The sequence below is a fragment of the Siphateles boraxobius genome, unplaced genomic scaffold, assembly GCF_051911475.1.
Source record: "Siphateles boraxobius isolate OS27281-9 unplaced genomic scaffold, OSU_SipBor_1 12, whole genome shotgun sequence".
NCBI classification, from domain to species: domain Eukaryota; kingdom Metazoa; phylum Chordata; class Actinopteri; order Cypriniformes; family Leuciscidae; genus Siphateles; species Siphateles boraxobius.
Window position 1 is genome coordinate 25,555,030 of NW_027508722.1, and position 134,782 is coordinate 25,689,811.

The following is a 134,782-nucleotide window of genomic DNA, read 5'->3' on the forward strand; positions in this document are numbered from 1 at the left end:
GCAAGGTTACTTGCTCAAATTCGTTCGCAGACCCCCAAAGTTTCAGGCGGTTGTCAAGACTTCGGTTAGAAGCAACATGGGTCATGTGCTTCGCTCCGAAATTCAGAATTTCTTAGCAAAAGGGGCGATAGAGGCGGTCTCAGACCAATACTAGATTTGAGACATTTGAACAAGGCTCTCATGAGACGGCCTTTCAAAATGTTAACTACCAAACACATCCTCACGCAAGTTCGCGCGGGGGATTGTTTTTTATGGTGGATCTGAAAGATGCATATTTTCACATTCAGATACACCCTCGTCACAGGCCAATCTTGAGATTCGCCTTCCAGGGGCCGGCTTATCAATACACCGTTCTGCCGTTCGGTCTATCCCGGGCACCCCGTACATTCACGAAGTGCATGGATGCAGCGCTCTCCCCCCTGAGACATCAGGGAGTGCGGGTGCTAAATTATCTCGACGACTGGCTGGTGCTGGCACAGTTGAGAACCGAACTACTGTCACACAGGGATTTGATTCTCGTCCATTTGGAATGTCTGGGTCTCAAAATCAATGTCACCAAGAGCAAACTGATCCCCATCCAGAGTGGTGTCTTTCTGGGCACAGTTATCGACTCTATAAAGATGCCAGCGCGCGCTCTCGTGTGAGTCTCTGTGCGGACGCTAGCAGCCTCATTCAAGGCGGGAAGAGCACACACCTCAAAATAAATGTCCCAAACTTCTCGGTCTCATGGCGGCAGCATCACCAGTACTCCGTATGGGATTACTGCTCATGCGCCCGCTGCAGCACTGGCTCAAACTCCGCATGCCAACCCATACTTGGCAGTCAGGTAGCCTGCGCATCATGGTGAATCACGGTTGTTTATGGACCCTGATTCCCTGGCGGGCTCAGGGCTGGTAGCACGAGGGTGTGACCATGGGAGTAGTTTCCAGGAGGAAAGTGGTTTTTACAGATGCATCCAACCTAGGTTGGGGAGCGTTGCACGAGGGTAAGCCTGCCTCCGGCCTCTTTTCGAGCACGGAGCAGAGCTTACACATCAACTGTCTAGAAATGAAAGCAGTTTGTTTGGCCCTCAAAGCATTTTTGTCAAACCTCAAAGGTCACCACGTTTTAGTCTGCAAGGACAACACATCAGTGGTAGCCTACATAAATCGCCAGGGCGGCATCAGGTCGGGCAACCTGTACTTTATAGCGAGAGACCTCCTTTGAACTCACAGATGGTCAGTCTGATATGGGGTGTGTTCGGCGAGGCCGAAGTCGACCTTTTTGCCTCGAGAACCAACACTCACTGCGCGGTCTTCTTCTCGAAGAACAGGGACGCGCTGGCCCATCCCTGGCCCAGCCGCCTCCTTTAATGCGTTTCCCCCCCGTTTCAATGATTCCCCAGGTCATCAAACGGGTCAGGGAGAGCGGCTGCCCAGTCCTCCTAGTGGCCCCCCTCTGGGAATCCAGACCGTGGTTTCCAGCGCTAGTCCAGCCATCGGACAGAGTCCCCTGGCCTGTTCCGCTGAGCAAAGACCTCCTCACACAAGCCAACGGGACGATATGGCATCCGCGACCCGATTTATGGGCACTCCATGTCTGGCCCCTAAACGGGTACCCAGGGACCTTCCTGAGAAGGTCTTAAACACTATCGCTGAGGCTAGGGCCCCGTCTACCAGGCGCCTTTATGCTCTGAAGTGGTCAGGGTTTTCCAGCTGGTGCTCAAAAAAAACTCGTTGATCTAGGGCCATGTGTGGTATCTGTGAAACTCTCCTTCCTACAGGAGTTGTTGGACATGGGCCGTTCCCCGTCCACGCTCAAAGTGTATGTGGCAGCCATTGCAGCTCATCATGCTCTGATGGCTGGCCAACCACTGGGAAGAAACAAGCAGGTGGTACGGTTTCTGAAAGGAGCCAGGAGGATGAACCCCTCCAGACCTCCTTGTGAGCCGTCCTGGGACCTTTCTACGGTTCTTGGGGCTCTGAAAGGTCCACCCTTTGAACTGCTCCAGTCGGTTGATCTTAAACCTCTCTCGCTAAAGACTGCTTTCCTGCTGGCACTGGCATCTATCAAGCGAGTGGGTGATCTTCAGGCTCTTTCCGTGGGCCCTTCATGTTTGGAGTTTGGATTGGATGACTCCAGGGTCATCCTCAAACCCAGACATGGCTATGTACCCAAAGTGCTCTCAACACCTTTTAGAGCACAGGTTATCACATTATTAGCCCTTCCCCCTTCTGCTGAGGATGGTGAGGCTAATCTACTTTGCTTTGTCAGAGCTCTGAGAATCTATCTGGAGCGTTCTGCGTCTTTTAGACAATCAGAACAGCTCTTTGTCTGCTTTGGTGGCCGATCTAAGGGTGATCAAGTCACTAAGCAAAGACTGTCTAGATAGATATTGGATGCCATATCCATGGCATATACCTCAGTGGGTCAGGTTTGCCCTATAGGTATCAAGGCTCATTCGACTAGAGGCATGGCCTCGTTTTGGGCTTGGTCCTCTGGTTTTCCCATTCAGGATATTTGTGATGCAGCAGGCTTGTCCTCGCCTTACACATTTAAGAAGTTTTATAATTTGGAGGTATCTTCCCTGCAGGTGAAGGTATTTTCGGTATGATTGAGGCCCGACGGTGTCTGGCCTTGTCTACGAATTATGTCACTGTGCACAATCACATATACATTATTATAAAACCTGCCTTTGGCCAGTTATATTTTCCCTATACTGATAGACCAGACAGTGTCCGGTCCTATTAGTACATTGTGGCGAAGGACGGCCGAGGGACGTGAGAGAACGTCGCGAGGCCGGTGGTGCGATTGCTAATGAGCAACACCTGTGTAGCACACCGGTCTCGCATCTCTCACGGAGGAGCGGAAGCATAAAGGAGGAGCGACGACGTTGATGATCGAGAGAGGAACAGGCCTGTATTTTAGTTGTGTTTTGTTTTTGTATTTGTATTTTACTTTAGCCAGCAGTCGTCCGCGAGGGGCTGCTGGCAGTTATATTTATTTTCTGTAGCAAGCAGTCGTCCGCGAGGGGCTGCTGGCTTCTGATCCCCAACAGAACCGGAAGTCAATACAATGCTGAATAAAGTCATAGTTTTTGTTGTTTTTGGACCAAAATGTATTTCCAATGCTTCAAAACATTCTAACTAACCCACTGATGTCACATGGACTACTTTGATGATGTCTTTATTTCCTTTCTGGACAAGGACAGTATACCGTCCATACATTTTCAATGGAGGGACAGAAAGCTCTCGGACTAAATCTAAAATATCTTAAACTGTGTTCTGAAGATGAACGGAGGTCTTACGGGCTTGGAGCGACATGAGGGTGAGTCATTAATGACATAATTTTCATTTTTGGGTGAACTAACCCTTTAAGTAAAAGTAAAATTACAGATTTTAAAAACTACTTAAAAAAGTAGAAGTAGGCTACACAAAAAAACTACTCAATTACATAACGCGAGTAAATGTAATTTGTTACTTTCCACCTCTGGCAGTGGGAATGTTCATTTGTAAGGCTGATCTTCAGGAAAGAGTTTCAGTGATTCAAGGGCTTTGAGGGATTTAAAAGGGGTGGGAGAAATGAAAGGACCCTCAAAATACCATAGGCAATATTTCTGAAGGGGGCAGGCTCATCATCATAGAGACTTCAGCATAGAGATCAACAGAAGATCACCGTGCCCTTGTGGCACACGGAATACAGATGGGAACACGCATACAAATACAAACACATATGCTCCTACAGTAAACCATTGAAATGTTACAGGTCTGTCTGTATCGCCACAATTAAATTACGCCTTGAACGGTTTCCCATGCTGTGTCCCTTAGGCACAAATACATAACCGCACATAAACAGTCTGGAAAACCTCCTAACGAGAGCCCCTAGAGATGTCAGAGGCGCTAAGACACAGACGCATACATATAAATATGAATGTACCCAAAAACGCCCTGGTAGACACACATGCTGTTGTACTGATGCAGTGTGCTCACTGTCCCTCATTTGCTTTATTCTGTCTCTAGGACTGACACACAGGCCAGTCACACTTCAGCTGGCCTTTAAACAAGCGTGTGTGTGTGTGTGTGTGTGTGTGTGTGTGTGTGTGTGTGTGTGTGTGTGTGTGTGTGTGTGTGTGTGTGTGTGTGTGTGTGTGTGTGTGTGTGTGTGTGTGTGTGTGTGTGTGTGTGTGTGTGTGTGTGTGTGTGTGTGTGTGTGTGTGTGTGTTGAGGTGACAGGTTAGGTGGTTTTTTACATTTTCAGAGGTTCCCCACCCTTGGAAATTTAAGAGATTCTGTCACATATCATCCACCCATATATTGTATATATATATACAGGTATACAATTTAAAATTATTATATATGTGATAATATGAATTGAATTTGCACTTTATACTTCTTCTGACTGTCACAAGCCCATGCAGTTCTGGTGGAAAGAGGGTGAGGGTCTCATCTGAGGGTGGATGTATATATATACACACACGCACACACACACCAATAAATACATAAATAAATAAATAAAATAATATATATATATATATATATATATATATATATATATATATATATATATATATAAATAAAATGATAAAGTATAATATAAATTCAAACATAATAATTTTAAAGTGATAGTTCATTCCAAAATAAAAATCATTTACTCACCATTAAGTTTTTCCAAACCTGTATTAATTACTTTGTTCTGCTTAACGCAAAAGAAGATATTTTGAAGAAATTTTTGTCAATTGTGGGGCACAATTGACTTCCATAGTATTTTTTTCCTTCATACTATGGAAGTCAATGGTGCCCCACAGCTTTTTAGTTACAATTTTTTTTCAAAATATCTTATTTTGTGTCCTTTCAGAATAATAATAATAATTATAAATATAATAATAACAAATATAGAAATATTTAAAAATATAATATTTAAATAAGTATATATATATATATATATATATATATATATATATATATATATATATATATACTTATTTAAATATTATATTTTTAAATATTTCTATATTTGTTATTATTATATTTATAATTATATATAATAACTTTAAATAAAATACATAATAATAATACTACATAATAAATAATAACAAATTATAAAAAAAAACAATAATAACTTTAAATAAAATAATTTAAATATTGACTCCCCCTTTTCCATGCACCCCCGTCTCTTTCTCCAGTATACTTTCCCGTTTCTCTCCCAATTTATGGGGTTTGATGTCTTCAAATAAGGCTTGATAAAAAGGTCTGAGCAAAGCAAAGGGAGCAGCCTGTAGCTATTACCTTTGTCTGGTTCTCTTTACAGATTCACTCAGTGCCTCGGGAAGGACCTCTGTGCTTTAATGAGGATCATGGGCTACAAAGTAGTGCATGCAGAACAGTCCTGCCCCCTTCCAATACAGCAGAACAAGAGACCAGGTCCAAATCTACACGTCTGAGGGCTCACATGTGATCTTGTTTTTTTTTTTTTTGTAATTTAAGATTAATCATTGAGGCACAAAGAAGAGATTAAATAGATAATTTGTAACATAATCAACATTTCATGTAAACTAGCAAAACTATGCCATATAGGCTACTAAATACAGAAATTAAAGAAAATAGTATCACATTACTGCTACTGGCTGGCTCCAGATGGGCTTTGTAGATTAACCAGGGCTCCTGACTGTGACTAAATGGATCAAAATAATAATTGTGCGACAATAATTAAACATTTTATCACATTTAGGAAAACTTTTTCTGCATCTAGGCCTATGCAGTTCATAGAGATGAGCTCTATACAGTATGTTAGAGTTTGAGCTAGTGTGTCACGTCCACATTTTCAAACAAAACACAATGTGATGTTTAATTTGTGGTTCTTTGAAAAAGATTCAAACAGCCTCATTAGTTAGTGGCGTGGCTTGCATCAGACTCTCTCTACCAGTGAAACATCAGCGCTGTTAATGAGTTCACTACTGAGTTGACTCCCGGAACTGTGAGTCATTTTTAAACAATACTGCAATTAGTTTTGAGAGATTTAAACAAGTTCCTATACTGAATGTGTATTATGATAATGAGCAATTAAAGATAAATATTTAGAGTCTTGTTATAGAAAATAATAATAATAATTTTTACAAAAATCCTTATGTAACTTTGCATTTGTAAATTTCAGTGGAATGTGTCTAAAGTATCTTAATTAAATACTTTAACCAATGGAATGAATTTTTGCCTACAATGCAGGAAAGGCTGATAAAACCCCAGCTTCTGTGTAATATTCTATTCTGCCTAGAAAGACCCCCCCACCAAAAAAAAAAAAAAAAAAAGCTGCAATTCTCAGTGTTTGTCCTGTCTTTTTTGTTGATGTGTGAGATAAAGATATGCTATTGACGTGCCTGTAGTTATGTGTGACAGACTGAGGGTCTGTGTGAAGGGTACAGCAGTGTCATGATAGGACAGGCACAGCCACTGGAGCGACCTGTTTGTTTCTCTGTGAAGTACGCATTCTGCTTATTGTTTATAGTCATTAATCAAATTAGTGCACAGCTGATACCAGAGGGAAGAGGAGGATGTGCGTGTTATAATCAGGAAAGATTACTCTCACTCATTCACGGTTTTACAAAAAAAGAGTCAATGAGCAAACATGATTCAGGCAGGGAAAAACAAACTGTGGTAATACTAATTGTGAAAAGTTTAATAATTATCTTTCACTGTAAATTTGAAAGTATCATATTCTTACCTTTGATTGTGTGATGATGCTGAAGGTATTATTGAATTATGATGGTCAGCATGATATCAGTCTCAACCTTGAAGAAAATCACCATTAAGTCACATTAAACTAATTATTTAGTTCAGTCATGGAACTCTCTAGGGGGCTCATAGTGATAGGTCCTTTACATGCAATTTGCAAGCACTCACATCATTACTGCGTAGCACAAGCTAATTGGCTTCTGCTGATGCTGTAGCCAATAAGATTGCTTGTTCAGCGTTTAAATAGTCTGGTCCAGTGTTTGCTGTAAGCTAGTTCTGAAGCCTGCTATCAGTTCCTCTGAAATCCTCCACCTCCCCAGCTCCACCTGCCTAGATCTTCTAAGGGGATTTATGTCTGCTATTTATGCAGCAGCAGCATAGCTTACAAGCTAACAGCAACGTGTCTGTGTATGTATTAGCATTAGCAAGTCCATACTTGCTCTCCAGCAGCAGCGTAGCAGATCTAGTCCGCAAAGACCAAATACGTTAACAATGTTGTATTCAATAACATGCCAAAACTATTCAGAGAGTTGTTATCATTGAGAACTGACAATTACAAACATGGCAAAGTTCTATACCTCAAGTTTGCATTTTGAGTGTGCTAAGTAATCCAAAAAATAACCATGTTGTTTATATATATAAATAATAAATCCTCAAATATACCCACCCTTTTTTGCATTTTCCTTCTCATTATTATTATTTGATCAAACTTTTTTTCATTGTGTTTAAATCTGTTATTTAATGTTACCAATGCTTTGGCAATATAATGCCTTTTTTACCATACCAATAAAGCCACTTGAATCTCTAGCACACAGGAGCTTGCTGCACGCCCTCATCACATGAACCGAATGTTCTCAGTTGACGATGGTCCTGGTTCTAAGAGTAAATGTACCTTAAAAATGTGTACCTTATTCTTGTCTGGGACTGGATCTTTCTCTGACTTAGTCGCGTAAGGCGGGCTCATGTTTGAAGTGAGTATATTTTGAGCTTTGAGTGGTTCTCTGTTTCAAACCAGACATCACACAGTCCTGCCCTGAGGAAAACTAACAAAGCAACTGCCAAGACAACAGACTTTACAGATACACACGCAAACATGCACATACATAAAAACAAACAATACAAAACATTACACACATATACCTTTGCACTCAAAAAGAGGTCAAGAAAAAGGAGAAACAGATACTAATAGTGGTTTCCTTTGAGCACTGAGGGGAACATGTCTCATCTTGGGTTTCATACATACATTTTTTAACGCAAGTTGCTTTTTATATATATGCCAACAAAGTGTTAACATTTATTCTGATGTATATTTATGTGGTGTGATCCAATGCAGATATTTGAGTGTCTCCGTTATTGATTTCACATTGCAAAAAAATTCCAGAATAAATATCTAGTATCTACCATTAAACAAAGTCAGAAAAAATATAATAAAATATAATTCAGAATATATACAAATACTTGTAAACATAGAAACATACTTACGTAAAAATAAATGTACTTTGACTTGGCCTTAGAGTAATTTGAAATGGCCTTCAAGTAGAATGTCTCAACAAATAAGCAGCCTTTTTATATAATGGACAGGTATATATAAAGTTTAGAGTTTAGGTATCAGTATCTTCTTAATCGGCCTCTGATACACCAGCCTACAGTGTTATTTTCCATTTACTGATGGTTTGATATGTGTGGCATTATCTTCCATAAGACCTTGAGCGGAAACTATAAATATCCCTAACTGAACTCTTGTGCATTTGGCTGTGCTCTTTTGTTTTTATTTGTGTGTGAATTCCATAGAGTCCAAAAGAAGCAGCGCTCATGCTAAAAGCCACTTGATTAATCTGAACCTCGATTGCCCCCCGGGGTGCAGTATGACCAGAAGCATCTGTCCCGTGTTCGACATGGCATATTATTCCAAATGCAGATCCCTGTTTATCTTTCAACAAACCCTATAATGATTTCTTAAGTCCCGTACAAGAGAATGAGGTGCATTCAACTAAAACCTGAGTCATCTGGCTCGTGTCTCATCTCTGTTTCAGTCCCGCTGTGTTCATGTTATGATGGAAGGGCAAGGTCACATAGAACTGCCTATTCAGATAGCGGGTCACAACTACTCTATTTACACAGCAGTCACAACACTCTAATGCTTGTGTGTGTGTGTGTGTGTGTGTGTGTGTGTGTGTGTGTGTGTGTGTGTGTGTGTGTGTGTGTGTGTGTGTGTGTGTGTGTGTGTGTGTGTGTGTGTGTGTGTGTGTGTGTGTGTGTGTGTGTGTGTGTGTGTGTGTGTGTGTGTGTGTGTGTGTGTGTGTGTGTGTGTGTGTGTGTGTGTGTGTGTGTGTGTGCGTGCGCGCATGTATGTTCAGATTGTCCTTATTTGTCTGTTGTTGTGTCGGTGCATTTTTATGTATGCACAGCTGTGAATTTGTTTACCTTGATATACTTCATGGACAAATGTGTCCCCAGAAGTTAGGTCAATATGACAAAAACTCGCTTTGGGGATGTCCTCATTTGTAAAAATTAATAAATAAATAAATACATTTATTTTTTCCTACTAAAAATGCAGTTTTTGCAGGAGTTTATGGTTAGTCTGTAGTAATTAGATTTAGCTATATTAAGTCTATGGTGAATCCAAATTTAGATAGCAAGTAGATATGTGTGTAAAGTAGGTCTGTATATGCTACTGCATGAATCTCACAGGATTTTAGCTGGTGTGATTATGTTTCTAATCGTACATCATGCCTGCAGGCACTTGTATGCTTCACAGATACTTGTTTATGAACATTCCCCAGATGTGTTTGTTTGTGTGTGTGTGTGTGTGTGTGTGTGTGTGTGTCTATGTATGTGTATATGTATATGTATATGTATATGTATATGTATATGTATATGTATATGTATATACTCTGTGTGTGTATCCCGGTGAGGAACATGCCTGTCCTGGTTTCCTGCTGCAGGCCTGGCTGCATTGATTGGAGCAGAATGTGCTGATCCAGCAGAGCAGCTCGAGGTACAACTCTCCCTGACCTACTGATGCTGAAAACATGCACAGAAGACAGACCAACATCTACAACACTTTACTTACTCCAGCATCCTTCTCTCTCTCTTGCTGTACTGCATTGCACTGCAATGCACATTTGAGCAGTGTTGCTTTAACCTCATCAGCAAACTCCTCTACACGACACTAAACTGAATTGAACTGATATCGAACAGAACTGAATTAATTTTTGAACAAAACTTAACTGTATCAAGCTGATTTGAAGACACTGAATGCAACTATACCAAAGCAGAGCTGAATTCACCCAAACCTTAATGGACTGAATTTGATTATCTGAATAAAATAGAACAAAACATTCAGTGCTGGTCAGAATTATTTGCCCCCTTGGTAAATATGATCAAAGATGGCTGTAAAAAATAAATCTGCATTGTTTATCCTTTTGAAATATATATATTTTTTTTAATCTTACCTTTTATTGAAGTAAAATAATTGAAAGTGGGGGGAAAATAACATTATGAAACAGATGGGGTACTTTTTAATCCCTGTATGAACCAAACCCTTATTAAGTGTTTCCTGGCAAAAAGCTGTCCATAGAACGTTTGAAAAATAACTGACACTACTGGAACTTCAAACGGGACGGTTCTATGGTCAGATGAAACAAAACAATTTGATGGGTTTGGTGCACACGGGGATAAAAAAAGTACCCCATGTGTAAAATGAAATACTCTGCTGTATCTTTAATGCTGTGGGCCTAATTTTCTGCCAGAGGTCCTGGACATAGATACATCAGATACATGGCATCATGAATTCCATCAAATACCAACAGATAAAAAATCAAAACATGGCAACCTCTGCTAGAAATCTTATAATGGGCCATGTTTGGATCTTCCAACAGGACAGTGATCCAAAAACAAACGTCAAAAACAAACAAAAATGGTTCACTAAGCACAAAACCAAGCAACTGGAATGGCCATCCCAGTCCCCAGACCTGAACCCTATAGAAAATGAGTGGGCTGAACTGAAGAGAAGAAGCGCCAACATGGATCTGGAGAGATTCTGCATGGAGGAATGCTCTCTGATCTCTTGTCAGGTGTTCACCAAACTCATCAGGCATTATAGGAGAAGACTCAGAGCTGTTGTCTTGGAAAAAAGGAGGTTGCAAAAAGTATTTAATAAAAGCGGGCAAATAATTGTTCCCAACGTGTGAAACGTTTATTTCATAATGGGATTTTCCCCCCACTTTAAATTATTTGACCGCAATGAAAGGTTAGATTTTTGCAAAAAATTTTTTTTATAAAATATCAAATATATTAACGATGCAGATTTATTTTTTACAGCCATCATTGATCATATTTACCAAGGGGGCAAATAATTCTGACCAACACTGTACTTATTTAAGAACTTAAACATGCCAAATGACTGAAAACAGGTCCCTGAACTAAACTGAAGTGAACTATATGAAAGTCTAGAACAGTATGCCTACTGAAGTTTATCTGAACAGAACTGACAGCACAGAATTTATGTCATAACAACTCTCAGACTGTTTGGCATGGTAATGGATATGACAATTTTGATATGTTTGGTCTTGGCAGAATAGATCTGCTACACTGCTGTTGCTGTTGATTATTGTTGCTGCTGGTGCAGAGCAAGTACAGGACTTGCTTCTGCCAATACATGCACGACACGCTGCGGTGAGCAAGTAAGACATGCTGCTGCTGTACAATAAAGCTACATGAATTATTCTGAAGGCGTGCTGCAATGCAAAGGAAAATGCTAACCAAGTATTTGAAGGTTTAGCAGCGAGATGATAGGAACTGATGGCTGTGTCCAATAGATAACGATGCGATTGCAAGCAGGTTGAGTTAAGGACCTCTTAACCTGCACCATCTAGAGTTTTATGCCAGAACTTGGATTTATTTGAACAGAACAAAATTAATTTAACTAATTTTAATAAAATAAGAACAAATTTTGAGCTAATCTGATTTTAAAAGTGCAGAACTAAAAAAAAAAAAAGATATGAATAGAACAGAATAACTGAACTGGGCTGTGTTTCCCAAAAGCATTGTAAGTAGTTCGTAGAAACCATTAGCACCAATGGTCTCTATACGATCTACTTATTTATTTATCTTTTATTTAACCAGGAAGATCCCATTGAGATATCACAGTGTCTTCCTCCGGGGAGACCTGGCCAAGACGGTAAGCAAATAGAGTTTCACACAAAAAACAATGACAAAATACAAAAAACACAGCTTTTGTGAGACGCAGCCCTGAACAAGTCAGCCTTAACTTAACAATATGAAAATACAGAACAATTTAACTAAACTGAATTGATTTGATAAACCAAACAAAACGCTGCATTTCTCAAAAGCATCATACACTAGGTAAACCGTGGAAACCATGGTACCAATGCAAATAGAACTGCTATCGGAAGGCCACCATACAGTAAGTGATGAGAGCCAGGAGAGAGAGGCAAATGCTAAATTTTCAAATAAGATGTAGAGAATTGAGCAGCAGTGAACAAGAGTTTAGGTCCTAGTTCAGGTCTTCACAGTCTCCGTTACTGACTAACTCAAAAAGAAAAACAGAATAGCTTCAAATAATTTCAGCAGTCTCTCTCTCTCTCTCTCTCTCTCTCTCTCTCTCTCTCTCTCACACACACACACACACACACACTGCATGTCTGTAAAGAAGGGTGTAATTTATAACCTCTCTCTCGGCTCTTCGTCTTGAGGTTATTGTGCTATATTTAATGCCTGTGTAATGATGAAGGCAGGTAGTCTAATCTTGGGTGAGAAAATGCCCTGGAGAGAGAGAAGAACAGAAAGAGAGAATGAGATGGAGAGACAAAAAGGCTAAGATAGAGGAGGAAGAGAGGGTCTGTAAAGAAGATAGATTGTAGAGTTAAGGATGAAGTTCATGTCTGCCTAATACAAAGTGTGAAATATATGTTAAAGAATATAATCACATTAATATATGGTGTGTCACTACAAAACATTTCCAATAGACCCAGTGTGGAGGAACCTACTTTAAAACTGCATGGCTTGAAAAGTAATTGACGACACTATTTAATTTCGCAATTATAGTATTTATCTGGCCTTAAATTTAATTTAATTTTACAATAAATTATATATATATATATATATATATATATATATATATATATATATATATATATATATATTATACAGTATATTGAAGTTATTACATTTTATAAAATTTTTATAATATTTTAAAGCTGATAACAACTGATAAATATTAAATACACCAATTTGTGATATGTTAAAATACGCAGTTTTCAACAATTAAAAAAGCTGTTGGAACAATGTAGAAGACTGCAGTACCCATAATACAATGTGGCGCAGTGGATTCAGTGGCTTTATTATTCTCAGAGGGAGATACAAGCAGCAAATCAACACTGACTGATCTTCAGATTCAGGTCAGCTACATTGCTTGGTGTTCCCACAAGCCTTTACCTCCAGTATTGTATTGTCACTGTTGAAAAACTGTTATACTCTGTTCCTGGAACAGTTCGGATGCTCTGCTTAATCTACAGTCTAAATCTCAGCTTAGTCTAATGCTTAGTCCGTTGCTGGGTAGGCTGATCCTACATCAGTGATGAAAAAGTATCATGTAACAAGAGCTGAGCTCTCCTTGAGGACATCAGTCAGTGTTCAGGCTAGGATGGGTCCAAATCCCATATCTGAGGGAGAGAGTGGGGAAAAGATGTGCATGCAAAAAGAACAATACAACCAAACAGGAAAATTCTGTCTTTATTTACTCACCCTCATGACGTTCCTGACTAAACTGTGTGCTATTTATATTCCATTGAAAAATATGAGAAAAGAAGACACTGAGAGCAAGAATAAGAGAGAGAAGCAAGAAAGAAAAGAGTTAAAGATGTGAGATTGAAAAGCCAAACAATAGAGCCACAGGCGTGGAGACACCCGAGCGTCCAAATCCCATTGACTGTTCAGATGCCCTGTGCTCATTCTCTCTCTCCCTCACACACACACACACACACACACACACACACACACACACACACACACACACACACACACACACACACACACACACACACACACACACACACACACAAAGACACAAGCGTTATCTCTTAGAGGACACACGTTGTAAGTTTATACTCACACACTAAGAGTCTCAAAACAGCCTCTAGCTACCACTCACATGTGGATTTAGTTAAATTTCTGTCAACAGCCAAATCTTGATCCTTTTTCACTCACAGGCAGTTAGTGAGATAGCCTGCGTTTCATAATGGGAATGATAAAGGAAAGCCATGGAGAAGTGCTCAAATTGAGTTTAAACACCTGGGGATGTTTATAGGAAGGTTTAGCTGGTGTATCCAGAAAAACTTACCTGATGAAGCTGACTGTATAACTGGCTGGTTAAATAAGTGAAAGGGGACCTATTATGCTTTTTTATAAATTTCAACTTTAGTGTGTAATGTTGCTGTTTGCACATGAAAAAGGTCTGCAAAGTTACAAAGCACAAAGTCCACTCCAAAGGGAGGTATTCACTATATTAGTAAGCACTGTTTCTAAACCGTATGAAATGCCTTGATTGTAGTCTTGAGTTTTCTTCCGGGTAAGTACACGTCACAATATTCCTCATTTCAGTTCAGTACCTTGATCATATAATCATACGGCATAATATAGGTAAACAGATTTGGCTTGCTGTCCATGGTTAAAAGTTTATTCTTATTCTTAATTTCTTTTTTATTCGAGCTTTTAGATTCCCTACCTCAGAGAAATGCATAAAGATGAATGTAGGCTTAAGGTGGAGAAGGTTCAGTGATGCTTGAGCGACATCATCGGAAGATAGTAAGCAAGGCGCTGTTCAAATACAATAGATGAATAAGCTCCTCCTTAGATCATGACCATCATTTGAATAATTAATTCCTGTCAAAGGCATACACAAAAAAAGGGGGGCAAGGCCTGGTTGAGTTGCGCTAATAGTGTGTTGAAACTCGCGTAATGGGCAAAATATTTCTGAAACACGCTCAAAGCTGTTGACTAATCAAAGCATAATGGTCCAGCCGACCAATCAGTGCACATTGCGCTTTTTGGAAGAAGGGGCTTCATAGAGACAGGAACTAAACAGAGTCCGTCTGAATGTCTGGCAAGAGAGGTGCTGTAAAATATGTGAAAAATAATGTGGTTTTGAACACTCAAGCACGAAAACATCTAGTAGACCCCCAAAACAAAATCGAGATATTGTCAAATAATGTGGCCTCTTTATGAAATTCTGGGAGCTACCCTGCTAGATAATCCAATTTAAGCTGGTTTCTAGTTCATCCAAGCAGACATTAGCTGGTGGAAAAACGACTGCTACCAGCTTGTCCTATAGTATCACCTTAATGTGGTCAAGCTGTTTTAGAATATGTTCAACCATCTAATGAGGAGCTTGGACCAGCTAATGACCAGTTTAGAGGACCTAGAAAGCTGCCATGTTTCATAACATTGCTACCAGTTTAAGCTGGACTTTCTCAGTCAATCTCAGGTTACAAAATTTGTTGATTGAAATTAACAAGTGTTGGGTAATTTTTTTTAATTTACTTTAATTAGAATTTTTAATTACTTAAATTTGTTCAAAGAGTGCCTGAACATGTAATTTCAAACTAAATCTTAAGTTTCAAACTAAATCATGGCTTCACCATGACAAAACTGAAAGGTTAAACATTTAACCTCATGCTAATGTGAATTTCAGCTGTTCGAGTCTAAGGTATACTACTTTTTTTTGTCCAATGGAAAAAGTAAATTGAAGTAATTGGAAGTAATTGAAGCTAATTACCAGTTTAGACCAGCTAGAATTCAGCTCCCATATTCCAAAACACAGTCACCAGTTTAAGTTAGACATTCTCAGTTGGTTTACCTCAGCATACATTCATCTGTTTATTGAATACAACTATTGGTTAGATCCTTTTATTTTAATTATACAAATACATTTTTTTAAAATCAATAGAATTCTGGTCAAGCTGTGTCTAATTATGTATTTTCAAGTTGAATCTCAGCCCTCAAACCTGCATGAACAATCAGAGTGGACACACGGCAGACACAGTCACAGCACTTCACAATGCTCTCAGTCCCATACGCTGAAATGTGCTCTATTTAAAACGGCGAGAGTCAGTGTAAAAATGGACCTGCAGTGAGAGGAGATGCACGTTCCTGTAGCGGAGGAGAATAAATAGGTCTTAGTCATTCTAAAGCCTTGCTAATGCAGCATCTCTGCCTCTTGCAACCACTGACTCACGCACATCAAAGGGTGTTGTGGGGCATTGCTCCGCCTTCTCGCCTGCTGAATATGCATGATGTGTTAATTCCTCAGCCACGTTAAATGAAAGGTCGAAACAAAAGCATACGCCCGGCCTGTTTGCGCACAAGTTCATTGCAGAAAGGCTGCAGTACACTAGGAAACACTAAATTACACTAAGGTACTTAGGCATGAGTTCAAATGACTTACAACTTCACTTTGAAGTGCTTATGTTACCAGCTTACATTACTGCAACAGGCACAGAGGACAAGGACAGACCACAAAGCTGCAATAATCAGAACATTATGGCTCTTCAGAAACGCTCCTTCAAGCCTAACATTAGACAACGATTGCACACAAGCACTTGGCCTATACACACTAATGGGCAGAAGCATCGTTCGGGCACAATTAAGGAACTGAACCGTCCCTCTCATACAGATATTCAAAAGGAGCCATTAAAAATGTACTGACTGTTCAGGCTAGAACACGCTTTCTCAGCTGCATGTCATCCAAACTGGGTCAACTTCCCTCCCTCCTCCCTCATTTTCTTTCTCTCTTTCTCTCTCCCTCTCTTTCTTTCTCCATCCCTCCCACCATTTCTCTCTCCATCTCACCCTTCCTCCTCCTAGAGACCTGAAAGCGCTATTCTTTGCCTGGGAATATTTGCCGTGCAACAGAGCAAGAGCATGCAACAAGAACTCTTACCACTCTCAAAATAGACACCTCGTAGATACACAGACCTCATTATGAATGACTGAAAGTCCTCATGAATTATTTGAATCTTCCACTGTCTGCCAGATAAAACGCATACTCGAATTCTAAGGATGATTATATATATTTTTTTATATGGAAACTTTTAACTTCTACAGCATCTAATGACCTCATCAGAGAGGAATTAACTATGACAAAACCCAAAGGTTAAATGTGTGACCTCATGCTAAAGTGCTATTTTTACAACATTTTTGTGCACTGGAAAAATTAAACAGGAAGCACTTTAATTTAAAGTCGTGTTCCCCATGTATACTTTGTATTTATTATAGTAATTGCAATAACTGGGTAATAACTAGGTACTAACCCCGAATCTAGCCCTAAACCTAACCGTAACCGATGTAGTTACCTTATATTACCCAGTACTTTCTTAGGTAAGTACACTGTAAGTAAATGTAAACACGTTAATGTTTACCATTTTAAAATATTATTTTTAAAGTACTACATGCAAACACAGAACGCATAAAGATGCCTTATGCACTGTCTATTCTCATCTGAGGTAACACTCTCTCAAGGGGCTGCGCAACAGCTATAAAAATCCTCTCTCTCTGAGCAACCGGCTGCTACTTGTAGCTACCGAAGTGTGTCTGAGAAAAGTTAGCCTGCAGACATTGCTTTTCAAGACCTCCACCTACACCAGTATGGACAACTACACAAAGTAAACCCTGATGAGAGCATCAGAAGGAACAGCATGCTTTATGTTACAGGTGTCATGGTTGAGCTGTTCGAAAAGAATGCACACATATGTATTAGAATGCTATTAAAAAGACTAAAAAGAAACAAGCTGCTTGGTTATAAACAGAACTCTAGAGAAAGGAGATCGCTGGACTCTGAAAGATATCTGAATAAAAGAGGATGTGACAGACAGCTGAGGTACTGAGAATCTATATACTGTGGCGGATACATATGTCATCTATATAGTACCTTGCTTTAAAGGAACTGGCATATCTGCAGGACTGGGTTTCAGAAGGGAAGCATCATTGTAGGGACTTTCATTCCGCACCACTGAATTCTCAACTCAAAAAACATCATAACCACCGCAAATTTGTTGTGTTGTTGCCCCTAACACAAACCACTGAAGAGTTTAAATGATCTTAAATTACTTTATAATCTAAGCAGTATCTTAAAGCTTCCACTAAGATGAAACAGTCAACTACAGCACACAAAACAACAAGATTAACACTGCAAAATTATTACAGTATCCTAATATTGATACTGTAGTCCTTTGAGGTAATTTTCACTATAATCGATAACTAAGGGGACATTTACACGACAATAATGTACAAATAACGGAAAAAGATGTATCTTTGTGTTTTTTGCGTACAGACAACAACGTTGTCAAAATGATCTCTGTTCACACGGATCCGAGAAGATGACTAAAAAGCTGTATTATTCATGCCAGACCAGTAGTTGGCAATGTCACTTTGTAAAGAAACACTACGCGACTGAACACATATTACGTCACCGTTTTCACAAATTCACTTTTTGTAGTTTACACAGAGATGATGATAACAGTATCGGTTTCAGGCCCCCAAAACACAGTTGTTGGATAAATAAATGGCCAAAAGGCATACAAAGTTTTCTGTGTGAAACGAGTAGAAGGGGTCACTTTAGTGAAATTTCTCAGGTCATATAAAAGTGTAAAATATGAAGCACAGCTAACACTAATCACTTTCAAACAAAGCAGCTTTCTTTTGACCAATGCAGCGAATCTGCAAGACCAATTTGATCCCACAGCAAAAATTTGTGTGGAGAAATCCTTCGCCGAAATTCCAACATGGATTCCTATTTAAATGACTGAATTTCCAACACAATCTCACAGCAATTCTTAAATATTTTATGTTTTAGCGAATTGATGGCTAATGCATATTAATTTGTATGATCTCATCTGTACGTTTTCGTTCGATCTGCTTATGCTCCAGTGATGGGTATGTTTAGAGGGTGAGGTTAGGGGTGGTCCTTCATGCTTTTTTTTTTTTTAATAATCATACAAATTAATCTGAAATTGCCACCTCATAACATAGTTACATTTTCTAGTGACATCAGGTTGAAATTTCGCCGAACAACGGTGTGGTGATACGAGACACTTAAAAGAAGCGCCGTTTCAATTGACAATGGATAATATTAGAAAATATTAGACCACAATCATAATAATTTAATCCAAAAATGTAATACAATGTTTTCCAAGTGCTGTAAACCTTTAATAACTCTGAAGAACAGACTGTATTTTTTGTTATTTGTGCGAACAAATTCACAGCTCTAAAATCTCATTCAAAGAGATATCTTTAAATTTGGGTATGACAGTCTCTCACAAGACACACAAGAGCCAGCAGTAATTTATATTGTTAAATATTTCGAGGTTTATCAGGGAATAAATCTCAAGAAAAAGTTGTATGGGAATAAGAAAACTTGGACTCTTCGTCACTCAAAGCTTATGGCTTCAGGAGGTCAGTACTCTACATCAGAAGAATATAGAGAACAAAGACCACTATGAGGATTTTTAAGGATTGAACATTCAGCAAAAAATAAATAAAAATAATGTACAAGTGGCATTTTGCTGGGTAACGTTTTCTTATGAGCATGTTGGCACGTACAGAAACTGGCCCGCTATTAGTTGTAGTACATCAACAAACTCTTTAAATGAATACCACTCTCTGACCCGTCTGTGTTTTCAAATACAAGGCTTGCTTTAATAGCCTCTGATCTAATCCATCAGTTGACACCGGCACAATTTCAGCCATTGCTGATTGTAACCTCATGGATATTGATTCTGGCTTTCCAGAATGAAAACAGTGATGTCACTAATAAGCAGTTTCTTTGACTAAACCCAATCCAATCACTTCTGAAAATGTTTATTCTGAGATCAAGCTGGGTCTCAGTTGTAAAAGTAAACCTGCTTGACTTGAGAGAGAGTTATGGGGTTTGTCAGAGAGCCGAGGACCTCAGAGTGCACACGGAGAGTACAGCAGACGCAGGAATCACTCAAGGGATGCTGTGATCCTAAAGCAGAGAGACAGGGACGAAACAGCAAACAGATCAACGTGTGCGGCCCCTCGCACAGCTGTCTCCGGTTAAATAATGGCTCCTGCTGATCCCATCCTGCTAGCACAATTACCCAGAGCTCCGGAGACCAGAGCACAGACGCTCAGAATGCTTGGATAATGATTCCCAGCAAATTGATGACACTGGTGGCCTCGTTTGCACAAGCTAGATTAACCTGAGCGGGAGAGTTTGGTGCTCCTCGCTGAACGAGAGCTGAGCAGATACAGAGGAAACTGCAGTAAAAGCAGCACTTCATAGTGCGTGTTTGTGAAGCGGATTGCATCCTAACACAGGCAGTTTATCACCAAAAGCACAACTCAAGTGTAATGCATCCCTCACTTGAAGCGGTAAAACAAACACTTATTTATGTGGATTGCTAACATTAATGTGCTTTACCATGAAACCTGTTGATTTGGGTTAACAAAAGCACACGTTTTTCTCATACAGCAAAGTTTTTGTGGCGAGTATGTCACCTTAAATGAAACTCAGCACCTGTGGAAATGGTTCTCCCTGGACATCCATTATTGCCAATCCATTGTTTCTAGTCTATCAGCTTTTGGTGCTACATTAAAAACAACCAATTTCTACTGCCGGAGTGGATATACTGAACCGTAAATAATCATAGCAGGTTTTCACCCATCCCATCTATTGGCCTGCGTTGCTTTGTCAGTGCGTGTGCATTGATTTTCATTCACCAAGATTAATTGGCCTCTTTAATAGACTAATTTCACAGAGGAACGGCAATAATCAGGGACAAATGAGCAACAGACTGTGTTTGTTTACTTTGCCTTTATTATGAAGTGCTTAAAATGCCTTGTGTCTTGTGCTTACATCATTTGAACATTGGCTCAAAAAGTCGCAGGACATTTTTTGTTTGTTTCTTGAACAGGTTTAGTGGATTCATCTACAGTAAAAAGTTTTTTTCTCTTCAAATGAGTATCTACATGAAGATCATTTCACAAACTGAGCTGTTGTTCCTCTTTCAAGATATAAAAAAGGAAGATTGAGCTAGGTAATATCTACCTGAATCTAGGGTTTTTGTGCTACTTTTTAAGGATTTCTACAATGAAGTGCTTTTAAACTCAGGGACAACCAAACAGGAGGAAACAAAGTGTCAGATCTGAGCTGAGCTGGGAATGCAGTGTGAGTGCATTACAGAACGGCTATGCAGATGGCACACCTTCCTATCACTCCAGTCCTTTCTTGTCCCTTTAAGATAACCTCAGAAAAAAACATTACATGTTCCACACTTCTGGAGAATGGTTCTGAATTGCTTAGAGTGGAGTTACAGCACTTTGGGCCTACATCCTAAATCTATGTGAAATTCGAGGCAGGCAGTGCATAAGCAGAGAGCAAAGAAAGGTGGTTTAGACTTATGGATTTAGTCTCACTAAACTCTACATTGGCATTTTCCCTGATGTGGTATTTTTAAATGTTTATTAAGAGTATTGGATCAAAACGTACCTGATTTAGAAAAAACTGCTATAGGTAATACTTTATTACTTTCAAAAATACCATGCATTATGATTATTGCTTTTTATATTCTTAAGAGAACCCCTAGAAATATTGCCCCCTGATACTATCTCTACATTTTGGCAAAATTATAAGCTTTGTGGTATTGGCATAGATTTCTTTTCTTTTCTTTTTGCATGCAGTATGTAGGTATACAAAAAAAGAATCAAACAAACAAAATACATTTTTTCAATTATTACCATGGATCTAAATGCTTTGGCGTGTTAATAAGACTGGTGTAAACCAAAAGGCAACATTATTCAGAAAGAAAAATGCAAATTGAATCATTAAAAAAAATCACATTTTCAGTGCATCATAGAGAATCATACATCCTAGATGAAGTAATTAAAACAAACAAATAATAAATATTTAAAAAAATTAAATAAATAAATACCGGTTTACCTCGATTGTGAATACGTTTGGGCCACTTGCAGCAGTGTGATAATATCCACTGACAATACAAAAGAGTTTTATTTTAATGAGGAACATGGTGTCAATCAAACCTTCATTTGACGCCAGTCATAGTCAAGTGTTGCGCAGCGTCGAGGTGAACTGTCTGAATGTCATTTAAGGACATGGTTGCTGAAGTGCATGCGAAGGTTCCATATTCCTTTAAGGTCAACTTTGCAAAAGAAAAAAAAATAGATAAAATTGTGCTATTATTCGGTTTCATTTTGATTGTGAGACATAAATGGATAAGATAGCTTAATCATCCTAACACGTGATGGGACGGGGGGAGTGAGCGTTTACAGACCGGAAGTCACGCCTCGACGGATCCGAGCGGCGAGAACGCGCCTTTAAAGCATGCCGACTCGTAGTGCTTGTTCAGATAGGACTTGAGTGCGAAAGTTTTGTTGCACCGTTTGCATTTGTAATGCTTAAACGCGGAGTGGGTCTGCATGTGCGCCCGCAGGTTGGAGCGGTCGGCGAACGCTTTTCCACAGTGTGCACATCCAAAGGGCTTCTCGCCCGTGTGAGAGCGCATGTGGCCCTGCAGTAGCCAAGGTCTGCTGAATGCTTTCCCACATATGTCACACTTGTGCTTGAGGTCATGGGTAAGCAGGTGCATGGCCATGGCTGGCATGGACACGTACACTTTCCCACATGTCGGGCACTTTTTGGCCATCTTGCTGTCCAGGCTCCGGTGCGTCTGTTTGTGCCTGCTCAGGTTGGAAGATGTTGCGTAGGTTTTGCCACATTCGTTGCACGTGTGCCTCTGGAGGGTCCGTGAGCTGCTGATCACTTTCCGACGGGACCTGCCGTCCGTGATGAAGAACGCATCCACGGCGTAACCTTCGCTCACCGCATTGTCGCCGTTGATGTACCCGGACGTGATCTCTGACTGCGGGCTGTCCGGCTGGTCCGAGTCAGGTGCTCCGTAGTCACTGTGGTTGCTGTCATAAATCGGTCCTGGAGAAGGTACTTTAGTGCCACCATCACTTTCTCCATCATAAACGGCCGGGGTGATGTAGTCACTGATGTAGCCTAGCGTGGAGAGAACAAGATCTTTTATTTAATTATTCATATTCACAAGGGAATCGAGTGAGGACAATGGGGTTCGGCGGTACAATGGCCACTTTTCCGCTCAATTTATCTCCACCTTGGCAAAGGCGACGGGCAACCAGATTGTGCCAGTGCTCTTTGAGATTCCTTAAATGTTCACAAATTCAGGATTTCTCTTTGAATAGAATTAGACTTAATGACCATTCACTACAGGAAATTTCAAATAGAATACATGTCAGTTTGACTTCCCATTATTCCAGAGTTATTTCAGGACAAAGCCGTGGAGCTGTGAATGATACCGTGTTACCGTAGGAAAAAGTGCTATCTGTGCTCATACTGTAAGTCCACAGTAAACGTACTGTGGACTTACAGTATGAGCACAGATAGCACTTTTTTTTTACAGTGGGAGATTAATTACCCCTTTCTAAAGGCACCACCATTAGCACAGTGTGCAGTGTGCAGCTGCACTAAGCGTTTCTTTGATTTGCAGAATAAACAAAACACCTCAGCTCATCTGGAAGTGACTGGGCTCCAAGTTGTTGAGAAGTTATGGTTGTTACCAGCAGCAGATTTTCATAAGGCATGCGTCATGCATGTGAATTTTACCAGGCATTTTCAGTGCTGGAATCCCACTTATTATGTTTGCATTCCCATTACGGTTTCACATAAATCCCAAGCAACAACAGAGGTGCTCAATCCTGTAACTGGATATCTACTTTCCTTCCTGCAGAGTTTAATTTATACAGTAAATGAACCCCAATACCTTGCTTAGCACCACACAACCTTGGTCGCTTTTAAAACTATGCTTGGATTTGGCTAAAGTGTGCAAAATAAACAAAAAAAGAACATTTGCATTCCTTTGCAATTACCTTTGTCGTGTATCCGAAAGCTAAGATCGGTCCTGGACCTGCCGTACACGTTCTCAAGTTCCGTGGATGAGAAATCATCTAGCTTCACCTTTTTCACCAAAAAAGACCTTGGCATGTTTAGAGCGCAGAGCTGAAATCCTCTTCCAGCACGTTATCCTCTCTTTATCCACCGCACAATCGAAGAGTTGGTCCTGCAGGGCTGAAAGTCAAACACCTGAGCGGGAGGAAAGACGAGGAAGCTCCGTTGCTTCAGCTGTGCACGATCCGTTTTGCACAGGCGAAATGCAACTTCAGCACTGGACAGCAGCAGATCCGCCTCCCCGAGCCCGAGTGTCAGAGTGCGCTTAGACCCAAATGGAAGCGCTCCAAAAATGGGCAGCTTTAAATGCGAGCAGGTTTCCGGAGAAGCTGTTGTTGTTATTGCTGTGAAAGCGGGGGGTGGGGGGAGAGAGAGGTGTCCGCTGCTGTCTCTGCTCGCGCGGTGTCGGTTTGATGTTTGAGCTCTGCTGATCAGCTGCTGGGATTTATACGCGCGCGATCAGGTGGGAGATGGAGATGGAAGTGCTTAATTTCATCCATCAGAAATCTCCCGGGAACAACATTGGACGAGAATGATTTATTGATGCTGTAACTCGTCTCTCAGTCATTTTTTTCACCACATTCACGGCGCCCGCCATGTTCCTGAGGAATAAACATAAAATGCATTGTTTGGAAAAGTCGAGTTACGACAATCTATTGAACGTCATCCAGGCTTGGAAACATAAATTAAAGTGAATCACACACACACACACACACACACACACACACACACACACACACACACATATATATATATGTTTTGTTTATTTGAAAGAATGAAAACATTTTAGTTTTTCATTCCTTCTTTCAGAATAAGTCAATACGAAATAACAGTTACACCTCAAACTTGGTCTGTTCCTCGTTCTCTTTGGTCGTATTCAGCACCTTTTCTCTGAAAGCTTGCATAAAATAGCCTACATGGGACATCAACGGAAATATTATACTCAGCAATATCTAGCAATTTGTATTATTTAAATAATATAGGCAGTTATATTTGTTCTTGTGTCATATATGTCCAAAATAGAAAACATATCCTTGCTGTTTTTCAAAACAAATAAATAAGTTTAAAAAACTGCTCTTAAACATGCACTCATTTATTTTGTTTAGTCAGAATTACATAAAATCCCATCTACTCCTTCCTATCAGTAACTAATAAACTGCCTATCTCTCTGGTTTGTATCGCTGGGGTTAGGTTTATGAAAAAGGTACATTTTATGCTCAAAAGTGAAGCAAAGATAATAGCTGGGTCTTATTTCAAAAGTTATTTAAAAGGATGAAAACATTTCAAAGCAATTTTTTTATTAATATGACAATAACAATATGACAATAGCATTTAACTTTACTTTTTAACTTTACTTTACCCATCTGCTCTGAAGATTTCACAAAATGCATCCACAAACTTCACAAAACCCTTTGCCACCGATTTACAAATATTAGATATGTCCCGCTCAATATATTCCTTCCAGTTAGCAATATTAGTAGTTATTTATTTGATTCAAAAGGGCAAAAAGTGTTGCCGAAGTTCATTACACTTGAAAACTTGTGAAAACTCTGTAAATTGCATTGTGTATGCTTAAATTAATGAAAAAAAGATGCTGTTATTTTTTACAGTATCTTGTTCTTTTGCCAGTGCAACAGAAAAGATAAAGTCGTCAATGATTTCTAAAAAAATAAAACTAAAATATAGAGGCCATATGACGATATTATTGAACCATAACCTTATGAGTTGGTATCAATTATTAGAGAATATAAAGTAAGCTTTTCAGACATAAAGTACTCTCAAAAATCCCTATTTTCTATGTTTAACCAGTATTACCTAAAATCCCATCCACTCCGTGCCATCACTAACTAATCACCTGCCTGTGATTTTCTGTGATTTTTAGCAGCAGTGTTATAGGTTGCGTAGGCTAGTTTACAGCTGGTGCTCGTGTGCAGTGGCAGGCAGGCAAGCACAGAGGAGTGTAAGATTCAGGCTTTGCAGCTGCTGTGGCCCCCTCCACGAGCAGATGGAGCCTAGTGGGAACAAGCCGGGATTTGGGGGGGAAGGAGCAGCATAGGGGAACTCAAAATCACTAGAAGAGAGAAATAGAGGGAAGGAGTTTGAGAGAAGTGTTTGGTTGTAGTGTTGATGGGATCAACACAAATTCAGTGGTTTGGTCTTCAAGCAGTTTGTTCACCCCTAAAATCAGAGGATCAGAGCTTACATATCACCTGTTTTGTCAGTTCAGCACTAAACTGGATCAGTTTAATCTACCTAGAGTTTCTCCTGGGTTTTCAGGTCAAATCATACCAAATATCCTGATTCTAGCTGGTTAGGTCATCTTAAGTACATTCAATTTAATTAACAAAGTGCACACACACTATAGAAACCAATCAATATAGATAGCCGCAAGCAGCAATCATTGGGGTCCAAGCACCAATGGCCCATGTGAATGATTATGAAGTGATTTTTAGCTATATCTTTACTGAAAGTTAGAGCTTGATCATAATATGTGTAGTTTACTGTATGAGTGGAGGACTCATATTCAACATTTAAATGTAGATTAAACGCATGGATAGGACCATTTCGAATTAATGTAAAGATTTGCAGCTCAAAACTTTAACTGTTGCAAAGTTATTAGCTTGTGGCTGATTTTCACAAAAATCAGTACACATATTCATTTTCACAAGATGCACATTTTTGTAATGGTAGGCCATTCAGATTTGATTTTGTTAAATTTGATTGGCTGCTCGTGGCCATGTTTTTTTTTAAAGTATCCAAGTCATTTTAGAGGAAATGTTATAGGGTGTCCACCAAAGAAGATGTTTACCTTTTATCAACTTCATGGATCATTGGTGGAATTTTACAAAACGTGGTGTGTATCCTCAGAATGCCCTTTTGTCTTTGCGTGTAAAGTTTTGTTAAGCTTTGAAATTGCGTTCAGCAGCTATAGATCAATGCATAAAAATTGCTGCTGCCTGACAAATTAATTAACTTATAGGCCTAACTTTGCCAATTCTTTTGATAGCTTTTTGCCCACAAAAGCAGTGTGGGCCTATTTTGGCAAAGATCGGACCAACGGCCTAGGAGTTCGAAATAGTATTTTTTTAGGTATATTCTAAATGGCGAAAAAAAAATGTATAGGAGACATTTTGTAGGGCTTGTAGGGATTCTGATGGAAAATATTTTTTTTTCTAGAATTTTGTTTAGGGTTCCAAAGTTTTGATTCAAAATGCAAATCGCCGTAGCACCACCTAGTGTCAGACGGTTGTGTGTCTGTGCACATGAGTAGCATTGCACGATCAGGACAATCCTGCCAACTATGTGGTCTCTATGATTTATGGCCCATACACTCTTATGGTAGAAAAATAAAGAGGAAGAAGAAGAAGATGATGATGATCAGTACAAAAACAATAGGGTTTCGGCACCTTCTTTGCTTGGACCCCTCATAAGTAGGTATGTTTGATAAAAAAGCTTTATATAACCATCTGTTTCATGACAAACAGCTACTATGTATAAAGCATCAGATCTAAAATGAGAATAAAATCAGAAAATGAGATTTACAGATGCACCAATATTGAAATTCTGGCAGACACGGATAATTACTACTAAAGAAGCATAAAATATTACTTATTTTTTACAATTTAAAAGATTTAAATTAATTTAAGAAATAAATATTTACATTTTATTTTTATTATATATTTTAAATATTTATAAAAATAAAAATTTATACAAATATTTAGAAAATTATATTCCATTTTGTCTAATTCAATTTAAAGTAAAATATTTTTTTGAGGCATCATTACAGAATAATGCAAAGGACGTGAAATGTTAATAGTTAAATATAAAACATATTTAAAATAAATATTTATTAAACATTTATTATTTTATTATATATTTTAAATATTTATTAAAATTACATATTTAGTTGAAATAAAGTAAACATTTTTTTTAAATGTGCTAAAGATTACATTTAACAGTACTAAAATTATTAGTGTCTTTAAAGATCAATCTTAAGTGAGCGTTAGATGGTGACAAAGGTAATCTAAATGTAATAAATAAAGGGTAATGAGCATGCATTTAATATACTGTATAATATCTAACGATATGATAACTAAAAAATAAATCCAATAATGGTTATTGTACAGATATATCATGCATTTCTTTTGTAAGACAATGGTTCACTTAAGCTATAACAACAGAGGTTTCAGAGCACAAATAAAGGGGACCGCTGAATATTATCCTTCAACTTGCTGTCGCAGTAATAACACTAAATATTGCTGAGTACAGTCCTCAACAGGCCAGAAATGCTGGTCTAGGAGTAAAACATACCTTGCCCTCTCTTTGAGTAAAACATACTTCATTGGCAAACCAGGGAAACAAATACCAAAGATTCCACTAAAGTTAGTGGGTGGCACTACAATTCACACACTATGTAATATGTACTACAAACTCTCTCTCTTCCCTCTCTCTCCCCTTACATTCACAGCAAATTGAGGATGATGCAAGTGATGGTGGGTAATTAGGATTCTCTCCTCCTCTTTGTCTCGAGCGCTTGAGCGATTTAAGTCATCACCACGCAAGTGTCAGTGGGGCTGCTGCAGATCTTTGCCTCGAGCTCTTTCCTTTACAAGAGTCAGCCTCCATCTGTGCCTTTGTAGTTTCTTCATCCTGATGAGGAAAGAGGCTCCAAGGTAATTGCCTTGAATCAGTGAAATTGCATTTCTATACTTGACAAGCCTTTCTGTGAAAGAGTAACATACCAGAGACTGGGAATTCTGTTTTGGAGAGAGGAAGAAAAGAAAGAAGAGAGAGATATCATTTAATTCTGCCGACAGTCAAACAATGGTATGTCAGAAGTGATCAGAGGTTACATCCTTCTGAACCACAAGACACAGAGCCAAGGTAGAGAGAGATATTAACACCAGCTCAGAGATTATATTATAGCCAACTCTGACACGTAAACAGACACGCACATACAAATGCACACGCAATCTAGCTCTGCATTCATCTCCCTGCAGATCACTGAAAGGCTCTCGGATGTTTTCCCTGGTCACTGTGAGGAGCCAAATCACTCAGAGTGGACTCACTGCCAAAAGAAACTCACATGGAATCAACTTGCTATTGAATTCTGCATACTAATGGTTGCGACAAGGGGTGAGTTTAACACTATCAGTTTAACCACTTAGAAATAGGTATCATACATGACCACCAACCACATAAGGTAAAGAATTTGTAAGTCTCTGCATAAAAAAATAAAAAAAAAGATTCACATAGCAAAAACAGAAATTTCAACAATTCACTTCTGGGTTATAATTCTACTTGCAATTATGGACTACTGTATGTTAAATTACATTATCATTATCATAATTATCATTCTTGTCCGAAAATGTAATAATAACCACATAAATTATATGTGATTTTAGGGATAACTTATGGGTAGGGTTTAAGTTATCCCCATAAAATCAAAGGGAAATGATAGGTGAATAACACTCATAGAAGCACCTAAACCTGGTTGTAAGCCTAAACTGATCAAACTGTAAACTGTAAACCTTCAAATCTGATTGGTTGATTGGAATATTGCTCCAGGTTCAACAAAGCTGTTGATCCAGGAACATGTTTTACTTGGTGAAATCAGGTTCTCAGGTTCTGAACTCCAGGCTGTTCCAGCGGTACAGCGGTTGTGGCAAGGGGACGTAACGTCTCCGTTCCCTCCTCAGGGAACGAGGGTTACATACGTAACCGAGACTTACGGTGGAAATACACACGTAGGGGTTACCCAACGGGGGAACCATGCACATGGAGGCACCTAGCAATCACGAGGGCTGACCGACCGGGCATGCACTCTGGTGATGGCAAGAGGAACTCAGGGTCTAAGAAGATCTCATCTGAGTGAATGAGCTCTGCAGATGTCTGTTAGCGAGGCACCATGCGCTAAAGCCATGGAGGAAGCCACACTCCAGTTGGAGTGTGCCTTCACACCTAGGGGGCATGGTCAACCCTGCGTCTGGAAAGCCAAGACAATGTCGTCCACTATCCAGTGAGACAACCTTTGCTTGGAGAGAGCCCTCCCTTCAGCTTCCCACCAAAACAGACAAAGAGCTGGTCTGAGGTCCTGAAAAACTACGTTCTGTCTACGTAAGCACGGAGGGAGCATACTGGACAGAGCAGTGCCAAGGCTGGATCTGCCTCCTCCAAGGGCAGTGCTTGCAGGTTCACCACCTGATCCCTGAAAGGAGTGGTGGGAACCTTGGGCACGTATCCAGGCCGGAGTCATAGGATAACATGAGAGTTAGCCGGCCGAATTCTAGCCACGCTTCGTCAACCGAAAATGCCTGCAGGTTTCCTACCCTCTTGATGGAGGCCAAAGCGACCAGGAGCGCTGTATTCATAGACAGGAATTTAAGCTCCACTGATCGCAAGGGCTCAAAGGTTGCTCTCTGCAGGGCAGATAAGACCACTGCGAGGTTCCAAGAGGGTATAAGAGGAGAGCGAGGAGGATTTAGTCTCCTCACCCCCCTAAGGAACCTGGCGACCAGGTCATGCTGCCCCACCGTTTTTGACTCCACAAGGTAGTGATGCACAGAGATCGCAGCCACGTAAACCTTCAGGGTGGAAGGAGACAGCCTTCTTTCCAACCCCTCTTGGAGGAAAGCGAGCACCAACCTGATCGGGCATTTTCTGGGGTCTTCTCGGCGAGAAGAACCCTAGGTAATGAAGAGGTTCCACTTCAGAGCATAGGCGTGTCTCGTGGACAAGGCCCTAGCAGAAGTGATGGTAGCCACCACCTGAGGTGGTAGGGTACTCAAATCGGGATGTGGGTGCCAGAGGGTGCCCCGTCTCTGAGAAAGGAGGTCCTTACTCAGAGGGATTGGTCAGGGAGAGGCTGTCGCGAGGAGCACCAGTTCGGAGAACCAAGTCTGGGTGGGCCAATGAGCGGCAACCAAGAGGACCTGCTCCTGCTCCCAGATCTTGCACAGGACCCTACGGAGACGAGGCGGAGCATCGCACACTGCCATCCTCTGCCTCTGGGAGCTCAGAGATGGGACTGTCAGTTCTTTCTGGAGAACAAAAGATTCCCTGGCCCTGCAACCACCTCCTGGGAAGAACTGCAACCCATCTCCGAGCTGCCCGTATCAGGAGTGTCACTTCGCCTGGCGTTTGGCAGGCTGTGGGGCTGGGGCGCCTTCCTGCGGCTACCTCCACGGCGCGGCCCGGGTGAAGGCTGCTGCTGGGGCCGGGCGGAAGGGGCAGGAGCCGTAGGAGGGCGCCCTGGCAGCGAGCGGACTGAGGTGTCTGAGCCGCCGGCTGGTGGAGGCAGCAGCTGGCCGCCGGGCCAGAATATATTTGATAGCCTGAGTCTGCTTCTGGGCGGCCGAGAACTGTTGGGCATAGTCCTTGACCGTGCCACTGAAGAAGCCTGGGATATGGGGGAGTTGAGGAAATGGGTTCTCTCAGCCTCCTGCATATCAGCCAGGTTAAGCCATAGGTGTCTTTCCTGGACCACACAAGTGGATATCACTTGACCCAGGGAGCATGCAGTCCCCTTCGTCGCCCGTAGAACGGAGGAGGAATCGTCAGGGCTTTGTTCCACACCGTAACCCTCAGGTCTCCCTGGCCACCAGCCAAAGTATCGCCTCTCACGGAGGGGATAGATTGGGGTATGGCAGAGGGGACTCTGCACTGCGATGGTCATGTTCCCACAATGAGAACATGACTCATCCACAAACGCTGCCTGAGCTTGATCTAAGCCCAAACACGCTAGCCAGCGATTGTGCACATCAGATGGCAAAAGTTTCTACCGCACCCAGAAGTACAAGGGCGAGACATCTTTAAAAAGACTTGCCATGTGTAAGCTCTTTTAGAGAGTAGGAAAAACTCAACAGAGTGTTGAAGCGCCCAGGGAGAAACACACACACTGTAGGCAGATCACTGCACAGATCAGCAACAGGCAATGTGATCTCGCTGGAATACGCCGTCACACCAACAGACTAAAGAGCGGCTCGTCTCGACGTATTAGAACTCAGAAAAGGCTTGCGGAGGAGTGAAGAGAAGCTCTTGGCTCCGAAGCAAAAACATAATGCGAGATTGCCACGCTCCTCCTTTTATACCCACGTGGTTGGGCGGAGTTGCGCTATGCAAATTCCGCAGACCCATGGCATTGTTTTGCCATTGACTCGTTTTGTAGAACTCGAAGGTGATAGGCTTCTAAGCGAAACCCCCATTTGTCTGTCACTGACCTAACTCAGAGTGACTGAAGGAAAGGGAACTATAAATATTTGTATTACTTAAATAAAAACTTGCAAGATTTCTCATTTAGTTTAAGCTGAAGTACTACAATAAACTAAATAAAAAATATATAGACATTTGAAAAGAAAAAAACTAATAAAAAGACAATCCCACTTTTTACTTTGCACACTCTTCATATCACAGTCCTGCAAACGTGACAGAAAATTCACTCGCATTTGCCCTGCGGCAAAACATGAGAGCAGTTGGGGTTTAGACCAAACATATAATGGTGACTGAGTGAGGACTGAATGGTGAGATAATTTGCTAAATACAATGATCCTGCCAGAACAATTGCAGGATAACTTGATTATGTTTGTATCATCTTAGTGAGCTTTTATGAGGGTTTACGCATGCGCTGTAAGGCCGATGTTTCAGTGTGAATGAGAATCTTTAGGAAAAACGCTTGAATCTATCCGGAATGTTTTTTTTTTAAATTTGCACTTTGAAACCTGTTTTTAAAAGTATGCATTTTCAGGCCACCATTTTAGTGTAAATGAACGGCCAAAACGCATAAAAAGTCTTCCGTTTTTAGTTGAAAAAGGTGTCGTGTAAACGGCCCCTAATGGTGCTGATCCACTTTTGTCACGCCGCACTCCACTTTATTCCTATGGGTGACGTCAAGCGACTTTGTCGCGCCCGCAAAGCATTCCAGGAAGGTGGCGCTTCATGTTGAAAATTGTCGCGCGTCAAAAAGCTGGACGATGCCCCTCTTTATGCAAATTTATTCCGTTGAACGCGACCCGACTATCCAATAGAAGTAGAGCATATGGAGACGGGGGGAAGTCTCTCGCAGGTCCTCTGTTCTGATACGTCAAAACCACGCCCCTAGCGGTAAACAGAGGAACGCCCATCAACGTACAAATGTGGGGGAGGCGTCGCGACACCACGCGACAGTCGTGTCGGACAAGTGGGTCAGCACCGTAAGGGTGGCCTGAAAAAGCAAACTTTTGAAAACGGGTCTCAAAGTGCTACTTTTTGAAAACGACACCCTTATCATCTACGTGTAAACTACAAAAACGTGAATCTGTGAAAACGATGACGTCATGCACATGCATATTATGTGTTTAGTCTGTAAGCTTTTCTTGTTTTGCTGTTTGCAAATAAAAGGATGCAGATATTAACAGCATTATTACAGCAAATAATACAGCATTATTAGGCGTTTTAAAAGATGTGTGTGAATGGGGATCGTTTTGATAACGTTGTCATCTGTACAAAGAAAAAACGTTTCCGTTTTTAGCACATCGTCTAGTAAACGTACCCTGAGAGAGTGAGCACGTGGAACAGAGTCTAGAGTGTATGTGACACATGTTCAGTTGTTTATTGTTTTGTTTATTACATTCCAACCCACCTGTTACAATTCACACTGCTACTTGGGTTGGTTGTAACAGCAGTACTCTTTGCACTTGACACAGTCTTGGAATACTTTGTAGACTTTAAAGAAAAAATGTAACTTGTAGTGCATAAATGTAGGGGAATTGTATCAAAGTTAGAGATAAATAGTGCAAAACAACAGAGTTACAGATGTTAAAGCAGAAAGTTTTAAAACCATTGCCACTCACCCCTATATCAATAAACATTGAGGTTGTCAGTTTGGCCTAACAGCATTATTTGAAAGTTCTCTGATTGGCTGTTTGCCCTAGAAAAGCTGAATACCGTCTGTTCAGTTAAACTGTCAACCCAAAAGTAAAAAGACCCACGGCAAACAAAAATACACGGCAAAATAAAAACGCCATAATGGCTGCAATCTCAAATGCAAGTCTAAATTTCAATAAAAAGTCAATTCAGTCATCATACTTGCAAAACCACATTTAAATCAAAACTTTCCTAAACACGGGATTGTCAGATTTCCAGTTTTGCAAATAGCAGCAAGTCTAAATTTCAATAAAAAGTCAAATCAGTCATTAATTACGAAACCACATTTAAATCAAAACTTTCCTAAACACTTGATTGTCAGATTTCCAGTTTTGCAAATAGCAGCAGAGCCTACCTGGCAACGTCTCTGACAAGCAGATGGGTCCAGAATTATATTTCATTAAAACACAAACAGACCAGAGGGTGCCCCCACAATGCTTTTCCCATGGCACCTGGGTCTTGGCTACATGACAGGAACAGGGTTTCTCAAAGAGTACCGGTAGATTTCTATATAAGGATTTCTAGTGGATGTATTCCCTACCGCAATTAGAGCAGTCTACGGGTAACAGTCTGTGACCCCATGTCTGACCCATCGTTTGGCTGGTCTCCATTAAGGTCCAAATGGCCAACAGCTCAAGCGTGCACTGACCAGCATGTGCTTTGGCTACCAGCTGAAAAAGTCACCTATCATTTGCAGGACTGCGGTCTGGTGACAGAGGGACTACATTAATCTTATTTGTCATAAGCAGTCTCTTGGGAGAGGAACGAGCCAGCCTGGGACTCAGCAAAGCCTCTTTATCTCACACAATCATGAAAACAGACCCAAACACTCACACAATCATGAAAACAGACCCACACACACACACACACACACACACACACACACACACACACACACACACACACACACACACACACACACACACACACACACACACACACACACACACACACACACACACACACACACACACACACACACACACACCTATCTCTAGCTGGCAGTCTGGATCTCTAATTAGATGTGATAGTTAAAGAGACTGAAAATGGGGACAAAAGCCACATTATGCAAATGGTGTTTGATTTTTGCCCATTCTCTTCTCCGTCTCTTGCTTTCATTCCCTCTGCCTCTTTTTTTACGCTCCTTTTTCGCAATGTGTACCCAACTTGTGAAAGGAAGGAGGAAAAAAGAGAAGGGATGAATTTTGTGCCGTGCTGGCCTCAGTGTGTGCCCTTCCATGTGTGAAGACTCAGCTGAGTAGGTCCGATAATTGGACACTTTGGCTGGAGATAGTTTCATAATGGAGAGGCTTGTCATTGTACTGTATGAGAGTGTGTTTGTATGTGTGGGTGCAAGCGGCTTTTTAGGCGTAAGACACAGGAGATTTTACTGAACGGATTCAGCAAAATCATGCTACAAAAAATGAGGTATGGGGGACTGTGGGTTCAGATAAAAATGCAGCGTAACAAGAGAGAAATGTTTCGCATAACCAGGGCTTGACATTAACACCCACCAAATGTGGGTGTATTTCAGCAGTGGGATGTAACGCAGTCACTCCTACTAGCCACTTTAGTTGGTTGAATTTTATATAGAATATATATATATATATATATACATTTTTCAATTGAAGTCTTTTAAAAAGGCATCTGAAAAAATAAACTAGGTGAAATGTAGTGTCAGAAATGTCGATTTTTCATTACATATCGATGCTGAAATATCTTCAACACTTCCAATACTAATTTTCCGCAGAATAGATACATGACACCAGCTGTGCTTTCTCACTCTATCATCTCTCCGACAGCGAGTTGACACACAAACCCGCCTCACACCCAAAGTGTGTGCGCATAAAGCCGCCTCTCAGTACTATTTTGCTGCTTATTGCGCTTAAACAGTCAAATACACACAAAATGCAAAATGCTGGTCTTGGTGAGGATTCACGTAAACACAGTCAGTAATGTTTTAAGTGAATGTAAACAGTTGAGAAAGAAAAGGCATGTGTAACAATATAATGGATCAGTGTCTTTCGATGTCAAAATATGGCCAGTGAAAATGCTGAGTGACTAGTAAGTTTTGAAAACCACTAGCCACCGTGGCTGGTGAGTACAAAAGTTAATGTCAAGCCCTACGCATGAAACTATAAAACATTGGAAGATATGCTGCTCTTTAAGAGTGATAAGTCATTTGGACCTTTTTAGATTGTATTTTGTGTATACACAAATCAACATATAATGTATGTGTGTATTCACACACATTTTTCACAGTTTATGCATCACTGGGAATCAAAATATTGGCAGATATTAAAGTTCTATGAAATTTTCTCGAATATAAATTTACTTAAAAACACTAAAAACTCAAATATACCACTATACGTGCTACAAGTAAATTTAGGCATCACAACATTATAATGTACAGTATGAAAAAATTACATTTAACTAATAAATTATTAGTGTTTTTAAAGATTAACTTAAAATCATTGAATGTAAATCTAGATGTAAAACTTGGGGAAACTTAGTATGGACAATTAAATACCTAATACAGACCAACACTAATAAAAATGTAAAAAAAGTCTCTAATATCGATATCGAAAACCAATATTGTGTTGATATATTGCATCCCAACTGAAACTTCATGATGTTATCCACACTGCTATGCTAATGAGACCCATGAAAATGTCTTTTTTGTCTTCTTCAGAAGCAGCTTTGGGTGCGTACCTATTGCTCTCTGCGTTTGACCTATTAAAGCTCACCAGTGCAGAAAGCTGATTATACGTGCACCGCACCATTGTTTGCTCATATGAATGAATCAGACCAGCCACTGTGAATGGCTGCGCACAATGTACTAACATACACCACACAAAGACTATATAATTAACAGATCATGATGGGGAAAAAGACAGAGACGAAAGTAGAGGGGAGGGAAACGAGGCAATTGAAAATAGACATGACTTGGCATGGAACTCTAACCCTGTAGACAAAGAGTACAAGGTCAAGTGAATTAATCTGATTAGCATGTTTATTCTGAATCCATTCCCCCCGAGTACAAGACCCTTTCTTACCCAACAAAACTAACCATCCTGCACTCAATGAGGGAAGATAATCAGCCACAGAGTTAAAGGGAAGAAAGCTATTTACGAGTATATGAGAAAGATCTCTCTAATATCCAAGAGCTGTGCACCAATGATCCTACAGATGAATCAGTGTGTGTGTGTGTGTGTGTGTGTGTGTGTGTGTGTGTGTAATTGTGAAGTTTATCTTCTCTCTGTTGGACTCTGAGAGCAGGGCCTTCTTTGCTCTTAAGCATGAAGTCTGGAAGAGATAATTAGTTCATCTGACTTTATTCAAAACTCTGGCAGACGGTCTATGAGTTGGCATAGCTGCACTGCCTTATTACTCAGAAGACAGAAGTAATATTACTTATAGCGTTAGCTGCATGAATTAGAAAATGTATTAAAAAAAATAAAAAAGTCACTTTAATTTTAAAACAAAGATGAAGAAACATTTCAAATGACTCTATAAAGGCAATTCTTGTTTGTGCTTTACCAATACAATAACTTGACATGTAAGACTGTCCTAAACGTGCAGCATGAAAATGCGACAAGCAATTAATTCTCTTTCATATTAATCTACACTAGTGGTGCAAAATCCTGCTCCCTTTAGCTGTAAATTAAACTTCATATGTCCTGATTGGTTGTGATTGTGTTGCACCATGCAGATTTTTAAGTGTCATTGTGGAAAGACAAAATTACTTGAGGCTGAAATTTTGCAGCATGGCTACAACACAGTGTAAGAAACATGCTTTTACTATTTCATGCTACAAAAGATAACGTATCAAACACTGGACAGATTAAATATTCGTTCCTCTGCTTTTGTCCATGATGTCACAAAAAACACAATGACAATTTTCTTAAAAATTTTTTTTTAAAAAAAGATTCTACTAAATACTTGTACATCAATCCCTGTCTTGTCTCCCTTTCTCTCTGTGGTCCTCTCTAGCTGGGAAATATGGTGGAGGAAAAAAAAACAAAAGCCCCAAAAAATAAAATTCTCATTATCCTCTAAGTGTGTGATGGAGACTGTAAGTGCAGTGAGGTAGACTTCAGATGGAGAAGAATGGGGCAGCTGAGCTCTCCTCCACAGATAACCCCTCTCTGAGATTGATAGCAGGACAGACTTGATGCCATATTTGTGTGGACTGGCTTTGTGATGTTTATCTCGATGGAGAGAATCATCACATCAAGGTTAAAACAAGATGAACAGTTTATGGGCAGTAAAGACAAACCCAGAGTTCAGCTGCAGTTGTGGCAAAGCTCAGCACACTTGTTTGTGAGGATTACAGCCAAAGACTGATCTGAAATCAATCTCTGTCACAATGGTCACGGATGTTCATACTGTGTGTGCACTGTGGAATCACCTAAATATGTTGAATTTGTTGACCTCAGCTTTCTAACAACACTTTGCTGGACCACAAAGAATCTGCCTGAATTTTAATAATAAAATAAAACAAATACAAAAATAATAGTATCCACCAGCAGTCCCTCACGGACGACTGCTGGCTACACAAAAGATAAACAAAACACAACATAAAATCAGGCCTGTTCCTCTCTCGATCTTCAGTGTCGTCGCTCCTCCTCCTCCGTGAGAGATGCGAGACCGGTGCGTCTCACAGGTGACGTTCATTATCACTCACGCCACCGGCCTCGCGCCGTTCTCTCATGTTCCTCGGCCTCGTCCTGCTCGCCACAGTCCGATTGTATGACTTGTCTCCAGTAAGATCTTGGATAAAAACCAAGACAGACTGCATCAACTGCATCATTCTGAAGTCAATTGACATCCGTATTATTTTTAAAATGTAAACAATTGTAGTAAATAATATAATATAATATTCCATCTGAACATACTAATATAAGTGTCGAAAGAGGTTACGGCATACGATATAGGCCTGGACTGGGTTTCCCAAAAGTTTATCGCGAAAACCATTGCCACCCATGTTTTCTACAATCAACTTATGTGAGCTATGCTTTTGGAAAAACGCAGCCCTGGTAACTAAAAGGAAGTTTGATTCATGCAAGAGCTGATCCATGAGATATCGCCACTGGGCCCTTGAGCAAGGCACTTAACCTCAGCTTCTTCCAGCAGGATTGTTCCTGTAATGTATTTTGCTCTTAAAGCACCTGCTAAATGACTATACTTATATCATGAATGTTACAACCACAGAGTTTTCTGTCATAGTGACAAAATCCTATGTGTGTGTGACACAAAGGCCATTGCAAACCAAAGAGGCTTTACTTGAGAGGCCAGGGCGTTCTGACTGTTGTGCAGTGGTGAGACACTCCCCTCATAAACATTTCATGTCTGGACTGGGATGGCATGCTGAGCTTATCACTCTGCGATTCCCTTGATGAATGATTGGCTTGATTAAAGCAAGACTATGATGAACAAACAGAGGTGCTGTTCAAAACACTGTTTATCCACACACTGTGCACAGCCATATTTAAAACATTATGTGTCTCCCAGCCTGGATATTTTCTTTTTAATCATCAGTGAATCACTAGAGCTTTTTGGGAATGTACGAGATTTCGAAACAGATTAAATATGAATTAGTCGAAGCAATTAATCAAAATTATAAACATCTGTGTACATCTTATAAAACCATTTAACCTTGATAAGGTCTTAAAAGGTGTGTTATAATTAGATGCGCCACGTGTCATTACTCAGTTTAGAGGTGTGATGTAAAAGTTGGGTTCTTATCAGCAGAGCGAATGATTAAATGGGCTCTTGAAGGATCATATGAATCTTCTGCCTGTTAGGATATTGGTTATCTAACAGCTTCCCATAGTGCACCATGCATACTTGTGAACACCTTTATTCCAGATGGTGCGGGATGACACACACATAGAGAGAGAGAGAGAGAGAGAGAGAGAGAGAGAGAGAGAGAGAGAGAGAGAGAGAGAGAGAGAGAGAGAGAGAGAGAGAGAGAGAGAGAGAGAGAGAGAGAGAGAGAGAGAGAGAGAGAGAGAGAACCGTTTGTTCCATTCACTGTGCATTGCTCAATAAAGAAAGATAATTGTTGAGCTTTGACAGATGTTAAGTAATTATTACAGATGGATGAAAATTTCATTACATGATGAAGCTTCCTCAAGTACCACAACAAAACCTGCACAACAACATCTCAAGCAATGACATTAAATGCAATTGAAATCTGTCTGACGATCAACATATCATCAGCTTCCTATATTTTAGTCATTCATTATTTATATTAGAACAACCTGCAGCCCAGCAAACCTATTCGAAATACACTGTCAAATAGCATGGTAAATATCATACTCTTTCTAGTATAAATGTTGAGACTGAAATAAGTGTGCAAGATACATCGGGTCACAGCTAGTTTGACTCTCTTAGCCCTCAGAAGTGCAGCTCCCTTGTGCTAATATCCATGAAGTCCTGCTGCAAAAATTAGAACTCTGACTGTGTCCTAAATCTAAGGCAGCTGCCCAGTTAACTAAAACAGATTCAAATAAGTTTTAAATATAATCAAGAAAATCTCTATAGACTAAAATGCGTATTTCTGGGAATTCATAAGTTGATTAAAAAAGAAAAGAAAAATGGACATTTATAAATAGGACTGGGTATCAATTCAAATTTCCTAATTCAATTCTGATTCACAAGCTTGATTCATTTTCATTCCGATTCATTTGCACATATTTCAGTTGCATGTTTCATTTTGTTTACATTTAACAGATATTTAAGAACTCCAACCATTATCTATTTAAATTAAAGAACTGATTCATACTAGTTGTTCGCTTCGGCATACTGTATATTTCTCATTCACTACAAAGTAATGTTTTTTGTTCGTAAATCAGACTACAGTTGGCTAAAAAAAAATATATATATATTTTTTTTGCATGTACCTTACGAAGACACCTAATAGAAAACTGATTCTCACCTATACTTTATGGTACACAGTCTATTTTACAGTGAAGGATACACGTCTCGGTTACGTATGGTAACCCACGTTCCCTGAAAGATGGAACGGAGACATTCGACGGAGGGATCCGACAGAAATGGGATCTTCGCAGAGAGACCAATCTACTTCGAGAGAAACTAAACAAGCTAATGCACATTGGCATGCGATTATTGCGCCTGCCGCTTCTATCACGCAGTGCGGGTATATAATGAGCAGCAGGTGCAATGCATCTTTGGTTTTCGCTGAGGAGCCGAGCCAGGGACCCAGCCGTCTGCAGCGATGGTACAACATGGCGACGGGATGAACGTCTCCATTCCCCCTTTCAGGGAACGTGGGTTACCATACATAATCGAGACGTTCCCTTTCATGTCGGTCACTCCAACGTTCGTCTGAGGGATCCGACAGAAATGGGATCCCAAACAACACGCCACGTTGTTGGCCCTTCCAATGCCCTGCATCCTGGGGATTCCTGGCCACTGATGTTCCGCAAGACCCACTCAGTGAGAACATTGAATAACACTGGGAAAGCGTGCCCTTCCTAGGGGAAGGAGAATGCTGCGGAAGCCACGACATGCCCGGAGGGTACCACATGTGGAGAATACACATATGGACTAGCCAAGCAGGTAGAAGAAACATAAGGAAGTCTCTGGGGTGGTTCCAGCCTAATCCTAGGGGGAAGCGCACCGGCAGAGACGGCAGAGCGGGCTCTGCCAAGGGAAAGACACTGGCTAGCCGACAGGGTAGCTGTACCGTGGAATTTACACATATGGGTTCGCCGCAGGGACTGCTACATATGGACACCCAGCCTTGCACAGGTTCTTCAATGCATACGAGTGTTAGGCCTGGCGTCAGGCCCTCCGCAACGTCTGACTGCCGTAGGGGTGATGGAGGAACTATCTGGCCAACCAGGTGAGAATGGCGAAGCAAGCTGACACTTGAACGGGTTCTCCGCGCAACTTGCTACTTGGGGCGAGTATATGGGAGGATACCGGCTCTACACGAAGGAGCAAACGTGTTGGGTGTCGCCCAGCCCGCAGCTCTATATGTCAGAAAGGTGCCTTGAGCCAATGCCCAGGAGGAAGCAACACTTCTAGTTGAGTGCGGTCGCAACCCGAATGGGCAAGGCACGTCTTGGGATTGATACGCCAAGACAATATCATCCACTATCCAGTGGGCAAACCTCGGCTTGGAGACAGCCTTTCCCTTCTGCTGGCCTCCGTAACAGACAAAGAGCTGGCCAGAAAGCTTTGCGTTCTGTCCACGAATAACTACAAGGAGCAAACAGAACAGAGAAAAGCCAGGGCTGGGTCTGCCTTCTCCGAGGGCAGCGCTAGCAGGTTCACTACCTGGTCTCTAAATGGCGTGGTAGGAACATTGGGCACATATCCGGGCCGGGGTCTCAGGACAACATGAGAGTCAGCCGGTCCGAATTCTAAGCACATATAAGTGATCCTCTGCGCAAGGGAGAGTTTGCACTTGTCACAGATGGCCCCTTAGTCCCAACAGGCTGAGGTGCCCGAAGGGAAGGACTTTGTACTGATACGCCCGACCCTCAAAAGCAAACCGCAGGAAGGGCCTGTGTCGAGGAAGAACCGAGATGTGAAAGAACGCGTCATTTAGGTTGATCGTTGCAACCCAATCTTGGGGACGGATGCATTCGAAAATGCGTTTCTGCAAGAACATTTTGAATGGGAGCTTGTGCAGGGCCCGATTCAAAAATCGTAGGTCCAAGATTGGCCTTAACCCACCACCTTTCTTGGAGGTTAGGGGCTGTAGAACCCTGACTTCATATCAGCTGGAGGGACCAGACCATCCAGCTGGCTCATCCGCACCATCAGACTCGGCTATGCGATTCAGTTCGCCCGGCGCCCTCCCAAGTTCAGGGGCACCTGGTTCACCACAGTGATGGCTACAGGGTCTCCTGTCTTACGGGCAGAGATTGAAGTCTGACTCGCGAAAAGGCCACCTTGTGAGATGAGAGCATCGAGAAGGCACACTTGGCGATATCTCGCACCTCTGCAATATTTAGCCAGGGGGCCCTTCTGGACCACCAGGGTGGACATTGTCTGGCCGAGGGCCAACGCTTTGACTTAATCTCAGTCAGCATGCACAGCTCAACCCCAGCTCAGAACTACCCTCCTGCATTATGAGTGTTTTGGCCTTCCATAGTTTCAGGGTGGCCATCACATGGAGGGTAGAGGCAGCCTGCGCGTAGCACTGCCACCCCACCAACGAGGGTAGTGAGAGAGAAAAAACTTTTTCTGCAGATTTAGGCATATTGGCTTGCCATATCAGTGCCAACATGCTTCCATACTGCCAAAGTTCTTCACGCACATCCGGGGAAACAGCACGGAGGCGGGCAAGGCATTTTACGCGTTGCACTGCACCACCAAAGCAGCACCGGGAAAGCATGGCTGTCAAGTCTGAATCTGACTCAGCATTTGCACACACCACTCAAAGCTCAGCATCATCATTTCCAAAGTATAACAGCCCTCTCTCCGATGCAGCGCTCGACATCTGTCCTCAGCTGGAGCCCCGAATGAAACGCTAGGTCCCCAATGAGAAGGACCAGCAATTCCATCCCTAAGCTGCCTGCCATGCAAGACTGTGAACGTTAAACAGGTGCACTGAACGCTCATGCCCTTACGAGAAAGGCAAGACGAACAACGCACCGACGTGGCCATGGTCTCCTGAGAGAACATGAACCACCCACGAACACAGTTTCAACATGCTTGCGATTTGCTAGAGGAGTGAGGAGTCCAAGGAGGTGGTCTCGTCGGGGAATGCTCACTGTAATCCTCAGATCATCAGTGCTATTAGCCAAATTGGTGGCCACCAGAAGAGGAACTAGATCGGGGAATAGGCAAAGGGAGCGCCGCACACGGTTGTCCATGGCCAACAGTGGGAAATAGTGCAATCCGCTGAGGCACTCAACAAACCGCCAAGCTCAGAGCTGTGAAAACAGCTGGTTTTTTTTCTGAGTTAATCCCGCTGTAGCGCGCCGTGACACCAACACGAAGGTGAGGGCTTATTCCAAAAAGAACACTCGAAAAGTTGTCTCTTCTTTAGAAGTAAGACTGCTGGAACAGAACATGAATCTACGGAGCCCCTAAAGGGACCTTTGCAAAAATAAAAAAATAAAGACTATCGCGTGCGCATGAGAAACTATCGCGTGCGCACGCAATACGTTTCTCGTACGCGAGCATTACAATTTCCGGTTTGCGTACAATTTGAGTCACTGTCATTACAATGGGTGCTTCTCATTTCTTATTTGTGCATCCTCGTTTCCTTTCCTCGTGTCTCAGCTCCACCCCCTGTAGGATACGAGGGAAGGGTGCGAGGAAAGAAAACGAAGACGGAGGAATCGAATGAAAGCTTTTTTTATACATTGGAATACTTGATCACTCGAGCGTCACTTCATAGCGTCATCAGCAGCGTTCAAAGGATCTGCTCTCATGTTGTTGAAGTTTGTTTATTTAAGAAATTTATAAGAAATAATAATAAAGCAAGATACCCTGTTGAAATATGTGAGATATGTGGTTTATATAAACTGCAAAGGTAAAGAATAAATTAAAATGATTGTGACCGATATGAAGGGGGAGGAGAATTGATACGTGCGTCACGTTTAGTCAATAGAACACTTCCGCATAGGATACACCTGTGTATCCTCGCTCATGACTCCTCTGGAAGCCTCCTCACTCCTCGATCCTCGCCTCCTCGCGGTGCAATTAGAGAATTGAGATGTCCTTCAAGATGGCTGAGCTCGATCGGTTTCCGGGTCATAGGATGGAGGACGGAGGAACGAGGAGGGAAATTGAGAAGCACCCCATGTCGCCGGTGGACACAGGAGACCTACAGCTGTGCAAGACAGAATGCTCATTTCGATCGTCTAAACCATGTGACAGTGATTTCTATGAGATTTGCAATACTGTTATGATAGAAGCTCACTTTGAGCAGCTAAAGGACTCGTACCAAGCAATAGACTTATACTTCAAGTTCAAGTTCAAAGTAATTGCATCTAAGTACTTGCATCTAAGGAATGAGTTATTGAACTTATTGTAACCTGTGCTCAGGGTGTAGATAAATAGTAGATAAATAGAGGGGGTGGTGGCACCTTGTTTAAAAGATATTTGATATTTATAAGGATATTTGATCCTTGTTTGACATTTGTTTTATTGATTATTATACTTTAACACAGACAATGTACTAATGACATCATCTAAGATGTTTACAAAACATGGCTACTCAAACTTATGTTTTTCTTCATTACAATAAATTTTAAAAAAGAAAAAGAGAAAGAAAAAACGGCAAGATATATTGAATGAATTAAAATTACAGTGCATAAGAAACTCTGTTTTATTTATTTCACAGGAATATATTTTCATTACTGTTTACCTGAAATGTATAAACATGTAAAACATTTCTAAAGTCTAAGTCGAAGTATTTAATTTTACCTGAAATGTACAAACATTGTTTTTGTTTATAAAACATTTCTAAAGTCTAAGTCGAAGCGCTAAACGACTCTCAAACACATTATTTAACAGGGTATTTAATTTGATATGAATATAATTGCTACTGCCTTGTAACATTAATGAATACAAACTGTAAACTCATGTACAACATAGCTATTATAGACATACACTTTCTTCTCTCAGTTCAACCATGTATTTTTTTTCTATAAAACTCAAATTTGATCCTGTCTCTTTAGAATAAAAATTTAAACTAACTTTAAAACCTTAAAACATAATATAAAACCACTCAATCATTTAAAAAAATCTAAATTAAGTTGAAAAACAAATCATAAAATAGCAATAAATAATAAATTCAATAAATTCTTCTTCCATGTTGCGATCTGCGATTATTGGTGAACAATAAGCTCCGTACACATTCCTAGTTCCACATTTGCATTAATAGACCTTATGTAGCCCCGCCCCTTTTCAGCTCTGCGCTCGTTGTCTTTTGTCTTCTGGTCTGTACTTTCATAGCGATGTTGCGTATTTATGAATGAACGGCTCGTTTTAAAATCTTCCCGTCTACTGACATTTGTTAAGACATCTGCTTTAAACATCACAATCCTCATGATAACTTTCGTTAACTTTAAATTAAGTAAATCCACTTCAAAAGCTAATTACTCCTAGACAGCAATGCCATATACACAGCAACCGCAAAAACGGAAGTTCAAAGACAATATTGTAAAGATGTCTGCTCCCTCCTTTCTCCAAAGAACCTATATTTATGCTCTTTGCTTTCTCTGGCATAAGGTCTATAACGCAAACCGGAAATTGTAATGCGTGCGCACGCGATATTTTCTCGTGCGGACGCAATTGGTGTTTATTTTTATTTTTTTGCAAAGGTCCCCTCAGGGGCTCCATAGAATCAGATCGGCTCCGTAGCGAAATGCAAAGATGCTTGCACCTGCTTCTCATTATATAGCCTACCCGCACTGCATGATAGAAGCAGCTGGCCTATTGCATGTCAATGTGCATTGGCTCGTTTAGTTTCCCTCGAAGTAGATTGGTCTCTCTGCGAAGATCCCATTTCTGTCGAACTCTGTTGGAGTGACCGACATGAAAGGGAACTGTTGTTCAAAACTTTGGGTTTGGTAAGTTTTTTTTTTATGTTTTGAAAGAAGTCTCTTATGCTTACCAGGGCTGCATATATTTGATCAAAAATACAGTAAAAACAATAATATAGTGAAATATTACAATTTTAAATAAAGCTTTTTTTCTGTTTAATATATTTTAAATGTAAAATTTATTTCTGTGATCGCAAAGCTGTATTTTCAGCATCATTACTCCAGTCTTCAGTGTCACATGGTCCTTCAGAAATTATTATGCTGATTTGCTGCTCAAGAAATATTTATTAGTATTAGTATTATCAGTCACAATTACAAACAGTTTAGTTTGTCTTAGTTTCATTTTCAAGGACTTTTAGTTTGGTCATCTTTGTTTCCTGTGTTCCCATTTGTCTTCAGTTACCATGGTTCTACATTATTTGATTAATTAGCACACCTGTCTGCATTTGGTTCATCAGCACTATTTAATTCCTATTCATTGTCCTGTATTGTTTGTGTTTAGCCCTCTGGGGTTTTATGTTGTTGTTGTTTTTTGCTAAATTGGATTACCTACTTTTGAGTTATTTCATAAACCTTTTATAATTTGATCCTTTTGACATTTCTTCGGGCATCTAAGTGATCAGAATGTATTTGGACATGTCCTTGCTGCCTTCCTTCCCATGTACTGCTGCCTATCACACTGACTTTTACCCAGACTGCTTCTTCAATGATAACACAAATGCAGATAAGATGAGAACAACCCAGCGTACGAACAACTCTCTCACCCTTTATTTCCACAAGAGGTCACATTGCTAATGTAGAGTGTGTCATAGAGTGTGCGTTTGTTTGTGTGTAAACTGTCATCAACAGCTGCATGCGCCATTTCCAGATGAAAACAATCCTGGCTGTCCAACCCAGGGTGATTAGGTAAAAGAAAGGTGGACACAGGCCTGCAAAAGTCAATTAGACGTCACCATCAGTGGCGGTAAGCCTCCTGTGTCATCTCAGCATCTAAATAGGGTTACATTAACAGCACTGATTAACATAAGTGTCAGTAGAAAAACTGTCGAAAAGCATCCTAATGATTTTTAAATGGATCCGTGGAGAAAGCAGCAGGTTTTAAGCAGCTCTGGTGATAAGAATCAGCTGGAAGGAGTAAAGACTTTTACTATGAAGAGCTATTAACTAAATGGGGAGTAAATAAGGAGCATAGGCTACTGAATGAACTGAAAACTGTGTTTTTTAAAGTTCAAATTCTGAATTATGCATTTTCTTTGCATTCAAGTCAATTTTGACAGCTCAAAAAAAAAATATATAACAGATCATAGTAATTTTGAAATGAACCCTAAAGCTTAAGGGTTTGTTTCAAAATTATATGGTCTCTGGTACCTCAAACATAAAAACAGTAAATTCATATCAACATAAAATGAGGGTTAAAATACTCGGATTTGTCAAAATTATCTTAGTACATACTTGTTTATATCCTAGCCATAGCTTGACAACTGATAATGCAAGATAAACAAGTAAATTGCTGTAAGTAATCCTAACAAGTCAAGACTGGGTCAATTGTTCAGCCTCTGAGTGCATCTGAGTAACTGTAAGCCCTGAAGCATTCAATAATTCAAGATGAGTCTACAGCAACAATAAGGATGTAGCAGAGTAAATACTAGGTGCTCTCAATCTTACTTTTATTTCACTTTCTCTTTGTGCCCGCTTATTCTAAGATGGTTGTGAATGCTATTGTGAACTTGCCTTGACTCTACAAGGTCCTCTTTACCTCAGTGGCTTCAATGCAGACAGACACTGCTATTTTGTTTCACTTCAATGGGTTCTTTTGGTCTTTCTTCTCGTTCTCTATATGCTGCACAAAGACACACCAACGAGGAACCACTTTGCTTTTGGCAAACAACAATACCAACCTGGCTTTCTCTCAAATTAAAACACTGTACTGTACTTCAGAATCAATCTTAGTTTGTATTTCTACCAACAGGTGGAAGAAATGAAACGCAAGGTGGATGCTTGCTGTTGGTGCAGTTGTTGCTCTACCTAAACAATAATGGTCTCAGCATATTATAACGGCCTTCTGAAATATTTTTTTTCCGTCTCAGCTAACTTTTGTTGATATTTATGAGCATGGTAGACAAAAGTCTAAACACCACTTTTCTTACTGCATGAAGAGAGTCACAGGATGGATTCAATAGCTGATTATATTGCTACATTTTTAATTGTTTTCATTAAAAATGGCTTTGCCATTACATGAATAAATTGTATTTTAAAATATATATTAAAATAGTAATTTTAATTGTAATAATATGCACAATATTACTAGTTTTACGTTATTTCTGATTTAATAAATTCAGCCTTTGTGAGCATGAGATGCATTTAAAAATCTTACTGACCCCAAAGGTTTAGGGTATTATTATTTTGTTCTAATAATCAGTAAGGTTAATTGATATGTTTAAAGAACATTCTATGATCATCTCTGATTCAAGTTAAAATCTTACAGTTTTTAAAAGTAATGGCAGGTAAATCGGTGTTGTGCCTGAAGACGTTTCACCTAGTGTTTAATGTTGCCTTAAAACAATTAAAACCAATGTCACATCCAACCTTCTCTGGGCCTGGAAGACTAACTACATCACATTATCATGCAAACACAGAGCACAAAATCAAAATCACAAGTCACCTTCCTGCAATGCATTATTATAGCTTAATCTGTAAGGCACAAGCTAATTATTAGGATTCTAGTCACACAAATGTACCAGCGAATCTCCTAAGGAACAGGGAGACACTGCACATATTAATGCAATGTACATGCGACATGTACCACAGCAGGGGCGAATGGGGTTGCAACATGCAGATTTCACTTGATTATGTAAATCTTAGGAAAGTGATATGGATTAGGACTAGATTATTTATCCAAGTTTGAATATCCCATGGGGCCAGAGAATGGAGGCATTTTAGTCAGCAATGCTGAAAATCAGATGTGATTGTGTATTTGATGTTAAGGCAAGGACAACGCTGTTGGTTAATTATGAATATTATATATTACCATCTAATTTAATCTTTTGACTAACACCTTTTTAAAAACAAATAAACACAGAAAGCAGAGAGAAATCTGTTTGCGTGGGCTGCTAAGTCAAGCTTAAATCTTGTTGTCTCTTTATGGCCTTCACCGTTTCCTGCTATTCTAAACTAATAAATTCTTAATAAAATATAATAGGTGTATAAAATAAGGTATTAATAAAATAAAATTAGGTACAAAAAAAATCAAACAATCAGCTATGGCTTAAGTTTCTATCTGCTAATTTTATTAATTACCATTTTTAAACATGTTGTACAACTTTTCAGGTCTCTAAGCAAGTAATGTTAATCTCCCCCTCTCAACTCCTATATGATTAGTTTGAAGCAGTTTTTGATCTTGTGAGCATTTTTAGACTGGCGAGGAAATATATATCATAATGGATAATAATAAACAAATAAATAATAATGCATAACTGTAAGAGCAGTTCTAAAATGCTTAAACTTTAATGCAACTATGCCTTCAGGCAGCAAAAATGTTTTAAGTGCTATCTATAGATTTCTTAAAATAAATTTCTGTAGGACCGCACAGAAGCACATGTTGAACTAGAATCACATATTTCATTCATGTGAGAACCTTTTTATGATTATGTTCCTGGTAGATCCCTCATGAACTGGTTGTTTCTGAAAGAGATGTCTAGCAAACTGAAGAACCTTTATTGGTGCTACAGAATCTTGTTCTCTAAAGGTGTTCTTATTGTGATGGGGGTGGCTGTAGCTCAGAGAAAGAGGGTTTTTATTGGACTGAGTGATTTCTGAGTCTCTTGATGAGCCTGAGAGGGTTATTTCCACAGAGTAGCCCATCAGGTTCTGGGTCACCATCTGGAGTGTACCTACCCTCACAAGCAGCCAAGGAGATTGCTCTTTATCTGCCTGTCTCCTTTCTCTCCAATCTCCTCTCTTTCCATCCTCCATCCCTTTTTTCCGGCCACCTTACGGTTGCTTGACAACCTGCCAGGATGAAGGAGATTTGTAATGGGGGAAGATAAAGAGGGAAAAGATGAGAGTAAAGCTAAATCTCACCCACGTCTTCCTGGACCAACCTGCTCCTCGTGGGGAGTCCAATTTCATCATACCGTTTCAGTTGTGGGATTGATTTCAGCCGTTGGTCAAAAGCCCAAAACTTCCCAAGAGAGGGCATTTTCTCTGATTTAATAAACATAGATAGAATGCCAAAATCATAAATAAAATAAAAAAATGGATAGCCTTTAGCAGAGCTCATCTAAAATTATTCACTGGGTCGTTTTTTTCCTCTTTCAGATGTAATTTGAAGCATCATGCTAAAACACAAAACCAGTTGTGAAAGAAAAAATAAAAATAATGAAAGGAAGAGGAAACCAAAGAGAAAAATAAAAATAATGAAAGTAAGAGGAAAGCTAACAAGAGGAAGAGAAAATGGCATGGAATAAGGAAAAGGGAAAAGTAAAGTGAAGAGAAAGAGAGAAAGAGAAGTGAAGTGAAGAAAAGTAGAATGAAAAAGCAAAGAAAAGATACAGGAAAGAAAGGGTAAATTAAAGAGGAAAGGGAAGAAAATAAAACAGGCAAGGAAAAGAAAGGAAACTGGAAAGGAAAGGGAAAATATAGCAATCAGAATTAGAAAGGGTGCAAATAAGGGCAGAAAACGGTAAAGAAATGGAAAATGATTAGAGGAAAAGAACTGAAAGTAAATAGAAAAAGGGAAGGGAAATTAAAAAAAGCTAAAGAAAGATGCAAGAAAGAAATGAGAAATTTAAAAAGAACAGAGAAGTGAAATAAAAAACAGGTAAAAAACAAGAAAGGAAACTGGAAAGGAAAGGGGAAAAAAAAGAGGAAGAAAGTCACACAAAAATGTTCTTGTGCAAGAACGTAAACGTTGAAAATTAAATCAATCGCAGTAAAACCGTCTTACAGAACACTGTGTGGAATCCTATGCCAACCACATCACCGCATTTACAAACACAAGAAATTCCCTGAGGTGCTTTTATTACAGACAAACACTTCTGCTTCCACAGCATAACTATGTGTAAACCCACTCTTGTTCTGTAATAGCATTCAGAACTACAGGCTTTTTTGCAGTAAAATAAATGTTTAAAGTCTTTGCCTCCTCTGAGCTCAGAATAAAAGTGTGTGTGTGTGTGTGTGTGTGTGTGTGTGTGTGTGTGTGTGTGTGTGTGCGCGTGTGTGTGGGTCCTCGATGCAGGCTACCTGCCGCTGGAGGCTGATGTTCACCCTTTTCACCCTGTAAATCTCCCGTTTACATGGGCTACAGGTTTTTGGGAGCTTTTATTGCATAATGTAACTTGTAAATGGTTTAATTTAGAAATTAAACTTTATCATTATGATTCTGGGGAGAAAGTCTAAAACGGATCAAGATTTTCCTTAGAGAAGATGTCACAAATGATATCAGACGCCAGATTTGCTATTTACCCATTATTGTGTCTGCCCCCCCCCCCAAAAAAAATATATTATGCAGACGGGACTCATGAATATGCATGATTATTTTGGGATGAATAAATTCATAGCATTTGAATTTTCTTCCACAAATAATTCAGCACTTGCAAATCTTTGAAATTTAAAACATTCACAGCATGTGCATGCATTGATTTAAAAGATAAACTTTCAGGAAAGAAATTTTCTTTAAAAAGTAATGATTCACAAACTGGTTGGTGCATGAGACGCCAATACTGCTTTTAATAATTTTATAATTCTGTAATTTTAGATTTATGCAGAACCCTAAGGAGGTTTGCTGACTTTGCCATTTCCACAATAATAATCTTTTCTTATCTCTTCATTTAGTCTGTTTTGTGCCACCACACCTCATTATTCCTTCTCCCCTCTCCTTACACTTCCCTGAAAAGCTCCCAAATAACCCTGAAGTGCCTATTCACCATATTAATGTTGTGCTAGAGCAACAAAGAGAGAGAGGAGCAAAGGAAGGTGGGAGTGTAGCAAGAGGGGCTTATATATGTTCAGTGACAAAAGAGCCTGGCAGGTTTGAAAGCAGTCTGGACCATCATACAAAAGCAGGCAGCAAATAGGCTTTACGAACACATCACTTCACTTCTAACGTGCCGTTACGGCCAACACAAACAAAAGCAAGACCAAAACATATGGCAGCCGTTGGTCGCCCTGGCGTCTCTTACGGTTTTGCGGGCGCTAACGGGGACAATTATTGCCACCATAAGGGAAATAATTGATGGAGGATCTAGATTTAATTTAGTCACTATCGGTACGAAACAAACTGGCAGCCCCAGAGGTCTGACATTGTCTGATAAGAGCTCTGCAACCAGCTAGGCCTGATGAGAGTGCACCCTAAAACATACAGACACACTATTGTACAGACAATGTTATGAATGGTGAATACATCCACCATTAGAGACCCAATGACATATGTAATGACAATAGTTCTCAAAGTGTGCTCCACTGGTGGTCTGTGAAGGTTTCCAACTGGTCTTATTAGATGAGTGATATATATATATATATATATAATATATATATAAACAATATAATACAATTATATTGTATACATAGGGTGATATCAGCTAAATTGGGCCACTTTTTGGTAAATTGTTTGGGACAATAATACAATACCATATATGCTTTTTCCATGTGTTTTTATGATTAATAATGACTGTTTTTGATAATTTTGTGTTGAAATTATGTAATAAAATATAACTATTCAGGCCCTACATTTCTTGAAACATCAGCAGCGTGCCAACTTTTTTTGCATGAGCAGTTTCAGGTAAAATGGGCCAGTCAAACTGCAAAGGGAAATAGTAGGCTAATTTATCCTCAATTTTAATTTTAAAACACAATTGCTTATACAGCCACATGACATTTAAACTGCATTAAACAAACATATTCATATGCGCCATTAAAAAAAACATTTTGGGTGCAAACCACATATTCAAATGTGCAATTAAAAAAGTCAATTTTGGAATAGCATCAGTAAACTGATGTCAGTGGTGTGTGTGTGTGTGTGTGTGTGTGTGTGTGTGTGTGTGTGTGTGTGTGTGTGTGTGTGTGTGTGTGTGTGTGTGTGTGTGTGTGTGTGTGTGTGTGTGTGTGTGTGCGCGCACCATGTCTGCTTCGCTATCTTTGTGGGGACTCACCATAGGCATAATGGTTTTTATACTGTACAAACTGTATATTCTCTCCCCTTACAGTAATCCTGCCCCTAAACCTGCCCATCAAAGAAAACTTTATGCATTTTTACATTTTCAAAATTCAAAGTTTAGTATATTTACTAAACCATTTCCCTCGTGGGGACTGCTGGCTGGTCCACACAATGTAGGTGATCTCAGGTTTTACTATCCTTGTGGGGGCATTTGGTCCCGCAATGTAATATAAACAAAGGCACACACACACACACACACACACACACACACACACACACACAGATGATGGCCCGTTTTAGCTGAAACCATGTGGCCCATTTTACCTTAGTGGGTTAAGGTAAATTGGGCCACCAAGAAAAACATCACTTTTTCAAAAAATATGTTCATATAACAAACTAACATTATTTCTGATTGATGCCATCAAGACAGATATTATGCAAATTTTTTATGTGCTTTTTTTATATATAGATTTATCATTCTTATAATAGTTAAGTTAGATTTTGTATGCCAGGCTAATTACCATGCAGCTTTCTGGTGTAGTCTTGATTTGAATGATTCCCCCGCCCACCATATCAACCATAAACTAATCAAATCACCTGTTACTTGTCAAGCACAGTTATGACAACAGTTTGAAATCCTTTGCAGTCATTGGCTCTAAATTCCAGAGGAGCTGGGACCCCCCCAAACCTTAAATGGCCCATTTTACCTGATGGCCCATTTTACCTGATATCACCCTATTAAACTGTAGCAAATTAGCTCGAAAGGGAAATATTTGGATCAGTTAATAGAATTAACTTGATGTAGCTGAATTAATATTACAATTAATTAATCTGTTTATCCAGCGAATCACTCAGTATTGATCGTCTATCAACTCTCAGAATGGATATTTTTCGTGGCCACAGAAAAATAACTCTGCCTTAGCATGTAGCAGTGATTGCATCGTAAAAGGGTTTTGTCTCCAAGCAGTAAATCAACAGAATCAATACTGGTGTAAAATGTGCACACAAAAGTTTTATTTAACTAAATCACAAACACAATCTAAACAAATACATACACACTAATCACACATCCATGGGAAATGGAAAAGTAAATATAATGTGGAACAGAACAGGGGAATGAATCTATGGAAAGAGTCATTTAACCATCTGAATTTTCTTAGCTCAAATAACCTTGAAACATGTATCAAAATATAATATACACAATAATTTAGATAACCAAAATACGAATTCGAAGACACCAAAAATGGTTACATTAACTAGTGGTTCTATCATAAAGCACATTCCTTTTGGTCGTAAATGGATTTTTTGCCACGATGACCAGAGGCCTGGTTCTACCTGGAGTAAGTTGCAGTTCGGACAAAACTCTAACACATAGTTTGTTGGGAGAGTGGGTTTGCTGGATTATTCATTAAATATAATGAATAATTGTGTGTCCGATTGGTCCAGATGCTACAAAACAATATAATATAATTGACATTGATGAATATATTTGAATATTAAAGTATTAGAGTAATATATAGCAGTATCTTTCTATATTGATTACTGTTTATGCTCATTTTTTACATTTAAATTAACTTTGCTGTAACCTAAGGCTCACTTAAAGTTTAAAAACGCTAACAATTTAACAACTTCTTTTAATTTAATTTTTAGCAAATGAAAACCGCTTTTCTGTTTTATAGCAAATGAAAGCCCCTGTTCTGTTTTCTGTCCGTTATATATTAGTGTACATACATCAGTCCAACAATTTAGCTAGCTCATTAGTCAGCTAATCTATTTTCAAATTAGCAGTCTATGAAATTCAAAGAAATAATTGATTTGTAAGCCTATTTCGAGATATATTAAATAAACAAATTAGGGGTGTTCTGCCATTTTTGTTTTATTGTTGAAAGCTTGAGAATCACTACTTGTATGGTTACAATAGAATCACAGCATACCAGTGAATTATGTGTGTGGCCATCCAAAACAAGCTCACTACACTAGAAAGAAGACAAAAGACGCAGTCGGAGAAGCGTGTATATGTATGAGAAACCCTGAGAAAGCAGCAGCACATGCCAGAGAGCAAAAGCAAGCAATCCTACAATGCAACTGAATAATAAACAAGCATGCCCAAACAAAAGGAGGTGTCTATTGTCCATACGAGTGTCTTATCAGTCCACTCAATACTGATTTTGCGGAGTGCTGATAGGAGAGAATGAGAAAGGAAAGCATCAAGAATTCAGCGCTTATTATCACGGGGCGTGTGTGTGTGTGTGTGTGTAGAGCCTAATATATTCTGGCAGCCATGTGCTAGGCTGTGAGTGTGTACCCTAATGTATTCTTACAGCCATGCGAAGGGCTGGGCCACTTAGCATGCGCTACAGGTTTCCTTTGTCCCCCGAGACAGTGATGAACGAGTACTTCTCTCACATAAAGACCTGGGAGTTACACCCAGCAAGCTCAAACGCAAACACTCGCGCACACACACTCCACAAGTGAAGTTACATACTCCAATGAGCTATAATTAAAATAGCCCTGAAATAAACATATTCAACTGACAAATGGGCTAGAGCTCTTCCTGTAGAGGCGTGTAGAATGTGCATGTGAAGAAGCGCGAGACACATGGCCTCTGTTACATGCGGCCTCGCAGTCATCCCACATACATATGTATGAAGTTGTGTTACATGTATTCTGGTGTCTGCAAGGATACTCTGCACCTGAATAATGTACAGTAAAGCAGCACAGACCACTAATCGTTCAATAACAGAGCATACGAAATGCTTGTAAGGGTAAGATACTGAGTGGCTGAATAAATGAACAGTGCATAGAAAACATTACATGCATTAACTCCTGTACATTCATTGATGAGTCATGAATATTATGAAAGTAATCGATCGCATCAGTTCATTTTCCTATATGTATATGTAAGCATCATGCCCATTCAAACAGAGCACACGCAATTTTAAATGCAACTTCATAAAAAAGAATCAATTTTATAAACATATATACATATATAATTGTATATAATTAATAACAGCTAAGTATGTTATTTCTAGCCTTAATCAAAGCAAACTTCAGTTACTTTAACTTGTTTCTTCTCGCAGTGTGATGAGAAGTGTGGAAATGTGTGTTTTTTTAATTAGTCTCTGCTGTGGACATTATTTCAGAGCTCTGGGACGTTTTAGCGCCTGAGGCGCAGCATCACACACTTAGGTCTGTTAATAAGCTGTCCACAAACACAACATCTGGACCCGTTCTGCTATTTTTAACTGTCTGTTTCTCTTTTCCCATAAGCAAAACTTTGATATCTTACTTTCTTCCCAAAGTACATGACTTGATGTAGTGTATTTTTACTAAAATAAACTTCATTAAAAAGTGTTACATAAAAATGTCATATTTTGCACATTCTATAGTAGTACAGAATATCATCTGCTGCTTCATCTAGATTGACAAATCTTAAAATAATCCTGTTATTATTAATATAGTAAATGGGTGTCTCAATCCACTCCCTAGTCCAATAGTAAGTACACTGACAAGAGAGCAATTTCTAGGGCAGTCCATTTATCAAAATCATTCTTAAACATTCACTCTAGAATGAACTACTAGTGAGTATTGGTTGCTCGCTATATTCACTAACCAGAAATAGTGTGAAGTCTTCTTGTCTTAAATGGAGGACAAGTGCCATAAGCTTCGAAGATGAACTCAACTGAAAAAAAACAACGTTGATAACATGTTGTTTATGTCAATTAAAAGTAAATTACACAAAAATTGTTAATTAAAAATATCAATATATAGCTTTTTTTTTAAGCAACACAAAAATTGAGTTTGTTAGTATAAGAACGCTGGCAATTTCGATGACGTCACTGGCATGGTAGGACCCGCGAAGGTATATAGGCAACAGCCATAGACAGAAAAAGAAATGGACACAGCGACCCCCTTGATTTCAACGGAGAAAACTGAAGCCCGATTATTCCACTCACTTCCTGATGGCTAAGCGTACTGCGCAGGCTCAAACTGAGCTTGACGACAGTCTGACAGTTGTAAATCTTCTAGTAGCTGTGCCAAGTCAAATCTGAATCACCTAATTCCTCAAAAACGTTGTTTAAATATTTTGTCCTGTTGCTTTTATTGGCTCTCTATCTATGGGCTTCTCCCTTGACTTTATGCCTCTATGTCCCTCCGATTGCCTCATAGACAGTAAAAGATTGCCTGCAGGTGAACAGCAGGTGAAGTTCTGCTACAATGGCGGCCCCCGCGAGGCTTCAGTTTCCGGCTGATGGATTACCCCCTTGGCAACAGCTGCAGGTCCTATATACACACATGAAAATTTGTAATTTTAATGGCATGGGTTACACATTTGAGCCTGTGAGGGATAGGCCAGTAGTATCTGACTACCTGGAGGACGATCAGTTTCAGGCTCCACCTACAGTACAGGACTGGTACAGGTTTGTTTGGGGGGAAGTGACTGGTGTGGGCGCGGGCGCTGCCTCAGCATGGACACTGCACCGGAATCGATCTGTTGCAGAGAGGTCAACCTGGAATATTTATTGATCGGCGAAAATGCATCACCATGCACCGTTCATTTCGGATGCTGTGCGGTGAGAGAGACGCGTTGGAGGTGGCTATGCTATATCTAAGGGATGTCCGAGCTGAAGCGCTGGAGTGCCCCATAAGTAGCAGGTATATAACGGTGTATTTTACGAATTGGCGACTGGGCTAGTCAAGGCTAATTTATTATATCATTTTCTCAGACTGTAACGTTATAGGTTAACAGCGTACCAGCAGTTCACTCTTTGGGCGAGGGGGCATTTGGGAAGGATGAATAGGATTTCGATCCCATCCTGTGCAGAGAACTACATCAGGGATCTTTTCCCCTCAGCCGAATATCAAGGATTCGAGTATGCATTGGACTTGTAGCTAAATAAAACATTTGATGTCAGGCGCTTCATGTACTCATTGACGTTTCCAACACATCTGTCTCTCGCACATAGGATTAAACACTAGAAATCACGACTGAATAATTTTGTTGACAAGGCAGGGGGTAGAGAGAAGCTAGCTCTGCTAGTGTTGGTTGTCAACGGAGTAGCTTACCATGCCAGTGACGTAGCCGAATATTGAAATCCAACATGGCGGCGCCCGTGTAACAACAACATTTTCAGCGTACCATTTTATCCCATTTAAAAAAATCTTCCATTTTAATAATTTTACCAATGAGAATAAATAAAATACATCTGTTATGTCACCTTTACTCAAATTTCCGTTTGTCTTTAAAACACTGCACGATACATTTAACAATAGCTAGTTTTCATTTTAAATTTAAATTTTATATATATAACAAGTTGTGCACAGTTGTGAAAGGGGCCTTTGCAGGAGTATGACATTTTACTACAGATAAGGCAGACATTAAGCCTCAGAATGTGCAGTTCAAAGACAGAGTTGACAGAAGAGCCTCTGTAAGGATGACAGTCAGCTCACCTTTCTGCAGGATCAGTGGTTCATCACTGATGACAGGTCACAGCAGGTATGCATGAACATGGCTCTCTGTTTTGGTGTAAAGACACTCAGCCAGTGATGATCTGGTCTGCAAACCCTGTTATTAGTCATGAATAAAACAATAAAGGTGACGCACACTTAATGTCCAAATTAGCTATAATCTAAGAACAAACAGTGACATGATGTAAAGCAACACAATGCATCATTAACAGATATGGATGAATAATCTATGGCTGTGTCGAATCTAAAAGTTGAAAATGTGCAGGTTTTGCGCTCCATGTGTTGATTTTTAGTAGTTTTACTAAACATGCGCTAAACGGGCGTCTTTGATGTTGCGCCACGTCTCGCGGCGTTTTCAGCGTCGTGCGCATGAACGTCACTAAACACTCTGTGTCAAGTTAAAACTCTCGAAAGTCATGATGCTTTCGGTTCCTTTCCACTGCATCACGTTTCGTATTTCTAATGGGCTGTTTACACCTGGCCAGGGTGGCCATGCGTTTTCTCAGATCGGATAGCTAACTTATCTGATTTATCAAACGATTCCATTTACACCTGGTCACATGTGTTTTCGCAAAACGGATATAAATCCGATCTTCAATTCCCGCGCTATATGCAGATTTAATGGAGTCAAGTCACCGAAGCAATAGAGAGACCAAGAGAGAGCGGCAACAGCACTGGTAAGATCATTCCGTTTCTTAACTGATGATGACTGTGTGTTACGCGTCTGCGACTTACTTTCACTTTGATTCTCATCTGCGGTAATGCTGCAGTAGCGACGTCATATCTGGGTATAACATAGCCTATAACAAGCTCTCACATGTTTATTTTTTAGCATTTTTGGGAGGAGTAAAATTTACATATGTGGTTTCAACAACCAGGTGCATTTACAATTGTCCAGTTTCGTCTGGAATGCGGCCCAGACCTCCTCCTGGAGTGGTTTTGAGCGATCGGATTCAAATCCGTTTCGAATGCGTTTTGGAGGGGATTTACACCTGAAATTTACGTCTTTTCACGATCGGATATATAACTATCCGATGCCGATCACAGAAAACGCATGAAGTGGCCAGGTGTAAACAGACCCCTAAATTGACGAATGTGTTCTATGTAGCCAACGGCGACAACTCGTAATGGGTTAAAGTAAAAAATAAAAATAAAAAAAAACTTCGCAAAACTTAAAGCCTTGTGATATTGATGACATCACCAGAGCTCTTTTCTAAATGATTAAACTGACAACTAAACCAGTGTTACAACTCTCCCGGCCTCCCCTATTACTCGTACTACTTTTACCATGGCAGAAATATGCGGTTCCGATTTCAGCAATTTAAAGGGACAATGTGTAGTTTTCTAGGTATTTTTATTATCTAAAATCAATATTTTTATTCATAAATATGTCCTCAATGGTGTACAAATACCTCTGCCAATTATCTGACTTATCCTTGTAAACGAAGAATTTATTATCTTTATATAGGCTACATGTGACGGGTAGGTCCACGGAGGCTTCCATGCAGTTCCGCCATCTTGAAAAACTATAATAGCAGAGATGGTCAACAAGTACTTGGCCAACGCATTTCCACAACGCGTTTTCGTTCAGAGCCAGCGTCACGTAACTGAAAGCAGCAGAAACGGCTTTGTGGTACATAACCGCTACTGTAGATGCAACACACATTTGAAAAAGCGAGGCGCTGGAGAGCACAGTTCGTTTGAATGCAAAATACAATTTCACCGCTAGATGGGAGAAATTTCTACACAATGTCCCTTGTTGGGTGTTTCACTTCAGGGCATTTCATTCGGATAGCCAACGTCTCAATAAAGAAAAAAAGATCACAACTTCCGTTTTATGCCGACTATTACACTTTGTACTTGAAAGGAGTTATCGAGTAAAAAACTTTTTTTAAATAATTGTTTATATTTTTCTGAAGAAACAAGCATGTTCTAAACATTTGCTTGTAATCTCTTAAGCTCACTTAAAATTGTTTTAGATGAATAAAGTTTTCTAGTTATCAACCTACTGGGAAGTGAAGCAACAAGGCACCTGCCTTGAGTCTCAGACACAGCCTATATGTTTTGAGCTTGAGTTGACTGAAATGTAAAGTATTTGCTTGTGCCGCAGTCTTTCCCTCCTTTCTCCTCAAGGCATCCCACTCTGTTTTCTCCAAGAGCATTCCGGGCGATTATTCCAATTAACTACAGAGCAAAGTTATTAAGCATACTCACAGATCACTGAGGGAGAATTTTACCAGGTGTTTCTCTCTCTCTATAGCCTCATCTGGGCCTGCTCCACCATTTAGAAGGGGAAAAGAGAAACAGAGTGTGGAATTTCTCCGTCCTGCTCGTGTCAGATTCTATCGTTCATCTCTCAGGGACAGCAGATGCTCACAGGGTAATTATTTTCGGTGTGGAAGCTGGCGGCTGACAGAGTAGATGTGCATCACTCTAAATTGGCTGGGAGTGACCCCTGGCCATCCAGGAGCGTACAGGGCCAGTGGAGATGGAGGGGAGGAGAGGCGAAGGAAGACAGAGGTCCTGGCGTACTAACAAGCAGCCAACTCATGACACGGAGGGCCGCAAGCATCAGTCTGACCTGCACAAACTTATTTCTTTCTCTGTGTCTGCTTCGCCTTTTTCTTACTCTTATACTTTTCGATTGTTCTGCCTTCCTCTAACTAACAAGCAGCTGAAAGTCTATGCGGGATCATTGGCGAGCTCAGCATCACTCAGCGGTCCCTTCAACAACCTAACGAGGATGAATTAAACCACTTGCAGCAACCTAACCAGACCAGTATGGTGGCCCAGTAGTGCACAACACAATGAAATTTAAAACGCAAACATAAGTTCAAAACACAACGAAATTAAGCCGCAAAGCAACGGAAATGAGCCACAATACAACGGAAATAAGCCACAACACAACGAAATAAATCCGCAACACAACGGAAATGCTCCCGACCACTAGAGGGCTCTCAGAGTGCGATAAAGTAAGTTTTCCATGCCACTGTTCTAGAGTCAGCAGTCTAAAAAAATATATCAACACCACGATTAGTTTTAACAGTATGTAGCTAACCATTGTATATCGTCATTTATTCTTTCAAATTCATCTAAGTGCATTATAGCTGCATATACTGTAGAATGTTTTGGCACGCTACCACAGTGCATACGGGAACATCTGCCAATTCCTCCAACGTATAATGTTTCAAAGGTTGTAGTTCCTATTAACCAGGCTGACTTACAACAGGTGATATTGTGCCAATAGCTCCCTGTACAGTACACAATTAGTTTTTCATAAAACAGTGTTTTTTTACATGTCCCAAAGCTTGTGGTATAGGTTCAGTGACTTATTACAGGTGAAATTGTGCCAATACCTCCCTGTATTTCTCCAATTCACCAAATGGTTTTTATTTATTGAATTATATTATAATAAATTATACGTTTTAACCACTTGGTGGAATTGCCAGACGTTCCCTTATGGATTGTGCGCTCACCGACAGTGGCGTTTATTTGCACACACTGTCTGAATTGTTTTAGATGAAGGAACTATGCAAAAAGCAACCGAGCAAACATGACCACAAAATTCTGTCCTAAGCGCAATTTGAACAGTGCATTTCTTCATCTTGCAGGCCAGTTCTGGAGGTTGTGGAACAGAGAGGCATTACAAGGTGGAGGAGAATGAACACTCATAGAAAAATGACTGAGTGGGAAAATTTTAGTGTTTAATATAATGATAGTAAGAATGAAGTCATGCCTTTTAGAGGGTCAAGTCCATCTTTTTTTTGATAAAAACTTTGTTTACTGTAGGCTACAAGAAAATTCATATTAACTGAATCATAGGCCTATTGGAAAGAAGCTTATGATGGGCAGATTCTACTGCTGATTTCAGAGTTCAGGGGTCATGACTCAACTAGACAACATTTTCACTAGCCCTACCACAACAGAATTATGTATTTTTTATTTTTATTTACATTTCATTAATATGGGACCAGTGTTGGCAAATTAAGTCGGAATGCGCAATGGGCTAATTACGAGCTAAAGGCAAAACAAGTGAAATATGTAAATATTGGTCGAATTTGAGGTTCTCACAAAAATTAGTTCATTAAGCCGTAGTCTAGCGATCCCAAATGCTCCAAATAGCAATTAAACATAGTATCTTTATTTGTAGCCTACATTTTCTGCGAGGAGTAGGCTACCTTTGTCCATGAAAAATGCTGTTATTCACTGCTCACTTCTCGGTGACTGGCGCTTCCCCTCAGAATTTGAGGTTCTCACAAAAATTAGTTCATTAAGCCCTCGTCTAGCGATCCCAAATGCTCCAAATAGCAATTAAACATAGTATCTTTATTTGTAGCCTACATTTTCTGCGAGGAGTAGGCTACCTTTGTCCATGAAAAATGCTGTTATTCACTGCTCACTTCTCGGCGACTGGCGCTTCCCCTCAGCACAAGTTTGGTATAGTTTTAAAGCGCAGCATTCCAACATTGTGAATATTCATAGCGAATTCTCGATGACAAGAGTCTAAACCAATGAAATATGATTTTCAAACTAATGCTGATGTAACAAAACTATCTTGCGCACAAAGACGGATCAGACAGCGCGAGATCCCAATATACACAGATTTGCAGTAGCTACTTCTTCAAAATATTTGTCTTGGTGAGTAACCTATTAACGCAAACATTATGTTTTGTCTTAAGTGAACGTTTGGTGAGTCTGATGCATGAGTAACTATTATATCCGCGCGGTACAGTAGGGTAGGCCTTTATATAGGCTGTCTGTTTCATTCATGTTAAACAATTTTGATATCATGGGGGAAAAAAATAATATATATTTTTTCCTATAGATATGTTTTGACTTGGTGTGTGCCAAATTTGGTGTTATTACCAGGGATTTTAAGGTAGGCTGTGGTTGTGATTTTGTTTGGGAACCTTCAGAAAACTTTAATTCGATTTTTCTCAAAATTAACTTTACTGACTCTATCGACTTCGAACAGGTGTAGCTCATTAATTTTTGGTCTGATTCCAACAAATCATACATCATTTTGAAGGTTATTTAATAATGTACATTTTGCCAGCATAGGTCACATATATATTTTTTACAATTATTTTCTTTACAAAAAGAAAATGGCAACAAGCTATCTATCTATTAAATAACTTATAATTTCACAACACGTTTACTTTTGAATTTGCCGAAAACAATGACATTCTAAGCAAAACATTACTAGTGGTGACAAAACAACAGATCTGGCAACAACAAAGTAGAATAAATCACAGAAAGCTAGACATTTAATTTTGCAAGGCATAAAACCCCTATACCAAAAAACCTATACCAAATTGTATTTAAAACACATTTATTTTATACTAAGTTTACTACAATTCCATTAACATATTTACTGACATATCGCTTGAGAATTACTTGTATACATATTTTAATTTAACTTTATTTGGAGTACATCTTAATTGCACAATGCACATCTCATAATATTAAGCTTAAAATGTGTTTTATATCACTATTAGTAAGGATAGTATCATCACTGTATATCAATATTCAAATGCAAGATATTTAAAGTGTGCCTAAAGTACTTGCAATAGTTCAATTTTGGCTCAATCAAATATACTTAAGTATCTCTTTATTGGACCTCAACACTACTTCCGGATAACTAAAGTGCATATAGAAGCAAAATTTGTTGTCCCAATTTAGCAGACTTTAAGTATATCAATTTACTATACCCAAAGTACAATTGCAGCCAGGGTATTTATATAAGTACATACATATTTAAAGGTATTTGTAGAATACAATTAAATGTATTTCAAATACATTTTAGTATATTTATTTTTCACCAGGGACTGGATGTAAAAGATCAATGAATGTTGGCTTAACTTTTCAGTGTCAAATTCTGATTCTGTCACACTCCCTTTTAAACTGGCGAGCTATTCATATTGTTGAGCTCCAATATATTCACATGGCCACCAAGAAGAATTACTTCCCTATAAGGGACTTCTGGCTTTTGAGAAAGTTTTGCAAATGCTCCTCAGTCTCTTTCTATCTCTGAAATTCAGTTCCTGTGACTTTGTCAAGGAATGCGAGGCGTAATCTCTCTTTCTCCTTCTCTCCAAATGCCTCTTTTTGAATTGGCATGTTGACCCAGAGAGAGGCTAACTTTTCAGTGTGATCCTGGGTCAGTGTTAAAAGGAGTCAGAACATGCTGACATCACAGAAGCATGCAATTATCACGTATTACTCTCCAAACCGGCTGTCCTCTCCTTAGACACATATTTCTGAACCATTATGAGTAATTTCAACATGTTTGAAGTTTGCCCTCAGAAGATCTTGACATCATTAGCTTTAATATTAGACAACGGCGCAGAGCTGTGATGAGTTTAACCATCTGAGAGTTGAATTCATTAATTGACAGTTATTAACATGCAAAGGTAGCTTGTCCTCTACTAGAACGACACTTTAAATTGATTCTGAGGGGCTCAACCAGACGTTTAATTTGGAGAAGCAGAGTAATTCTCTGTATGTCCTCTTGACAAAATAATTCTCCTCTCTCCCTGAAGGACATTTGTCCTCTTCAACTACTGAAAACAATTTAAGAGTCCTTCTGATAAAATGGATCAAATGTTGTTTAATTAGTTTAAAGGAGTGAGTGATTTCTGGTTAATTAAGACTCTATTAACAGTGGTGATTCCTCATTAAATACGGAACATTATTAACCAAATAATGCCCTGTACAGATAGATCAGATTTATCATGGAGCGTCTTTTCTTCACTTCTAAAAATGAGGGTTCTTTATTGGCACCTGTGGGTCCTTGAAGAAACTTTAACACAAAAGGTTTTAAATAGTGTAAAAAGGTTTCTTCAAATTATTAAAATGTTCTTCAAACTAAAAAAAGAGGTTATTTTATCCCTAGCATGCTGTGATCTTTAAAATATTTCATCAGTGAAAACCTTTATTTATTTATTTGGTATTCCATGAATTCTTAAAAAACAAAACTTGTTTCTGACACTCATCAATGTAATTTTCATAATTCTTGGTCATAATGGGGGGATTCCTTTTTTTTGACTCAACACAGTTTTGTTGGATACATCCAGTTAAAGGGGTGGTTCGGAATTTTGGACATCGGGCCACATTTACAAGTTAGCCTGTGTGTTATTTACCAGTGGAGTCAGTTTTCGAAAATGTTCACCCAGTCCTTCCAGTTGCATAGTTCGCCGGTGCTAGGCTAGCGCGAGTCAATGGTATTGGTTAGCCTACCATTAAAACAGTTTTATCCACTCCACAGTTCACCAAAAGCACATCAATTATAACGCCAGACTATCGATGTAAATGTCTGTTGAGAGAATAATGTTAGAAATCAAACTACTCAATGTAGTTTGACATATCAAAACATATTTCAATTATCAAATTATATTTACAGGAACTAGTTTCTCAGCAGCGGCGGAATTTTACTTTGCTCCGGGAGTAGTACTGCGCACAGAATCGCACTACGTTACAGTCGGAACGTCAAGTAGCCTCGATTTTGAAACCTTCGATCGGAATTGAAAGAATTGGCAAAATGGTTATTCATTGTAGTTTTAATTGTACGGTACAAATAAACCAAAAAGATGGTCAACAAAAAGTTTCTACAGATTTCCAGTAAGAGATCCAGAAAGGAACCAACACTACTAAAAGCCCGAATTTGTAGCGATCATTTTACATCAGACGACTTTGTACAAAGTGATCGAAACGATAACAAGTCACTGAGTTGGAATGCAGTTCCAGCCGTCTTTCCAGATTCACCAACAGCTAACTGTTAACGTTACAGATGAACAGGTAATAACTTTTGTTGGGCGACTCTAACGTTAGCTAGCTAATCAAGCTACTCTTGCATAACTGATAGATCGACACCGACAACATTAGTTGAGATAACGTTACAGTTCAATGCATTGTGGAGAATTTTTTCTCTTTCTGACCTTTTAGCATCAATCTCGATTAGTTCTTCGTCTGTGTATTCTGGCTCATACATGTAACGTTATGGTTCGTTGAATAACACACATTTCCTCATCTTCATCGTCTTCAAAGTCCGAAACATTGTCATGGCTTTCAAATGTGGCCATAATCATATGTCTTGTTGCTTTATTCTTGAAATAAACTCTGTTTCTGTAGTGATGACGAGTGTCAGCGGCAGGTAAATACACTTGCGTGATTGTCATGTGGACCGGCTCTCTCGGTTGTCTAGGTAACTTAATATCACTCCGCCGCTGTAGCTGTAGACTATGCTGATAAATACAGGGAACAAAGTATAACTATTGCAATGCGATGAAAGGGTAGTTTGATTTCTAACATTATTCTCTCAACAGACATTTACATCGATAGTCTGGCGTTATAATTGATGTGCTTTTGGTGAACTGTGGAGTGGATAAAACTGTTTTGATGGTAGGCTAACCAATACCATTGACTCGCGCTAGCCTAGCACCGGCGAACTATGCAACTGGAAGGACTGGGTGAACATTTTCGAAAACTGACTCCACTGGTAAATAACACACAGGCTAACTTGTAAATGAGGCCCGATGTCCAAAATTCCGAACCACCCCTTTAACTGCATGGATTACTTAAAAATCTGTTTTGACATTTGTTTCCTCTGCGCCAAGATTCCAAATTCTGAACTTGCCTCAAACCCCAACTCTGTGTCTGAATAACCTGAAAAGCAGTCGAATGAGTGTCTGAATTTACAGTATTCATAAAACAGTAGGCAAAAAACAGTATCATGATTCTGAAGTTCACATCCAATGGACACTTTATTATTATAGACCATGGGAGAGCAAGGTATCATGAATGGCAGAAAAAGGACACAACTAACTCTATGTATGTAGATGAAGTAGTTCTGGATTCATACTACACATTTATGCATGGTAATACTCATATTATTCACATGCATACTTTTGTAAACAGTCATGAAGTTTTTCATCATAAGAAGAACATACTCAGATATATGCGATTTCAGATGTAAGATGAGTAAGTACAAAGTATACAAGGTAGATAAATAAACATGTTTGATATAATAAAACATATGTGTATGATCAATTACTTTAATTATTTCATTAATAGGATGCTTAATTTTGCATTTATGATTAATAATCCTTTTATGGATTAGTGAAGGTTCATGCATTATACGTTTAAGAACTGTTCACTGAAATGTTCTTTAGGGAACCTAAAATGGTTCTTCTATGGTATCGCTCCGAAAGCAAAAAAAATAAATATTTTTTTAGTGTTGGCCAAAAACTTGCTGGATAGAGAGATGAGCATTATTCTATAAAACTGAGTGTGGCCTAAAATAATTAGTATAGTACATATATTAATGATAGATTTACATACTTTGTTATTATACATAAATTGCAATGTGTGACTTATGCGAGACATGAAAGTAGCACAGATTTCAGTTACGCAGATGTTTGGTTGCCATGGACGACAGCATATTTAGGAATATTTGACCACTGCATGTCACGATTGACAAGGTTCAAGCATGAAATAATTCTAACCCAATACACTTCATGAAGAATTAAATTATTCAGCTGAGCTTCAGCTTTTTAACTTAGCTATTTATGTTCATGCATATTTTCATATTTTCGCAAGAAATAGTTTGAGATCAAACCATAATCCGCGGGCCCCCTGCTGAAAATCCCTATTGGGCTTGGGGGGAGTGAATTTAAGCAACAGGCCTGGATCAAGTCGTGAGAAAATAATGGAAAAACACTAACTTTACTTACTGTGCGTGTTACTGTTTAAACAAAATGTTCAACTTATCATCATCTACTTACTTTTCTTCTTTTATTATTAATGCTGCTTTTTTGTTTGTTTTCATTCCAGGGCAATATTCCATGAAAAAGCAGAGACTAAAGGCCTCATTATGCTTCTGCGTCAACTCCACGGCGTAGCTACGCCGTCACTCCTACGGCGTCGTGGCCCTTTTATGGTTCTCCGTTAGGTTGAGTTGCATCGCGATGCATCTGACCAAACAAAGCCCTTGTGGTCTGCGTCGCCTCGACGCGTAGTTAAAATTTTTTGGAGGTGAGCGTCGAGCTACGGCGGAGAGGGGTTCGCGGCGACGCAGAGGGGTCTGCGGGGGTACGCCGTCGATTTGACGCAGAAGCATAAAACAGGCTTAATGCAGCATTACATAAAAAAATAGTTTTAACATCCATGAGGCCACAATCTATTTTGCCCTGGTCTGCTCTGGCATCATCCACACTGAAATATAATACCCTCAGAACTCTGGAAGCATTTTCTCCCATTGCATCACAGGGTATGAATTGATGGGCACTATCACATGTGAGCCAAGCAATCGAGTCTTAGATTAGATCCATATGTTCTCAAAGAGCCAGGTCAACTGCAGATACGCACTCGCTGTCTCTCTCTCCTGCTCTGACACAGGGGAATGAATGAGTGTAATTTCAGAGAAAGGGGGAGAGAGAGCCAGAAGGATGGATAGAGAGAGGGAATGAGAGGGAGATAGAAACTTTCCCTTGAAAGTGTGCGGAAATCATTACGGTGCAGAAATCGGAGCATTTGTATAGAATAAACAATCTGAGTTCTGTAAAGTAATACTGACAGAAAATAACATTTGGAAAATTATTCTGGAAATAGGGTCGATAAAAAGTAAGTAAACAGCGTGTAGGCCTACTCTCATATTTGCTCAGTGGGTATGAACAAATTTCAGAAGATTTCTATAAGGCTGGAAAGGACGCATTTAAGAGCTCTGAGACATTTATAAATTATATTATTAAATATTACATACAGTGTAAAGCTCAGTCCTGCAGGTAAACTGCAGGGATAAAGTACAGCATGTGCTGATTATATCAGCCGAACATCAGAACTTGGCTCTTCTCGCAGAATTAAATGAAGCCTTGAGGAGTTTTCTGATGTTTCAGCTTGTTTTTAATGCAGAAGGCTCTGTCATAAAAAATGTTATGATGAAAGGAACTGAATTAATATAGTTATTCACAACCTGAATATTTGTCGGTTTGGCTGAGGAGACACATAGGATGATGGAATAGGACACTTTAAAAGTTCATATATCCTGTGCTCCAATTCTCTCTCTCTCTCACACGCACACATAAACCTTTCCCCATTTTCTGCCTATTTTTAAATTTGAGAAATGGACACAATGTAAACAATGTTATCAAACTGCAAACAAATGAAGGCTAATCTTGCTGCTATAGCCGGCAGAATAGGTGGAGAGAGTCAATAGACGTGAGCCGAAAGGCAAGATCAGCTTGATTAGGGAGAAGGACGGCCAGCGCATCCAACAAAGAAAATTACCCTCAGGTCCACAGTCACAATCTCATGCAGTCTTGCCACTAATCTTTCAAACACCTTCATTAAGGATTAAAAGGCCTTTCTATTTGCCTGCAAATGTAATGTGATTTTGAAAATCAGAATCTAATCAAGGTAGCTTTGACCTTTTGGTCCAGTAGAATTATTGTTGGATGAGCAGTCTCATTCGGTTAGGCTCGTCATTTATGTTGTTAGTCAGCTTTTAATGCTGGAAGTGTCAAGGGGCTTCTTTAACTCGCATTGTGGCGGCCTCTTGTGGCTACTTCTGGAAGTGAAATACACACAGTAGTGCATTGCATTCCAGTACAGAAAAGTGCTGTCGCGGTGCAATGCTCGATGGAATCAGATGGTAATATCATGATGCTTTGACATATAGGCCTATAACATTTTACTGAATGAATATCATTATGGTTCTCCAAGGTAGGCCTACTAAGGGTGTCTAAGGCCACCATAAAATATTGGAGCACTAGCTCACATCTGGATGCACCAATCAGACTGGAAGGATTTCGTCTAATGTTTTATGAAAAACAGTGTAGCTTATACACACTACCGTTCACAATTTTGAGGTCTGCAAGTTGTGCAAAAAAAAAAAAAAAAAAACCTATGTGTGAACCTATAAATAAAATTTCCAGCACTCTTTATCAATTAAACAAACATACCAGTTAAGGTCTGGGTTGCCATGTATAGCATAATAACTTTTATTCAGGTCTACATGTCAAATCCATCATCCAGAGATCAGCTTTACATGATACAAAACAATTCTGTCAAAAAATAAAACAACAGACATATAAACAAATTGATGTGAAGATGCAAACGTAGCCTAACACCCAAAACCATGATTGACCAGCAGACCTGTGAAACCTTCAGTGAGTTTGATTGCTCTGAAATCCATCCCGGAAACAACCACAATTTCAGTGACTTCTCCAATAATGAATCACAGTGTCATTACCACATGGGATTCCTGACCACAGTCCTGACCAGGAATAACTGCCACTAATTGCTACATTCTAAAGCGTTGAGATTAATTGTTCGTAGTAAGAACTTTAATTTGATTGACTTGTGCTAATGCATATTCAACACCCAGAGCAACAAAGGAGTTGTAATATTTTTCTCTCTCCACACCCAGAGCTTCAGCTCTTCTTCATAGTGCCAACCCAGATCCACTGTTTTGCAGAAAAGAATAGACAGGCAGTTCAAAAGTTTGGGGTCAGTGAGATTAAAAAATAAACATAAATTGTTAGAAGTCTCTTATGCTTGCCAAAACTGCATTTATAGGATCAAAATACAGTAACATCAATATTTTGAAACATGTTTACTAATTACAGTAGGCCTAACTGTTTTATATTTTCATATATTTTAAAATGTAATTTATTCCTGTGATGCAAATCTGAATTTTCCACGTCATTACATTCAGTGTCACATGATCCTCGAGAAATTGTTAATATAATTGAATTTATGCTTAAAGAGATAGTTCATGCAAACAATTTAAATTCCCCAAAACCCCGTAGGATTAATGTTTGTTAATGTAAGTATAGAAGCCTACATTCAATCTGTTCATCATATAAAGTGATCGTGTCTCTTCGGAAAAGTGTCTAAACCGTGTAGCTGTCTATGGAGGGACAGAAAGCTCTCAGATTTCATCAAAAGGATCTTCATTTGTGTTCCGAAGATGAACGAAGGAACGTTTGGAAGGGCATGAGGGTGAGTAATTAATGAAATAATTTTATTTTTGGGGTGAACTAACCCTTTAAGAAACATTATCAATGCTGAAAACAGTTGTGCTTAATATTTTTTGTGGAAATATGATTTATTTTTCAGGATTCTTTGATTATAAAGTGCAAAAGAACCGCATTTATTTGAAATAGAAATATTTAGTAAAAGTTTTTCAATTTAATGCATGCTTCCAAAATAAATGTATTCACGCCTCAAAAAAAAAGGACCCCAAACCTGTACGTTAGTATACTAATACAATATCTAAAGATATTTGACTTCTAATCATTTTGATTAACTAGACTGTGCTTGCAATTAATGTGTGGCTCTTGTGAGATTGAATCACATCAATGCGGTTTACGAAGTGTTTGTTCCCTAATTCATTAATGCCTACATTCATTAAATATTAATCAATTAAAGGAATGAAGACATTAGGCCATTTACATTGAAATAGACCTACTACATCAAAAGTTTAATTTACGAGTCTGTGTTTATATAGCATCTCATAGTATGTCCAAGTACTTCTTGAGGACACTGTACACTAGGTACCAAACTTGTAAAAAAAATAGCAAATGTACCATACCATCATCACTTTTTGCCCTGTTTATTAAGATAAAATAATCAATTTAATTAATTCAATACTCTACATGCTCAAACTCTAAAACAGTCGTCACACTTGTGAATTATCATTAATTTCACAGATATAACTTACAGAACAGAACAAGACAAGTGCCACAGAAAGGCAGGCACTGGTGTTTCAGCTACACGGACGCTTTGTGTCGAGTATGAAACGAAACATGTCAGAAATCTTTTAATACTCTATACAACCTACAAATCTATGTTTTAGCTGTTATTGTCTACTTTTCCGACTTGGATGAGAAGGAAGCGCAATTGTGTTTGTTCCACTGTGGTGCATGAGATACAATCAGAACCGCAGATGTCACAGCAAAAACAGTATAATGCTTATCTTTTTTGATTGAGGACAACAGGAGATTTCAGTTGCAGTTAATGGCTAAGCAGATTATGCTAATGCACATCCCTATTAGGGTGATTTATTGCTGAAGGTTTAGGGTGGCCAATATGACTCAACAGTTTACTTCTAACATTTTTAGAGGATTCAACTCAAACTGAGCAGTACATCAGATTTCATTACCAGAAAAACAGTGTTGATTGTAGTTTCTAATATATTGATTCATCCTACATACATTTTTAATGATTTAAAGGGGTCATGAACTTCTTTTTTATTTTACGTTTCCTGAGGTGCACTTATAACGTTAGTGGGACTTTTAAATAAAAATTTTCATAATTTAGAAATAAAAGCCTATTTCCTTCCCTGATTTTAGCCCTCGAATTTGAGTCCCTCTAGTTTTAAGGGGAGTGTCTGCTGTGAGATGTACACACCCAATGCTATGATTGGCTTACATATTTGCATATGAACTAAGTATTAATTGTGTAACTCTCTCGAAAACTTTTACTATGTTTTTACTATTACAGCTATCGAGATTAACTAATCATGAAAAGTGTTGATTATAGCATTAGATCTATTTTTAGATCTACTCTCTACATTATATTTAGATCTCTACTCTACTTCATAACTAACAGTGCAAACAAGATGTAAATAAGAGATTCATTGTGCAGTGTAGACAGTGTCATTAATTATAATGGGAGTTTTGGCGGAAGTTTAGAACTCAGTCACTTATAAACTCGTGCTGTGATTGACAGCTCCAGTGCTGTCAATCACACAGCTTTCCTACCATTAGGATGCTTTGGAAGGTAATGTTATTTTTAGTCTAGTGGTAATCATTTATTGCTCTTCTCATCTCACTAACGTGCCAGTGGGCGTGCCCTAAGATTTAGTGTAGAAGTAGGCATTGATCTGATTCTGCAGAGGCGGTCGCACTATTATGTCATAAATGTGACAAAATCTGAAACGAGTCATTTTAAGAGTTTGGTTTCAATAAAAGATGTTTTTGGACTAAAAAGGAAGTTTTAAGTTCTGAAACGTATAGAATGCTTTTTATTTTTACAGTGACCTCATACATGTCAATTCATGACCCATTTAATGAAGTGTTGATATGCATTTAGCACACTACAGGAATGGTCAAGTAAGTAATACCAGCAATATTAGTGTACTTGCATACAAACTTCAGTAAATTTCATTTGTAAAGAGCTTGCAAGTACATACCTTACATTAAAAACCACCGCAGGTGAAAAACCCACTCTAGGGATCCCACACACACACACACACACCGTATATCTGAGAGTACTTGCAGTAAAAGTGCTGTAACGTCAATACATGTCTTTTTTTATTCTTCTCTTACAGAACTAGTGAACAGTCTTTGGTCAAAAATAAAAAACCTTTAGAACAACAATTCAAGGCTTCCTCCTTATTCAAAGCAACAAACTTAAAATCAAAGACCAATCTGATTGGCTAACGTTACGTAACGAGGTAATGTCAATGAAAATGACCCATGGCTTCAGCGGCTTTCACCCGCACGAGAGGATCTGGATCCTGCAGCAGCATCACCAGACCTGAAGAGAGGGAAAAATAACTTAGTCCATTAATCAAAGGAAAATTAGTTTCATTGAACATACACGTCAGGTGATAACCAACCAAGAGCATGGTGGATTTACTGTATTTAAGAGTTTCAACAGCAATACATTCTACAATGCACTACCAGACAGAATCATCATCAAAATAGAAGCAAAAATAATAGATTCCTTTGGTGCCAAGAAACAGCAAATGTAGCACAATAACAAGGATGTGCCGTCTTTCCTTAAATATATCTCTTGACTGCAGATATTATTATAGAACTGCTGTACCTACCTTTGGTCACTGACCCCATATTCATATGGGAGAAATGCTCATCAGGAAGGTTTCCAAGCAAAAACCCTAAAAATTCACAAAACATGGTTACAAAACCATCACAAAATAATAGTAGAAAAAATATCAATACTAAAAAAGTTATTTTAAATATTGTATTGCAATATTAAAGTTAAAAACAACTATTCAATGAAGTATAAATATTTGCAATACTAAACACTGAAATAATAATAAAAAGGATTTTACCAATGAACATGGCAGCACCGGCTCTGATCTCAGACCAGTTACTCTTGAAGAACTGAATGACTGTGATGTGGTAGAAGTTCAGCATGCCTGGGAAATCCTGGATCTTTGTGAACACACATTATTATATTTTTTTTTTTTGACTAAATTATCAGTAACAATCTGTTCAGGCCCAATCACACCAAAGACAATAACTTTAACGATAAATATAGTTTTGAATAAATCTTTCTAAATTTAAAAGGATAGCAGAGTCCCCCGCCTCAACTATAACAATAATGGCATATAGGCAGGGGTGCACATAACATTTTCAGTGAGTTACTCGGGTGAGTACCAGGAGATGGTGTTTGGTACTCACCCCATGTATCGCGGTGTTAATAAGTGCATTCTTCCTCACTGTCCTCCTCATCACTGTAGAAGCTGTCAATCACAGCTGTCAATCATGACGTCACATTCCTGTTTTTATAGCTTATAACTAACTAAAGACCAAACTTATTTTTTTTTTTTAAACAAGCACTTAAATTTACATAAGCGTGAAAAAAACTACCTAAAATACAGAAAACATCTTTGGAAAAAATTTATTTGAAGTGTAATTTGATTGTTTAGTTTTCATCGCGTTCTTTAGACTACATGGGGAGAATTTTGAACAACTCACTGTAGCTGTGTCAACCGGTATGCGATTTGTCAGTCAAAAATAGTCGATCTCCGAATGCAACTTAACAGGGAGGAGAGTAAAGATGGAAAGCTCCTAAAGCTTAGTTCCATATAAATTCACGGATAATGTGTTGTTTTGTCGTAAGTGAAAAACAATATTGACTTTGTATTTGAAAAAGGATCCTCGTATAAGAAGCAATACTAAAATTCAGACTCAGTTCATTCGCATTCGGAGATCGACTATTTGTGACTGACAAAATGCCAACGGACACAGCTACAGTGAGTTGTTCAAAATCTTTCTTTTTAGTAAACTCTGTGTCCACAAACAATGTTCTCAATGCTCGAGTTCATGTGTAGAGCCCCTGGTGATACTTCGAGCAAAATTGCACGTTGTGTCGAGCCTTCTTATTGTTTTAAAAATAGCCATTTTTGATGCTATCATATACGTGCCCCTAGCTCTCCCAATCAAAAGGCAATTTGACCGAAAACAAAAATACGGTCAAACTTTAAAGTGACGTTTCCATTTTAATTATGCTTTTAAACGAAAGTTTGCCTCCAGTAGATAAACAAAACGACAGTTACCCTTTAAGTACGCAAAGGCGCGTAGTAACACAAGTGGCATTACCCATAGACATCATATAGATAGACGCCCTATCGACCGCTACTGCCTATTGTCGCGGACGAGCCGTGGGGCCGCCATCTTAAACCGGTCACACGCTCCGCTCAGTGTAATCTGTTTGGCAGGTGCAATGAGCTGCCAGCGCATTTAATTAATCATATCTCACTGAAAACCGAACGGATTTTCACGCGGGGTTTTTTTTGCTGCAAAGGTCATACACGTAGCTACGATACAGGACACACTGAATATTTTGTTCACAAAATACAACTAATAGTACGGTAATGTTAAATGTTAAATCTTACTTGTGTTAAGTAATCCCCGAGTGATGGTCCGCCGATTTGAGCAGGAATATGCTGCACAGTGCTCTGAAATCTACTGCTGCTATGCAACGCAAATAGGAGTATGACCTGCTTAATATGGCGGCCGCATTTCTTGCGCCACAGCGGCCAATAGGGCATCTAGTCTCTATATGATATCTATGGCATTACCTATTCCTGATTTTTGTCGCGCATGCGTACCTGCGTACCAGTTATGTGCACCCCTGCATATAGGAACAATATCATTAGAATCACTTTCACAATGTTAGCAACAAATGGATGATAAAAAACATTAACAGCCATTAAAAGCTTGAGCATTTAAAGCAGCAGACAACCAAAATGCAGCACATGTTTGTAATAAACAGAACGATATTGTTCGTTGGTATGGACGCTAATATAGTTATCCTTATAGTTATTGCTCTCATTGTGAACTGGACTTTAGTCCCCGTATTATGAACTAAAACTGCTGACAACAGTAAGTATATCAAAGAAGAATACAAAGATACATGCAAATGTGGCATAGCACAGTAATCTTTATAAAAGGGAATCAGTCAACTCATCAGCATGCAGAGAGAGATGAATGTACTGTGCAGTTATTCAATGCCTGTATTTATAATTAAGTTTTGGTTCTTGCCATACTAGGTATTTGGTGAGGTCATTAATGAACTCTCCATAGTGCAGACCCTTCTCCTCAAGAAGATGATTCTGGAACATGGCAGAGATCTGTTCTGAACCCACGACTGGAGCGCACACACGCATGGCATACTTGCATGCCTAGGGGAACAAAGACGCACACACATAAACACAAACATGCAATATTTCCATTATTATTCTTGAAAGACTTCTGGTTTTTGCATAATCCTTTTTTAACTAAATTTCAATATTTATACCCATTATAAGAAAAGCAATCATTGTAGGAGTGTGTGCAGACTAAACACTGACCTTGACCACTTGAGGGTTGGGATCATTGAGGTGCAACAACAAGCTGACCAGAACATTGTGGATCTGATCTTTAAAGATGGGCTCGCCTGAGCCGAACTTTGACAGGTTTCCCAGGAGCATGATGGAAGCGCATCGGATCTCATCGTTCTCCTGACAGAACATGACAAAAGACCTTTTGAGTAAAGCCTAAACAACAAAATCCACAACCAAAACACTGTACTCTAATAGCCTGTATTTACCAAGAATTTCCTTGAGAAAAGTCAAATGTTTTAGAAAATTGTAAGTCAATATAGGCGCTAACCCTTTAGAAAATGTTAATTGACAGCATCAGAAAGTCAAACAAAAGTTAATATTTATTTACTTTTTATTTAATTGTTTGAAACTTGTGCAACCATGTTACCAAAATCAAGGACATGTGTACATACAGTGTAAAGCTGATATTTAAATAGACAAAATGTATCAATTTTTCTTTTAAAATTTACAAAACTATGCCAGGATGGGTACAGTATGGGAACAGTACGCAGGCGAAACCATAATTCGTGTTAACCTCACATTTGTGTGCAAGAGCTCAACAATTTTTAATAGTATTTTTTATTATTATTTATTTATTAATTTTTTTAATTATTTTTTCCTGCCATGCAGTAGAAAAGGTTCTAAATGTGGAACACTCGCACAAATTTTTTGTTAATTGTTTTATGTAACATAAATAGTTGTGGAAACATTGGACTTTTATGTTTTTAAAAAAGTAATGATACACCAAAGAAACTGTTTTATCAGTAATCAAACTGATATTGTTATTTTTTTAATTAGAATAAATAGAATGTTTACACTCACATTCTCCAGAAAGGGTTTTATCTTCATGAAGATGTAAACAACAAGCAGTTGAACATTCTTTTGGTCCAGGTAAAGCAATATCTTGGACATTCCTGACATGGCCTCCAGTGTGATGAGTTTCCTTGGATCATCCTTCTCTTCCATTCCTGAACTCATGGCTGCTAAAAGCTCCTTTGCGTACTTATTCACCTGAATGAGAAAAAACCCTAGCAAAGTTTAGCAATGTATAATTACACACTTAACTGACTGATATTGTTACCAAGCTTTTGAAAGTAATGACATAACTTCATTTTACTACGGAGAGAAGAGAAAAATCAGAGCAGAACAATTGAGGGCGTGGGGAACATGGGGAACTTTTGGCAGCAGTTGTTAGGTAAACATTTTCATTAGAAATGTCCTGCATGTTTCCTTACTGATTGTTGCATAAACAAGTTGACATGCATCTCACACTGTTGCCAAAAAACAATTTTGTCTAAAAAAATCTATTAGAATTTTCATCAAATTAGTGTTTTCAGATGTCAAGCAGAGCATCTGTACCTTCTCAGGTGAGCCCACAGCAATGTTCCCCAGGCCTCGGACCGCCAGCATGCGGACAGTACCGCAGGTGTCAGTGATTCTTTCCATCATGTTGTTCATCAACATGTCCAAAATCATCAGTTCAGTCACTACGTGGTGGTTCAGCAGCTAGAAGGAGTAAACAAATAAATCTTGTCATTTGAATTCAGCAACATCTGAAAATATCATATAAAAACATACACTTAGTATTTTTTTGATTATGTAACGCTAGTCAATTTAAGTCGTATTGGACTTAAAGGGGTGAATACAAGAACAGACCTAAGTTTAGTTTATCGAATGTAAAATGAGCCTGTAATTATCATTATTAATATTGAAAACAGTTGTACTTAATATTATTTTGTGGAAACTATGATACATTTTTAAGGATTCATTGATGAAAGAAAGTTTAAAAAACAGCACTGATTTGAAACAGAAATCTTTTGTAACAATGTAATTTTCTGTGACTTTTGATCAATTTAAGTATTACATTCAAAAAAAATAAAAAAGTCATACTGACCGCAAGCTTTCGAACAGTAGTATAAGATAAACTACTGTTAAAAACAATCTGTGGTTTTGTAAAATAATTATCCTTTAGCTATTCATTGTTACTAAGCTTTGAATTAAGCAGAAATTGTATAAAAAAAACTTAAAATCACATAAATCTAAATGTTCTCACCTCAGAGAAGAAGGCTGTGACTGTGATCCTCTGGCACTCGTAAATATTACAGAGAGAAGGACACAGACTCTCCACAATTGCGGGGAGTCTTGGACCAGCATGCTTTGCCATTGCTCTGATAGAAAGAATAGCTTTTTCAAAATCTAGTATTGCAGAAGACCACATTTAATCTTACCACAATGAGACAGAAAACAGCATGTTCATTTAAACAATTATGCATTACTTGACAATTTCCACAAAAACTTGAGACAACAGCTTGAAATTGACTAGTAGCACTCTCGAAATGTTGTAATTGAACACATCCTGTGCATGTCTTCAAGAACAGTTCTATGGTTAAACACATCTCCTTTAACATAGCAGAACAAAGCAGAAAAGTCTGCAAACAACAAACAGTCCAAGAGAACTGGTGTATGACGGAAGACAGGTGTGTGCACCTGGAGAGCAGAGTGACTCCTAATGTGTGCTGCTGCGGGTCCTTCATCTTGTCCCAAGCTCCCTCCTGATCTAATGGTTTCACGACAGCGTCCAGCTGAGCTCGACCCAGCAGGATCCGCAGGGCCTCCACTGCCACCCTGAACACACACAGCAAAGAGAAACACAGATGTCTTCTTAACTCCATATCAAATCCTGAGCTGCTTCCGTATCTGCATGAGCAGTTACCTTCAAATTCACCATCCGACACAAAATGAAACCTCCTAAGCGATTGATTTGAAACCCCTTTTTACACAACATGACAGTATGTTGCTAAGCTAAACAACAAATAAGCACATCTATTTGGTGATTTTTTTTTTTTTTCATTTTTAACGTCATGGTGCTATTTTATTCTTCAAATTGGCAAATTCTTCAAAAACTAACAACTATTTTCCTAACCTCTGAACTCATAGCACTCCATGGTCTCTTTATTCTCACATTAAACACATATGGAACCTTTTCACAGACTGTGATAACCACCTCAACAATCGCAAATCTAATGAAGTTTTTCATATTTTCATTTTTTTTAAATGTAATGCACAAAAAATAACGCTATACGTTGTGTTATATTGCTTTGGCAGTAAATTACAAAAAAATAATTAATGCTGCTGCGAGGCTGAGGGAGTGATCTTAATTAAGAGGAAAGTATATTAATGAATAAATTATCACTGACATTAAAATACTGAAAAAACCCTCCAATATCTATTTAAATTATTTTTAAAAGAAACGCATAAAATCAAGAACTGCAAGTTCTTGAAATTTCTGGAATCATAGTTAATTATATATCTATATTGGTATAGATGATTGGTATATATCAATATTCCCAGTTTCTGTAAATACACAAAAAGATTAAAAACAAGTAGCTTTCTCACAATTACAAGTACAACAGTCAAAAAGTTTGAGAACCACTGTGTTCACAGTGCAACTCTGAATAAGCACAAAAGCACAAAATTGCATATTTATGCCACTCACCCGCACACATCAAAATAAGCCACATTGTTTTTGTTGGTTGTTTTGCGTTCTGAAATGATGCTGTTGCTGTTGAGATCTTTAGGTAGCTGAACTCCAACGCTAGAACCCAAACGCAGAAGCAGAGCGCTGAAGAGCTTTGGAAACAGATACGCCACGGCGTCAGCTGACTGACCATTCAGCATCATCTCACGAAGGGCACATGTCATCTAGAAAACATGGAATAAAAATAAATAACTATTAATTATCAAACAGGACACTGCCTTGACAAACAGACTACAATTGAAAAACATTTTTTAATTCACTGACACCAAACTTTTCAATGGTAGTGAAAGCCATTTAATACATAAAATGAATAAAAGAGGTTTAACCGTTTAACACATTAACACCATTTCCTAACTAATGCAACTGTAAAGAATCAAGCGATTAATTGCATCCACTAGTATTTGTTTCAACAAGCAATGACTGTCAATAACATTGCCAAACACTTGACATGTCAGGATGGGAAGTATGAAGCTCACAATAAAATCCCTACATCCTGCTTCACAAGGACTATGTTTGCTTTTTTGTGATTTTGTTGTTTCATGCAGCATTTCTCTTTCAGTAAATACAGAAACATTACTTGACTCTGCATAATTGACAGATTATCTCTAGTTAGGGTGAGGCATTTTGTGTTTTAAAAGCCAAATGACACAAATCCTACATATATTAAAACTTACAGCCAATGGTTGGCTTGTGGCAACTTTGGTCAAACCAGGTCTTAACATGGACTCCTTATCTACATAGGGAACCATAACACTGAGCTTCTCGATAATCATCTCCATGATTTGCAGGGCCAAAGTGCTGTCTGCTCCTAGAGCCATCCACATCTCACAGCTCCAGCTGGAGAAAACACACAATGACACACACACACACACACATTAAGCACATCATTATTATGCTTGAGCATCACGGAGCACATGCCAGACAATGAATGCCATGCACATAAACAACACACACAATAATCACCTGTCGTATGGTAGTGGGTAGGCGACGAGCGTGTTGACCACTGTCTGAAGGTGCTGTGTAGCGAGGATGAGGATGGACTGACCGATGGCCACCTTCACCTGCTCTTCACCAATCACCTGCAGCCGGCTGTGCAACACCTCCAACATCTCTGGCACCTGACAAAGAGTCAAGACACAAGAAGGTGAAAACTGACAAGATAGAAAATAATTACGATATCATTGAACATGAAAACAGGAGCATGAAGAGAGCATTTGTGCAGGCAGTGAGCTGCATTTTGGGAGTGTTATAGAAAATACTTTTCAACTAATTTTCTGTTACCTTTTACTAAATTCAAGCAGCTAAACTACAGACTGAAATTTAAGTTTTTATTCACTAAAAATCCACTCTATTGTCTTTTGCCAAGCGCATGATAGAAGTGTTGTCCAATTAGAGAATTAATTGTTCTTTAAGTTTTAATATTTCAATGAATTAGTTAGAATCTGAAAAATTAGCTGGAGAGTTCAATAATGACTTAAATTGCATAAAATGCATTTTATTGCATACAAACACTTGTAGCTGTATAAACTACATATTTTGCTACAATAAATATTAAAATTAATTAGTGAATAGTTTTTTTTAACAAATTAATTATATAAATTGTCAGTTTACAACAAACCAGTTCATTCAAATAAATAGGATGATACATAGAGATGACATTTATTATATCAGTTTGCTTGTCTATAAATCTCCATGTCCAATATAAACTGATCATGTAACATTTGCCGGCACTAAAAGAAAAAATTTGATTTCCCCAAATCTGATGAAAGTGTAATGTACCAGATCCTGCAGGCCAGCACCTCTGTTCTTTAGCAAGGTGTTGAGGATCACGCTGGATGCTCTGGAACAGTTGGACTGAGAGTCCACCAAACCATCAAACAGCATAAACAACAGGGTGGTCAACTGCTGCTGGGGCAAACGCTTACTGATGATCTAAAACACAAAAGACAGGGGGTGAAGAGTGAGAAAGAGAGAGAGAGAGAGAGAGAGAGAGAGAGAGAGAGAGAGAGAGAGAGAGAGAGAGTGGATCTCTGGAAGCATCAGTGCTTTAGGAGAACATTACATTGAGGCAATCTACCTTAGTCAGCTCAGAGCAGGTTTGGTACAAGACTGAATGGTCAGGATTGCTTAGCTTCTCACGAACATTTAAAAGAGCCTCAACTGAATCGTCTTTGTAGTCCAGTGAAAAGCCTGTCAAACAGAAAAGCATCATGCCTCTTCCATTTTTCTTTAAGTATTTCCAGAACAAGATAACAGTGTAAACAAGTTCATATTGACACACTGTCGATCTGAAGCCCACCCTGGCTCAGACAAAACGGAGTTGTGCTATAAAAAAAAAAGGGCAGTACCTTCATAGCGCAGCTGAATGTACATTAGACTATAGACGCAGTCTATGGCTGCCCGCCGCACCTCAGGGTTTGGGTCTGTGCACCGTGGGGCCAGACGCCCCACAAGAGCTCCCAGATTATGGAATGTCACTAGATTCTAGAAAGAGAGAGAGAGAGAGAGAGGGGGGGGGGGGGAGAGAGAGAGGGGGGGGGGGAGGGAGAGAGAGAGAGAGAGCGAGAGAGAGGGGGGGGGAGAGAGAGAGGGGGGGGGAGAGAGAGAGAGAGAGAGGGGGGGGGGAGGAGAGAGAGAGAGAGAGAGAGAGAGAGAGAGAGAGAGAGAGAGAGAGAGAGAGAGAGAGAGAGAGAGAGAGATATTAGCACTGAGCATGAGATCTAATAAGATTTTAACTGCAGTACATTTTTTTCCTAAAGCACATATTTCATTAAGCAGTGCCTTGAGGAAGCCAAAATAAATTATCCTGCTTAACATTTTAGCTTGGGCAGAATAAAACTAATATGTACTTAAAGTGAACGCTTTGTATTTAAAGGATGTGAGAGGTTTGTCTTAAACATACAAACTCACATTGTTCAGGGTAACGATCTACAAATAACCAGAATGTTTTTTTTCATGCAACACATAAAATAACACTTTACTTGCTACATTTACCATCATAATTCATAAATATGCTTCAAAATAATGATACTGAAAATAATAATGATAATAAATACATATCTGTAATCTATAATATCTAAATATCTTATGATTAAAATATGATACGATTACTTTTTTTATTTATATAATTTACAACACACACACACACTAATATATATATATACACACACATCAATGATGTCCTTTACCTTCACATTGAGATGGTCCAGATAAAAATGCAGTAACTCTGCCATGGTCTTTGCTGCTCTCTCCCGCTCATATTCTTTTCCTGAACTCAGCCAGCTCTCAATATGCTGAGAAAAAGAAAAAGCACTCAATACATGGGGTTCAGACAAAGAGACTAGAAAATGGCAAGTAACTTTTATAGTTACTACTTCACCTTGACAACAGACTGTAGACCATCAGGATTCAAATCTCTGGCTAACACATTCTTCAGCAATTCAAGAAGAGCGTTAAAAGTATCTGAATATAAGGCCTGAGGGGAAAAGAATTGTGATGAAAAACAAACTCTTATGTTTAAAGCATGCATGAGACAAAAGAGACACTCTCACAGGGATGCGTATGTACGTACTATACATGCATATTTTATTCTGACCTCTCTTTGCTGTGGATCCAGGGCTTCTTCATCTTTTGCTTTGTCCAGAGTGTCCAAAGTAGGAAGCCCATAAACACCAGTCAAACATATTTTTAACAAATCAAAGTTTTCATTTTCTGATAAAGGAGGATCTAAGTTTCTGAAGGCTTGAGTCAAGTTCTTACTAGATTGTGGCACTGTTTCATTAAGCATCACGATGAACAAACATGTTTAGCATATATTTACAAAGACAAACATTTTAAAAATAGCGCAGATGAACACTAGAAAGATTTAAAATGGTAGGATACATGAGGTTGGCACATGTGGTCATAACCAGATAGCGAACAGGGGTCCGCATGACATCTGCTGGTTCAGCTTTGATGAAATCCTGCAGGAACATAAAAGACAAATGCTAAATAGCTATATCATATTCTGAAACTGATCAGAGATATACAAAATAACATTTCATTTTATGCCACATTCATCTCCTAGATTTTGCCCAATGGAAATGTAATCTTCCTTATACTGAAAGTACATTGAAAACATACTGTATATGAAAAAAAATTATCTTCAAATCAAACCTCTCACCATCATAACACCCATCAGCTCTTGTTTGCGGGAGAACAGGAAGCCCTGTTTACGGACACTGTTGCTGATGGCCTTGGCAATGAGTCCAACACTATGAATGAGACTGAGCTTCATAGTCATGTCCTATGCACACACACACACACGCGCGCACACACACGCGCACACACACACACACACACACACACACACACACACACACACACACACACACACACACACACACACACACACACACACACACACACACACACACACACACACACACACACACACACACACACACACACACACACACACACACACACACACAGAAAGAGATGAAAACACACTCAAATTGTGATTTATGGAACAAAGCATATGTCAATCAAACAGAACAGGCAAATCAAGACCTGGAATTAGAAAAGTATTTCCAGGTCAAAGTCGCACCCAGCATGCTCATTTTAAATAAATAAATATACATGTTTTACTCATAACATTTAATTGTACTTTAAACCGTGCAATAAGAGATGAAAATCACAATGTGCGACAATATAATTGTGATTCAATAGAAAAAGAGTTGAATTGATAAATCAAGCCACCTAAAATCCAGAAAACCATGAATCTAGACACTGTGACGCTTTAGTAAGACAAAGGTTATCAGGTTAGTGAGTTTTTATTTGACCTTCTCAAAAACCATGAAGCTTTCACTTACAAGTGTAGAGTAAATTTTAAAAATGTCATCTTTGTTTTATATCTATTTTATCAAAAAACATTTTTAAAACTTTTTATCTGCGAAAAAATGTTTTTCAAACTCAAGTCTCATAAAAAGTGTCATAAAGAGATAACTTTTTTGAGAGGGTCAAAAGGTTATACTGTAAAGGTTTTGATTGCAGCATCAAGACTGAAGAGAAAGTGAGTTAAAGTTTAAAGGTCAGAGGTGAGAGAAGGTCCTCATGATCTCTTCCCTTCACGGTACCTTGGTCTCTACTTTAATTCCCAGAACCTGTACAACAATAAAAGTAATGATCCAATGTAATTCACAAACATGAAAGATAATCCATTTTATTTAACAATAATCAGAACTTTATGATTGGGCACACAATGGACTATCAGAATGATGAATTATGTGACCCTTCAGATACTTTAAGTACATTGAGATATAAATCAAAATGCCTTTAGTTGTGTGCGTGTGTGTGTATAAAGTTGTATAAAGAAAATAATGGGTATTGTTCAAAATGTATGTATAACTTTGATGAAAGGTTTTGATCCACTTTAAATGTTGACTACTGTAGTATAAATATAAAACATCTAATTTTAATGAATTCAGTGAATAAACAAAGAAAAATTCTGCAAAAATCCCCATAAAGACTCACATGAACTCAACTTTGATATTCAATTTTTACCGGAGTGCAGAGAGCTAACAAAATGAGTGACATGGTTCCCTAAGAGTGAAATTATTTTAAATCGCACAATTACATTATGAATATGGATGAAAAATGTTTCAGCACTCAAAGAGAATTAATGATCCTTATCATTAAAAATCGTTTAGATCAAACAGTCATAACTGCAGCCTCAAAAGCAGCCAGCTGAATCTTATCAACATATACTAGGACATTCAAAGGACTTATTAAGGAAAACACCTCACAGCAACAACACATTTTAATTTTTTTGCCTCACTGCTATAATAAACAATGAGAAATGATGAATGTATTATTCTGATCAAATAAATGAGCTGTTCATCTAACATGATAGAGCTACAGAGGCATGAAAATTTAAAGTTCTTCCAAAAATCTCCAAACAAACAATCAATGCAAATGCAAGTTGAGTCATCAATATTTTTGGTTACTTTTCCCAGAAGTTAACTATGACAATAAAACTGACTAAATCCCCAAAACTCATTGGTCAAAACTCATAATAACATTTTAGAATTTAGAAATTCCAGTTTACAAATACTTAGTAATACTACAACAAAACAGCTGTATTTTGAGGGCCACAGAAAGTCTTTTTACGCTGCAGACAAAAAAATATTATGGCATTACAGTTGAGCCCTATGATTTACCTTGGTGTTGAAGTTTTTCGAGATGTTTTGGAGAATGTCACTATCGATGCGAGTGAGGAGCTTATCTTCCGGAGCGTGCAACGCAACATAGCCGTAACACAAAATTAAAGTGCTTTTCATTTTCTCCACATCAACATCGTTTTTATCCTGAATGACGAGAAAAGTAACACAACAAGATACATGAGTGAATACGGTTTCTGAAGCACTTTATAAACCTAATATAATTATCCTTTTACTACCTAACCTTTGCACAATGGACCACTGTGCACTGTTAAATTTCACAATTATTATTATAAAAAAACATGACCATTTCAAACTAAATTTAAATGTTACAGTTTTTAACACCTGATTTGAAAAAAAGAAGAAGATATTTTTAATTTGTATTATGTGAGAAGCACAATGAAACTCGCCCTACTTTGAGAAGACCAAATATCCCTGAGGCTTTCCTGAAGGCGTCAGACTTCCCAAACTCCTCCAGTTTTTCCAGAGTGCCATCGAGATGGCTGCTGGCACACAGCCCGATTCCCATGGCAACACCCTGCAAACCAATTATTGCCTGTTACAAACATTATTCTTAATTAGCAGCTTTTAAATAACTGCAAAAACCCTTATATAACCGTTTTATTTAACGGTAGTCAATTTCTCCGATATCCAAACTGTGGAACTTTTGGATTAATTCTATACAAATCTATGATTAGAAACAATTTCAGTGATAACTAATACCACAGCAGAAGAATTACCTCAATTTGGATACAGGTATGGGTCAAAACGGACTTCTGTATGGACTACCGTATTTTCCAGAAGTCATGTTTTATCTTCTGAAACATGCTGCAATTTATCTTCCAATATTCTATATAATGGAATTAACGTCAAGCACACAAAAGCGTTTATAATAAGTGTTGTTTTTAATGAATTCCACTATAAGTTATGTTTGTTTTATACTGTTCTGTTAAGAATACCATTAAATAGAAAGGATTTGTTGTGGAGTGAGGGGAAATAAAATACATACAGTATTTAGAATGTTTGCCAATGTTTCGTTTTATTTACAGATAGTATAATTAGCGACTAGCTTCAGACTTCTTTTCTAATAATTGGTTTAGCTTTAATAATTTTTGTGACAGTGTGGTAAAAGGGATGCATTAAGATACATAATTCTCCATAGAGGGTTTTTGTGTGCTGTCTGAACGTTGTTCTTGAGCAAGCAGTTTGACTGTCAGCCCATAAACTCTCTCTTAATTCAGAAATCAGAAGTGAACTGATAAGTACACGGTGTACAAGTGCTGAGATCAGTGTACCGTTCTTTCGATTGCATCATTGTGGCGAGTGCTGATCAGGATCTCCTGCAGCTGTTTCTTGACCAACTCTTTATTGTGGCACTGTTGGAGAATCACACCGACACACCTATACAAAAAACTCTGAAAAAAGAGAGAAAAAGAAGAATTTGTCAAAAGAATGCAGGAAATGATGTCAAATGTACATTAAAATAATTATTTAGTTTGGGGGAACTGCATGAGACATTCATTTTGTAGGCTATACATCCAAACAAGCTGAGAACTATGTTCTTGAATTGCTGTTTAATACATATTTATATTTTTTCAAATATTTTACACAAAGCATTCATTGTATCAATACCAAGAAACTGTCACTTGTTTAGTTCTTCCACGAATGATCACAACAGCTGCCATAACAATGATTCATTTTTGAACAAAAAAATTAAATAATGACAATAAAAATAGCTATTGGACGTGGACTTATGGAGCTAGAAATGTGTCTTTATTACATGCGAGAAAATAAATGATTGAGAGACAAAAAAAAGTTTGAGAGAAAAAGTTATCACACTGATAGTAAAAGCATTTCATGAGAGAAAAAATAATATTTGAGAGAACAAAAAAATTAAATAATGACAATAAAAATAGCTATTGGATGTGGACTTATGGAGCTAGAAATGTGTCTTTATTACATGCGAGAAAATAAATGATTGAGAGACAAAAAAAAGTTTGAGAGAAAAAGTTATCACACTGATAGTAAAAGCATTTCATGAGAGAAAAAATAATATTTGAGAGAAAAAGTTTTCATACCAATAGCAAAAAATTATATTTGAGACTAAAAAAAGTTTTGAGAGAAAGTATTTTCTCATAGAACATAAAAAATTATAAATTTGAAAATTGTACAATTATTTCTGAGAAAAAAAAAAATCGTTCTCAAAATACTTTGAAAAAAATCTCAAATATATATTTTTTGCTATGAGTGTGAAAACATTTTCTCAAAAAAAAAAAAAAAAGTGTTTCTCTCAAAACGCTTTTCTTTGCTCTCGATGCAATTTTTTGCTCTCGTGTCAGGATTTTGCTTTAGCTGTGAAAATTGGGCCGGGCCTCTGATCTAGATACGTGCACTCCCAGCGCAAAAGAGTGCGGCGCGGGACTAGATTTGATGGCCGTGTGCGAGTGCGGGCGCGGGCGGTAATGCACTCACTCTGTGTGTGTGGGTTCCGGGAGAATAAAACGATTCGTGGGACTCCCGCAAACTAGAAATATCAATGAATAAAACATAAAAACAAATACATTTTTATTCATCTGTTGCAGAGAAATCTGTTGCAGTTGGCGGATGGATGATGAATTTTGTGATGCGGTTGCGGATGAAATAATAGCCCATCCGCGCATCTCTAGTGTGTGTCATCATCTTACCCAAACATTGGAGTGTCCGTGCTCAACTAAGGCAGAGACGGCATCTACTGTATCTAGGTGAACCGAACACGAACAATGGTGTAATGATTCAGTTCGACTCCCAAGACAAGACGATGCTCACCCGACTGGCCAATAGGAACGTTCCAATAGGAAAAAAAGAACGTGGCCCCGCCCATGACACAATTTTCACAGCTAAAGCAAAATCCTGACACGGGAGCAACAAATTGCATCGAGAGCAAAGAAAAGCGTTTTGAGAGATACACTTTTTTTTTTTAGAGAAATTGTTTTCACACTGATAGCAAAAAATATATATTTGAGATTTTTTTCAAAGTATTTTGAGAGAGATTTTTTATCTCAGAAATAATTTTAAAAATTTCCAATTTATATTTTTTTATGTTCTATGAGAAAATACTTTCTCTCAAAACTTTTTCTCTCAAATATTCTTTTTTCTCTCATGAAATGCTTTTTTGCTACAAGTGTGATAACTTTTCACTCAAACTTTTTTTTTTCTCAGATCATTTATTTTCTCGCATGTAATAAAGACACATTTCTAGCTCCATATGTACTGTTCCTTGTCAGTAATATTAAAGCTTTACTTTTTTTAGACCACGAAGAGGCACAGATGGATTTCTAAACTGACCTTCTCCTCCAGTGAGTTGTTGTAGGTGGGCAGGTATCGTGTGGCTTCTACTGCAAGCTGACCGGTCCACTGGCTGTCGTCAATGGCTGCCAGAGTTTTAGACAGGAGCTTCATCACAATCAGAAAGCAATGTCTGATTAATCACCATCAAAAACTTGGGCCATGTTCTCTTCTCTTATTCATATAGATTTCTTGATAACAGTTTTTTTAATATCGCAAGCTTTTCTTTTCAATAGTCATTTATGAGTTCATACATATTACAACAGACCTTAAGTAAATTGTCTTCCCACTTCTTTTTGTCCAGAGATACTTCTGATGATTCTGGTAAGAAAAACACAAAATTCAGTCAGAGATCCATTCAAACCACACTCTGGAAAAAGTCAAAGATAATGGGATACCCAATAGAAGTCTTGAAAGCTACACCATGTAACTATCTTGGAAGAGTCGTGGAATGTGAAATAGGAGTTCTCATATTCAAATATAATTTTGGCCGTATCTTGGAAACATCTGGTTGTCTTGTGAGTCTCTAAGGACAGGTGGTTTTGGGAGGCACTTGAGATCATAGCAGATGATTCAAGAACCTCTCCTTCGACTAAAAACTGATGGAGCAAGACAGAGCGAACCTGTAAAGTTTTAGTTACTGGCATAGATGTAATTTGCGGGTGGGACAGGTGGGACATGTCCCCACCACTTTTTGCCAGGGTCGATATTGTCCCCACCACTTTTTGAAACATCTTGCGGAACAGATGCATCTAAGGAAGTATCTTTAGCTGACTACCAGAGTAGAAATTGCATTCATTTGTATTAAATAAGAGGTGATCTGGCACTGGAATGCAGTTTTTGAAATCATTCGTTGTTCGTTGCCGCTGTAATCAGTGTTCTCTTGTGGCTCATACACAGTCTTCACACGGACAAACGCTGCAATCTATCACTTAACACTCTATTTGTTCTGGTGATGTTGAATCACAAAACAAAGTGCACACAAACGTGTCCCTGCTCTTGATAAACATCTTTAGTTTTAATGCAATTTTTTTTTTAAATAAACTATAGGAAGGCAGTTTAGAACACAAAACCTCTAACACGCTTAAAAAAAGTTATACCCCCCGACCATAAAGGCACACAAGCTTTGCTTGCGGATCTGTGTATTTATTCACTGATGTGAAGAAACTCTGTACTAACAATATATTGTATTCTACAGTAGTCAACATTTGAAGTGGATCAAAAAAGTTAATCAAAGTTGTCCTAAGACAAGAACGGGTATTGTTCAAATTTCATGTATAACTTTGATGAAAGGTTTTGATCTACTTCAAATGTTGACTACTGTATATATTTAAGGGCAAAACTATGACATTAAACGAGTTCGGTCTACAAGTTAAACTCAGCTTACTATTGAAATTGATTTCTGGATATCATAATGTTATTTTTTTCTGCAGTTGTTATAGTACATATCTGATATAGTAATGTATTAGCATGCACACATACACACACACTTTTTAAAACAAAGATAAGCCACTGGTTACTGGACTAAATACAGAAACAAGACCTCTTATGTCAGTACATTGACCTACGTCGTTGAAATATCGCAGCAAGTTAGATTAAACAGAGCAGTGCTTCCTTGCAAAGGCAATAAGACTAAATGGATTCTTTCATGGATAACATCATTTTCATGATGTCCAAATTCAGTTTCAAGATGACTGGACTTTTGAAAACATGGTGAAACATTGAAGTGTGCAAGGGGATGTTATGACCAGTAGGTGGCGTGGTCTGGTGGCCTTGTGAGGAACAGCCCTGTACCTAATCCTCTACATCACTGTTGTATATTTTAACAAACCTTCAAGATAATCGAGCAGCTTTGGAATCTCATTTTCCCACAGCGGCTCTGCTTTAGGGTGAATGTTAGGGCTGATAGAGTTGAGCAGACTGAGGGAGGGAGCACCGTGTCCCCTGCACCGAAACGGGAATGAGGCATTCACCTGAGGAAAATGTAACATTTATTTTAGATGTTTAAGGTCTGCATTAAGCAGCGACTAAATTACATCATGATCCAAAAGAGAGTATCTTGAGAAAAAGAAAAAGCTTAACACCAATATTATGTATATGAATATATATGTGTTCAAAGTTTTGAAACACTACTGTTCAATAGTTTGGGGTCAGTACGCTTTTTTAATGTTTTTTATGTTCACCAAGGCTGAATTTATTTGATCAAAACTACAGTAAAAGCAGTAATATTGTGATATTATTACAATTTAAAAATAACCTTTTTTATATATTTAATCTTAAATGTAATATTTATGTAATATACTATTTATTCCTTTGATGGCAAAGCTGTTTTCAGCATTATTACTTCAGTCTTCAGTGTCACATGATCCTTCAGAAATCATTCTAATTTGGTGCTTATGAAACATTCCTTATCATTACAGCTTAAAATGGTTGTACTGCTATATTTTTGTTAAAAAATACACTTGTAATCATTTTTTTCATGATTCTTTGATTAATAGAAAGATCAAAAGAACAGCAATGATTTGAAATATAACTTTTTATATTCAAGTAAACGTCTTTATTGTCACTTTATTGTCAATTTAATGCATCCTTGCTGATTAAAAGTGTTAATTTCTTTCAATAATAATTTTTTTTAAAAACTGACCACAAACTTTTGAACAGTTCGGTATGAAAGTAGCACTAGTATGTTGCAAAAAAAAGTGAAATATTCAGTTTGTCGGTCATACAAAAATAGGTAGCACTTTATTTTTCAGTCCTGTTCACCATGTACATAATATGTATTATAATAGTAATTGCAATAACTGGGTAATAACTAGGTACTAAACCTGAACCTACACCTAAACCTAACCCATGTAGTTACCTTATAATACCCACTACTTTCTTAGGTCAGTACACTGTAAGTACACATACTGTAAAATAAAGTGCAGCCCAAAAATATGCCACAACTGACCAGAATCAAAAATCAAGCAGTTCAGAGAGGCATGTAAAACGATACTTGGTTACTAACATAACCTCGGTTCTCTCTAGAGAGGGAACGAGTATTGCGTAAGTTTAGCTTACGATACGGGAAAGATTCATCTTCTCGAGATACTGAAGCCAAAAAATTATCCTTAATTTTGTATTCCTTGTCAGCGCAGTGCAGCAGCTAGCAGACCTAGAGCAGGCCATCTCGCGTGCTCATTGGCTGCCCTGCGGGCAACTGCTGCAGCCTACCAGTGAGCCCGGCGTGACGTCACGCCCAATGAAGGGCGCCCGCGCCTTCATAGCGTCACAGCCCGCCAGAATGGGTGTGGCTTAGCGTATAACACTAGGGGCTGTAGGCTGACTTACCTGGTTTTCGTCGACTGAAGCGAAGTCGCTTGTGGCGCAAGCACGGCCGGTTACGCAATACTCGTTCCCTCTCTAGAGAGAACCGAGGTTACGTTAGTAACCGAGTATCGTTCTCTTACGAGAGGTTCTCTCGTATTGCGTAAGTTTAGCTTACGCTACGGGAACACTTTGTCAACGCCGTGCACGCCAAGCATCCACATGAGACCCCGAGCTTTCAGGGGAACCCCATAAGTGGAAAAAATAAGGTGGCCAGCCACGCGGGCCATCACTTGTACATAAGCACACATAGGGAATACAGAGCAGCGCGCCGGTCTGTATAGGCACATGGCACATACCCTACTTAGTGCAGCTCAACCAGGAGAGCTGAGTCATGTGAGAGTGATCTGAGCAGGAGATCTGGGCAGAATACACCTCTCCTTCAGACTGACAACAGTTTAGCCTGCAAGGCAGGAACTTCTAGGTTATAAAACCTGACAAAGGTAGACGGGGAGCTCCAGCCCGCCGCTACACCTATGTCATGGATAGAAATTCCACTGGACCATGCCCACGAAGAGGCCACGCCTCTCGTGGAGGGCATTGCAGACCTTTTGACGCGTAAGCGGCCGCTATAGCGTCTACTATCCATCTGGACAGGCTCTGTTTCGAGGAGGCGAGACCCTTGGTGCGCCCACCAAACGAAACAAAAAGCTGTTCCGAACGCCTGAAGGAGGCGGAGCGCGTAATGTAAAACCTCAGCGCTCTGACAGGGCGGAGGAGATTCACATCACCTTCGCTGTTAGATGCTGGGAGAGCTGACAACGAAATAACTTGCGCTCTGAATGGAGTGCCCATCACCTAGGGACACAGCCATGTCTAGGTCTGAGGATGACTTTAGAGTCATTCGGTCCGAACTCAAGACACGACGCGCTGACAGACAGCACATGCAGGTCTCCTACACGTTTTACTGACGACAGTGCAGTCAGAAAGACGGTTTTCAGTGATAGATATTTCAACCCCACGGTGTCTAGTGGTTCAAATGGACAAGCTTTCAGGGCCTCGAGGACCAATGAAAGATCCCACGTGGGAACCGACGGGGGGCGCGGCGGATTCATCCTTCTAGCTCCTCTAAGGAAGCGGATGGCCAACTCGTGTCTTCCCAATGACTGGCCGTGCGTCGATTCTGCGAACACTGCCACAGCCGCCACGTATACATTGAGCGTGGATGGGGACCTTCCCTTATCCAACAGCTCTTGTAGGAAGGTGAGCAGATGCGCCACCCCGATTGTCCGCGGGTCCAGACCTCTGTCGGTGCACCATCCAGAGAAAACCGACCATTTGGACGCGTAGAGCCTTCTCGTGGAAGGGGCTCTAGACTGCGTGATCGTGTTCATCACTCCTTCTGGCAGGGCAACGAGTACCCGTTGATCAACCATGCATGCAGAGACCAGCGCTCTGGATTGGGATGCCAGATCGTGCGGCGAGCCTGAGAGAGGAGATCTGCCCTCACCGGATTCGGCCACGGAGCTGTATGTGACAGCCCTGCTAGTTCCGGGAACCAAATCTGATTCTCCCAACGCGGGGCTATGAGGAGCACCGAGTGGCGCGTTTCCCTGATTCTCTTGATCACCTGTGGCAACAGAGAGACCGGAGGGAAAGCATATAGCGGGAGGCTGGGCCAAACCTGGGCCAGCGCGTCCTCGTCCTTCGAACAGACCGTCGGGCATTGAGCGTTGTCTTTTGACGCAAATAGGTCGACTTCCGCTCTGCCGAATAGGCGCCACAGTTTCCGGACCGTTTGGGGTGCAGGGACCATAACCCTGGGGGAACATTGTCCCTGGACAGTTTGTCTGGGCCGTCGTTCAAATGGCCAGGCACATGCGCCGCCCTCAGCGAGCGCAGGTGCATCTGAGACCAAATAAGGAGGCGTTCCGTCAGATTGCAGAGATTTCTGGATCTGACACCGCCCTGACGGTTTACATAGGATACCACAGACATGTTGTCCGAGCGGACAAGAACATGCTGGTCCTGTATGAACGGGAGGAAGCACTTCAGCGCGTTCTCGACCGCTATCATTTCCAGACAGTTTATGTGAAAACCCTTCTCCTGGTCTGACCACTGGCCAAAGGCCGGTCTGCCCTCGAACAGTGCGCCCCAACCCGAGTTGGACGCGTCTGTCGAGATGACTTTACGATAAGAGATGGTTCCCATCATTACTCCCTGCTGGTACCAGTCGGCCACTAACCAGGGCTGCAGAGCTGCTATGCAGGCCTGAGTCACTCTGATTTTCTGGCCGCCAGACACCCGGCGGGACACGCGAGCATTCAACCAGCGTTGGAGCGGGCGCATGCGCAGTAGGCCCAGCTGGAGCACCGCTGCAGCTGATGCCATACAGCCCAACATCCTTTGAAATGTTTTCAAAGGGAGAAAGCTGCCCTTCTGGAAAGATGCGGCTAGGTGGCGAACACGGCGCGTGCGCTGTGTCGATAAACGAGCCGTCATGGTCACCGAGTCCAGTGCTATTCCTAAAAAGGAAATTGACTGGCTGGGCAGTAATGAGCTCTTGGTCCAGTTGACCGTGAGACTCAAGCTTTCCAGATGACTGAGAAGCACTGTTCTGTGAGATAGCAGTTCTGTCTCTGACTGTGCCAATATCAGCCAATCGTCCAGATAGTTCATTATTCGCAGCCCCTGACTTCTCAGGGTGGCGAGCGCCGCGTCCATGCACTATGTAAATGTACAGGGTGCCAGGGACAGGCCGAACGGCAGGACGGTGTAATGATATACCTGACCGTCGAAGGCAAATCTCAAAAATTGCCTTTGACGGGGTACTATCTGAATCTGAAAATAGGCATCCTTCAGATCTAGAGAAATAAACCAGTCCCTCAGGCGAACGTGCGCGAGGATTTTCCTGGTCGTAAGCATTTTGAACGGTCTTTTCGCAAGCACTTAGTTCAAATGTCTCAGATCTAGGATAGGTCTGAAGGCTCCGTCCTTCTTGGGTACGAGAAAATATCGGCTGTAAAAGCCTGACTCGCTCAGAGGAGGCGGTACCTTTTCTATAGCCCCTTTGCACAGCAGCTTTGCTATTTCTGCGTAAAGTAGGTGTGCTACTTCCGCATTCACTATCGTCGCGGTCCGGGCTTGAAAGCGCGGGGGACGGCGAATGAATTGAAGTGTATAGCCCTGCTTTATTGTGCTCAACACCCATTCTGAAATCCCTGGGATAGTTTCCCACGCAGCTATGTGAGCCGCTAGAGGGCGAATGGCCTCTGGGTTCAGACCGCCGCCATTTGCGGGCTTGTGAAACTGAACCGGAGCCGAAAGCGCGGTGCGCGCGCTCTTGGTTCTGGGCAATGGCTGCTCGCTGAAAAGCCGAAACCGGCTGATTTATGTGAGATGTCCCAATCATAAGGGATGGGGAACAGTCTTTTGTCATTTTTTGACGCGCGAACAGCGCTCCGGGCGGGAAAGCTTCCTGTAAGCGTGAGCGCGTGTGCGCGGGCACGAGACTTACAAGTGTATTTGATGCCCCGATCATAATGGATGGGGAGCGTTTTATTAATGCCCTGCGTTTTGTGATAACACTTAAACGCGCGGGCGGAGCCCGGGGGGAGGTTAGTGTTAGCAAGCGTGAACGCACTCAGGCGGGCACGAGATTTACATTCATAACCTGCTTTCTTTTGTGAAACTGACCCGGAGCCGAAAGCGCGGCGCGCGCGCTCTCGGTTCTGGGCAATGGCTGCTCGCTGAAAGCCGAGACCGGCTGATTTATATGAGATGTCCCAATCAAAAGGGATGGGGAACATTCTTTTTTTCACTCTTTGACGCACGAGCAGCGCTTCGGGCGGAAAAGCTTCCTGTAAGCGTGAGCGCGGGCACTAGACTTACAAGTGTATTTGACGCCCCGATCATAATGGATGGGGAGCGTTTTATTAATGCCTTGCGTTTTGTGATAACACAAACGCGCGGGCGGAGCCCGGGGGGAGGTTTGTGTTAGCAAGCGTGAACGCACTCTGGCGGGCACGAGACTTACATTCATAACCTGCTTTCTTGATCGGGTAACAGAGCGGGCAGATAGTGGGCACAGACTTGTGGACACATTTCTTACATTCAACACTCGAGCGGCTTTTCTGCGCTTCATGAGAGTGTGCTCTGCGAGGTTCGGAGTGCTTATGTGTAGTGGTGAACACTGGGGCGTGGGCACTTTCACTACACTTAAAACACCGACGGCATGAGCCGGACCAGACATTAAATACTCTTTTTGAGATTTTTCTGGGTCGCCGTGAAAACGGCGTTTGTGTGCAGGCGAGAGGGTCAACAAACCGGCTCGTTGGCTGCTAATTGAACCACTGCAGTAGCCTGTTTGAAGGGGACTGACAGGGAATAAACTTAAACACGCACGTCTTTTCGGAGGCGATGTGTCTGTTAGTAAGCGTGAGCGCTCGTGAGCGGGCACGTAACTTACATTCTTAATCTGACATTATACTCAATTGAGATTTCTCTGGGTCGCCGCGAGAACGGCGGATGTGTGCAGGCGAGCGGGTTGCATTACCGGCTCGTTGGCTGCCAAATACACCACTGCAGTAGCCTTATCTAAGGGGACTGACATGGCGAGACATTTCGACGGCGGCGCGCAAGCCCGTCCGGGTCATGCAGAGAGCTCGAGAGGGCTCTGCATGACGCGCGAACGGGGACGCGAGGGCGGGGTAGCTCTCTTGTAACGTAAAGAGAGCTAGCCGCGTGCTCGGTGGTCGAGCAGAACTGGAACAGTGTTTGTACGAGGCCGCGCGCACGAGTAGTGGGCACGGGACCTACATGTAACACAGATGATGCCCGTCCGGGTCATGCAGAGAGCTCGAGAGGGCTCTGCATGACGCGCGAACGGGGACACGAGGGCGGGGTAGCTCTCTTGTAACGTAAAGAGAGCTAGCCGCGTGCTCGTACGTGTCCCTCGGCCTCATTCTCAGATGTGACGGCAGTGGGGCTCGTGAGCGGCAGCTGCGCGTCGGTGAGGAGAGGCGGGGGGTGTTGAAGGCTTCGAGTCGAGCCCGCAGGGTCGACAGCGGAAGCGCTTCACAGCCGGAAGTGCGAGGCGTCTTAAAAAAGACACTCGCTGCTCTTTTAGAATAGGTTTTAGAATAGGTTTTAGCAAGGTAAAGGATACGTCGCCGGATAGCGTAGCTCGCACAGATGGCTGAAGGTGGCGAAGACGGCCGGCTTCCTCAGCGCTCTCCTAAGCTGGCTGTCCGCTGTTCGACGGCGGCGGTGGCTTCTCTCAGATCCAGCGATGCGAAGAGCTCGCTGAAGAGACGAAAATCAGGGAAGTCAGCCTACAGCCCCTAGTGTTATACGCTAAGCCACGCCCATTCTGGCGGGCTGTGACGCTATGAAGGCGCGGGCGCCCTTCATTGGGCGTGACGTCACGCCGGGCTCACTGGTAGGCTGCAGCAGTTGCCCGCAGGGCAGCCAATGAGCACGCGAGATGGCCTGCTCTAGGTCTGCTAGCTGCTGCACTGCGTTGACAAGGAATACAAAATTAAGTATAATTTTTTGGCTTCAGTATCTCGAGAAGATGAATCTTTCCCGTAGCGTAAGCTAAACTTACGCAATACGAGAGAACCTCTCGTAAGAGAACCTTACTCATTGCCCAGCTAAAACTGATAATGATTGAAGTAAAAAACACTGGAAATTCGACACTTACCAAGAGCCTTATCATCAGGATATATTGTGAGGGAAGACTATAGCCTGCGGGAAGAGGAAAGAAACAGAGCAAGACAGAGAGAGGGGGAGAGCAGACAAGGGTAACCCATTAGTAAAGCACATGATCCAAAAGCATTACAATTAACGAATAAATAATCACTGAGCCTGGGACTTATTTGTCCTCCTAGAATTCAATTTAATCACTGTCAGCGTAAGAAACAATTACCCTCTGCCCAAAAAACTTTATTCAGTTGATAAATACCACTTTTCATTTGACTAATTAGAAACAGACGCAACAGGCAAAGCAAACGACTTGCAATGAAAACAGAACGTCTGCAAGTGCAATTTAGTTTCAGTCCAACAACGGAAAAAAAAAAAAAGATTTAATGGCGGCTGCTGGATTTGCAGCACTGCAGAGGAGACAGAGAGTGTGATTCAAGGGTTTCTGCAGGTCAGACATTGGAAAAGCTCTTAGTATATGACTAGGCTCATCAGTGACATCATGATCATAAATATGTGTGTGTCCACACCTTGTGCATTGAAGTCGATGATGAAGTTGGGTTCTTGTGCCGTTCGCTTCTTATTGGCCAGAAGAATTAAACTCTTGCACAAGGGGGTGGTGGCGTTGGCATACTGATTTGGGGTCAGGTAGCAAAGCAACATCGGCCATAGAACCTACACGAAAAATAACATGCACTCAATTCGGGTGTGCATACATTATGTTCAGTAAATGAAAGAAAGTGTAGTAAGATAAAAAGCAAAGTGTTAATATCTTACAACGGTTTAACTCGAGATATATAAATACTGAATAATGGACGTTTATTGTATATAATAAACAATAATAAAACATAAGAAATATATATTTATATGGTTTGTGGATTTATATACACTGCCTGGCCAAAAAAAAGGTAGTTATATCCTAAAATGAAAATTCTGTCATCCTTTACTCACCCTCAAGTTGTTCCAAATCTTTATGAAAGAAGATATTTTGATGAATGTTTGTAACTAAACAGTTGTGCGGCACCATTGACTTCTACTATGGAAGAAAATTGTGCCACACAACTGTTTGGTTACTGACATTCTTCAAAATATCTTCATTTGAGCCCAACAATCCTGGTATTGTCATTTTGGAATATGCCCGTGCCATCAGGGAAGACAAAATCTATTGATGGAAGCCACTGATTATTCAGTAGTTAGCTGATCTCACTTTTTTGGGCACATACCTTTGCTGAACCTAGACCTGACCAACTAAAGCAACCCTGCCACCCTGACAGGCTTGTACGGTAGGCACTAGGCACAATGGATAAATCACTTCTTCTGTATCGCTTTCTAGCCCGATATGCCCATTACTCTGGAACAGGTTAAATCTGGACTCATCAGACAACATGACCTTTTTCCATTGCTCCAGAGTCCAAATTTTTTTTGCCCAACTCTTTTTATCCTCCTGATTAGCCTCACTGATAAGTGATTTTCTTAAGGCTACACAGCTGTTTAGTCCCAATCCCCTGAGTTCTCTTCGCATTGTGCGAGTGGAAAAGCTCTTACTCTCACTATTACGCATTGCTGTGAGTTCTACTGTTGATTTTCTTTCTATGATTTAAATTCACCAAATTTTTAAGAGATCTCTGATCAGGATCATTAAAAAAAAGAAAGAAATCGGACTACATTTCTACCTAAAAGATGATGGTTCACCGCTATCCTTCTAGGTATTAATTATGCATAGGACCCAATTTGAGCAGTTTCAGCAATCTCCTTTCTTTGCTTAATGCAGACCAATAATCTGACCTTACTGAAACAAAGTAACATCTTTTCCATGACCACAGCACAGGATATCTTCCGACCTGGTTGTTTAAGGAATGTGAAGCAACTCATTGCATCAAATTAAATAACTTCTTGTAAGCAGAAATATATTAATCACTGTATTAATAATCCAGTGGAAAGTTCTTACCTATTTGCTTTTAGTGTCTACCTTGATAAATCCACACAATAAATCTCAAAAAAGTGTAAATTCAGTGCTTTAAAACAACATGTTAACAAGTAAGACACAACAAAAATCTAAAAATAGTCTGGCTAGATGTGCATCTCCTGACATTTTCCTGGTTATCATTTGAATGTGTTTTGGCAGAGTGAATGGAGACAGTCTCATCGGCACATAAACTGTCTTCGTCTGTCTGCTGAGGAGAGGTCCCTGTCAACAGCCTGCTGTTGATGTTGGGAAGCTCACAGGAAAAAAGATCTAATATTTCTCTAGACACTCTTTCTTACAAGCAGCAATGCTGGGCTGAGGCTGCTGACTTTGGCTGTGAAGATGATGGACTGTGCTGAATGACAGCAAAGCTCATCTCTCACTATATAAGAGTTTCATTGAGTTGTCTTCAAGATAGTAAGACGCATTGCAGATGTGCATGTGTCTGATTTAGTGGCAGTGCGACTGTCACCACCACAGACATTGATGTTCCCCCTAATATTCAGAAAAGTGGGTGATCAATATTGGCTTTCTGATGGTTGATTTTTAAAATCACTCCACTTGGTCCCCACAAATCCAGACAATCAGGTCAAATTCTTCAATGGCAACTCCCCTCAAGAATAATGGCAGAGATATGACAGCTTTCTGGCATTCATCAAGTTCACCGGGCATGCATAAAACGACATGCAATATCAGTCAATCATAATGTTGCACAACAGTAACAAGAAAAAAATCTTAAACAATAAGAACCATGACTTCAAGCATCTAAGGAAAGCATTTTAACTTGTGTGTACTCACATCAGTCAGCCGGCCCACTGTAGTAGTGAAAAGATGTAGTGTGTTGTCACACATGCTACGCAGAGCCTCATTGGTCACTTCCTCTGGGTCTGGTGGTCGCTGTACTCGCTGAATGAATTTTAACACATTTTATTTCCCATATTGTATTACACACCTAAGCATAACTAGGGCTAGGCTAAAACCAATAATTGTTAAAACGTTATCAAACAAAGGGAATCACTCCAGCTAATGTAAATATTTAAAAACTAAGCTTTGCACTGACACATGACTCAACATGGACTATGGACTGAACAAGCTTGCTAAATTGAATGCTAAAGAGGTCTGAAACAATAGATCATTAACAATCTTGCAGTTCAATGCATTGGAAGTGAAGTGAGATTTGTAGACTTATCAAACAGAATAAAAAATGTGGTCAGTGAGCAGAAAGTTCAGTTGCAGCTATAGTGTGACACTTCATGTGCTACTGCAGTAAGATAATGAAATGTGTGGCCAGTAAAGGTTGTTTGTACATAAGTGTCTGGTAGAGCACAGTGCTGAATGATGAAGCGGACGAGCAGGTCTCCTCCCTCTAGCTCTAGGTAACCATGATGAGCCATCGCACTGATCACCTGCACCACTCTCTTCTTCACCTGCACAGGTAAACACAATCATTAAGATCTTTCTGAACACTCAGAATTTCTGCACATTTATTCCCGAAAAAAAAAAAAAAACTCTTATGCATGAACATTCACTTTCAAACATGTTAGTAGAAAAATTAAATAAACAAGTGTGACATGTATTTAAGGGAGTTTATTTTCTAAAGGTCCACTGGGGCAAAATTGCCTAAAGTTGATGAAACACCCATGTTTTGTCACATATCACATTCAGAGGATTTATTATGTACCTTATTGCTGTGGTCAGCCAGAGGTTGCCTGATGCTGGTTAGAATTAAGAGCTTCTTGGTTTCCATAGTGGAGGCTTGAACAGGCAAGAGTAGGGTTTTAAAAATACAGATCAGTAAATGACTATCTCAGCAAAACATTCTGATCCTTTCATAACAAAGTATGATCTGGATGTGAGTGTCTGTTTGAGAAAGAAATCATTGACGTATTTGATTACAGGTTTAAAACTCACTGGATGAGTTGATGAGGTGTCTGACAACAGCCAGTGAGCCCATTCTGTTCCTCTCGTTACTGTTCTCCAACCTCTGGAGGACAAACACCATCAGGCGGTCCGGGTACGTGTTCGCTGGGACCAAAAATAGCAAAAAATAAAAAGAAATCACCCTCAGTTACCATTATAGACTTTGACATTGTTCTGTGCCAATAAATGGACCACCAAAACCGGTGTTTAAATATATACACGCTAGTCAATGGTGCCTGGTAAATGATCCAATATAGAAATAGCCCATATAAAGTCTCTGCTTCATTATCTAGACCAGTGGTATTTGACAGGTTTTGTTTTAGGACCCAAGTTAAACATTAATAGTTAAAACCTGGGAACTAAACTAATAAATAAAAAATGTGCTCATGTAACCAATTCATAAATGTAAGGAGTTATTTTTCTAATGTATGCACTTTAATGCTTCAGTACAGATCTAGCACTAACACCTATCATTTTCACTGTTGAATGACACACTCGTGATTAAAACATCATGATTGACATGCACACACAGAAAACACATGACTCTTGGACTCCTCGCATCTGCTTGACAAAACACAAACGCGAAAGGAGAGAAATCCAGCTGGTGTGTGTCAACTCAAATCAGCACCAAGCACACAACTGTACAAGATCATCTCACTGATTGAAAGAGCCTGCTGGTCGGACACTTTAACTTAATCTCAGCTCAGACTCTATCAGCACATGACAAAGATATTGCAAACAGCAGTCAGCTGACATAGAATACAACATTCACTTGAGTTCATGACCACATGGCTAGTAAAATAAATTGATTTCTAAGATTTTACATTTGCATGCACTTTAAAATAATTAAAAGGGTTAGGTTTAAAAAAGGTTTAAACAAGACTCACCAAGGATGCTAAAGCATCGCAGGACCTCGTTGTGATTTTTCACAGTTGGAGGGTTGCTGAAGTCTACAGGTGAGCATATCTGGAAATAAAAATTAATAAGTATTAAATAACTTTAAAAACTTGCTTTTTAATTCAAAATGCAGTGATTAAGCATAAAGGCAATTAAATAATCTAAACTGGTTTTCTAATAAAAAAAAGGGTGTAAAGTTTAAAATAAATGTAATACATTTTAATAAAAAATTCTCAAGTTTCAAAATAAAAGGTGTAAATAAAACATCAGTCAATAGACATCTTTTCTATACCGATTAGATCAAAACAAATTCCAAGGCCACAGAGGTGAACTTCTGTGAACACTTCCTATTATGTTAAACTGTCAAATGGCCCTGGGTTGCTCTCTTTGTAACACTTCGGTGAGGCAACTTCAAACCTGTTCCACCAAAATGAAAACACAATTGCAAAAAGTTGTAAAAGGTAGTGCACATAAAGAGAGATTGAGAGAGACACTGACCTGCTGGTGCAGAGCAAGTAAAAGACCATCCATCTGAGTCTCCAACACTCTGCTGCCCATATTCACAGAGGCCTCCAGGACCTGACACAAGCTCTGAACAAACAGCATGAGACTACATTAGGCAGTACAGAGACCTGGATCTCCTCATAGATCAGTCATAAAATCTGATCTGATTCCGTCAAGAACCAAGTCATTAAACAACACAAACAATTACACGTTTTCACGTCTTTATTGAACACACTGTAGAAACATTTACAGTCCAGAGTGGAAAAAGTAACTGAACTTGGATTGAATAACTGGTTCACCCATTAACCTCCACCAAACATTTCCTGTAATTGTGAATCAGATGAAACGGTGAGGAGGACTTTACCTTGCTGATGATATAGTGTTCTGCATTCTTCTTGTAGAGGCCCAGTATGGTGGGAAGGAGTTTGGGAAGCTGTTCTTCCAGTTTATCATGTGCCATCAGATGACTCATTGATCCGAGAGCCTCTGCAACAGTCATACGCAGCTGCCAAAAGATACACACGAGAACAATCAGGTACAAACATGTACATGGATGAACACACACTAGATCAAATCGGGTGGTTTTGATGATCAGTGACCAAGGAGTATTTAAATAACAGTCTTGAATAAAATACTTGATTTGTAATGCCTCCATATTTTTTAAATTTACTTTACTATGCTACAAAAACAAAATGTGTAATGGTGAAAAACTACACACAATCCAATCTTCAGCAATTACAAAGAAATCCACCTCTCTGAAAGAAGCAGATTTTGTTCACAGCCTCACATGTTTTTCCCCTGCTTCAATTCCAAAGAAAACTGAAATGAACCCATTTGGCAAAAGTTCATGTCCCTCTTTAGTCTCAAAAGTGAGTTAGCTGTAATTGGATGTGTGTTCTGTCTCATTGAGTGTACCTTGGACTCTCTGCTCTGGATCCAGCTGTTGAACAGGATGTCATAGGCTGAGTAAATCTCACTGGAGAAGGTGTCTTTACGCACAGTGGGGTCTGGAGCCTTGTCTAGGTTGGCCAGATATTCTAGAATGCTCTCGCTAAACCGGCAGAGAGCTAAGAGAAAACGTAAACAGGTGAGAAGCCACGTCATAACAAACAATAAGGATGCATCCTTACTGAATAAAAGTAATACTTTCTTTCAAAAATTATAAAAGTGGATTAACTTTCTATTCTCATTAAAGAACCTGCAATAAAAATATCACGTTTCCACAACAACATTAAGCAGCACAATTGATCCTATTATTGATAATAAAAAGAAATGTTTCTTGAGCACCAAATCAGCATATTAGAATGATTTCTGAAGGATTATGTGACACGAAAGACTGGAGTAATGATGCTGAAAATTCAGCTCTGCCATCACAGGAATAAATTACATTTGAAAATATAGTAAAAAAGATTCTGATCAAATAAATGGAGCCTTAAGAGAGCATAAGAGACTAAAAATCTTACCAACATTTATTCACATTTTGTCGTTTAGCTGACACAGTAAATGTAATACTTTACGCAGATCTGTAATTGAGCTTACCGGAAGAGAAGACCCATTTCATGTTGTCTTGTTTGGTCATTCCCAGCATGGGCAACATGGTCCCCAATATAGCACTGAGAAATGGCACCATTCCATATACTGTGGGGCAGAAGTCAAACATATCAAAACAGGTCAGATACGTAACCAAACAAGAACACAGGACTTGAACAAACAGTCCAAATCTGCATTATGGAGATACTTCTATGTTATTATTCAAATCATTTATCTTAAAATAATGACCAGGCCTAATGGGAGTTTAAGCTGTTAGTTAGACAGCTTACAAGTGGCTACAAATGTACATAAGACAAAATAGGTTGGGAAACACTGGTGTTGACTCCAATGAAATGTTAAAACAAAGTTTATAGGAAGTGAAAATAATAAGTACTAATGTGATGATAAAAATAACAAATATGGTACAGTCAAATGAGGATCTGAAAATATAATGATGTCAAATGCAACAAAGCATGATAACATAATTTGCTAACTTCCTGACAAAAGTTTGCAGGTCAAACTGTAACTTCTCTTTCATTTTTCTAGTTAAAGGACAAGATCGGTATTTTACACTTAAAGCCCTGTTTTAAGATAGTTTCTGATGAAATAGAACGGTTAAGATTGAAATTTGGACAAATGCTGCTGTCCCGAGAATTTTTCGGTTTCGGAAACCGAAAATTCTCAGGACAGCAGCATTTGTCCAAATTTCAATCTTAACTGTTCTATTTCATCAGAAACGATCTTAAAACAGGGCTTTAAGTGTAAATACCAAACTTGTCCTTTAAAAACTCAAATAAAAGCTTAAGAAAATCCACTTATACTGAAAATTCTGTAAAATTAATTAAATTAAATTAAATTAGAGCTTCATAAAAGAAAGACATCACTAGAGAAAACCTTTAATGAATTTCATGAGTTTTGATTAAGGTTATGTACCATTTGAGTCTGAGAGATTGGCTAGAGTTTGGACCACAAAGAAGTGAGGCAAAATTCCCGGCTGGAACTTCCCGAGTATCTCCTCCATGATGTCATTAATATATTTGTTTCCCACAGCAACCAGTATATTACTGGCTGCTTGCTGCCAGTCTGGGACAACTTCCTGTACAAAATAAGACAATTTATTTTATATGTTTATATATAGAAAATCAGAAATTTGTGTTGCACATTATAATATACAAACAATAAAGAAAGAAAGAAACAATAATGCTTTTAAATACAAAATGTAGACATGTTTAGGAGTAACCTGTCACATAACTATTTTCCTAAATGTCACTGAAAGGTTTAAGCAAGACACTCAGTCAAAATAGACCCAGTTCTTCTTTCCTCTATTTTTTTTTAAAATAACTGTTTTCCATTTGAATATATTTTTTAAATGTAATTTAGTCCTGTGAGGGCAAAGCTGAACTTTCAGCATCATTACTCCAGTCTTCAAGATCCTTCAAAAATCATTCTAATATGCTGATTTAGTGCTCAAGATATATTAATTATTATTATCAATGTTGAAAACAGTTCTGCTGCTTAACATTTTTGTGGAAACCGTGACAGATTTTCTTTCTTTGATTAATTTAATTAAACATTTATTTAAAATACTGTTGTAACATTATAAATGTCTTTACTGTCACTTTTGAACTGAACAAAAATATTAATTTCTTTAAAAAAAAAAAAAGTAAAAAATCTTAACAATCCCAAACTTTTCAACAGTAGTGTAAATCAGTTTTCTCACCTTTGATTTAGTCATCTCATCTGATGCCAGATGTATAACACTCTTGATCTTGGGGTAACTGATGTCATCAATCCTGCTCTTCACCACCATCTCAATGGTTTGCAAGACCACCATTCTGTGCACGACCACCAGCTACACAGGACAAAGATGACTTGCAAGTAAGCTCATGCACATGTACTAATAAACTGTACTATAAAAGACATGCTATCACAAAACTAAATAAGTAAAAACAAAGTCTCAAATTTAGCAAACTCATACATCCAAATGACATGAGCCAAATCAGAGGAAGGCAACAGCAACACAGCCATGCCTAGGCATTACAAATCGATAAAAAGAAGAGATCTGGTTACGGGTAAAAAAGTTTATTACAAAGGACATTAATGTGCGTTTCCTTTATAAAGAAATATGCACTGAATTATTTTCCTTTCTTTCTGGGGATATGCTTTCAAAAGGCGATCTTGATCTCAAAAGGTTCCCTGAGAAGTAAAATTCACCTAACAGAGAAATCATGTAAACAGGACATGAGACTAATGTGACACACTGACGCCAACTGTCACATCATTAGAAACAACAAAAATAGTTCTGCTTCCTGTTAGCAGGAAGTGTAAAGTCAAGTGTGCATGAAAGTCAAAATAGCCCAGCAATTATTATAAACATCTGCTCAAGGAATATATAGATTATGCTATAATAGACTAGAAAAGAAAATGTACTTGTTTTAAAGACATTGTTACCCTATTTTTATCATTAAATGGTTGACAAGTACACTGCCATTTAAAAGTTTGGATTTGGTATGACTTAGTTTTTTTTAAAGAAGTTATTCTGCTCACCAAGGCTGCATTTATTTAATACAAAAAAATTAATATTGTAAAATATTGTTACAATTTAAAGTAATTGTTTTTTATTTTAATATATTTTCAAAATGTAATTTATTATTGTGACAGAAAAGCTGAATTTTCAAAGCATTTCTTTGCTGTGCTGCTTAATATTTTTGAGGAAAACATGATACTTTTCTTCAGGATTATTTGATTAACTTAACATTCAATTAAAAAGCATTTATTTAAAATCTTCTGTATTTTTATTGTTTTATTTATCTTCAGGGCTCGACATTAAGGCTTGTCCGCTTGTCCGGGACAAGTGGATTTTTTGTAGGACAAGTAGAAGAGAAAATTAGTTGTCCGACCGGACAAGTTAAATTTAAAACAAAATAAAATGCCATGTTACTTCACGTTATGTGCCACTCGTTACGTCAATTTTACAGATTTAATTTTACAGATTTGAAACGAAGACATGTCCTGAATGTGAATGGCCTGTGAATGTCCTGAATGTGACTCGCAGAAAGACGCGCACCAGTATGATGCGCATGCACAGACCGCGCGCCCGAATACAGTTCTCTTTCGCGCTTGAACGAACATCAACACACACAATTAAGCCAAAATGTCATTTGTCGAGTATCTTCATAACACAAGAGCAGTCTTATGATGGACATAAAGAGTTGTGACTCGTGAGAGAATGAGGCGCTCGTGAGATCCGCGTCTCTGTCCACAGCGGCTGCTCTTAAAGGGCCAGCTACCAATAAAGTGTTCTGTCAGTAAAGTTAATGAAAGAACAAAGGGAACAGAGAAAATTACTCACTGCTCTTGACTAAAGAACTTGTGTAGCTTTAATAAGGAGTAGTCTATATATAATTTATAATTTATGCTGCGCAGACTGTTTGATAACTTTATTCAATTTCTGTATATGTCCTACCTGTTAGACAGTTCATTTTTATCCAAACATCAATGGCTTATTGATCATTATAAGTGTTATCAATCATTTAGTTGTTATTGCTAATTTCAGAATTATCACTAATCTGTGTGTGCATTTGGTTTAGAACCAAACAAGTTGACTCATGAAACCATTTGTTTATTATATCGCAATCGCATATCACAACCGCAATATTGATCTCAATAATAGGAATATGACATTTTCCCCAAATCGTGCAGCCCTAGATAAAATTATAAATCTTTACCCGGACAAGTGACTTTTGTGCATGGACAAGTGAAACATAAATTTACTTGTCCGAAGGACAAGTGCCTCAAAAAGTTAATGTCAAGCCCTGATCTTTATTGTTCAGTTGATCAGTTTAATGTATCCTTGCTGAATAAAAATGAATTTCTTTATAAGAAATCTTACTGACCCCAAACCTTTGAATATTAGTGTATCTAAATCTACAGAGACAAGACTGAATCCATGATAACTTTTATGCTTTTTAGATCATATAAAACCCACAACATTCAGCATTAATCTAATTTAACCCATTCTAATAGTCTTCACACAGGAAATCATATGGAAACGCATGAGAAAAGCATTTGAAAATTTCAAGAGCGAATATTTCTCTGGAAAACCTTTTCAAAACAGGTTCAGATGTTTTAAGAAAAATCTTTGGCTGACCTTGGGGTGTTTGAGCAGGTAGTCCTGACACATGGACAGGACTTTATCAGGCTGCTGGTTCCCCAGTGTCAAGATGGATTTCCTGACCTGTTCCTGCACCACCGGATCCTTGTCATTGGCAGCATCTAAAAGAGCCAGGGTCACCTCTGATAGGATAAAAACATGCACATCAATATAAGCACAGAACAGGATGGAGAATTTCTGAAATGTGTGTACTGGTACACAAACACAGTATCCGTATTTGTAGATAAATTAACATTCATATAGTACTTCCCTACTATATAGTAGGCGAAAACAGTATGTGACAAAAGTAGTATGTCCGAATTCAAAGTGCTCATAAACGAGTAGGCAAAAAGTACCCAGATGATCTACTACTTCAGGCGAGATTCTGAAGCATGCGTACGAACAACACTTTACTATCCCATGAGGCCACAGGAGAGGATTTGTGAATGACAGTGAACCTACGCAACTGACACTGGTAGGTCACATGATAATGACAACATGTCAGATGTAGTATGTCCGAATTTCATTTATACTACTCACTAGGGCTGCACGATTTGAGGAAAATGTCATGTTGCGATTATTGAGGTCAATATTGCGATTGCGATATAATAAACAAATGGTTTCATGATTCAACTTGCTTTGTTCTCAAGGAAAATGCACACACAGATTAGTGATAATGCTGAAATGTGTATTTCTCAACTCAAACTAGCAACAACAACTAAATGACTGATAACACCTATAATGATCAATAAGCCATTGATGTCTGGATAAAATGTCTGGATTCTGCCTCGACAAAAAACATTTTGGCATAATTGTGTGTGTTATTGTTCGTTCAAGCGCGAAAGAAAACTGTACGCATGATACTGCCTGTGAGTCACAGTCAGGACATTCACAGGCAGCGTGCTCTTTTTTGTCTTGTTGCGCATGAATGGATTAAAAGCAATTGCATGAATATGAGCGGGATCATGTAACACTAGCCAAATGATGACAAAAAAATAACAGATGCTGCGTAAATTGCGTTAATATTCCTATTTTGTTTAGGCTATTTCATATAAAATCGCAGCATTTTGCGTCATATACCGTAATCGCATAGGCTTGACATCGCGATTGCGATATGATTAATCATGCAGCACTACTACTCACATTCAAACTATATATAGAATAGAACATAGGCCTACTTTTTTTTAGCGGTCACGAAGTAATTAATTATTCAAAATAAGTACCTACTCAAGAGAGTACGTGATTCCGGACGCAGCTAATTATATACTACCGTTCAAAGGGGGTTATTAAGATTTTTCAAGTTTTTAAAAAAAGTTTCCTATTTTTACCAAGGCACCATTCATTTTATCTAAAATATAGTAAAACAGTAAAAAAAAATATAACTTTTCCAATTTAATATAGTTAAAAATATAATGTATTCCTGAAATTTCAGCAGCCATTTTTTCAGTCTTTAGTGTCACATGATCCTTCAGAAATCATTCTAATATGCTGATTAAGGGCTCAATAAACAATGTTAAAATATTTATGTGGAAACTGGGACACATTATTCTCAAGATTCTAAATAGAAAGTTTAAAATAATAGCATTTATTTGTAATATAGATATTTTGTAACATTAGAAATGCATTTAAATTTTGATCATAATGCATCCTTGTTTAACCCAAACTTTTGAATAGTCCTGTTTACAAGTACATCTTTTCACATAGTTTTGCCACTATGCCAGTTTCTCAATGGACAAACTGACCTTAAATTATTTTATTAGTCTTACTATCTCATACTATACGGTAAATCCAAATACAAAGGTCCAACACAGACATATTCTTTCAACACCAGACATTACTGTTTCTCACCTACACAAACACAACTCTTGTGAGTGGGTGATCAATTAATCATTGGGATTAGTGTAATTAACTCGTGCACTTGTAGGTCACAAGCACAGCATTGAGGACATGATGGATGCCTCATGATATGACTCACTCCTGCTCCTAAACTCACTACACAGAGAGAACAACGTAAGGGGGAAGATCTGCAATGCAGGATATCTTGATACAAACTTTGCAACATCTGGACATTTTAACCATACTTAATCTTCACATACAGTCCCATCTGATGAGATTATTCTAATCTACCTACAGCACACAAGAGTAAATGAGTTTCCTAAACATACTCAGTGGGCAATGAGCTTTAAATCCAACCTAAAGAATTCAGTGTTGAAAGACACTAATGGGATAAGAGAAGCCCATGACTGGATTAATGTGGGAGTTCATTTTAAATGAAAAACAGGTGCTTTCACATAAATATAGACGTGTGTCTATATCAATTAATCTGCCTCTCCATCTCTGTTAGGACTGAGCTAATATTCGAATAATCATGATATACATTCAAATACATATATACATTAAATACATTAATATTCAAATGTTTAGTTTTTAAAGAAATTATTCTTCATTCAGCAAGATGCACTAAATTGACTACAAGTCACAGTTAAGACATTTAGGCTATAATGTTACAAAATATTTATATTTCACCAAAGAATCTTGAAAAAAATGGATCATGGTTTCCACAGAATTTTCTTTTTTCTTTTTTCATGTGGCAGAAAGTTCAGCTTGGCCATCACAGGAATAAATTACATTAGATTAGAATTACATTACATTATAATAATATTTCACAATATGACTGTATAAATAAATAAATGCAGCCTTAAAGGGATAAATCTGTCATTATTACTCACCCTCATGTCGTTCCAAACATGTAAGACACTTGTTCTTCTTCAGAAGATTTTTTTAATGAAATCTGGGAGGTTTCTGTCCCTCCATTGACCATCAATACAACTATAATTTTGACGCTTCAAAAAGTTCATAAAGAGATTGTGAAACGAATCCATATGAATTGAACGGTTTAGTCCAAATTTTCTGAAGAGACTCGATCGCTTTATATGATAAACAGATTTAATTTAGGCTTTTATACACATATAAACATTGATCAGCGAACATAAACAGAAGCTCAAACATACTTGGTGGATGCACGGGAACAAACCTCTTGTGGAACCTCAAATGTGCTGCGTATCACATGAGAACGAATCTCGCTGATTCTGGCACGTCAAGCAAACATGCTTAAGCTTCCGTTTACCACAACTGATGTGCGAGTTGATGAATGTATGTGAATAAAATTCTAAATCTGTTCATCAAATAAAGCAATCGTTTCTCCTCAGAAAATTCGGACTAAACCCCTCAATTCATATTAGTTATTTGATCTCTGTCTAGATGCCTATGATTCTTAGATACTTTTCCTATTTAGCACCAAAACTTTGGAACAATCTTCCTAACATGGTCCGGGAAGCAGACACAGTCTGTCAGTTCAAATCTAGACTAAAAACATATCTTTAACCTAGCATACACACAACACATTATAGACTTCTATAATTCAATGTTAGGCTGCATAGATTAGATCAGCCGGAACCGGGAGGAACACTTCCCATAGATAAACCCTGATGTATTTTGTACACCATAAGAAGGATGGCTTCTACGCTAATATTAGTCTCTCTGTTTATCCCGAGGTTTAATGCAAACTGCCGGATCCAGGCCATATCCAGATCTGATGAAGGACCATTGCATGGACACGACGACAACGCATCCCTGAAGCGCCAGCCTTCAACACTGTGTAGGCCTCATGGACACCTCAACAAACTCATCTCCATACCGGCGTGATGACTCCGACCCAAACCAGATGGAACTGGATAAATATTGTGAAAGTTCTGATCCAATCTGACTTCTGACCAATAATGCTGCCTCAATCATGATCATACACTGTTCGTTCGTTGGCCAGAGGAGGACTGGCCCCCCGACTGAGTCTGGGTTCTCCCAAGGTTTTTTTCTCCATTCTGTCACTGATGGAGTTTTGGTTCCTTGCCACTGTTGCCTTTTTTCGCCTTTCTTCGCCTTTGTCGCCATTGGCTTTTGGCTTGCTCAGTTGGGAACATTTAATATTATATTTAACAATACTATTACAACATTATTTTCCTGTTATCTCTGAAAGCTGCTTTGAAACAATCTGTATTGTAAAAATACAGGTGACTAAATAAAGCTATATAAATAAAGGTGACTTGACTTGACTATGAAGAGTACAGAAAGCTCTCAGATTTCAGCAAAAAGATCTTCATTTGTGTTCCTAAGATGAACAAAAGCCTTACGGGTTTGGAACGGCATGAGGGTGAGTAATTAATGACAGAATTGTCATTTTTTGGATGAACTAACCCTTTAAGAGAGATTTGGTCAGCAGCCCTAAGTATTACAAGCAACACTAGAGTTGAATATCAAAGCAATGTATAACTTGACAAAACAAGTGTGACATGATCATGCTTACAAGTGCTTGTGTTTAGGTGTGGACTATTAAATTAGTTGACATTAAGTATATATTGGTCAAAGTGGACAAGAGTGTTACTCACGCTCTACGTCAGTCTCCTCTATAACACCCATGACGAGGATAGCAGCAGAGATTTAGGAATACATCTGGTTGTCCAGTATCCCTCAAAAGAGCCCACTCTACAGATACAAACCAACAACAGAGATGAAACAATAATCAGTTTTATCACTTTTTTTATATTTACATTTTGTAATATCAGGCCTACCGATAAATGGTATATTTAATGGTAATAAATAATATACTTTATTCATCATCAACAATATTGTGTTTGTAATTATTAGGTTTATTGTCATCATTATTGTTTTAGGAATTTTCACAATTAATATTTAATTGGTGTATTATCATCACACTGTCATAAATCAAACATTTAAAACAATAATGTGTTGTAGGCTACATCTCGGTACCAGTCATAGAAAATATCTCTAAACAACACAAAGTCTCAAACCCTAGTCAGCAGACTAGGCTGACAACATTTTGGCACCACGTGTAAGTTTAACGTTTCTTGGGATCGTAAGTGCACCTATGATTCCTAAAAATGCTGTCGGTTGGCTACTCATTAGGTTTTGAGACACAGCATTCCATGTGATTTGGCAATCTGGCATAGAAAAGACACAGATCATGTAGCATGCAGTGAAAACGTCGTCTGAAGATATTGACTAATAGTCCAACTAACACTGTAGGTCCCTTCCACAGTCGTATTTTAGTATTTCACGCTCAATGTCAACTTCCTCAAAGCCACAGCGATCTATTAAAGTACAATGACAGCGTTTCCATTTCACTTACATTGGCTGGCATGCGCTCAAGGCAATTGAAATACAAATAAAAACGTTTAAAATGCATTTACAACAACGTAAAATGACTAAAGATTAACAATATAGTATTCGTGTTACCTTTCCGCTTGACTCGCTCGACCGCAGGCTACACACACCGATTCGCTTTTCTCAGATGCATCGAGCAGTTATTTGTCAGCGAGTACCCTAATGTAAATCCAATAACTGATTCTGATCCTGAACGTCAGCGTGTAATTGATTATTCGGCTGAGGTTGATGATGGTCTCATAGACGCTACATTGTATCAAAGGTAAACACGCCTAATCACGTGCTTCTGCTCAGGTCAGGAGGAACGCATCAGAGTAGGCGTGGCCTGTCGCGTGGTCTTCTAAACACCAACGAGGAAGACGCGCTGCATGCAAATCGACCTACTTAATTATTCATATGTGGCATATGTTAGGAAAATGTACAATTTGGGAAGGTTTTCAATTTATCTATTACGTTGTATCTGCCATGCTTAAAAATAACGATGTAATGTTTGTTAATGTAATTTTTTTCAGTTTGTCCTACTGGAACAAGGGCAAGAGATCAATTTTGCAGAATAACTTAAACATTTTACTAAATTATTATTAATATATTGGAGTAATCAAACTCAAATTTAAATGTAAAATTCTAGTGTATATATATATATATATATATATATATCAAGACAGCAATCAAATTGCTTTCCTACTCAATAGCTTATATAATATTGTTTGTATTGAAGAACATACACAACATACATTCTTGGAAGTTCTGAAAAAAAAGAAAAAAAAAGAAAATTCATTGTTAATTATTATTTTATATATATACTACTAGTTTCTGTTAACAATTTTTTTTTTGAAAACAAACCAACTTTATAATTACACCAGAAATACTGGAAATGTCCTATTATGTTAATATATCCAATATGATCAAATATTGTGTTGGACAAAGGGGGTATTCGGGTCAAAAAATTTGAGAACCACTTCTAGACTCTCTCTGTCATGCATTTTCACTGAATATATTATCAACTAATTGTGCATGAGGAAAGGAAAGTTTTATCATCCTCTAGGCTTTCTGTTAGATTAGCCATGTCCAGAAAAAAACTTGAATATTTTAAGTGAACCTGCCTCAAAGGGTTCATAGGTGTTTTTCTCAGTTTACACAACACACACTAGAGGGAGCTGGTGAGCTCTTTAGACTTGAAATGTCGACTCTGCAACCCTTTGGGCTTTTCAAACGGAAGCCTTCCCTCTGGGCCCTAAAACTTGTCCCATATGAGTCTATTTACTGAGGTATAGCCCTTGCTATAATAAGTTGCCTGTGTGACAGCTATTCTGGCCGGTCCCCCCTACAAGATCTGAATCTTAAAGCCACAATGAAATGGAAGCGGCGACAGATCTTTTCTCCCGTGTTGTGACGTACATCGGGGTGTAATGGATTATCAAAAGAAAAAAATGCACTTGGGTTATTTGTATCGATTGTTGACTGGATGTTAAGATGTGTACTTAAAATAAAGGCAGATTAACGAGAGTTTAAGGGGCAAAATGATTTGGGAAGTCCTGTAAATGCCACCAGAGAGAAGTTGTTTTCACCAGAAGGTCCAGTTAGAAGATCAAAATTTCTTTAAAAAAGGTCTGCGTGGCAAAATTGTTCACAATAGATCTAAACAGAGGTGGACAGTATAAGGTACATTTACTTGAGTACTGTACTTAAGTACACTTTTTGAGTATCTGTAACCTACTTTACTTGAGTATTTTTTTCACTTTACATTTGAAGTAGGCCTAACTTCACTACTCGTTATTGAGTGCATTTATTCAATCTCAAATTCAATCTGGAACTGTGTTCAATTAATAAATTTGATATTGTTATGAAGGTAGGTAGGCAGGCATAGATTCAGAGGTATAAGGTACTGTAAGTATTACATACAACAATAATAAAAACAATGCATTGACTTTTACTTAAGTACTTTTAAAAACGAGTACTTCTTTACAACTTTTGCTTGTAACGGAGTAATATTTGACCAGTAGTATCTGTACTTTCACTCAAGTAAGGAAGTTGTGTACTTTGTCCACCTCTGCAAATAAAACATGCATACATGGGGTATTTTCATTTTATGCCGACTTTAAATAGGACACTGCAGTATTAATTTAGAATCATTGAGACACTATTATAGTTTTTATTAATATTCTGAATTAATTTCTAATTTTATATTTTCTGTTTTCCATTTTCCAAACTGTATTTATAATGTGCTTTTAAATTTTTCAAAAGTGCTGATATTCAAATACAGATTTTTGACTGCAAAGGTCTTGAAATGATGTATTGCATAAGTTGATTTGTGTGTCCTGCTGTTCAGGCACTGCTGTAATTACACAGCTTTTATTTGCACAGCATGTATCATATTTTTCGCTCTTTATATCCTTGGCCTTGTCAGAGAGTTTAATGAAAGTTTTACTGCAATTGATGAGACACAACAGGGATTTTCAGTCTTATTAGACAAAATCCAAAATCCACTAGACTGGGTGGCATTTTTAATTAGGAATGCAAAACTACTGAGACATGTTCTCCTCTGTTAATGCATAGAGAAAATTGGAAGCCAATCCATTTCACCCCAGTAGGGACTCTAGGTCTGAAAGAGAGTTACCGAGTCAGTATCATAAACAGAGCTCGGGATGAATCGCTCACAAAAACCTGCTGCTTTTACTGAGAGGCAACTAATGTGTGACAGACACATGTGTGCACTATGCAGCCAAATAAGTAGATGAAATATTTTCAGTCATGAAAAATGTGACATTTTAGAACCGCTTTGAATATGTTTTAATATACTTTTGTTTGAACAGCAGTTATAATGGAAAGGATTCTTTTTCGGATTTCATGTGGAAACGATAGGCTTTGCCGCCATCCAAATATGCAAAACCACCTTTAATATAGATCAATAATTCATATAACATTTACACCGTCGATGAATCAAGCAATCAGATTCACATATGGGTCTGACTTTATATCAGCACAAGAATGTCTGAAAGTCTGAAATGTACCTAAATAACTGAGGAAAACAAAAGTCCCTCACACTGCATAAAGGAGTATCTGTAATGAACACAGTCCCTTAAATGGCATGGCAAATTTTAGAGCCATTTGCAGCTCTGTCATTACTTTTTCAATATTAATATTTTCTATATTATATATAACTATATTAGTATTTTCATATTCAGTGAAATGAGAGGTGAATCAAAGTAATATAAAGGTTAAGCACACGCCAAAGCTCTAAGCCATACCCTTTACGTTGGGCCTAAACACAGAGAAATCAGGACCACATGTGGAGGGGAACGAAAATTCCAAACGGCAGCACTATACGTCAGGGTCAGTTCTGCTGTTAGCGCAGGGTGGAATCAGTACAGACAGGAGTGTAATCTGATCTGAGCACAGATCTCTGACGTGCTGTTTGAGAACAGTTCAGGATTGTGTGTTTAGGCTAGTGGACTGGCATCAAGCATTTCTTCACTTCGTCTTCTCACTCTCTTTACCTGTGTATCACCCAGGTCCAGTAAAACCTGGTTAGATGTTTGTTGATTCAAGGTCAGTTTTTAGTATATTTTAAACTATTTTAAAAACAGAAAGAAAAATGGTTGCAGGAATCCCAGGGGTGTAGTAATCATTACTCTAACAGACTAACAACAGAAACCAAAACGCGAAGAGAAAAACGCAAGTTGTGTCCCAAATGATGCACTATACACCTATACACTATACTTATGGTCTACCATGTATTTTAGAGTCTGCCTGCAGCAGTTGGGTTCCGGAATTAAAAATCTTATGACTAAAAAAAACGCGAGTTCGGATGGATGTGCAAGTAGCAAATGCTGTGGCGTAATAAAAGTAGAGCCCGTTTCTTAACAGGCTCAACCTGTGATCTGTATTTACATATATACGTCGCCTACATCATTTCCATATGAAACGCATAAACATATTTGCCCAATGAAAAAGTGTAGGAGAAATTTAGATTTATTAAGAGTGACATGTCCCCCTGAGGACTCTGAAAGCAGGTCTCGTCGTTTCAGCTGATGAACTTGTTGACAGTTGGTTTAAAAACAGTGTTTTAATGCTGGTTTATACTAGACAGATTTGACACAGTTATTGCTAACGAAGAATAAGTAAGCCCAGAGGTCTGAAATCTAGAGTCCAATATAACTGGTTTTAAGACACATATCTACAGCTGGAGATTACCTGTGATGATGTCATATGGTTGTTATCACTCTAACTGACGGGAGGTTGGAAGAGGAGGGAATGATCTTATTAATGGCATTAAACTGTCTGCGAGGTCTGGAGCCTCTCTCTTGTGTGTGGCATGAATCCAGTGCTGTTGGCTGGTAAAGTGATCCATATGATGAGGGCTCTGTGGCTGAAGCCAGTGTGAAAACCGATACAGCATCTACCTGTCAAGAGTCTGGCAACAAATGTGTCTTGGATCAAATGAGACATCATGCAAATCAGGCATAAATTTGAGAAACAATTTTGCTGTATGCATGTGTGTTTGTCTACTAAGCATTTAAACTGTACTTTCAACCCACCAACCGAACCTAGAATTTTTTTCTTACGGTTTATGATCTTGCCTTTCTCGACTTTTAAAATTTGGCTCAGGTGTTCTTGACATTAATACAATCCACAAACTGAAAAATTCAGGCGGGCTAAAACCTTCTGTTCCACAGGCCATATTTATCACACCAAACCAGCCCCAAACAACACGCTCTCCAAGATTCAATTATGTCGTCACTGTAATTGATTTAAAATATGTGAATATAGCTTCATGTAAAATATCCCAGTGAGAAATTTTGCGGGAGGAAACAGTGAAGTCATGATTATGAAGTAATATTATTGACCTATGGGATGAGTATCGGAATTCTTTTATTTCCCCATTGAATCTCTTACTTATCCCTCAATGTGGCATTCTTAGAAATATTTTGATATTATTCCAGGCACACTATCTTCAAGACCTCACTGAGATTGAGCCCAGTAAAATTTATTATTATTATTTTATTAATTTTATAATTAATAAATTTTTTAATCAAGGATGCATTCATTTGATCAAAGGTGACAGCAAAAACATTTGTGTTTCAAAAGATGTATATTTTAAATAAACTGTTCTTTTGAAGAAGAAAAAAGTATCACAGTTAACACAGAAATAGCAAGTTCCACAATTTTTTCCAACATTTATACTAATAATGAACCTTTTCTCAATAACAAGCACAGTTAAAGTCTGTAGCAGAGACAGTATGGGACAAGTTACAAACACCTTGCAAAGATTTGTCCAGAAGATGAGCAAGTGATGCTTAAGTCCAAATAATTAAGAAAAAAAACAATTTAAATGCTAAAAAATAAGCTATGATGTTAATAGGATTTAAAAATACATTTTCTTCAATATTCTTGATTCCTGACCGTTGCTGGCAGCGGAGGAAGGTCCAAACTTATCAGAATTAATGGACATAGTGTAGTGTTAGGATCTTTGCCACTCTCCACATACACAGCTTTTTAATACACGATATTTCACAGGCCTTGTGGCTTTTTCTTATTAAGCATGCTGAAATAGCTTTGTGTTTGAACAGCTGTGAACTACAATTTTACTTCTCCTGAGGACACTCAACACTTGCAAAAATATGAGTTCAACCCTCTCCTGTCTTTCGTCCTGGACACTGACACCGGCTTGTAAATCGGTAAATCTCTGTGAATAAAGTTTTATTCTGGGCTTTGAGTGATTGGCCACCTCAGGCTGGTCTTCGCATACCAGCGCTGAGCTCATATGTGCGTGTGCTTTGGGCCATTCTCAGAAATGAGTCAGATGATACATGAGCACGTTTGAATAGTGAATCCTTTAATTGCAGGATTAATTTTAAGGCTAAGAGCAACTTGTACCTGCTGACCCACTACAAATAACAACTCGGTACTGTGGCAGAAATCTCAGAAATCGTTTATTGTTTAGTTTTGAACGTAATTAGTCAAGAATCTGAAATGGACTCTTTTGGAGTTTGAATTGTGTTGACCTGGAGGATGTGAATTACAAACGCAAAGTTGTAAGAAAATAACCAAAGAATAAATTCTTTAAACTAGAACTCTATACTCCCATCCCATCCAAGGGAAATAAACAAGTGTGATGGTCCATTTGAGTTAAATATTCAATATTTGCTTCAATAATACCTTAACATTTAACATAAACATTGTACTTCACCTCAATTAAAAGCAGGGTTCTGTTTAGAAAGAAATCAGGATCAGTTTTTAATTCTCTTAAGCAAGAGGATAAAGGTATCAAAACACTAATCATGTTGTTCCAGCCTACTTTGAACTAAGTCTCCATTTCATCCCATTTGAAATGAGAAAATTTCTATTGCCCATCTGAATAATGTTAGTTTACTTGTACTTTGTATACAAAGTGCTTACATTCGAAACGCAAAAAAAAAAACAATAAAATGAATGGTCCACTACTGTCTGGACCAGTGAATAGTAACCATATGAAACTCATTTTCTTACAAAGAAATTCAATTATTTTCAGTTAATGGAAAAATTCAAGTAGAGTTTTGATAAGGGGAATAAGAAAAGTATCTCTTAAAGTAATTGAAGTGTAAATGTCAAACTATTCATGTCGTTCATAAACTGGAACATACTAAGGAGATGAACCCTGTTTAAACAGTCTTATGGGAGGTCCTCAAAACACAGTGATAAGTAGCAACTGCAAAAAGTTTTTCATCCTTCGTTGTGCAACTATGAGAAAGGTTTTAGTGTCATGGCACACATATTGATGCTTTACAAGCCCTATAGTTTTTTTATAAGAATAAAAGTCAAAAAGCATGAAAGGAATTTTAACACACTGCATATCAATATTTCTCTTTAACACCAAGCACAGTATATTCTTAGAGCTCAATGAATTAAATCACTGTGCTGAGACTGGACAGTCTGAGAAATCTGAGAAAGAAAGAAACTTTCTGTCCTTTGTATAAATTTTGGCACTACCCGATACTTTATTACAAAGCAGAAGTATGAATTTATGCTTTATGCGTATTTGGAAAGAAACGTTTAGGATAGAAAACCTGAACCGTTAAAGATCCACTAAGGACATGTTCAGACTCCATATAAGACCTGGGAGTAACACCAAGGCCCTAAATCTTTCTAGCCAATAAGCTTCATGTTAAACTCTTATGATATCCTTGTTTCTGTGAAGAACATTTAACATTTCAAGCCATTTTAATCTTGAACTACAGTTTGTCAATCTTAAACAATATGAATATTTCACTTAAAGGGATAGTTCACACAAAAATGAAATGGAAATCTTTCATAATTTACTCCCCCTCAAGTTGCTCCAAACCTGTAGGAATGTCTTTCTTCAGCTGAACACAAAAGAAGATATTTTGAAGAATATGGGTACAGTTGATGGGCCGCATTGACTTTCATAGTATGAGAAAAGGCTCATTAACTGTTTGATTACTGACATTCTTCAAAATATCTTCTTCTCTCTCTCTCTCTCTCTCTCTCTCTCTCTCTCTCTCTCTCTCTCTATATATATATATATATATATATATATATATATATATATATATATATATATTGCTAGTTGTGGTACAAGCAATATTCAATTAGTTAAAATGTATGAGATTGACAAAACAAAAACAAATTGGATTTATTGATGATAAATGTATAAACCTGGTTATTTAGTTTTTAAAATTACATTATATCTTTCCAAATTAATGGAAATACATTTTACATTTAGGCACAAAGGATGGTGCATAAACTATGTAAGCATTGACTAGATGGACGACTTTGGCCACTGTTTTATCAGCTTTAAGAGGCTGTGTCAAGTTAAAAACAGATAATTTTAAAATGTGTCCCAAAAGTCCCTGCATTCTTTTCCATTCAGATGCGCCTCATCTAGAAGCAAACAGGTCAGGGAGCACATATTATTTCTTTTTTTGAAATTGGCCCAACTAATATAAACCACAGAATTAAAGTTTTAGCTTGTATAAGTTCATCTAGTCATATTTCATTATTACTCCTTTTTTATTTCAACTAGGGATCAGTTTCTGCTTGGTAAATTCTTGATGTTTGGAATCAAGAGTAGTCCAATGCCATCTGTTGGTAGTAATCCACTTGTCAAGCATGTGCTTTATACTAAGACGACCAGAGATTAATTTCACGGTGATTCTGTGCATCCCAAGAGAGTGTTAAATAGCCTGCTTAGCTCTTAAATTTAGAGATTTACTGCGGAGCAGGGCATCAGTCCAGTGTCCATGCAAATTACAATAACAAACATGAACACGTGCGAACTATGAATGCAACATGAGGGGACATCACGAAGGATAATTCTAAGCCATTATGTCTGAGATATGGTTTAAAGTGAAAATTCTGTGATTATTTACTTTATTGTCATGTCTTGTCTTTTAAAACGAAATGTATTTCCTTCTTCTGTGGAACACAAAAGATATTATGGTCACACTTAAGTCTTTTGCGTCAATAAACTCCTAATTACTGTTTATCAATAGTTAGTAATGTAGTTTTAAGTTTAGGTATTGGGTTGTAGAATATGGTCATGCAGCATAAGGCATTAATATGTGCTTTATAAGTACTAATATACAGCCAATATCCTAGTAATATGTATGCTAATATGCAACTAGTTAATTAATAGTGAGAATTGGACCCTAAACTAAGTTATTTATAATTTTTATTTTCCATACAAGAAAAGTGAATGGTGATCATGGCTGTCAATCAAGATTTTCTGTCAGTCTGACCACCAGAAAAATCTATTATATGGTTTTGTGAATAACATGGACAACTTTTAGAAGGATTTTGTGGTGCCTTTTTTGCCCTTTGTGGAGTTTGACCAAAGTCCCTTTAAGGCAAGTAATTTCACTGGGCGGCTATCTTTGAAATGCCTCTTGCGGCTGCAGTGACACAATGATTTCATTAATTAGCATTTGTCTCTTTTATTTAGAAGGTTATTGTTTGTGGGTTGCACTTTCTCCCATTCATAAGTAATATGAGTGCACATCTTTGTATATCTAAGTTTTTGGTTTGACTACCCTCAGAAGGGGTCATGTGGAAGAGAGCAGCTCAGACATTCTGCTAAACTTCTCTTTTTGTTTTCCACAGAAGAAAGAAAGCAATACATGTTTGGTAAAACGTGATGGTGAGTAATTAATAATGAATTTTTCATTTAATTTTGGGTTAACTATCCCTTTATGTGCTTTCCAGCTGAGGACTCTGGCTTTCTGTTTTATGGCACTCTGGGGGTTTCCTGTTGTGCTGAAGGTCAATACACAGCTGATGCTTGAGAATGAGGGAGGGATAAATCAAGGTATGGTTATGAAGGGTAATCAAGGAAGGGAAGCAGGAAGAGCTGCTTAACTACGGCTGTCATGATCGGTATTTGACAGCTAAAGTGGCTTGAGTGGGTATTCTCATAAGAAAATGAATTACACAGGAAACATTACAGCACCTGCTCTTACAGTAGTGCTTTTACACTTTGACTTTGTAACAAATCTCTCCTTAGATTTCTCCAAGTGAAATACATGTGAGAAATCACAGGTGCCTCGTCCACCATTACTCTAACACATTGGGGAATTACTTTATTTATATAAAATAAAAATCTTTGGACTTCCTTTCAAAGATATAGTGAAGGATATTCATCAGCTAACAATCATATCAAGTCCAAAATGATTGATTTAATAATAAAACAAATCTTCAAAGAGGCCCATAATCCTTGCAAAGTGGCAGTAGTTGAGAGCTCATCTGAGTATACCCACAAAAAAAAACTCATCTGAAAGAAAGGAAACAGAAACATGCCATATCTCATCTAGAAAGGTTTCAATAATAAAAGCAAATCAAGGGGAAATGTAAGCTTTGTGATCCTCCACTTCTTTAGCACACTTTATTAAAATACAAAATATGGATCTTTGCATCCCATCACTGTTAAATCTCACTTAATCGCAAAACATGCGCTTTCCTCAAGCAGAAGGTGTTACACTGTGCTTTTATATTATGTAAAGCCAAGTCAGATGTTACTATCTACACCATAATTGAGTGGAAAAATAAGACGGAAAACTGTCTTGGCTGAAAGTTTGCATTTCCATGCATCTAAAATATTCAGCATAATACATTGAGTGATATTAAACTTTGCTGACATAAAAACCACACTGTCACGTTGAAGCAGAGACGAAGAGTGAATCCAATTGCAAGCACTTTTAATCAAACAAGTACAAACAGGTAATCCAGGGAAGACTCGGAATAGGAAACTCAGAACAGGAACAAAGAGACAGCTAACACCAACATTACAACAACATAACAACATAAGAACTCACAAGGACTGAACTGAAACACAGGGCTTAAATACAAGGACAAACGAGCTAAACGAGATAACAAGGGGGCGTGGCTAACGAGAAACACCTGGGAACAATAGACAAGACACATGGCAGACAGGGAATCACATGACATACAAGAACAAGGAACAAGACACAAAACCCAAACCGTGACATAGCCCCACCCCATGGGCGGCTCCCGACGCCCATCAAAACCAAAAAATAGTTGGAGGGCCAGGCCCGCACAGGGGAACGGCACCAGGATATAGTCATGGCGGACCTGGGCCATGGAGCGTGGGCGGACCAGGCTGTGCAGGCGACCAGGGTGGAGCAGGCAGGGCGGTGAAGACCCTTCGGGCGGCCAGGGCGGTGAAGACCCCTCGGGCGGCCAGGGCGGTGAAGACCCCTCGGGCGGCCAGGGCGGTGAAGACCCTTCGGGCGGCCAGGGCGGTGAAGACCCCTCGGGCGCCCATGGCGGTGAAGACCCCTCGGGCGGCCATGGCGGTGAAGACCTTTCGGGCGGCCATGGCGGTGAAGACCTTTCGGGCGGCCATGGCGGTGAAGACCCTTCGGGCGGCCATGGCGGTGAAGACCCCTCGGGTGGCCATGACGGTGAAGACCCCTCGGGCGGCCGTGGGCCCCTAAGTTACCACGGCGAGGACCTACTGCCCCCCCAAAAAAATTTCTTGAGGGTAGTTACAGGGACATAGGCAGGAGCAGTAACCAGCTCGTGGACATAGGCAGGAGGGACAGACACCGCCTCAGGCTCAGGGACAGACACCGCCTCAGGCTCAGGGACAGACACCGCCTCAGGCTCAGGGACAGACACCGCCTCAGGCTCAGGGACAGACACCGCCTCAGGCTCAGGGACAGACACCGCCTCAGGCTCAGGGACAGACACCGCCTCAGGCTCAGGGACAGACACCGCCTCAGGCTCAGGGACAGACACCGCCTCAGGCTCAGGGACAGACACCGCCTCAGGCTCAGGGACAGACACCGCCTCAGGCTCAGGGACAGACACCGCCTCAGGCTCAGGGACAGACACCGCCTCAGGCTCAGGGACAGACACCGCCTCAGGCTCAGGGACAGACACCGCCTCAGGCTCAGGGACAGACACCGCCTCAGGCTCAGGGACAGACACCGCCTCAGGCTCAGGGACAGACACCGCCTCAGGCTCAGGGACAGACACCGCCTCAGGCTCAGGGACAGACACCGCCTCAGGCTCAGGGACAGACACCGCCTCAGGCTCAGGGACAGACACCGCCTCAGGCTCAGGGACAGACACCGCCTCAGGCTCAGGGACAGACACCGCCTCAGGCTCAGGGACAGACACCGCCTCAGGCTCAGGGACAGACACCGCCTCAGGCTCAGGGACAGACACCGCCTCAGGCTCAGGGACAGACACCGCCTCAGGCTCAGGGACAGACACCGCCTCAGGCTCAGGGACAGACACCGCCTCAGGCTCAGGGACAGACACCGCCTCAGGCTCAGGGACAGACACCGCCTCAGGCTCAGGGACAGACACCGCCTCAGGCTCAGGGACAGACACCGCCTCAGGCTCAGGGACAGACACCGCCTCAGGCTCAGGGACAGACACCGCCTCAGGCTCAGGGACAGACACCGCCTCAGGCTCAGGGACAGACACCGCCTCAGGCTCAGGGACAGACACCGCCTCAGGCTCAGGGACAGACACCGCCTCAGGCTCAGGGACAGACACCGCCTCAGGCTCAGGGACAGACACCGCCTCAGGCTCAGGGACAGACACCGCCTCAGGCTCAGGGACAGACACCGCCTCAGGCTCAGGGACAGACACCGCCTCAGGCTCAGGGACAGACACCGCCTCAGGCTCAGGGACAGACACCGCCTCAGGCTCAGGGACAGACACCGCCTCAGGCTCAGGGACAGACACCGCCTCAGGCTCAGGGACAGACACCGCCTCAGGCTCAGGGACAGACACCGCCTCAGGCTCAGGGACAGACACCGGCTCAGGCTCAGGGACAGACACCGCCTCAGGCTCAGGGACAGACACCGCCTCAGGCTCAGGGACAGACACCGCCTCAGGCTCAGGGACAGACACCGCCTCAGGCTCAGGGACAGACACCGGCTCAGGCTCAGGGACAGACACCGGCTCAGGCTCAGGGACAGACACCGGCTCAGGCTCAGGGACAGACACCGGCTCAGGCTCAGGGACAGACACCGGCTCAGGCTCAGGGACAGACACCGGCTCAGGCTCAGGGACAGACACCGGCTCAGGCTCAGGGACAGACACCGGCTCAGGCTCAGGGACAGACACCGGCTCAGGCTCAGGGACAGACACCGGCTCAGGCTCAGGGACAGACACCGGCTCAGGCTCAGGGACAGACACCGGCTCAGGCTCAGGGACAGACACCGGCTCAGGCTCAGGGACAGACACCGGCTCAGGCTCAGGGACAGACACCGGCTCAGGCTCAGGGACAGACACCGGCCCAGGCTCAGGAACAGACACCGGCCCAGGCTCAGGAACAGACACCGGCTCCGCTGAGCGCTCAGGTTCAGGCGTTACTTGAACAGTATCTGGATCGGCAGGCGTGACTTGAACAGTATCTGGATCGGCAGGCGTGACTTGAACAGTCTCTGGATCGGCAGGCGTGACTTGAACAGTCTCTGGATCGGCAGGCGTGACTTGAACAGTCTCTGGATCGGCAGGCGTGACTTGAACAGTCTCTGGATCGGCAGACGTGACTTGAACAGTCTCTGGATCGGCAGACGTGACTTGAACAGTCTCTGGATCGGCAGACGTGACTTGAACAGTCTCTGGACTGGTCGGAACCAGCGGCGAGGGCTCTGGGCTGGACGGCGCCAACGGCGAGGGCTCTGGGCTGGACAGGATCAGCGGTGGAAGCTCTGGGTCGAACGAGACCAGCGGTGAGGGCTCTGTGCTGGATGTGACCAGCGGAGAAGGCTCTGGGCTAGACAGGACGTGAAGATCAGGTGATGACCTGGCGTGCCACGGGAGGAAGCTCTCCAGACATCCAGACCGGAGAGATCGGGGAGCTCATCTTAATCGCCTCATCACCCAGTGAGCAGGAGGCAGCAAGGGGAACAAACCCCCAGGTGTACTGGAACAGATCGAGGCTATCCAGGGCCAAGGCCGCGATCTGTCCAGCGAACTCCCGGCTCATGCTGTGAAGATCAGACGAGATCCGTGCTGCTGGATTCATGATGCGGTGAGTTGAAGCAGAGACGAAGAGTGAATTGCAAGCACTTTTAATTAAACAAATACAAACAGGTAATCCAGGGAAAACTCGGAACAGGAAACTCAGAACAGGAACAAAGAGACAGCTCACAGCTACATTATAACAACATAAGAACTCACAAGGACTGAACTGAAACACAGGGCTTAAATACAAGGACAAACAAGCTAAACGAGATAACAAGGGGGCGTGGCTAACGAGAAACACCTGGGAACAATAGACAAGACACATGGCAAACTGGGAATCACATGACATACAAGAACAAGGTACAAGACACAAATCCCAAACCGTGACACACACGTATGTGTATGTGGACTTGAACAGAACATTCTGTGTCTTCAAATTCTCTGCATATATGTGAAGAAAAAGCACCACAAATAATCAAATAATCTGTTGTAATTCTGGATATGACATTTGAAGAGACAGTTAACAGATTTTCAACATATTTGGAGAATGTAAAAGTACTCTATTTTAATAATGTATTATGTGTGGCATTGGTTGCTAAAGATGCAATTACAAAAGCAACTCACATAAAAGGTATGAAATGGATCATATCAGACAAGTTAATCAGCAAAAAAGGAGCATATCAGGTTCAGAGAGGGAGAAGAAAGGTTAAAAAAACTCTACAAACCCAACACATTATAATACACCACATTACGTTTCAGACACAAACCATGTGGAACTCAAAAATGATGGATCTGCCAAATGAAGAATGTTCCTAAGGCTTGCGCATGCTTTTCTGTCTACTTGTGTTTCTCTTGGCAAAGCTCAGCATGGCCATCTTGTTTTTCACAAGGAGCCTCTGTCCACGCATATATGGTTGAACTTTATGAGCACAGTAGACAAAAGTGGCTGAAGCACATTTCACCGGCTGGAAGACCCTCCATCCTCTGTCAGTTCTAGCTTTGGCGCGGTGGATGAAACAAAGCAAATCCGCAGTCACAGAACCGAAGCCTTGAAACGCTCTGAGGCCACTTAGCTCATGACTTCAGAGGGAACTTGACGGGTGGAAATATTCCAAACTTACAGTCTCTCTGCTCACCTGCCTATTGAAGATAATGGGGACATTTCAATGGCTCAAGTCAAGGGTTTTAGTTGTCATGCACAGACAAACCAGTAGTGTTAATCTTGTCAATGACAAAAAAGTTTTTAATGAAAGGTTTTTTGATTTTGATTTTGAAGTGCTAAAATGCTAACTTGTTTCTGACAAAAATTTATCAGCCCTGCAGCACTATAGTGCACTATTTATAATTTTATTTTAGTAGCTTGTGATTTTTATTTAAAATTTTTCAATATGTGGTTTAATTTTACATTCATAAACTAAAACATTATTTAAATTTACCAAAATTAGATGTTATTTTAGTCAGAGTAAATTCAACCAAAACTAGTGATATGAATTTAAAATATATTTTGGTCAAAAGACAAAAAGTTTGACTAAAACAAAAAACAGCTCAGGCTGCGTATTCAAGCCCGGTGTATGGCAATGGTATTGACGCTATGGGGAACCAATACCCACCCCATGACATGAATGGCTGCCCCACTAGGCTGTGAATATGCACAAACATAGTGGGCATAGCATAAATTGGCTCATGGTGCTGCATGAGTCAGCAGCACCATGAAGGCATCTCATGTGACTCATATGGTGGCGTTACTCCATAAGTCAATACTCCCCGATACTAAGATCCCCAAGTTTCCCGACTGTTACACCTTTCTCCCTCCTTTGCGGGACAGGCCTCAGCCCTATACGGTCCAAAGAGCAAAGCTCTAAGGGTAAAATACTCAACATAGTCTAAGCTAAGTCAGGTATATCACACCAGTAATTTGAAAAGGCTCTTAGGGAGCAGCCTACAGCATTTCCAACTACAACCTTCCGTACTACCACACCGCAGGGGAGCTTCTAAGAACTCCTTTAGAACTCCGTTTTAAGAACCCTAGAGTAGAACAGCTCGTACCCTGACTTGAGTAATGGCACTTCTCCAGGACTTACTATAGTTAATGACTAACTATACAATGCTACAATGACAAGGAGGGACACTATTGGCGATCCACCGCTACTCATCAGTTGTACTCATCAGACCTATACAATAGGGCTGCACAATTAATCGCACTGAAACCGCACGCGATTTGGCAAAGGCAGCGATTATTTTATGCGCAGCTTGTCAGTGCAGTGCGGCTGATCGGTAGTAAATGCTGCTCGAACTGAACACCAGAGGGAGCTCTCGTGCAGACATGCCAAATATACCCGCCACAGAAGTAGATAATGCCCGTCATTCCAGGAAATCCCTATCGCTGTAGCTGAATAAACAGGAGATTGAAATGCTTTGATTGATTAAAGATGACCAGTACAAACACACAACTGCCTTATTCTGCGTAAGAAGCCACATCATCTCACAGAAGGATGCTCAACTGTCGTTATGAAGTGAGTTTGGAGTAAAAGCATTTTATTAAATGTTGTCTTTTGTTGGACAAGAGGTTATTAAATTCTTCTCATGTTTTTGTTTTTTTCAAATTCACGTTATAAGTGATTAAAATTCACAGTGCTTTCAGATGGAGCAGCGTTTACAGAGCCGCACATCAATGATAAGCTGGGCATATAAATAATCGCAAATCTTTGTGATTTCAAAATCGCGATAAGCCATCTCGATTTAAGAGCGATTAATCGTGTAGCCCTACTATAGAAGTACCTCACCAAAGGAGAGCATACATCACTTCTTCAAGACACAATGGAGGTAGGGAGGTAAGCCCAATAAAGCCTTAGACCCTACTTTAAGACCCAAATATAACTGGGGGAGAGCAGCTCATACCCTGCCTTGACTAAAAGCACTCAACCTAAGACCCGCTATAGTACTCGAAAGCTGAATGCGCTTGCTCCATTGGCAAGGCAAGAACCTTTAAAGAGGATGCAGCATAAGGGTAGAGATAGCTCGCAAGCAGATCTTCAACTGCATTCCTACATATCGCTGCTTAGTCTCTCCACACATGAATAGTTTGAATGTATGAGCCAAATACAAATTTCTCCATTATCTTAACACCTCAATGAGGAGCTATATAAGGAATGAAAGGCTTACAAACATATATGCGGGACAGCGGAGGAGGTGGATTATTAATAACACCTGCTTCAAACTCTCTATGCAACTAATTCCTCAGAATTAGACACATCACAGCAATCAGTCTGGTTGGAGGTGGCCACAGAGCGGCTTCCTGAACTGAAATGAAAGTCCAGAAGTCCAAAAAGGAAAAAACTCCAGTCAGACTCCTCCCTATGCAACACCTTCAATCCACGCAATCGATCCCGCACTGCCGCCTCAGGCAGCCACTTGACCCGAATCGTGATGTGCAGATTTTCGACTCTCAAACCTCAAGACATAGCCAAGAATGGATGGAGCTCCACACTGTGAACCTATCAGAACGAATACATTCAGCTCCCTCTAGAGTCTAACACACTCCAACAGACCCTTATCTTAAACACGCATACAAACAAGCGGCTCCTGAAAGCAAAAAAGCTGATGAAGTGCAACTCAGGCACCCTTTTATATTCACGGGCTATGACGTGTGTAACGTCATGGGGTGCCAGCTGCCAATAATTATTGCCATTTGTTTACAAGTGCTTCAGACACCGGTCATGCCAATATCAAGACGCACTTCAACAGGGAACTGTGTAAAAATTTACACTGCAAACCAGCCAGATGAAATGATGATGCAGACTTGTTATATTCCAGTGTTTCTCCAAAAGCAGAGGACTTGTTTTTCCCTTTGGTCCAACTGATACAGTACATCAGTATGGCCGCTTTTCTTGAAAAAATCACTTTCATTATTTCATTATTATAAAACATCTTACCCCATGAAGCATACCAAGCACAAATCACTTCTGAGGGCAGCATTGAAAGGTTTGGAAGAGGACTAATCAGTGCCTTAGTGGGTGTTGTAGAAAACACCCCAAAAGAAATAAAAGTCTTGAAACATTCTCAATTCAGTCCTAAAAACCCCTCTCCATTTAAAGATAGCCAGGCAGTGCTTAAATATAAAATAAGAACCTCACCTCTAGAAAAAAATAATACAAATATTTTTCAAGTTACAGCGCAGAGCGAAGCAGGGTTTTTTGGACATAATTTATTGCATTTCATCAAGCGTACAGAGGATTTGAGCTGTAAACTGCACTTTCCCTGCATTTATTTTCTATTTTACAGCCATTACAAACACATTTGTGTGATTTGTAATCTCTGCAGGCTGCCGTGAGGACATTTCAGCTGAACTTATTCATGAGCCTCTTGGAAGATGGTTTCAGGGCAAAGGTTAAATCAACAAGGCACCATTCCAAACCATCTTGAGGAAAAACTGCACATCTATTTAAGTGAGTTACATCTCAGTAGAGGAAGTGATCAAATGAAAACATCCAAAATTATCAAGGATAATCTAAAAGATATAAAATTTAGAATTCTTAATATTGTTGAAACGAGGTATCCAGTTTAAGTGTGATAAGTGAGAATGTGAGAAATACCCTTTCCATGCTCTCGGTCAAAAGACACCCCAGAACTACACAACAAAATCCTGTTTTAGTCCACTCTAAAGCCACCTTGGGCACCTCCAGTCAGCTATTTCCAGTAATGCAAGTACAGCTCCCATTTACTTGAATGGGGAAAGAACAAATCAATGAAACTAACCATCAATATTACATTTAAATTCAAATGAGGATTAAAATCTGACAACAATAGTATCATAAATTGTACTTCTTTACATCAAATTACGCCACAAATATGTATTTTTCTGGCTGTTCCACAGGATTCACATGCACATTCTAGAGTAAACAAACAGGTGATGCCTCTATGAAAAATGAAAGCTTGTAACCAGGGGTGTAGTACCAAATTTTGGGCCCTGGGTACAAACCCGGGGGGGGGGGGTTGAGAGACGGAGACGGACTTTTGATTTGAGCGCGGCGACTTCTCCAACGGGGGGGGGGGGGGGGGGCGGGGATGAGAGAGAGACGGAGAAGGACTTTTGATTTGAGCGCGGCGACTTCTCCAAAGGGGGGGTGGTGGTTGGGGTTGGACGGACTTTTGACTTAAGCTCGGCGTCTTCTAAGGCCCCCCCTGCCTCGGGCCCTGGGTACTCGGTACCCTTTTTCCCCCCGCTACCACGCCCCTGCTTGTAACTATGCTACATGCACCATACTGAGTGTTAAGATTTCTCCCATTCATATCATAATATCTCTGCCCAGTGCCCACACTGTTCATCAAACACCTTAAAATTGCAACTGTCAGCTTTATCATTACAAATTACCCATATAAAGTCCATAACTTCAGTCCATCGGTTAACATCCCATGATGACGTATCCGGCATTGATGAAACTCTTTTAAAGAAAGTTTTCTTGTGGTGCTGATGAAGTGCTGATGTCCCCTCTCTGTCTTGGGCCGGTTTCAGGCATAACTCAGCAACACAAATTCATCTGAAATGAGCCAGCATTAAGAGGGCAATTTGGCAATTCATTTCAGATGGCAAAGTGACCGCAATTATTTGTTTTTGGATGCTATCGAGGATGTACGTTTTGAAAAAGGATGT

The 134,782-nt window shown here is 39.6% G+C and overlaps 2 protein-coding genes and 1 long non-coding RNA gene across 4 annotated transcripts; all 3 read right to left on the reverse strand.

Moving 5' to 3' along the window:
- Positions 1–20,544: 20,544 nt before the first annotated feature.
- scrt1b (scratch family zinc finger 1b) lies at positions 20,545–24,134 on the reverse strand. Its single transcript, XM_077205099.1, has 2 exons — positions 23,655–24,134; positions 20,545–22,767 (listed from the first exon to the last, which is right to left on the reverse strand). Exons 1-2 carry the CDS (start codon positions 23,767–23,769, stop codon positions 22,043–22,045), a joined length of 840 nt encoding a protein of 279 aa, XP_077061214.1. The 5' UTR covers positions 23,770–24,134; the 3' UTR covers positions 20,545–22,042.
- A 14,144-nt stretch (positions 24,135–38,278) lies between these two features.
- Positions 38,279–58,891, reverse strand: LOC143723447 (uncharacterized). The gene is made up of 3 exons (XR_013197115.1): positions 58,777–58,891; positions 56,939–57,007; positions 38,279–38,406 (listed from the first exon to the last, which is right to left on the reverse strand). It is a non-coding gene; the product is annotated as an uncharacterized LOC143723447 (long non-coding RNA).
- Positions 58,892–70,754: 11,863 nt separating this feature from the next.
- Positions 70,755–116,005, reverse strand: mroh1 (maestro heat-like repeat family member 1). 2 transcript variants are annotated; one of them, XM_077215812.1, is made up of 43 exons: positions 115,762–116,005; positions 114,894–114,988; positions 110,449–110,594; positions 108,019–108,150; positions 107,232–107,394; positions 106,308–106,406; positions 105,684–105,835; positions 105,133–105,273; positions 104,763–104,855; positions 104,255–104,333; positions 103,359–103,472; positions 103,129–103,202; positions 102,755–102,874; positions 102,246–102,353; positions 100,012–100,156; positions 99,483–99,526; positions 92,304–92,445; positions 90,741–90,793; positions 90,473–90,580; positions 88,444–88,563; positions 87,564–87,686; positions 87,149–87,295; positions 86,066–86,092; positions 85,111–85,233; positions 84,831–84,910; positions 84,544–84,682; positions 84,328–84,423; positions 84,137–84,241; positions 83,297–83,432; positions 83,026–83,138; positions 82,728–82,880; positions 81,912–82,066; positions 81,623–81,785; positions 80,907–81,112; positions 79,898–80,035; positions 79,464–79,578; positions 78,770–78,916; positions 78,233–78,421; positions 77,399–77,548; positions 77,096–77,230; positions 74,873–74,975; positions 74,630–74,695; positions 70,755–74,334 (listed from the first exon to the last, which is right to left on the reverse strand). In XM_077215812.1, exons 2-43 carry the CDS (start codon positions 114,922–114,924, stop codon positions 74,258–74,260), a joined length of 4,950 nt encoding a protein of 1,649 aa, XP_077071927.1. In that variant the 5' UTR covers positions 114,925–114,988; positions 115,762–116,005; the 3' UTR covers positions 70,755–74,257. The 2 variants fall into 2 exon arrangements, with proteins under 2 accessions (XP_077071927.1, XP_077071936.1); XM_077215821.1 differs by lacking the exon at positions 86,066–86,092 and having other exon boundaries at positions 115,762–115,967.
- Between the last annotated feature and the right edge of the window lie 18,777 nt (positions 116,006–134,782).

What these genes read in the sequence shown, in the direction of transcription:
- scrt1b (XM_077205099.1), bottom strand. Translation starts at nt 23,769, where the DNA reads ATGCCAAGGTCTTTTTTGGTGAAAAAGGTGAAGCTAGATGATTTCTCA. An exon ending in CTTTCGGATACACGACAAAG is followed by an intron (nt 22,768 to 23,654) that starts GTAATTGCAAAG and finishes TCTCCACGCTAG; the next exon opens with GCTACATCAGTGACTACATC.
- mroh1 (XM_077215812.1), bottom strand. Translation starts at nt 114,924, where the DNA reads ATGGGTGTTATAGAGGAGACTGACGTAGAGC. An exon ending in TCCAGAGCAGAGAGTCCAAG is followed by an intron (nt 105,274 to 105,683) that starts GTACACTCAATG and finishes ATCTTTTGGCAG; the next exon opens with CTGCGTATGACTGTTGCAGA. An exon ending in TCCTGATGATAAGGCTCTTG is followed by an intron (nt 92,446 to 99,482) that starts GTAAGTGTCGAA and finishes CATTTTCCTCAG; the next exon opens with GTGAATGCCTCATTCCCGTT.